Here is a 113,335-nt window from a genome sequence, read left to right on the forward strand (position 1 = left end):
GATAAAAGGAAATAAAAATAAATAAAAAAATAGAAGCAGGCTTGGAGAGCAGCATCTTGGTTGGGGTTCTACCCAGCTGTAGTGCACGTCTTGGATTTACTTTTTAATCATTCTCATGGGGGGCATCCTTAAATGTCAATCAGCAACTTTACCAGCTGGGTGCACAGTGCTGAGAGCCATCCAGGGTGCTCCACTGAATGGCAGGAGCTGTGCCCACTTCTTGGAGGAGTTCCCCTGCTGCCTATGCAAAAATAACCTTCTACTTCTCCTCGTAACCACATCCCTTCCAGTGGTTGGGAGTGCTGTAGCAAAAGTTTCTCCCACGCTCTCTCACCACTTCAGCTTTGCAGCAGCTGAGGCGTAACAGTTAATGAAACGATTGCAATTAGCTCAGGCACAGCAGCGAAGGGAGGAAAGGAGTGGTGAGGAGATGCATGCAGGCCCTGGTACCCAGCATTTGGGTACCAAGCTTCAGCGTATGCCCTGCTATACAGCTTCATGGAATCCTTAAAATAAATTAGTAAACAAATAACATGTTGCTCTGCGGATTCTATTTATCTTTATTCATCACAATTTCCACGCCTCCTTTTTCTCCTTTGCCTTGCTATTAGAAACAGTTTGCTCCAGTCAGTTTACAGCTCCTCCCATGTTTTCCTGGGCCTGTTGAGGATTGCATTGTGACTGCCAGCCTCACACAGCACAGGGGAGACCCACGCTGGCCTAGAAAGCTCCGGGCTTCTTGGCTGTCCTTGGGATGATGTGAGAGCAGCCCATCAAACACAGCAGCCATGGGTGCACTTAGCATCCCACCAATGTGTGCAATGGTTTTCCTGCTGGGGATCTGCAATGGGAACAGAAGGTCACTGCCAGTACCAAGGAAGATGATGGCATCCCCATCACACATTGCCTCATCACAGTGCCAATGCAGGAAGCATTTGTTTGCCACAGGTTTATCACTAGCATCTACACTTTGGGGCAAAATAATGGCATTATTTCTGCTGCTTTACATGTGAGTAACTGCTGCGTTTAATAGCAGTCTGGATATTTATGGCATGTTGGGAGGCAGAAATGGCCACACTTGTAAAGCTGTTTCCTCAACATAAAATGTCTTATTTAGTATCTGATTACAGCTCATCTTATTGATATGTGCTTGTCTCTTAGTATCTTGTATATTGTTTTATTTATACCTATAGGCTGAGACCTAAGAGCACATTGCATGGACAGGCTGCTCTAGCACTTACCTTTTCTTGCATTGGCCAATCAATGTAAATATTAAGAGGCTACTTGACAACCCCAGGATGACCGGAATGAGGATAAATAGCTGCTTGACTTCTTTTCTGCTTACTGCAAAGAGAAATAATAACAAATAAGAAGTTCCTGTCTTGCAGAACAGGTTGCATTGCTTTTTAAAACCTTGGGCCCCATGCATTCAATCTTCTTACTTCTTACCCTAAGTGTATTAATTTTTTCACTACAGACAAAAACTGATTGCAGTTGGTTCCCTACCAGAGAAGCACTCCTGTGTCCATTCACTCCAGAAGCCCTCATCAGCACAGAAACTGTTTGTTCTCCCTCTGACACGAACACAAGAAACACGGCTCTGATTTGCTCTGGAGATGGTGAAAGCAGTTTCCACTTGGGTGGACATGGACTGAAAAAGAAAATGGAGAGCAGTGAGGAGTTCTGAGCAGCCAGAGGTAACTCTCTGGCATGGCCTGATGCTGCTGAACAAGCTTTGCAAATCCTTGGATTACATTTTGGCAGTTTGGAATGGTTTCTTAATAGCTTTGGACCATCCAGTACTGGTAATTATTATGGAGCTGAGCCTCCTGAAAACACAGACACTCATGGGGCCCCTCTGTGTATGGTCACTGTTTGTGTCTGAGCATTTGTGAAGCTAGCTATGGAGATTCATGTGTAGAAAGCGACACTTAAAGAACGTTTCCTCCAACCATTCCCTACAACTGAATGATTCTTGCTGTTAAAACCATCACTGAATAACACAGAAGGAAAAAGCCCTATGCATCAACATATGCTGTGTGCTAGGTCGCTTCTCTGGAGCGCTGAGCCTTCACCCTTTCACTGGATCATGTTGTGCTACCAGATTCAAGGAAACAAACCAAACCAAAGCAAACCACGTAGAGGCCATATATACACACAGACAGGCCCCCACCTCCCCGCCCCACAGCAGGCTGCTTGCAGCCCTGTGTGCTCCCTACCGCCCAGGCAGCCTTGGCCTCTCTCTGCTCCTCTGCCAGCTGCACCTCGTACTCCAGGCACTGGGGGGGTGTTTGGCCACCAGGTGGGCTCCACGCCACGCGGAGCTCCTCAGCTGCAGACATGGAGACCACCAGCTGCTGGGGGGGTGAGGGCTTGGCTGGGGGAGGAAAGAGAAGAAGAAGTCAGGAGGTGCCACCGACCAGGTCCTGGTGAGAATGGCTTTAGGTTATCACCACCAGGCTTTGTCCCATGCTCCCACTGATGGGGTTTGATGGGGTTTTCGACTGCCATGATGCTGCAGGAGCAAAAGCTCCACTTGGAGGCTGGGTTGCTTGTTTTTATCTGGATGTGCAGACAGGGCTGATGGCCAAATGATGTGTTTGGCACGCTGTTCTCACAGGGCAGCCTGGACCCCTGCAATGCATCATTGCTATTGTGTTGTCCTGACACTGCATTCTTTATGCCATGTGCCCAAAGCCACATAGGACAACACGACATCCCTAATTGAATCCAGAAATCCTGCTAATTAACCCAGGAGGGTGACCCATTTATCCCCTGGCAGTTACATGTGGGTAAATGTTGCTCCAAGCACCTAATGGAGCTGTGGCTGTTCCTGTTCAGTGCAGGAGTTGGACCAGATGGCCATTAAGGGCCCAAATGATTCAGTGGAATGCATCAGCACAGGAAGTGCCCATAGCAAAGAGCTAGCATGTGCATCAGACTGTGTCTTTAGCTGCACTTTGCTTTGTTTCCCCATTTGTAGTAGGGTGTGGGGGGCTTGAAACCCACCTTTGCTTTTTGTTCCCATGGCTCTGGCAGACCACACTGCACCTTTCACCTGACTCTCCCCTGCCCCTGGCTTGCTTTCAGCAGCAATGCCTGCAGAGCTCTCCTGTGCTTGCAGGAGCAGAGCAGTGGCTTCAGTTCCAGCGGGAGGAAATCAAGCCACATCTGCAATTGTGCTGCTGGGTCCAAAAAACCCATAGCTGCTCTGCTCTCTGCCCAGCAGCCCACTGATGTGAAGTCATCCAATGCCAAGCAAGGCACTCAGCAGCACCTAGTGACCTGAGCACTGAGCAGCATCACCTCCTGAAAACACTGCCGGAGAATCAAGTGCAGCAATGCACGTCCCCCTTCTCCATTTGCAAGAGCACACATTAGTTTGAGCCCCTCATGCAAGCCATGGGCCTTCAGTAGCCATGCAGGTCCCCCAAGCCCTGCTGCCCTCCCACCAGCCTTACCCAGGTTGTGAAGGCGCAGGGTGGCATACAGAGGCCTCAGTGAGGTGGCTGCCGCAGACCCATTGACACAGATGCTCAGGTCTTTGTATTCTGCCTGGCTCAGGTTCTGCAGCATGCAGCCCACGTTTATACCATGATCCTGGATATAGTTGTCACACTGCGCTGCGTGCTCCAGACCCTCATACCTAACAGGAAAACATTAAAAAAAGGCAATCAAAGCAATAGAAATTAGTTTGGGGTAAAGCCTTTTTCTGATTTCTTTTTTAGAGGACAATCAGATAGGAGCAAATGGACTTAAACCATGAGCATCCCTTTTGTCCTACCTGCCCTACCCATCAAAGCACAGCGTTGTGCATCTTTCCTGCTATGTGGAAAAGTGTGGGGAGGAGGGGAAAAAACAGCTGATTATACTGGAAACCCGAGGGATCAGTAGTGATTGTGTAAAAGCAACCCAAACCACCTCCTGGCTCTGGAGGTTACAGTCCCCATGCTGGTAATGCCACGTGGGGCTTCCCATTGCCTTAAGTGACTCTTGTTGGGTTGTTGCCATTGAGGCAGAGCTGGGTCTGGCCACTGTACTCTGCTCCTAATGAAAGTCTCTCTGCAAAGCACGTCATTACGTGGGGAAAGAAATCATATGGTAGCACTGTGAAAGTTAACTCCCAGGGATCAAAGGACAAGGCTGTGTTTCCACCCATCCTTCTTATAAAACAGGACTAAGATCCAAATGCTGCTTTGGTTACAGGCAGTTAAATAACAGCAGGTTTGTTGGTGTCTTTTTTTTGTGGAATTGGGGTTGGTTTGTTTTCAGCAACAAATAATGAAATTTTCCATGGTTTTCTCCAAGTAGTTTGTAAATTTGGTGTTTTTGCTTTGAAGAATATTTCCAAGAGCCGCACAGAAGCTATTTTTAAATAGCTGCAGCTAAGCTTTTCTCCACAAACAGCCTGAAGTCACAAAACCCAATGGCCCATCACTCTCACCACAACATCACAGGAAATGAAGCACAGGTTATATTGGCCAAAACGCATAATTCTGGCTTTGTTTTTCTTGCAGAAAAAAAAAAAAATGTTAAAAAAACAATAGAATTAACTGAGAAAAGTGCATTATTACTACCCCCATGGCACTTTCCATGGCATGTAAGTAGGCTGAGCGATTCCAAGAGTGGTTCGCTCAATTGCTGGCTGGATATTATCCTATTTTGCTGATACATACCAGTAGTATAGTCCATAATTTACACCACGAGGAGCAAGGAGACCCGGTTGCCACGTGCACTTGAGGTATTCCCAGTCATGATAGACGCAATGAAAATTCTCAACCTTAGATTCCAGTTTCCCTGCCAAATGAGAAGATAATGACTATGTAGCCAAGTGTCAGCCAGAAATATCATTGTACAGCTTTGAACAGTAGTGTGCCTCAGTCAAGACAAAAAAAAGTGGGGTCAAAAAGTAGGAAGGCTGCTCCTAACCTTGCAGTGGGACCCGAAAGGTGGCATGAACCCATTCACTTTGAACTTCCACATCGTTGGTACACCATCCTTTGAGCAGGGTCTGGACCTTCACTTCAGCAGTCCTGCTGAGGTCAAATCCAACTCTGAGTTTTAGTTTCTTAGTAAAAATAACCTGGTTGAAAGACAGATTTGATAAGCACCTCTTGTTGCTGAGCTGAAGAGTTAGCCACCATTGCACCGTGGCTGCTGGTAGGCTCACCTGGGTGCTTTCATCTTCCTTTTCATTTCTATCCTGCTTCTCCTGCCCAATGCTATTCCAGCACTTGTACAGCCCAGTGCTTCTGCTTGGGCTGCCCATCCTCACTGGCTGTGAATCCTCCCTTCCACCCCAGAAAAAGGAAGCCCAGACTGGGGATGAGGGCTGGGAGAAGGCTCCATCTCCCTTCTTTTATATAGGACGGAAGTAAGCTGGGGGAAGTTGCAGCAAATGAAGAGGGAGAAAGGGTTGCACAGACCCAGCCAGGACAGAAATGATGGGCTGCAGAGTCAACGTGTTTGCTGCAAGAGGAACTGCAGCCCACAGTCAGGCTTTGGTCAGCAGTCCCAGAGTGTCAGAGCCCTGCTGAGCCACGTCCTTCTGCCAGACATTGCTGATGATGGGTTATTCCTTGATGGCCCCATGGGTTGTTTTTCGAAGTCAATGTTTCTTTGTGACCTTATCCAGCATTTTTGCAAGGTACAAGCCGTGCAGTTTCCCCCTTTTTGGCTCTGCCTTGCAGACACTTTGATTATGACCTGGGGAATTCTGACGTGTTTGGTTTTTTGTTTTGTTTTGTTTTTTTCCCCTTATTAAAAAGCAGTTACAAACACAAGGCAGGAATCTGCACATATCCTTTTCATATCTCTCAGTGCTCCCCAGTACCTTGCACCAACCACACAGAGGGTTTCTCCTCTTCCCTCCAACCCCTCTGGCAGCTTTCCTCTCCTAAAAGCTCCCACAGCATTCTGGCAACCCTACATCTATACATCTGCAAGCTAAGGCTGACTGTCTTATCACAGAGCTGAGCTGGAATCAACCTTATCTACAACCCAGAAGGAAACACAGATTAATAACACTCTTCTGAATATAGCGAATGTTTAACCATTAGGATAATTAATAGGACTTAATCTTGTATTTATTTACCATGCTACATATCCCTAAGGATGTGACACTGCCTGAGTTCAAGACCATATAAACAAAGACCTTCTAAAACACGCAGCGCCTTCTATGACAAGGGATGACACTGGATATTGGTGGATTATTTTCGGCAGCAAGCAGCACACTTCTGACAGAAACAGCCCTTTTCCAACTCTGACTGCTGCTGAGGAATTGCAGAGCACGCTCCTCTTTGGGAAACACTTCCAAGAAGTGATCCTGTGGAATGGCACTTAGATGTGCTGCTTTACCAGTCCTGCTGGTGCTTTAAATGCAGGTGTAAACGTGTGCAAGAAATAAAGGAGCAACAGGGATCTAGGAGGATGAAGCTGTGCATTCTCTCACCTTCCATTCTCTGTCGCCGGTGTTACGGTATTCACACTTGTATTTCACTGTGCATTCATTGGAGGTCTGTACGTTGGGTGGAGGTTTCCACTCTATATCGAGAGAACCTAAGAGCCCAGGATCGGTGATGTGAAGGTCTAGGGGGGGAGCAACTGCATTGGGGAACAAAGCAGGGAGTAAAAGGGGTGTTGATTCAAAATAGCAACAACCTCAAAAACAAACAAAAAAACACAATAAACGTGATGAAATTAAACATGCTGTGGGTGTGAAGGGGAACACAGCTGGTTCAGATCCAGTCCTGTGTGTGTCACCACCTGCCCTCAACCATACACACACAATCTCTCTTCCTGCCCACTCAAAGGGCATCAAAGAGGCATAAGAATGCCACAGTATCTTTGTCAATCCCTTTAGAAGTGTTCTAAATAATACCATAGTACCACCATGACCTTTCAAGTCTTCCATTTGCTTGGGGTTACTAAGACACGCTGCCTCTAAGCTCTGCCTGAAGAAGGTCGTTCACGCAATGAAAGCCATCGAGCTCATTCTGTTTTATCAGTTCAAAGTCAACATATGTGGTTTTCTCTCTGCATACGCTGTCTGGAGGTGGTATTACCCATTTGGGTGCCTCCATGTTCATGGCATGATGTGTTTTCTTCATGGTGCTTTGGAGTCCACCTTTGGCCAGGTCAGTCCAGCATTGCCACCATATGTGCCCTCTTTAGAAAGTTGGCAGAGAACATCATTGATTACTTCTGAGGAAGCCCTCCCAGTGATGACCACTGCAGTCTTCAGCTCCCACACTTCCCAGCATGTGAAGCTTCAGTCTGGGAGACCAGCTGTTGTTAGGCATCAATGTTAGATACCACCTTAACATACGTAGGGAGGTGCTGGGGTAAGGAACAATAGATTCTAATGATTTGGAGGAAAACAATGAGCTTTGATGCATTTTTATATAACAAGTACAATGTTTTGCCTCCCAGCAGCTCTGAGCCCAGCACAGAGGGTTCAGAGGGCAGCAGTGAGACTGTGGCAGCTCCAGGACCAGTGGGACATGGCCCTTGTAGTGGGCAGGGCTGGGAGCCTTCTCCTGCATGGACAGAGGTTGTTCTCACTGCTGTGCAAACAGAGCAACTTGCCTTTGTTTGGGAATCCAGACATAACTTCCAAGAGAGCCCTGGATTTGTTCGAAGTGGAATTTCTGTCTCTCCAGAAACAATGACATTCTGAAATTTGGTTCCATCCCTGATCTTTTTCTGCCCAGCCACACCTTTTTGAAACAATAGCAAGTAATTTTTCCAAAAGAAATTTTGACAATAATTAAAGTTCAGACAGAATGAAAAAGCTTTCTTTTGGGATGTTGCTTTCTGGATGTTGCATTCCAGAACTCAACTCCTTTTTAAACATCAGCGCTGCCTCTTGTGGAGTTTCTCATTATTACATTCTTAGATGATCTTCTCTAGATGATCTTAGCAATCTTTTCCAACCTTAATGATTCAGTATGACTCTATTCCAGAAGGCACAAGTCTCACTCACTCATTCTCCATGCAGAACATAGGACTGTGTCATCCAGCTTTGAAATGAAAGCTGCTCCTCAGTGTTTCCTGCAGAACTCCTTTCTTCTGGACACAATTTGCACTGAATTTGCTGAATCACATCCTGATGTGCTGGACAACTCTGCAGCCACTCCATCCTGCAGCCACCCCATCAAACAGCCATCTCATTGCACAGCCATCCCATCATACAGCCATCTCATCCCACAGCCATTCTGCCCCGTAGCCACCCCTGTCCTACAGGTAACCCACTGCACCACCACCCCACTGCACAACCATCCCATTCTGCAGCCATTCCATCACACAGCCACCCCATCACACAGCCATCTCACTGCACAGTCACCCCATCCCTCAGCTGGGTGCTGTTGGCTCTCACTGCAGCATCACCTCCGTGGCAACAAAGCAGTGCACTGCAGCAGCCACCAGCACACAGGATGGCTGCACCCCAGCATCATGCAGGGAGCCTGTTTGAAGGGCAGTGCCCGCATTAGTGCTTCAGATACCATTGCTGAGGCCAACAGCTCACCGAGTAGCACTTCCTACATTATGAATAAACCCTGTGTTTTACCCCCTCCCCCCGCACACACACCTGGGATCATTATGTACCCATTACGTGTTTGTAAATGCCAGCCTTACACTAACACTTTGCTGACAGTTCTTTCTGTCTTTCTGTTCCCTTTGAAGCTACTTGTGAAAACACCCCACTGAACACACCATGTGTTAACTGCCCATTCACAAACCCACCCCTTGCCATAACGAAACCACACAGAGCCCAGCACCATCCCAAGCCCAGGTGGCTGCCAGTGGGCTTACCTGCTGTATGCCAGGGGGAGGAAGAGGCCACGCAGCCCCACGCCAACACCAGGGAGAGGAGGGAGATGGGCTGCAAAGCCATTGCCAGCACTGGAGGAGCCCTTTGGTGCAGCATCGTGGTGGTGAAAGGCTTCTATCACTGCAGTGGGGCCGTGGAATTCCCTCTGCAGGATGCACACAGATGACAATCGCCTTTTACTTGTTTACTGATTCATCATTTCCCAGAGGGGTTTTTCTGAATTATTATTATTATTTTTTTTTCCTCTTCCCTGATGAGTGTAATTCTGGGGATGACAACACATGGTTGAGATTTTGGCTTTGTTTGAAATAGTTTCTGGCTTGCTAAGAGCATTCTGCAAATGAAAGTCAATCAGCAGTCGGCAGGCTGTGCACGGCACGGCTCTGGGGAAGGAGCTGGGGGACAGCACACAGCTCTCAACAGCAGCTCCAAGTAGAAACATTCCCACTAGAAACCCCCAAACCAGAACACCCTTCTCCAACACACAGACATCATTCAGTCCCTCTGAACCGGGCTGCTCTGAAAGTAATGCCTCCTATTTTGTGACATCAGCCCACAATGCCAGAGACGGATGTTGGTGGGATTGCAGCAAAGGATGAACCTCCGCATGTGGAGAAAAACAGCACCCATTAATATTCCTCATCACCTGATGAATGTTTATGGCACCCAACCAACTGGTGGATGTGGCACAGTGAGAGGTGCATGGTACGTTCCAGCAGTGGCACAGTGACTATGGGACTATGACCTTTGCTTGTGCAGGTGCTTATAAGTGCAGCATACAGCTCTTCTTCATCACTGACAAAAACACCTAATTAATAGCAGTGGCTATTTAGGTTATTAAGGTATTAAGTTAATAAGGAGTGGTTTGTCGCTGACAACGTGCTCTACCAAACAGTGTTATTGTGCTCTTTGTGTCTGTTGCTGTTTCCATGGAAATAAATAGAAGGCATTACTACTGGGGGGAGACTTACATGTATCTCTTTAACTTTTACATACAGGTACAAGCGTAGGAACAGATTAGCTAGAAGTAGAGATGCACATGAGCAAAGCACAGAGCACGCAGCACAGCCAACAGCTGTTTAGGCTGCAGCCCACGTCCCCCTTTTTGATGGCAGCCCTGGGGCAGCCCTTGGCCATGCCCACTCCTCACCCCCAGCCACTGCCCATAACTGGGGTCTGAGCTTGGGAAATCCCAGCCAACCCCAACTCCATCCCACAGAACACAGAGAAGAGGATCAGAGCGCGCTGGAGGAGAAGAGGGAGGGAGCTTGAATTAAGCAGAAATCTTAACTGGGAACACATGGCAGCAGTCAAAAATACACAACAGTTTCATCAGCTAATTTTCAACTCAAACAAACACCAAACCCTCCCAAAGTGCTCCACACGCCTGTAAACAGTGCTGGTCATGTTTCTGTTTTACTCTGAAACAAGAGAGAACAAGCTCCCGCCAGAACAAATGACTGGAATTAGCTTGTAGGATACCACATAGGTAAGCTTGTACCCTTACCAACCCTACCATGGGATGTAGGCATCAGCCTCTGCCTCTGAAAGGTCTCACAGTTCAGCACAAAGGTGCTACGGTAATGAGAGCTGGCTTCAGAGCTGGGAAGACAGCAGACGTAGCTCATTTCTGATGGATTGCAGCATCCAAAGCACTGAGCATGAGTCCAAGTGGAGGAAGATTTTCTTTTCAGTTTCCAATGGTGCTTAATTCAAACGCATCCACACTTTTTCACAAGGCAAAGAAAAACAGATGGGTTGCACGGAAAGATTTCATACAAGGGAGATGCTCTTACCTGGACCTCTGCCTCTGAACGCTGAGCTCCTTGCAGCCCCGAGGCTGCTCTGCTCAGAACTTTGCATTTCTTGCAGCAGTGGAGGTTTTTAAAGAGCTCAGTCTGTTCACTTCAGGGATCAGATATCACTTTGCAGTGTCATAGCATTTCCCACGCAGTCAGGAGCCTTATTAAGCCAGCAGCTGGCAGGACACTGCTATGATTTATGAAGTGTAGGTGCTAACTGAACTCGGTAGGTCAGAAGTACGTTTCAAATATCTTAGTGACTCATTAAAACAAAAACCAAACTGCACAGTGTTTTTTGTACAGTACAGCCTGTCCCCAGCACCTACAAGCATCATCCCCAGGCAGAGCACATGTGGTCCAACTGCCATCCTGCAAGGGCAGCCCTGAATCATTCAGGTTGGAAAAGACTGCTGAGATCCTCCAAGTTCAACCCCAGCCCACCCCACCATGGTCATGACCACATCCCTCAGTGCCACATCCCATGGTTCTGGAGAACCTCCAAGGATGGTGACCCCACCACCCTCTGGGCAGCTGTACCAGTGCAGCACCACTCCCACATCTCAGCCCCTCTTGCACCTCACCAAAGGTGCAGCCCTGCACATCCTTACAAGGAACAGGTACCACCACCACCCTTGATTTGCCCCCTTGTAAAAGCTCTGCTGCCAAATACACGTTGCTGTCCTCTAGGAGGAAAAAAAACAAAAGTCTTATGATTCCTGCTGCTGTGCTGAAGGATCAACCCAGGTCATGGCAAGTAATAAGTGGGTGGTTCAGCTCCCTTTCAGGTGGGACAAGAAATGATGTTTCAAATGCAGAGCTGCCCTGACAAGCCCTGGGCCAGAGCACACATCTTCCTGCAGCAAATTTAGAAATATTGAGAAATGATGAAATCATCCTAAGGAAAAGGAGCAACAGCACCAGGAACAGGAGGAGCAATTCTTGGTAGGAAAACAACCCTCAAAACACTTGTGCAGGGCTGATGGTATCACTGTTGGAATTGCTGCCCAGCTGTGTATGTTCCAAAGCAGCAAAGATAGGATCCTCCCCATTCTGCAGTGAGCACACACAGCAAGATGCCTGGTCCTAAACTGGGAAATGGCCCCAAAGACTATGAGTTCTTGCTCACGGTTGGCCACCGCCCCACTGCTGAATGACACCTTTTCTTCTTTCTGATGCAACGAAAAGCAGCAGTGGGTGGTACAACCCCTTTGATATTGTAGGGAGGAGATGGGAGCTTTGGGGAGGTTTCCCTCTCATTGCAGTCACACAACTCCAGATGTTTCCTTCTCAGTTCCTACAAAGTGAGGGGAAAAAAAGCCTCCTTCCTGCTGGTAAATGCATGGTCTTGCTTTCAGTTATGCAATGTTAGAATTTAACACTGATGCGTTTTCATTGTGTAAGCTATTTTAGCAGAAAAGGTCACACCGGACTGATCATTTGAAACAGATGAGAAGTATTCACCAGCAGGGAGAATGCCAGTTCCCAAAATGCCAGAACTGGGTCAGTTCCTGAGAAAATTAGGTTGGAAAAAAGCAATAGCAGAGGCTCCGACACAGCCGCTGGCTTGGCCCCAGCTCAGCAGTGCTGGAGCACGCAGGGAGGAGCAGCAGCGCTGAAAGGCGTCTGCACAAACCTGCTGCTCAAATTGGCCCCCTCTGCAACTTCAGGACATCTCTCTTTTCCTTTGTGCACTGTGGCACTGGTAAACTTGTCCTCTTTGCAGTAATGCAGAGCCAAGGTGCTGCCTGCACAGTGTGAGGTGGCCCAGCATTTATCTGCAGCTCTATGGGCAGAGAGCTCAGCATGCTCCCATCCAAATGAAGCAATGCACTGGGAAAGAGCATATATAAAGTGATATACATATATATATATATGTATATATATATACGAAGTGATGCTCAATGCAATTGCTTGCCAGCCACCATCCAATGCCCAGCAGTTTCTGGCTTCATGGCTTCTCAGTGATGCCATACGACATGGGATGCTCCTTTGGGCAGCTTGGGCCAGCCACCCTGATTCTGTGCCCCTTCCCTAGCAGGGCAGTGGGAGATGCTGAAAACCCGAAATATCCTAGGCTCTGCACAGCATTGCTCACCAACAACCACCACATCAGTGCAATGATGACATGGCTTTCATCCCAAAGCCAAAACATGGCATCACAGCAGATGCTGTGGCACCAGGATGCTCACCAGCAGCCCTGCACGTGTGTTCTGTACAAACCCATTTTTGTTTGAGGAAATAAAGGAAGACCTCTCATTGCAAACAGCAAGGCAGTCAGCAAAGATCTCATTGCTGGAGACAAGGCAGATAAATGGGCCAAGCGCTTAAGTGCTTTCTGGTTGAAACATATGATGCAGTCTCATCCCTGTTGTGCCAAATTGGGCTTGTCAGACGATCCTCTGCCTCCCTGTGTTCAAGCACTGGGATCTGATCGCTCAGAATAAAAGCTTTCATGTTTTAAATACAGATCCACGTTAATAAGTCGCTTCCTATGGCACGAAATAAAAAATAAAAGGCTCCAGCGATGAGCAGAACGTTTGGGTATCGAACAGCGCGTCTCATCTGATTGAAAGCAATGGTTCTGCAATTGCCAGTGGGAAGGAAAATCGTTGACTTATAAAAGCCTCTTAATTGCCTCGTGCTTCAGGGAGGCGAGTTGCACAACTTGCTTTAGTAGAGCTCTTTCCAGGGTGCCAGAATAAGAGGATCAGCGATGCAAAGCAGACCTGTCGCCTCCAGGAAAGCAATGGGAATCGCACAGAGCGGGGCACAGGGGAGACGTGCTGGGATAGAGGAGCACCAGGATGGATCTTGCAAAAAAGATCTCTCCTTTGCACTGATAAACAAACTCTTGTGGCTTCCACAGGACTGCGGGAAGTAAGAAAAGGAGCTCTCCAGCAGCATCCACTGTCAATATTTACCCTTGTGCTGAGTGCAGGCCTGTTTTCCTTGTCTGTCTGCTGATGGCTTCTGACTGGGACTATCCCTGCTTTGGACATCTCGAGGAAGGAATGGCAGCTGTTTGAGTGTGTCTGTGTTATACAGCCCAGGGTCTGGTACAGCTGGGGGCTGTGATTTTTGCAGAGCAGAGAGAAGAGCACAGGTGGCTGCGGGATGGAAGGGGACTGGGAGTGCAGCCCAGCATGCCAGAGCTCTGCCTGCCTGCAGACACACCAGGGAGTGAGGAGAAGCACTGAGATAGAGAGCTGGCAGAGCAACACATAGAAATGGGCCAATAGCAAAGATAGCCAGGGAGAAAGGAGAAAAGAAACAAAATGCAAAAGAAATAACAAATTCATTTTGGAACTGGAAGGCTGTCATATCTCTCAGCAGGAAATGAGGGGACAAGGCTGCAGCTGGGCAATGGGTGTGGGGAGGAAACTAAGCAGGGCTCATCAAGAGGTACCTTAGGAAAGCCCAAAGCCATCCAGCCTTACAGCTGTGACTGTAGCTCACCTGGAGGTCCCTTCAGGTGCAAGGAGTCTGCCTGCAATCTGTGCACAGTGCTGATGGAGCTGAACCCAGTCTGAGCTGCACTTCCTGACCCCAGCACAGCATGCTCCCTGTGATGGCTGCCTTGAAGAAGGCTTAGCCCAGTGCCAGGACCCTCCAACGATAAATATTCAGAAAACACAATCTCAGACACCCAGCAAAGCTCCTCTTGCCTCTGGGCCAGCTCTCTGCAGCCACCCTGGGAGACATTTACAGGCCAGGAGGGGTTATGAGCTTTCCCTGCTTGAATTCTTGTTTACCCAGTATAAACAGTATATTATCCAGTTACTTGCTTCATTTAAGCTAGACAATAAAAGACCCCCCAGCCTGGTGTTAAGGAGCAGCAGCTTTTCAACATGGGGCTACAATTTGCTGCCCGTGAGGTGGGATCAGCCAACCTGGTTCCCAGGGCAAACCAGTACTCTCCATAGAAGCCTCTCTCCACCAGTTAGGAGCAGCACACACGATGCTCAGCAGCCAGACTTCCAAGAGCATTCTATTGCTAATTACTGGGGGAATCATCCCATCCTGCCCCATACTCAGGACCAATTTGGCCCAAGGATGGCTGAGCCCACACTCAGCCCATTGTATGTACAATGACTGCCCAGTGTCACACTGTATCCCCACTCCCCTCCTGCTTAATATTTCCCCATCAGTGTTCAACATCAGAAGCAGATTTGCATTGTCTTTGCATATTTTGTTCTTTCTAGCTCAACGCACCAGACTTCCCAAGACAGCACTAATTAGTTCCAGTCTTGCTCTCGGGTTGCTTGAGAATTATATAAACTTTAAAAGGAGTTGTTACAAAAGCAGAGCCCTCTCAGCCTCCCAGCACCACCACTGTGCAGTGGGAGCTATATGCACAGGACTCAGCTATTACTGCCCTAACCTTGCAAGGTCCCACCAGTATCACAGCTTGGCTTTTCATCCCCGAGCTCTGCATCTTGGCTCTTCATCCCCGAGATCTGTATCCCTGGGAATACAGATCTGCCCTTGGGAGAGGTGGTTTTCCTGCAGCTCTGGGGCTTTTGGAGGGAGCAGAGTGTTGATCTGCTATCTGTGTCTCTTCATATCCCAAATGGTGACCAGAGATGCCATTGCCACCAGCAGCCCGAATCCCTGCACCTCACACACAGGTGTCAGAACACGCTTTGCTGAGTGTTTCAACATAGGCAGAAGTTTGGCCCAGTGCAAAACATACAAAAACAGTTCTTTACATAATAATGATAATAAAGAAAGCACCAAAAAATTGCTGGATGGATCTGCCCTCTGCAGATGTCAATAAATTGGCACCCACCTCCCTGCACCCAAAAGAGCAAGCATTAATCCAGAAAAACTACTTGTCCAAGAACAGAAACCTCAGCAACGTCAGCTGACAGCACTCCTAGTGAGCACACCTTCTATTAGGACAAGTCTAGGTACTGTTAATTGTATTAAAAGCTATTTGAAGATTCCCATATAATGAGAGCATCCTTATGTTGGGAATGAGCACAGGAAGGAGTTGGGAATAGCTCACAGGGGATGGGATGCTTCCAGCAGCAGTGGTGTAAATACCAAAAAGTATAATTGTGCCCATCTTCAACCCACGATGCCAGCACCACCTTCAGCTCTCTGAACAGCCAAAGTTATTTCAAGAACACAAACATTGTTTCCACTAAAAAAAGTGAGAAGTATGTGGAAACTTTTCCAAACAATTCATACAGGAGTACCGGCAAACACAAATCATTAATCTGTTCTACATCTGCAAAGGCATGTTGAGTTTCAACAGAGCACAACAGCACAGAAAAGCAGACACCCCTCTCCCACTCCCATTAGCTTAATGGCAGCTGAGTGATATTTAGTGCTGATCACAGCTTACCGCAGCAGCTCTGGATTTTCCTCTGGGCCAGGTAATGTGTAAGGAGAAGGTATTTACCAGCTGTAAAAAAAGAAAACCGGAGCAGGAAAATGAAAGGAAAAGCCTCGCATATGTTCCTGGTTCTAGAGAGAGAGTTTCAAGCAGTCGCATCCAAGCAGCCTGCCTGAGAGCATTCTGTGCATAGGATGCACATGAAGAAAAAGGAAGAGGAAGAAACACCACTTGCTCACTGCCCACTGAAGAAATCTGGCTCGCCATCCCCTCCCAGATAGCAAAACAAGTACGTTGCACACGTGGGATATAGTGAACAGCCCCACACCAGCAGCGGAGGGGATTTTCCTGCCACGAGATGGATGGATTCTGCTGGGAGAATGCTGCTTTGTGCAAACGGAAGGGTTTTGTGGAAACCCACTGGTTCCAGCTAATTCGCTGGTGTTGTTCTGCTTGGCTGCAGGCCAGCTGCTAACAGCACAGGGACAGCATCACAGAGCAACACGCTATGGGACCTGTGACAAGCACAGGGCTGGAGCCTGGCTGGGAAAATCCTTGACCACCCTGCTGGTCGCAGGGGTCAGAGACCTCCCAGCTCCTGTCACACGTGGCTGCTGCAGCTCAGCATGTCTTACACTATGGCTCTGCAGCCCAGGAAGCTGCAAGGGTTGATGATTGCTGTACAGCTTCGTTTGTGGGAAGAAGATTAAAAAAAGGAGGAAAAAAAAAAAAGCACAAAAATGAACCCACTTTGCCTTTTTATTCAATGGGAAAGTTTGGATTTCATTTCCCCTTGGGGCCTTTTAAACACTGTAAAGCTCCTACTCACCACGGGATAGATCCTCTGCATTATTTCCCATGAAATAGCTTTTGTCTAAGGTCATAAAATCATTCAGGTTGGAAAAGACCTCTCAGGTCCCCAAATCCAGCTAACCCCACCATGCCCATCACCACATCCCCTCAGTGCCACATCCTCACTGCTCTGAAGCACCTCCAAGGGATGGTGATCCCACCACCCCCCGGCCAACACATCACCACTCTGATCAGAACCTGGTCACGTGGCAGCTGCTCTCAGACAGAAACCCACAGAAGAAAAACAAATTGCCCCAAGTGACTGTAGGTAGAAGCAGCACTGGTGGGATGAAGCTGATCCACCCTCTGAGAGGTCAGCCCACGTCTGTCAGTTCAGCTGAAAATCACAGCTCTGAACGAGGCATTTGCTGGTAGGGCCAGCAATGGTGGGGATGGGTTGGTGGTTGGACCAGAGGATCGTGGTGGTCTTTTCCAACCTTACTGATTTGACGACAAGGAGCAAGGAGCAGATTCACCTGGTTGTTTTCCCCCAGCATGGACTGGGATGTTCTGGTTGTTGGGCAGGGAAACCAGGAAGAGTAAGTTAAATTTCACAGGCACAGTTGGGCTTGTGGATGCTCTTATACAGGTTGGCTCCACACACTAGATAACAGCAAAGGCAGAGGAGCAGTAACTGTCTCCTGTAATCCTGCTGACTGTGGCCAGAGGTGGCCCTAGGAACAAAGGGACAGAAGGATTGCCAGATAACACTGCAACCATTTCTAACACTGCCAAAAGAAGAGGTCTGCATGGCAGGACTTGAGGGAAATGCTGCTCACAGATCTACAAAAGCACAATGGCTGCAGCTTGGCCCGCGCAAATCTCTGTGAAATCCATTTCAATAGCAGCTGTGCCAAGTTGACCCTTTGGAGGAGCTCACAGAGCAGTGCTGGCACCAACCAGCGCCTTTCAGCCTGGGCTAGGAAGGTAAAGTGATGCAACATCTTGCACACAAGTCAACAACATTCCATTTACCATGCATAAGGAGACACTACATAGCCAGAGCCAAAACACGACGTCATGTGAGCAGCCCAGAGTGAAGATGCTACTGAACAGCTATAAAGAAAGGATTTGTGAGCGCAGTTCTTATGGATGTGTTGCTGCAAAATGCTCCCAGCCAAAGAAATGCCTCCATTTCCACTGGGCCGAGCAACCAGAGCTCAGCACCAAGCAACCACCTCCTCCAAGGTTTACCATAACTGAAAACTGTGTGCCTCCATGCCCATATTGGCCTGAATAAGAGCCCTGTCCCTGGAATGAGTGCAGACTGAGGTCCTAAAGCACACAGTGACAGGTGCCCATGCTTGAAGTCCCTTATGCACTACGGAAGGATGCAGGGATGCTGCCCATCAGCTGCACAACTTTGCACTTTACCTTCATTTAAGCTGATTTTCTCATAGGCTGCATTAAAGATTAAACCCACATACAAAATGAGGAAACAGAGAGGAAAGCATTGTTCTTATTTTTAAAAATGCAGTTCTACAGCATTGCTCATGCTCGGGCAGCTAAAAAGCAACTGCTGCTTGCCAAAAATGAGATCAAAGCTGGGATAGCTATTTAGCAGATCAGTCAACAGGAGGCATGAGCATCTGGCCCAGTTTCACCTCACAGGTGGGGCTCAACCAGCTCAAACACTGCTTAGATAAAAAGTGCCCATAAAAATGTCAGCTACCACTTCAGCTATAGCCTGATACCTTGAGGCTACTGACTGAGAAAAGCAGAAGTTCCTGTGGGAGCGATGGGCTGAGACCAAAATCATAATGCTGTTTCCTACTTGCTCCCTTTCTGACTTTCACTGGTTCTGTGATCTGTAACTGAAGTTGCCCTACACTACCAAGAGATGACTTTGTACATAGGTCACTCTGAAAGTAATGCTTTCTGTTTATTTCCAGGGAAACTGCAACAGCCACAAAGAGCACAATGGCACTATCTGGCAGAGTGAATTCTCAGCTAGAAAACACCCTTTTTCAACACAGCCATCACCACAAGCTGTGCATTTTCATGTACCAGCAATGAACAAGAGCTGCATGCCATGCTTGTAAAAACCTGCACCGACCGAGGTGACTTACATTGCACAATGTTTCACCACTCACCATCTCACTGTGCCACGTCCCCTGGTTGGTCTCCAGAAACGTTCAGCATCGATGAATGCCAGTGGGTGCCATTTTTTTCTGCACTGGGGTCTTCAATGGCACAATTTTATTCCCTGCGCATTTTCATGCCATGCACCATTTGGTCAGAAGACACCTCTGCTACCATCTGTCAGGCAGTAATAAATGTCATGGATTGTTGGTGGGAAGGTTCAGTCTCTACTGCCATTCCACCAACATCCACCTCTGACATTGTGTGTCAATATAATAAAATAGGAGGCATTACTTTTGGAGCAGCCCCCCAATGTTTGAGTCATTCTTCAGTGATGCTTTAATGATGAATAACATAAGAAAAAACACTTCAACAGACATTAAGAAAGATATTAACAAGTCTTTCATCAATGTGCTAACCAAGTGCCACTCATAAGGTGGCTGCCAGTCAGTGGGAGAAAAGAAATTTTCTATTTTAATCATAGAATGGCCTGGGCTGAAAAGGACCACAGTAATCACCCAGTTCCAACCCCTGCTATGTGCAGGGTAGCCAACTAGAAGACCAGGCTGCCCAGAGCCACATCCAGCCTGGCCTTGAATGCCTGCAGGTCTGGGGCATCCACAGCCTCCTTGGGCAACCTGTGCCAGTGCCTCACCACCCTCTGTGTGAAGAACTTCCTCCTAACATCCAACCTAAACCTCCCCTGTCTCAGTTTAAAACCATTCCCCCTGGTCCTATCACTACCAACCCTTAATGAAAGCATCTCAGCTGTTTGTTTGCTTCTGTAAGGACTTACCCCCAGCCGGTGGGTACAGCAGCCTGCACTCCTCTGGACATGAGTTATGCTCTCCTAATATCCTTTCCCAGTGACTGAGCAGTGACTTTACAATCTCTCCTAATCCAATTATGAGCATTAATCTCAAAGCCCTGATTTCTCTTGAAGCATCTCCCAGAGTTGCACAGCCTGCCCTGGGGCTATGCTGCCAATGCTTTCTTAATGAAGTCACAGTTCCCAGTAAGTCCTTCAAGCTGGGCATTGGCCCTGCCTGAATTGCTTTATGATAGAGTTAATTATGAATTTAAATAGGGTTTGAAGAAGTGCTGTTGGGAACAGGCTGCCTGACCTCTGCTTCCACTCACATGTTCCCCTGCCTCATCACCTGCTACTGGAGAACAAACCTGCTTTTCCTTTGGTGTACAGGAGCCTAGGAACTGTGGTCGACGCATTTCATATTGGAAACCTTTATAAAGGTACAGTGCCAGAGTAGGAAAGGGTTTGAAATAGCTGCATCTTCACTAATGTAGACAGACAACTGCTGGTTCAGCTCTGTGCCCACCCTGCCTTGGGTAAAGGAGAGGCCTGGGGATGCTGGGGGCATGCAGCATTGCAGGTTGCTTGTCCCAAGGGAAGGAAACACGCAACAGCTCACAAAGGAAATTGCCTTGGCTCGTCCTCCATCCCACAGCATCTGTGTCTTGTTGGCTCCCTAGTTTACGCCCTATCAAGCACAGAAATAAAAAAGGAGAAAAAAACCCAAAAGCTTTCCCATATTTTTAGGTTTCATCTTTTTTCAACATCTGGGACTGAAAACATTCATCTGAGGTCAGAACATCATCACAGCTACACAGTGGAGGGCTGAACAGAACACCGAGCTAGCTGCTATCCAGACATAAAAGGCAAGTAAATTCACTTCTCACATCTTACCAGTGCAATTTCAAATGCCTGCCTTTGTTTGAAGTCGGTTTCCCACTCTTATTTTTAAAAACATCTGTCCTTTATCAATGCTTTTTGTGGATGCTTTTCATGGGACGACCTTACATGAACTGTACCCTCAAAGCTGTAAGCTTTGCTAAACAGTGTAACATGGGGCAATCCCTTCAGACTCTGTTCCACTGAAATCTCTGCACATGGGACAAATTAACCAGCAACAGAGACGCATTTTCACATCAATCCATGTTGGAGATCACAGAATCATAGAATGGCCTGTGTTGCAAAAGACCACAATGCTCATCCAGTTCCAACCCCTGCTGTGTGCAGGGTCACCAACCAGCAGACCAGGCTGCCCAGAGCCACATCCAGCCTGGCCTTGAATGCCTGCAGGGATGGGGCATCCACAGCCTCCTTGGGCAACCTGTGCCAGTGCCTCACCACCTTCTGAGATATCAGAGCATGCTCAGCTGGTTGGAAACATGCCACCCAGTGGAGACGTGGCACTGAGGGACATGGTGATGGGGATGGTGGGGCTGGGATTGGACTTGGTGATCTTGGAGGTCTTTTCCAACCTCACTGATTCTATCAGCTGCATGTTGGACCCACCTGCACTGCCTGGCTTTCACGTGTGTGAGCTTGCAACAAGGAATAACTTCAGCACTGTCAAGTAAATCTGGAAAGAATCGAGCGCTTGGCCTTAAATACACAGCTTACCATTTTAACTGAGGTATCAAACAGAGCTACCAAATTGACAATGGAAGAACTTCAAAGAAAATGTTAATACAAGTTAATCAAAAGAGCACCTGTCAACCTGACCCTGCTCCTTCAAGGCCATTTCTAAATCACTGGCAGAAGTTAAAGATCTGCTGAGGGAGTTTTGAAGTCCCCAAACGCACATCAAAGGCCCAGCGATGCCATGTGTGCTCCTTCAGTGACTGACAGGCAAGCACAAAGCATGGAAGCAAGTGGAAAGAACGCAAAGTAAGAAATAAAGCTGGATTTCTGGGGCCGGGGAGAAGGAAGGAATCCAAGCGCAGTAGTTCTAACTACTGAAGGTTGCAAAAGAAGAGATTTAGAGGACAGGAAGCGGTTTGATAACTGCCCTGCCATTGCACCAGAAACAGTGCAACCATCAGCTAACTGATATTCCCAGGAAATACAAGTTTATGTTTCTGAGCCAACATCACAAGATTATCAGTGTTGGCTGAAGAATCTGTTTCATCCTTGTATAAATATCTCACTGGACCAAGAACACGACCTCCCCATTTCAGCATATAATGAACTCATCAGTCACTGATTATAGGAGCAGAATAGCTTTAAACTAAATAGAATTTGTAACTGAGTTCAAGACCACTTACCCGTTTCTAAATGATGTTGCTGAAAGTTCTGGAGATTCCTCTTTATTTTACTCGGATTTATTTGGAACTGGAGAACAAATGGAGCTTAGGAGGGTTTCTCTCAACAGATATTCTTCAGCTCATGCTCTTTGGAGGCTATGCCACGTCACACAGTGTTTGCTGTTGGCTTTGCAAGAGAACAAGCGATGCTGGAGATCAAAAGCAAAAGGCCAAAGAGAGCAAGGCCTCCTCCGCTTCTGAATTCATACCTATATGGAATGTCAATTTCTTTTTAACATAAATTAATACTTATTACAAGAGATGAGTAGGTCTTGCTCAAACAAACCGCAAAAGGATTCTAAATAAACAGACTGTGTCACAAGCTGCTCTTCAGCTAGATAATTAGAATACTATTAGTACAAGATTTCCTTTATTAATGAGGACTAATTAAAAGCCAATTACATTTTTTTTGCAAATTGGCATCATGAACGTCATTTGGATTACATTCTTGGAATGGCTTCTAACAGCCATCAGAGCAATAGCTGTAGCCACCCATTAATGCTTTGAAGGCAGCACCAGAACACTTGTGTGAATTCAAGGAGGAGGAGCGGATTTCTTTTCTTACAGCTCTGCAATTGAAGAACAGAGCAGCAATGCTGACCTGGGGCACTGCAGTTCTACCTCCACAGGAGCAGACATTTCTCAGGCAGGAAAGTTACAAGGCTGCAGCCACAGCCAAGAGCCTTAACCACAGCAAAACAGCAGGCAAAGACAGCGAGGTGTGCAATGGGTGTGCAAGCAGGACACCGAGGAAGGGCTATGAGAAATTAATCTCAAATGTAAAAAAAATTATACCAAAAAAAAAAAAAAAACCACAATGAATTCTCCATTTCTCTCAGAGCGTCTCATGGAAATTATTTGCTGGCATTTCTCTCATTGAAGAGTGATTTTTCTCATGCAGGTGACCAAGGAGTGATGTGGTCATTCCCCCTGCAGAGCCAGAATGCTTGTTTGTAAGAGGAGAGCTTTCTTCAGGACTGGAAGCTGAACAACAGACTCAGAATGAAACCTAACAAACCCTTCAGCTCTAATTAAAAGAAAAACAGTATTAAAAATCCAACTGCCTAGATGTATTCATCAAGGGACATTGCTCACTTTTAGCAATGCTGCTTTTCAGTTTCTGCTTTAAAGAGTCCCACCACAGCAGAGCTGGGTGATGCAAGTGCAGAAAGACACTGGCCCAGGTTGCCCAAGGAGGCTGTGAACATCCCCCTCCATGGAAGCACTCAAGGCCAGGCTGGATGGATGGGGCTGTGAGCAACCTGGGCTAGAGGGAGGTGTCCCTGCTATAGCAGTGGGGTTGGAACTACATGATCCTAAAGGTCCCTTCCGACCCCAGTTAGTATCGCAGAGCAACAGCTCTCTCAAAAAACCTTCTAACACTCAACATAGCAAAACCTCAAAGTCACGTGCAAAGAAAGGAATTCAGGGAGAAAAAAAAAATAAAAAGATCAGTTTTGTCATATAGTGCATTTTAACTACAATGGTGTAACCTGACTTAACAACAGCCACTGGCAAAACCAGCAGATCTGCTTCCCTCGTGCTGGATCTGGCACCTAAGGACTGCAAAGGAGACAAAGGGTGATTTCTGCTATTGCTCCACCCAGCCCACAGTGGGGGAGGGAAGCGGATCACCTCCATCAGCAGGAGTTTCCAAGCTGAATTAAGATGTAAACATCTTAATTGACATATTCTTATCCATTTCGTTGTTGATTAACCAGAAGACCTAAGATACATCCTTTGTATTTCCACAGAATGGGAGTTACCATTTCTTTTGTTTGATACGCAGCCAGGCAGGATATCTGGTGTAGGGAACCTGCTTTGGCAGGGGGGTTGGACTCGATGATCTCTGGAGGTCCCTTCCAACCCCTACAGTTCTGTGATTCTGATTCTGTGATCTCTCAAAACAACAACAGACACCTTTGAAAGAGCAGACAAACTGTCATTATTTACCATGAACACAGAAAGACCAAAGTGAAACCAAGGGAATAACTTGCCTACACAAAGGTTATGAAACAGTTTGTATTTTATACACAGAGTATATGTACACTGGTTTTGGAAATGTGGGTTTTATCCATGCAAATTTAATACAAAAAAAAAAAAAAAAGAAAAAAAAAGCTATTTACAAAAAAAAGAACCCAAAAAACAGTAGGAACATTTCTTCAAAAGAAACATATACATGTTGGAAGCTCCAGCGGCAATGGAAGTCCTGAAAAAACACTGAATACACTATTGTACAGGTAGACAATCTTCAGAAGTGTGGAAAACGCACTTTACAAGAACAGGAAATGCAAAATTAATCCAAACGCGCTATCAAATAGATGTTAAGTATATATACACAATGTAAGCATCTGTTTTTAAATGATCACTCTCCAACTGTGTGCCTCAGAACTGCTTCCGTCCCGTCCTGCACACGTTTACATATTGATCATTCGGTCACGTTGCGTTTTCTGAGTTCTATCATCACAAATTACAAAATAAAGTGACTGAATACCAAGTGATAACCGAAAGCAAATCACGTTTTCCTCGTTCTACACATCACACCATAGTAAAAAGTATTCACACGATTCCCAATGTAACCCACCAACATTTCTGCAGTGCCTCCACGCGCCCCTGTCGAGCACTGAGAGCCTGCATTACTGCTGGTGCAAGAGACATCGACCCTTGCAACAAGGAAATCAACCCCACGGTTGCAGCAATGCTTACTGGAACACTGCAGTTCAGTAAACAGAGCCAAGTTAACACGTTTCAAGTGAAGAGCACAATCTTCAGAAAAGGTTTCAGTGCAGACCGGTGGGAGATCTCATGCCTGGAATGGCACAACCAACATATGTAGCAATTCGGGAAAGATTTCATCGATTCCTTCGTATTTAAGATAAAAAATAAATGAGAAAGCATCACCGTGGCCACGTCCAAATATTGGCTGTTTCATAACCTGCCCTCAGATAATTACAACAGGGGATGAGAAAGTCAAGTTTTCCTTATTTCACACAATTTTGAAATAAGCAAGGAAGTCCTTGGTAGAGCCAAGAATTCATTTTCAAGGTCTGACTTTGTGGTGTCACTTACGAAACTATAAACTACTTAGGGAAACTCTGCTCTCACTGAAGGCAATGGAAAGTACCCCAAACCATTTAATGTGCAGTCAGCTCAAACCATTCTTCTCCTCTAATGTTTGCTAAGGGAATAAACAAATCCTGGAAAGGCTTTTGAGAGTCGGTCTGTTTGAATATCAGTATTCTAAGATGTGTGCAGATGAGAAAAATATTAAAAAAAAAATCCTTCTTAGAAAGTTTAGTTGGCTATAAAACATCTGAACTACAAATGACTGATGATATCATGTTTACATCAACCCTTACTCCTTCCAGAGAAATTGTGCTGCTCATGGCAATCCCCTTTGCTTTTTATCTCAGAGAAATGCCAAAAAAACAGAAATGAAGCAACTACAGTGTGCAACCAGGACTGCAGGATGCACACTGCCAGAGCTGCACTGTGTGAAATACTTACAGGCAAATAAAGCAAAGCCACAGTTTATTGCATAAATAACACAGGAGGCAGAACTGCTCCTGTAAGGGGGAGATTAATCTGGCACCAAGTCAATCACATTCCCTCTACTTTAACAATCAAGATCAGCAGAATTTCATTATTGTTATTATTTTAATTCAAAAGGGTCATCTGTAAACAGGAAATATTTCATTGGCTGTGTGTGCGTTGCGGGGGAGTGGGGTTTTCAAGCTCGCTTTTCCAAGGAAAGGTCAGTGTTTAAATAAGATGCACCGCTTGAAAGGAACACATGTTAGTCTGATTTGGGGAGGAAAACAAGTTTCATTTACCAACACAGAGTCATCTCCTGTCTGCAGAAAGTGCCAAGAACTCCTCCAAAAACCTCACGCTCGCACTGTGTCCAGTTGAAATCCACTCTCCTGAGATCAAAAATATATAAATGTTGGTTTGAGATATTGCTGAACAAAGTCTTGCTTACTGCTTGACTGAGATTTGGTACATTACTAACGCACCTGACCTCTGCATTGGCACAGAGACCTCTTTGGAGACAGACTGCCTGTATTACACACGAGAGCTACTTTACTTCCTTAAATAAATACTTAAATTGCACAAGTACGTAATGCCAACCCTTCCTCCTTCTCTTCAATATGGAGAAGGAAATTTGGTTTTAGTGAAAATAAATGGAGACATTTTGTTTAAATTTGGCCAGCCTCATGTTAAGCTGAGAAGACCGCTGCTAAGCAATAAAGTATTTGTAATAAGAAAGCTCAGCAAAGTGAGATGAATCATAGAATGGCCTGGGTTGCAAAGGCCCACAATGCTCATCCAGTTCCAACCCCTGCTGTGTGCAGGTCACCAGCCAGCAGCCCAGGCTGCCCAGAGCCACATCCAGCCTGGCCTTGAATGCCTGCAGGGATGGGGCATCCACAGCCTCCTTGGGCAACCTGTTCCAGTGCCTCACCACCCTCTGGGTGAAAAATTTCCTCCTAATATCCAACCTAAAGCTCCCCTGTCTCAGTTTAAAACCATTCCCCCTGGTCCTACCACTACCCAGTTATACTGAGGTGACAGACCTTCCAACAATATGAAAGCTGTGCTTAAAGAGTATTTTTCCACCATCTTAATACTGTATGGCACATTAGAATATTTGCATTAAGTAGATAAATCAGTAACAACGTTAACCAGAGATCACTGCATTAGCCAAGAAGTTGACACTGCAGCTTTGCTCGTGTCACACAACTCATGTTTTGCCTAGAAAGATAAAAACTCTTCTACTGAAACCAAAAGCAAAGTTTGTACTGACTTCACTGAAGCCAGGACTTGATCCAGACACTCCAACAATTCACATCAGACATTTATTAATCAAATGTATTATTGTGTATTTTAGAATAATTTAAATTTTTGGTTGTATTTTGAAAGGCCTTCAGATAGATGTATGTAGACAGTTTTCTGGACAGCCAGCAACCCCCAACCAACACAGCAGACTGGCAGCATTATAAACTAGATGTGAAGCATTTCTAAAATACAATGTCTGAAGCCCTCATCCTTTACAGCTATTATTTCAATGCCACTGTTATAAGACCACAATAACTGGAACATTATTGCTTAAAGCATCCGTGTGCTGCATCCAATAACAGAGAAAACAGGAAAAAAAACAGAGGCAGGCAGAAGCCCTGTCAGCTGATTCACTCCAGCTTACAGAGCATATTGCCAACATTATTGCCAACGCCATACAGCTACTGCAATAACAAAAGCACTCTTAGTTAATTCTTAAATTCATTAGGAAAACTTAACATAGCTTCACTTTCATTTTGTGTATCCTTCTTTGGTAGCACTGCTCCAGAGTATTATTTGGAAAAGGCGGCTACAGGAAAATGAGCAAAGATTCACTCAGGTATAGCAGACCTTTACTCAGATTGCTCCAAAGGACACTGGAAAGCCTTCATTTTTTGCAGTGCTAAGGAGGAAATCCTCTAAGCACCAGGAGTTATTTTCCCCATATTGAGAAGTCCATAATAACATCCAAAGACTTGCAAAGCAGAGTTATCCCCACTCATGGGGAAGGATTCTGGAGGGGTTACAAAGGGTTATTTCTGTAGTTTTCAATTTCAGAGGTTCAATTCAAGATGAGGACATGAACTTCATATCCAGTTATCATGTTACTAGGAGATAACGTGCTAATCTCATAAAACTGGTAAGTATCTGGTACGTTACATCAAGGGGATTCTTAACATTTACACTGTGATATGGTAAATTGATGTTTAGTTGTATTTGGATAGAAAGTGTTTAAAGCAAGAAAAAATATCTAAGTGACAATTAAGCAGCAGTGTGGATTGGGTTAAGCCAAAAAACTTGGAGTGACCATTCATAGCCAGCAATTCAATGGCCAACAAACTGAAACAGAACTGTTACAGCCATCAGATACTACGCAGCAAGGAACTGAAAGACAATGAGTTACTCCCGTTGGATGGTTGTGTTCTTCAACTGCAGCACACAGCAACAAGAAATCAGCTTAATGAAACACATTACCTTCTCATTTTAGCCTTAGCATGACCTCAGATCACAGAATTACAGGCACTGCCTTTGAATTTAAGTTGTTGAAATGAGTATTATGTGACTGATGCAACAACCAATTTCAGATACAGCATCTACAGCATTTCAAGATGTCAAAGCACTACAGATCACACGTGTATTCTGCTTAAGAAAGATTTTAGACTTGGACGTTGGAAATGCAGTTTTACATCAGCTTTTCAATGAGCTGTGAAACCTTAAAGGAAAGGACAGAACCAAATCCTGTTACACACAAGGCAAACACATCCCTCAGTCAAAATTAATTTATCTTAAAACAGAATATCTGTGACAAAGCTTTTTTTTTTTTTGTAAATATGAACTACCTATCCAACAAACCAATTCAACCTGCTACTAAAACCACCAAATGATTTGCAGCCTTTCTGGAAATGAATTCAGCTGTGTATTCTGTGCAGGGTTTCAGAATGCTCTCAAAATGCTGAGAATCTGCACAGAATACAAAAAGAAGATAAAAACAAACAATGCAGCACAGTGGGAATTGTACTCTTTCAGAAACCCAACGTCTTGGCACAGTGACATCTGTGCAAACTGATCTGTGTGCTGTGCCACACTCTCATGCAACTCGCACAATAAGTCCTGTGAACGTGACAAGGACAGACACCGAGATTCCTCAACTCAATCGTGGGTAATTGCAAATTGTAAAAATGTAATGTGAACCCAGGAGCAGTTATTACATGAGGTCCTGGGATTCACAGTATAAACCTGAGATTTTGGCAGTTTTATCAGAATGTCCTCCATTACTCTGTATGCATCACGAATCCTCACTTCGTACTCACCACGTGTATTTGTTTGTCCCAAGCAAAGAGAAGCAGACAGCTTTGTTTACCCAACAATACATTAAAACAAACAAAAAATGATTAGGTATTATCAAATTAAATATCATAAATAAAGTGTATTTACAGTCTTTTCTAGTTATTAGATAACGACATAATCAACTGTGCAACAAACTTAAAACACCCAACATCAAAAAAATGTGAAGCATCAGTTAAATCTCCACGTGTTGATTTTACAAAAAACTATTAAAATATTTAAAAATTCCCATTTTATCTATTTTCAACAAAGAAATCTCAAAAAATGTTTAAGACTAGTAAGAGTTATCAATTACACAGGCACTTCACATGTAAACAATCTACAGTACAACTGAAAAAAATATTTGGCACCAACCTAGAAGACTGGAAAAAACAAAACTCAGTGTCCTTTTTCCCATTGTTTTGCATCACCACACACTCAGACTAAATACTGGCAATGTTGGAAGTGCGTAAGTTACAATCAGGAGTGCAAAAATAAAAAGAAAGAACACTAAAGTTAAGGTTTCTAAGAGAGTGGGAGTGGATTACAGCTATCAGTCACTGCGTTTTTACCATCAAATCATCGCCACGTTTTCGTTTTGCCTTTAAATCAGATAGTTGACCTTAATAATTCAAGCAAGGAGGATCAGGTTTTGTACTTCTAAATTAATTCAAAAACCGTTTCCAATGTAGAAAAAGAAATCCAGCATTTAACTGTAACACTGTGAGATGCTAAATGGTCATTTTGAACTTAAAGTTTTAACTTTTAAATGGAAAGAGAACCTGATGCAAAATCTTTGTGCATCCAACTACAAAAGGAAATGAATCGTTATGGTATTTTAACATCAGCTGACTCCAAGGTTTTCATGTATAATTCCAAAGTAAGGCTCTCTACAGCATCTGGACAGACATCAGTTTTTGATGGCTTGGATGTTCCTATGTAGGAATCCTATGTAGGAAGCTGAACTGCTCCAGAGCTTCCAAGAACTCGTGTTACATGGCAGAAAGTTGAGATACTTTCAACGTGGGCAGTTCAAGCAGAGCTTGAACTGTGAGGCCAACCTTCACCAGACCCCTCTCCTCCAGTATGTGATGAGGCAAGCAAAGTCTCTCCTGTAAAATAAAGTAGAATAGGTATTAAGCTTCATTCACTCTTTCCCAGCTGGGTAACAAAAGCATTCTCCCTGAAGTTGCACATATGTTAGATATCTGCATAGAAAACTTCTTGATGTGGGAAATTATCAGTTTTCCCCTTGGGAACTCCTGGAGGCACTAACAGATTGGGTTCTCAGTATTATTCCTGCTGTTGGCTGCCAGCTGGAAACACAGCATCCTCAGTTTAATGCTACAGGCCAGAAATAAGACTCTTCCCTTCCTTTCGTATCTTTAAGCTCCTTGGACAGTGTTATAATCACTACTGCTCCCCACCTGCTTGCCCTGCTGCAGGCTCTATTTACTGACATACCTTTGGTGTGATAACGTTAGTCATGAAGGCAATTACCATACCTGTGGAACGCCCAATTTTTTACAAGCATCCAGAAAGTTCTCAACATTTCTTCGGCACTTTGCCATACTGAGTTTAGGCTGTAAAGAGAGGATTTTCATCAGGTAACTGTGAAATACTGTTTGCATCTGATGCAAATTCTGCAACAGCTGCTAAAATACAAACCAGAACACTAATTATATAGATTCAATACACGAAAACAGCTCTTCAACCAAACTTCTGAGCCTTATTTAATAATTCTTGAAAAAGATTGAATACGGCAGATATCATACGTGACTTTTTTTGCAATCAGCTTCAAGAATTTGTTTTCAATTATGATGCAAAAAAAAAAAGTGAGCTCAATGTGCAAAAAAGTGAGCTACATGACTTACCACTGCTGGCGATGGTACGTGAATGCTGGCAACGGAGCGTGGCCTTATGTGGTTGGCTAGATGGCAAAGAACAACTCCGTCCATCAGTGCTGCCCCAATGTCATCTGGCAAGATTACTTTTAACCTTGATTCAAGATTCTGTTAAAAAGCCCGTGAGTGAGTTGTTTAGCTAATTATTCATTTTAAATACGAGGTGTTTTAAAGCAGACAGTTTTAAAAGGGCATTTTAATATTAGGATTAAGTGGAGTCAATTCATACTTCACTGAGCACAATTACTCTTTTCTCCACATCAAGATCACATTCCCTTTGCTTGTTCTGTTTTTCCCTTTCATTCACACAGCCACACACACTGACACAGACATTCAGCCAGCAACTACCACAACAGCTCTCAAAACCATATGCTGAATCCCACTGCTCATAACAAGAAAGCACAGAATTTAAAGGCAGAAATGTGAGGCTGAATACCTCCACAGCTGTTACTGTGCAGAATTTGTGGGCTGAAATCACATAGAAGTTTACTAGAAGGAGGAGTAAAAGACTACCAAGGTTTCAACTGTGGTACAAAGCAAACTAAATGCACTGCACCTACATAGTAAATAACAGTACATACATTGCGAAGTTGTCTTATTTGTTCCCTTTCTTCTCTTAAATGCTCCATCTTCCTCCTCATTGTAAATCCAGGATCCATTGCTCCATAGTCCTGGCGAGCTGCACGGCTGAAAGCTATTGAACATGACTGAAGTTAGCCTTCAGAATTCAGATTTTAAGAACAATAATAAAATCTACCATCAAGGATAACAGCAGGGAAAAACATGCTACAGAACTTGACAGAAAAGAGACACATTGGTATCCTGAAGTAACAGATGCTGTCCATGAGACAGTCTTCAAATAAAACATAAATCATCTTATTTAACTGCAAGTGCATTACACCAAAATATGGACACAGAACTGACTTCACTATTCAAATACTTAAGGTATATGTTTCTATTTGTACTTCTGCAAGCTTATCTTGCAAGCTAGGTTTGAAAATATTTTTATGGAGGCTAAAGAAAGGAACAAGAATCTTATCCAAGAGTTCAGAGCTTGTCTCTTAAATACTTGACTGCAATTCACTTCATTCATCATGTTCAGGAACCCTAATGACAACTAGATTTATAGAATGCTGGCAAAGGAGAACTAACAAGCCTCTTAACTTCTATGAAACCCCAACTTCCTACAGCCTAGGACACAGATAACTCCAGATGTGCACAGCCAATCATGCCCTTATATATGCAACAAGCCAATCTTGTTTGGCACAGAGTTTCAAGAGCTGCTTACAAATGACAAATGATTTGAGGGCCCTAAAGGTGCTACTTGTATGAACTCAGCCAGATGCTGCTATTGAGGGCTCACAGGTTAACATTTAAGCACTCAAATTTCACTACCATGAAGACAGAAAATGTCAGGTTATCTTTTCTTTAAACAAACAAACAAAAAAGCACAAAGATTGTTAATGTATGTTAGCTGGAAATGAGACTGCAGACTGGCTTTGCCAAATTATGTCTTATACTGTTGACATAGCATATTCTCATGGACCTTAAAAAAAAAATAGTACTGTAATAGCAAAGTATTTGTGGATATTCTGAAACTCTGGATTTCAGAAAACTGAAAGCCTTTAGATAATCTAGTCTGATGCAACTGGGGGCAGAGTTTTGGAAGAGTCAGAGCACAATAAGGCACCAAGACATGCAATTCCTGACAAAGCTCTGCTCCATGCATCCTTTCACGGGACAAATTACAGAAAACTACTTCTCTTGAAGCCCTGTTGCCTCATCATGTCTCACGAACAACTGCACGCTGTTTCCCTGCTCTTTCACCATGACTAAACATGCAAAAAATAAATCAGTGAAGTTAAAGTGACTGTGCAGCTCTGGGAACTTTCAATTATTGGACAGCTGCTTTGGCAAACCACGTCTTTTCCAGAACCATGCTTGTGGTAAGTACACTGAGTGAAATGATGTGCTGTGTCCTCCCTTTGCATTCATTCCAATGCATGCATCTGGTGTCCTTCTTTTCTGCTCCTGCCTGGGGAATGAAAACCTGTTTCATCATGGTAGCTTACCTGACCTTGGTTTGAGACCAAACGGACCGTGAGTGTTACTATCAGTCCTTTCATAATCCTGTCAAAAAGAGAGAAAGTCTGTTTTCTTCTGTTCATTGCAATAATTAACTTCTGTTCCCATCAAAATAGCGTTTAAATTATTCTTGTCTAAAAAAGAACAGAATTAGCCCTTCTGCTTAACTGTAAAACACTTCTCAGAAAAGGATGCTATAATGAAAATGGAATAGAAGTGAACTCATCTTACCAAGGCAGAAAAATCAGCACCAGATAAACTAAAATCTATTCTGAGATTAATACCTATTCTCAATCACCTCAAACAACTGCAAACCATTCTGTTAATTGAATTCTAATGCAGATGCAAGCTAATGCAGATATCTTTGCAACTGATTTTTTAAAGAAATGTTTCTTTTCAATTATGAAGATATACTGTGACATGAGAAACAACTAAGAGAAAGTACTCAGCAATCTGGTGTGTACATACATGAGAAATTCTTAGTTCAGTGCATTTCATTGTGTCTGGGAGACGTTCTACTCATTCCACTCAGGCTTCATATCAGCACTAGCTGGAAACACTTCTCTTTGGTATGGTATGTTTACAGCTTAGGAGATTAGTGCAAGTGCAGTGAGACTACACAGATGCTACTTACAAAGCAACACAACCGATGAATGAAGCTGCAAGGCAGCATCATACAGATGACAGGAAATCCTAAGAATGAAACCACTTCAGCAGTGTCAGTACCTCTGGGTTCCCTGCAACGTACTGAAAACTGAACCACAAGTTTTACTCGAACCTCTCTGAACAGCTAATGCATAAGGGAAAACTACTTCATACACCAAATTGGATTAATCTTCATTAGCTGCTTTCATTTGGAGAATAAAGGAGACAAAGTAATGCATCTTTCTACAGATCAATTAATTAAAAACAAAAAACAAAAACCTAGGGACGACCAGACAGTTGCAAAGGTAAAAATAAAAAAACACAACACGTTATGTCTCTGGTTTCTACTTTTGACTCTTCATTACAAAGAAATAGCCTTAATTCCAGTTCCAAAGTAATCTAGCAGCTTTATGTCTGCATGGCAAACCTGGAGACACGAGTAATGTGCACAAAAAAAAATGTTTGTTGAGTGAAAAACAAAGCCACAAACTTGTACCTCGGACGACACAGGAGACTGTGGGGACACATTAGTATTATCACTGTCTTGCTAAAAAGAAACCAAAGAGATGAAATTATAAAATGAAAACTATGATTTAACAAGAAAACATGAAATAATGAAATACAAAATACACGAGACGTACATTTGTCAAGTATGGCACAAATTGGTAGAAACTGAATTTAAAGACATGTAACGTAGGAAACACTACTTAACTAATGTAGAACATTACTTTATAATATCTTTTCCACACTACACAATTTTGGGGTTTTTTTGGCTGTTTTTTTTTCCAAATAGGAGTATATTTATTTCATTGTATTCCTGCTATGGCCTTGGGAAAGTTGGTTTGCACCAACTCTAGCCAATGTCATGCTGTTCCATAAACATGGCTCACTGGTGTTTCTAAGAGGCAAATAAAACAATTTTCTTATGCATTTCACACAATCACCATTTCTTACCTCATCGTTTTCATTTCCACTTGAACTCTTTCTGGAAGATTTATACTGCAAAACACACAGAATTATCAACGTGAAAATGGAAGCGTGGTTTTCCTTCAAACTACCTGGGTTGATACCATTCAGAAGTTACTACTTTTGAAGCTACCAAGAAAAAGAACACGTTACAGAATCAAAGGAAGGAGAAAGAAGAGAAAAGGAACACCCAATTCCTAGGCTACCCAGGAATACCCAGAATTTCTGTATGTTGATGAGAACAAACCCATTTCAGAAATACTTTTATAATGTGAATTCTGACTGCATATAACATCTGATTCAAGAAGACAGACCTCAATAACTGACAGCATTAGACGTAAAAATACACTGCAGGAGCAATTTTAAGATGGATTTCATTTACAACTGCAAAGCCTGATCACATACTTTTACCTACTGAAGGCCACTGCTCTTTCACAGGAGGTCTGTGAAATTTTGCACATTGCTCCTGCCCCCATCTCCTGATTATCTGAGAAGTGCAATGGAAATGAGGGAGAGATTGAAGCAAGAAAGTTACAAAAGCACTATTTAGGATGGAAAAGAAACGTATTTCATTGCATGCAGAGGAAACATACAAATAAACAGGAAAATACAGGTAGAATTGAAGAGTTCAGCCTCCACAAAACTCAATGCTTGAAGTGCATGGGGCTGCACTATCTGTTTTTATGATACAACACAAAACACGACAGATTAAGAGTCTGACTTTGGAAATGAAAGAATCCAGTTTCAGGATCTCTCCTCAGAGATCTGATTTTTAAGGCTGCCTATAAGTTACAGTTAGAAGAATTTAAGAAGACAAAACTGACTTGAAATTATGTTCTAAGCATTCACAAATACGCAACTTCCGATAGCTCTGTTAGGTGAACTTCTATGTCTTAATGAAACACTTAAGATGTCAGCCTTCCTCTGAGGAGAAGCCTTTTCAAGAGTTATTGAATGACTTCTTTTGTTTTTAAAAGGGAACCTACATATGCAGTTCATGTAGTCCTGGGGTCACATACAGGTGTGTTAAACACATTTATGTCTGGATATTTTGCTTCTTCAGGTTATCCCCTGTATATCTCAAGGGAAATACCTCCTGTGTGTTTGCAAGGAAATACATTACTTTGGGAGTTCATATGCCAAAGCTTAATTTTCTGTGCCCTGTAGACATCCACAGCTGACTACTTTTTTATGCAGGCCTTCAGCCAGTTCTGCATTTAGGTTTTTTCTCCATACTTAACCATATCACAGCTAGCACATAGTAATTCCTTCCCCTTGTGAGTATGCTAAGCAGAATTTCTGCTTAGATGGAGCTACAATCCAACTATAAACTATCCCAACAAAAATGCATTTGGGTTCATAAAATTGTCTTAGATGGTAAAAGTTCTTGTATCAATAATATTCAGCACAATAAAGATCTGAAATATTGGCCAGGCTTCAAAGACATACTAAGGAAAAGGAGTTCTGATTCTCGTAGGCATCCTTAGCTGCACTGAACAATTGCAGCAATAAAACTATATAGATTATATAATAAAGATGCTCTATTAATACTTCTGGATTCTGAGCCAAGTAAATTATTCCTGGTTTAATAACACCCATTGCAGTAGCTTGGCATGACATCTCTTAAGATACTCATTAATGTTTGGCACTACAGACATTATTCAATGCACTCTTTTTGCCAAGAAAATATGGACACTATGAACTGTACTTTGATTTGGCTCTCAGAACAGCTGTGAAGCTCACTTGTGTTTAGTTGATTCCCCTCACGTTTGTCATGGATAAAAGGCTTCACTTCATTTACTTGTTGCCTTGTTTTTGCAAATGAAACTGAGGAGAATGAAGTGAGACAATACTTTTTGTTGCTTATACATCAGTAAATTAAGCATGTTGAGACACACAGCTGTATGAAATGTAATTTCAGGTATCTGCCTCCACCACCAGCTCAGAACTATTAGTATTTAAATACACTTTTGAAGTGATAATAAATAACCAATGCAAACCTTTTGTATGAATGCTTATTAAACATGCTTAGATTAATGAGTTAAATGGCAGGATTCTGTTTGAGAATTTTCTCCTCCTTCCCCTCAAAGACTGCAGTGTGAAGTTAATTAATGGATGCAAACATTGGAAAGGGGTCACTACAATTCAAGTTAGGATAAAAGTCTAAATTCCCAAAGGCAAGAAAATTAATAGCTTCTTCAATCATAAGGAAGTATCTCGATTATAAAGCATGCTCTATTTTTTGCCCCATAGACTTAATTTCTTTCAAATTCCCTATCATTTTATAAAGATCTTTGATGGTAGAGACCCAAGAAACTGATTTCATAACTTACCAATTAGATCTTAACCTAGTACTGGTCAGAAGTAATCCTATTCCTCTACTGCGTGTAAAAGCACATTTCATCTGAGTGCTGCTGTTTCTCAGCAGTTCTGCAACAAGCAGACACTGACATCTAGTGACCAATGATACTCACTGCAGCAGCAAAATCAATACAGAGCAAACATGCAGTCAGAACCAAAATGCACGTATATCCTTTGTAACCATGCTGCAAGGAAAGGCAAAGCACATTTTCCTTAGACTGAAAATGAAATCCTTCAACCTGGAGCCAGATAGACTGGATGGGGCTCTGAGCAATCTGTCTGTAGCAGGGTGCTTTGAAACAGATGCTCTGAAAGGTCCTTTCCAACTTTGTATGGCTTTAAAGCAAAGGAACAAAAGCCCAAGCAATACAAGGTAAAAGAAAAATACAAAGTAATTACCCACACCATGTATTACCTTGAAATACTCTTTTCTAATTTGTTTACTTCTCCTCCTTTCTTCATTCTGCCAAATTATTGGCTGTGTTTCTGGCCAGCGCTGATCATCCACTGAATCCTTCTGGTTTTCCAGTGGCTAGGAAAGTTTACAAATCCTTTACAAAGATGATAAAATACACCTTGCATGCATTACCACAAATTATTATAAACTACAGTTGGCTTCCCACAACGTAGCTTTAAGGCATGGAAAAGGCAATTTTCAAAGGCAATTCTAGCAGAAATCAACTGTCCACTTAAAAATGAACCACTTCAAATGCTAAAATACACTTCATACAAGAAAAAGGAACTACAAAATCATTCTTATGAGAACAACACACTTTTCTGCACTAGCTTAACATTCACAGGTATGTTAGGAAGCCATTTAATGCTACCATATATAACTTCGAAGGGCCGGTCAGAACTGTGGTTAGCCAGCAGCACATCTCATTTCTCAGTATGAACATTCACTGCACAGGAAGAGGATGAATATAAGAAGAATTTGCATACTGTTGTCACCCAAAAGGCTACAAACACCAGACAGCAATATAAAAGTCTCCTCAGAATGTTGCATAATGGAATACTTCGACAGAGGCGGTTAATGGAAATTCATTCTTAAAGTAAGAATAAATATGTCTGCTTACTCTGTGGAAACCAGTGGACAAACTGAAGGGACCAATTCATAAAGAGGCTAAGACAGAGTATCTGCATTTTCAAAGATTCATTTCTATTAAATTATTGGGCCATTCAGCAACTGTATTAACTGATGGATTAAGACCCCAAAATAATTAAGTACCCTTTACAGTTTCACTGCAATTTTGTGTCATGCAAGACTGGAGGAGGTACATGGAGTGGAAGACATACATAATTCAAATTATTTATACTTTTTTTTTTCTTTTTTACTGATTTGCCATCATCTTATTGTTTATGCAAATAAATTCAAAAACCAAACTTGACCTCACCAGTCTCAAAATCATACAGCCGTTACCATACCCCCTAAAAAGCCTTGCATTACACAGCTTGAGTCAAACTGTCTCAAAGTTGATGAAAAGTTTTCCATTTTCCACAATTACATATATACTCTATATGCAAGCAACCAAATTAACACATTTTTGGCAAGAAACAAAGTGACTTAACTATGAAGCAAACAAACCTTTTGCATTTGGATATTTACCTGCCAGCTGTATGGAGACACTGGAGAGTTCACTTCATCTGCTGAGACACTAAAAATCAAAAGGAGAGGCATTATGGAATTTCATTACTTTATTTTTGTGCATTTAAAGAACAAGAATTTCCTGCGTCCCATTATTTTGTTTTTCAAAGCAACCACCCAGCATTTCTCCAAAGCTGGCAAAACATTTGTTCTCAAGCATCTCGAAGATTCACAGCCTTCATTTCACTGTTAGCTCCATAAAGCTAAGTAGAAGCTTACACTAACAATGGAAGTGAGAAACCTTTTAAGATGGGACAATGAAATGGCAGAATCTCAAAAGGATACTTTAGGCCAAGGATGGTGCCTGAGCTCATCAGAGCAACATAGAAAAGTTTAGATTTAGTGCCACTTAAAATTTTATTTCTAAATCTTCCTGTGAAATTCAGCTCCATCAACTTACCAACAACCATTTCATTCACATTCTGACAGCTGAAGTAGAACATGAGCTCAGAAGCCGTGCAGTATACCAAAAAACTACAGCTGAGGATTTAATACATGGACTCAGCTCTGCATATGCAATGATGATAAAATCTACTCCCAAAGTAACCAGGCATTTCTTAGTTTCTGTATTTTCTATTCCTTTTTCTTCGTGTTTGCCTCAAACCAATTGATCTGCTTTCTAAAGCTGTTAGGCATAGGAAATCTGTCTGAATCACATCTGTTAGACTGTTAAGTAATGAGAACTGCAGGAACTGCTACAATAAATAATTCTGTTCTGCTGTCAGTACATACGTATCTATAGCTACTACATGGTCTATACGTGGGAATTCCTTATGGATATGTCAGTATTTCTATTATCTTTTTATGTTCCTAACACAGAGAGTGACTGGAGTTCCTGCACATCAGCACAATAAGATAACAAACAGTCTGTAACACCTATGTACCTTGTGTACACACATGCTTCTATTGTTTCATCCTGAACTAAAACACTAGCTCAAAAGATGGCACTACTGACATAAAACAAATACCAGAATTAGTTTCATAAAATATTAAAAGCTATGATAAAGTAGATTAATACCATTTTTCAGACTCCACTGGCTGCTTTGGCCTGTTCCTCGTGCTTACTGAGGCTGAATGATTAAGAAGCCTACAGGGAAAAAAAAGCATAATAGTCACTAGTTTTGTAGCTTATTTTTTTTTCTTAGAACACACATTACTTACACAGTATAACTTTTCCTGTAAATAAAGTTTGAACAATAAGGTAGGATCTTGCATAAAGTTGGAATATGTACGTGTGTACCCATAGATATGAAATCCAAGGCCAATTCTGCTTCCATTCAAAACAACAACGCAGTTTTCAGCTTGTATAATACTCCTGTTCTGACTTTCAACAAACTAAAATCGATCATAATCCAAACCAAAATGCAGTTTCCCCTTTTCTCTTTAAGCACACACCAGCTGAACTGATCTTGCAGCTGCGTGAAGTTACTCCACCCTCCACACAAAAGGCCCCACTGTTTGCTAAAACCAGAAGAGACAAGATGGTCAAACTACAGCAGACAGAACAGGCTGAGCACTGCAGATCAGTCAGCAGGAGGAAGGAGGGCTGCTGATTAAGACTGAAAATGCAAAAGAAATGCAAGAAAAGGAGAGGGGGAAAGCAGGAGAATAAGAGAAATGCAAGCTAAGAACTAAGCTAAGTCTAATAAACCTACAGAAAGTCCTTTTTCCTCAACCCTAAGCAATAAAAATCTTAAACTATATACAGATTCAGATTATAATTTTTAAATTGGAAATAAATATAATCTCCTTCCTGTGTGTAAAATGTTAAAAATACCAACCCACCACAAACACTTAAATATTTTCAGTTAAGCATCACATTGAGGATAACTAGAATGATTAATGAATTCTTGGAGGTATCAACATTATGGTTCAACACTGAATTCACCACGTGCTGGAGAGGACTGATCAAAGAAGTTTACATCAAATTATATGTAGAATTATTAAAAAAAGAAAAAAAAAAAAAAAGAGAAGAAAACCAACTACTCTGCAGGCATGTTGTCATCATCGTAATATATGGCAGTAAAACAAGGAACTTCAAATGATGGCTAATTTCCATTCAGACTTCTGATTACTGACATAACTCTGAGCTCACTCATCACTCTTTTAGTTCAAATCTAAGTGTGTGAAATTCATTTTAATAGGACTGAGAAGTTAAGCCTGTAACACAACTCGATAATTCAGTTTGCAGCACGTGCTCCCTACATTTTGTCCTCAGAAACAACCTGAAGGGCACTTTCCAGAATTTAAAGAAGTCCAGAAAGAAGTAAATTTCATCAAAAAATTAACTTTCAGAGCACAGGATGCACCAACCACCATGAAATAAACTGCTCTGTAGTCATTACTTTTTAGAATCAATTCCCAGAGTAATTTAGCTCTCTCTGTTCCACTGAAGGCAGTGAGAAATTCAGATAAACTCTGTAGTGATATTTCATCATTAAGATGAGCTGAAGGGATGTAGAAATTTGAGAGACCCAAACACAATGATGCATCTGCTTGACCAAAATGGGCATTAATTCCTGTAAACTCAATGATCCTATGTAGCAAAGGCTATTTCTTCTCCACAATCATGAACAGAAGTGTTAGGGAAAAACTATGCCATATAATGTCATACATCATAATTCATATTAAATTAATATGAATTTAGAGAACTACAGACTCCTGAGTTCATAGCAAAATAGTTTATCTGGAAATACAGACTTGGTAGCCTTGATCTTTCTTCCAGGAAATACAATACAAAACAGTGGGCAATAAAGGGAAACTTAAATCCTAAAATGATGCTCCTTTACGTAAGATGTTAATGGCTCAAAGAGCCCAGCAATTGCTTTTATTCTTGCCATCTATCAAATCCAGCTACACAAAGATTTGGACAGATGACTGGCAGATGCTCATATTGAATCCCAGTGTAAGAATGGGCAGAAGAGAATTGCATCAGCACTGCAGTTTATTTTCTACTTACGTTCCCACTAACTACAGAAATTGTGCTACTACACAGATCAACTACAGCTTTGCAAGGGTTCTAAAACACACACAGTGTGAAATGTAAAAACTCAACAGCACAAACAATTACACATATTTATATATACATTGAGCTCAAAAATCAACGCTGACTCATTTTTCTGGTTGTATGCCATGCAAACTAACAACTGCACCAAACTGCTGATGAGATGGGAAAGAAGTGATAGTCCAGTTATGTTACTGAAAAATATTTGCCAAGGTCTGAGAATTGATAAAGCAGCTTCTCTTCTCAACAGTCTTTGTTTTTATATTTTAAATAAACACAATATTGCAATTAAGGAATGCAAATGAAGCAAATGATGCTACTGGTGCTTGAAGGATTGTCATCACTATGTTTAAAATACAGGAACTATCTGGGATCTATTAAGCTCACAAAGACAGGAGAAATCTTTCACTGTGAGCCAAAAATAACAGATTATAACTCAAGAGAAAGACTCCAGTCGTTCAGGAGCAGTCTAATGCCTTCATGTATTATGTTGTCATTGTAAGCTGTGCTCTTACAGCTTCAGACAGTTCCTGTTGTCAGGGGAGCACATACACCCAACGCTCACAAGAAGTGAAACAGACTCATTTGGTACCACAGAAGATCGTTTCAATTAATTAATTATCCTATTCCTGGTCTGCTTCAGCAGAAAGCATCCAGAGTAAGTTAAAGTTAACTGATAATGTAGCTAAACCTGAAAGCACTCAGTTCATCACGTACACATACATCTGAGCACAACCTACACAATCCCATCCCAGAGTTCTAGCTTCCTGTGAGTTCTGTGTACCTGTTGCTTCACTCATGGCTGGCAAATGCAAAACAAACTCTCAGTCATGATAGTATGAAAGCAATCACTAAACTCAAGAGCTTTTTGAAGGAACAAACTTTTTCCTCTGCGGTTCCATAATAGAGCTGTTAAAGATTCAAAAACAAAAGGAAAAAAAAAAAGGAGACAAAGCATGTGATAGGGACAGAAAAATAGGCTTATAGTCAAGGGTCATTTAAATGTACTCTGTTGAGCTGCCTAATTAAATATTTCCTGAAACAATATTTCAACTTAACTAACGATAAACACATTGCAATCTGTTTTTTGCTAGCAAAGCATCTTAGGCTAACTTAGCCAACCCCTATTTTCTGCTTTGCTTCCAAAAATGGCCAGAAATGTTTCTGTTCTCCAGATTTCGTTTTAGAAAACCTGATGCTCCACAAACACTGTATACCTGGATGCACGTCCTGCCGCCCTCGTCCTCTGGAAGAGCTTTTCACTGAATGAAGTTCTATAGCTTAATGGCCTCCGTCTGCATTCATATTTCATGTACATCAAAGCCAAAGACGGAAGAAGGAAGCGGAACAGGTTGATGGGAAAGGACAGGGAAGTCATCAGCACAGCAAGCAAAAAGAAAAGAAACACTGCGTAGTATTAAAAGCAAACACACCGAATGAACAGGAATGCAATTAGTAAGGAGTTATTTCATGCTGCTCACTTCTCTGAGCATTTTGCTGACTCGGGCTGTACACGTTTTCCACATATTCAAAAATATCTCAATTCAACTTCGAAACATTACTCTTACTGCTGCTTATGGCAAGAAGCTACGAATCCACAAGCCACAGATTCAAAATCAGGTCTGAATTTCACTTTACTAATTGCAAATAAGTGCCATTTTACATTAGAGATTTACCCCCCATATAACTAAAGATACATAAGCAAACTCTAAATACAAAGCCTAAACTAAGAAGTAAAATGTAATTACTGAGATCACATACATATGATCAATTTAAGAGCAAAGTAAAACATTTAACAAGATCACTGCTGTAAGACAGAAGAATGTATGACGAAGTTTAACTTGCAGCACACCAGAAGAGGAGTGGCTTGGTACAACAAAAGACTTTGTAACCAAGACATTCTAAAGCTAACCAGACAAGACACACATACAATATAAACAGCCATCATAAAAGATATACATTCACCACATGTTAAATGTAGATAATAGTCTATTTAGGTGAGCACTGGCCATGCTACCCTTGGTCAGAGAAAGAAGAAAGAAAAAGATTACCATACAAACCATAAAAATCAAGACACTTCCCCTATCATGTGCTCCTCTCCACATGAGGATATCACTCCTTTAAGACAGCAACTTTATGAAAAGAAACATGGGACAGCCTATTGCTTCAACTGTTCAAAACTGTTCTCAGAATGAAGAACTTTTAAGTTCAAGGCAGGCTAAAGAATACATTAATTGCAACACGGTTAACAAACATTGTTAATACCTGTGTTTTTGTTCTTGCTGCAGTAACTGAGCAGCTATTTTTCTCAAGTCTGTCACTTCTTTGATTTCATCATCTTCCTCAGCCAGCAGCTGTTCTTTCTGAAGTCTGAAAAATTAAACACCAGTGACTTGCCTGACTTCAGTAAAGCAAGATACAGAAAGAGCAACAAGCAGCTCTTTGTTGCTTTTTTGCTCAAGAAGAGGAGCTCTGTGTTTAACAGACTTCTGTACGCAAGGAGTTTAAAAGTAAAACCCCTCATCAAAAAAGATTGTAAAGATTTACCTTTTTTCATCTCCCCAGTCCTCATTGTGCTCTATCTTTTGGGATTTTTCAGGGTGTTTTCCTCGTTCCTTATTTAGGATGAAAAACAAATTAGACTTCAATTTAACGCACACACACACAAAAAAAGAAGTCCGTTGAATGAGATTTGAATCAAGCTATGCTACCTTTATATAAGACAGCAGTGGTCCAATCTGCACATCTCCCTGCTCAGGAACAGCTCCCTCCTCTGCATTAGGATCAATGTAATCATACACCTCCTGGTCTAGTGAAGATTGATTAGGAACAGAAAAGAGAGTATTAACAGTTCTGTTAATCAAACGTTGAGAGAGAAGTCACAGTCAGAAGTACTAGTGAAAAATTACAGATAAAGGTAATGCAATTAAATCACACCCCCTGATCTATCTTCCTTTATTTATGATTTTTATTACATTTTTTTCTGAATTGACAAAGACAGAATTCCAATATACCCTCATATCATTTTGTGCCATTTTCCTAAATTAGATTACCTTAGGAAAAGCAGTTCTTTTCCCTAAAGTGACAGATGCACAACAGATATTACCTTTCTGTGGATCGAGTTTATTCCCCATTACATGATTGTCGTTCCTCAATGTCTGTTCCCTTGTTGATTCTGACACCTGGGAGTGAAGGCTGATTGTATCATCATCAGATGGCTGCAAAGACAGTCACACTGAATACAGAATTTGCATATAAATCACATTATTAGATGATTTCCTAATGAGCCACGAGTTATAATACAACACACCCATATCAGGAGGAATAACTCCCAACACAGAAACTTCTTTTTTCTTTTAAGACAGTAACAGTTTAGGGAGCAGTGACTGATTCTGCAGTCCAATGGTTCAAACTAACCTGTACAAATATTCTAAGGGTGTTAAGTGTGACTTTGTCAAGCGTTTCCCAAACTGTATGAAATAGAGAAGCAAAGAAAATCCTATAAAACAAGTTACAGAAATTCACCAGTGAAATATACTTACTTCTGTTGTGGACAATCTTTTATCTCCATTATCGCTTCCAATGCCAGAGTCTGGTCCATGATTTTTATTGGGATAAAAGTCCTCTATGCTACTTAAAATTTAAAAAAATAACAATGAATGAAAGAAACTGCAGTCTCACTTTTTTAAAAGAAGATAAACATTCTTTTAAATGTATTTTCTGTGTATTCATCTACAAATCTTCACACAATGGAGATTTTTCAGTCACTCAGATCCAATTTAAGACTCCAGTAATATTACCTTAAAAAGTAAATTCTATGACTTCTAAAACAAACCACTGAAGTTACAGCTATTGAACTGTAAGAACAAGTGTTTTACATTCTTTTCTCCGCCACAAAGACCACTCCATAGCAAATGCTAAAGAATATAAATAAAAAGCATCAAACAAAACCAAAATCCAATACTCACCTGTCTGTCAGTGGCTGGGAGGGGATTCGTTTACCCAGCGATGGAAGATCCAAGGAATCTGGTTTTTTATCTATTCTGAGGCATGCCTGAATGCTGAGGAATTTAAATATATGTACTTTACCCTTTAAGCATATCTGGAAACAAAGAACAGTTCTTAATTACATAGCATGTCTTTAAAAAACACACGCCAACAAATTCTTCCTACATCGATGAGTTTGTGCTCACAATTCCTACTAGCAGAAATACAGCTAGAAAATAAAACCTGATTGGTATTAAGGTAGGATCTTAAAGAGGAAGCTCTTCTAATGTAAATTACTAAAGCAGCATTTTTTCCATACTGACCTGTGCTGGTGGTATCTGCATTGGATTGTTATCCAAAACTATTACTTGTAAGTGACGTAACTTTCTGTAACAAATTGGAATTTCTGTAATTTTATTACAAGAAAAATCCAGCTTTACCAAAGGAAGGTCTCCTAGTTCTGTATGGAGGAGGGAAAAAAAAAAAAGGAGAATAAGATATCCAATTAACACTTTACCTTGTTTAGCTACACTAAAGAAATGGCGATGAGCAGCTTACCATCTGGCAACATATGGAGATTATTTCTTCTTATGTTTAATTCTCTAAGTGACTGCAATTTTCCTATTTGCTGGGGAAGAACCTGAAGTTCATTGCAGCTAATATCCTAGATAAAAAAATATAATGAAAAAATTAGCTGCACATCTTAAATGAAATTAAACAAAGGCAAATTGGTATGAGAACTGTTATAAAGCATCCGTGGCAGATCTCACATTGATTCTTCACTATTTAGTGACTCATGTTTCAGAAATTCAATTCAAAAGGTTAAAACAACAAATGATGAACGACTGGTTTTGAAATTAAACCTGTACCCCAGGAAACAAAGGATCCTGCTGCAGTTTCTATGTCAGCTACAAACTTCTCGTATTACTGCCAGCAAGTGATTTACAATCTGCTCCTTTCATAAAAATTCTTCTTTCCTTAAAAATCTTCAATCAAAGGAACAGAAAATGTACAGAGTAATGCTAGGCTCACTGGCTCTTTGGACTCGAGCATTAGAGTGTAACAAAGCAGTGCCAAATGAGCACAGCCCACAGCTACTTCTGCCTCTGGTTCAACACCTACGTGGTCCATAATCAATAATCACACTGATATAATCAACAGCGTCTAAACTTTTCTATTTCCAATAACAACATCAATAAAATACACTGGATTGACTCATTTCCTAGACTAAATACCATTACATTTTAGATGTTTATCTACATAATGAAGAATTGGAAGCTGATTTTAAAGGCTAGCTTCTAGTTATTCACTCAGCCGAGTGAGTCAGCCTTAAGCCAGCCTCCTCCCCCATTATACCGTTCCAGAGCTCCGGCTGTTAGCAACAGAGATGACTGCACACAGCTGGATGTCTCAAATTATAGGCTGCTCAGGGTCAGCTGCTGTGTATCTACTGCAAGTTCTTCTCTGTCCACATCACCAAATGGAAAACAGGACTCCTTTCTAAAAAGGAATCTTTCTAGCATGTGGCTTGGTTGTCAAAAAAAGAAAGTATGAACTGCTAAACAGGTCCAACAGGTAATGGAATGAAACTCTCTGCTACGTCCAGAATCTGTCATCAAGCATGCATTCTACTTTTGACAATTCTGAAAAATAATTCAAAAACAGTGCTATTGTAACACTGAAAAATTATCAATTCCTGTAAAACAGCAGCAGTGGATCTCACCTTGAAGCTTTGTGACATTGAAGCATAGAGAACTTCTCACCAAATAGAGGAGTAGAAGACCTTAAAAAAGCCTCACAATCAGAATCTCGTATTACTTGTGAGTTAAGGAATAAGTGTTGCCTTATCTCAAAAACTAGGTCATGTTAAAAGATCTTCGGAGCATAAACACCTACTCCCAAAATAGGGTATGGTTTACTTGCAGTAACCAAAGAAATAGTAAATATTGAAAAATCAGACCTCACCCAAGTGCCAAGTTTGTGAATGACTGCGCACAGTTCTCCAAAAGCAGAGCTTAACATTTAAAGTCCAGCATATTAAGAAAATAACAGAGAACAAAGCACAAGGGTTCTGTATGCCACAGGACATAATCATGTTGCAGATGCACCTGAACTGGGAGTAGCTCAAATCACTCTTCAACCTAACCAAAGCAAGGGAAGGAGAAAAGGCTGGGGTGGGCTGGGAATGCAGAGCAGGACACAATAATGGACTGGCATAACTTCTATATTAGTATGGATTAAATAAACTCCTCAGCCAGAGGAAAAAAATCAAGTTCTTCAATAAAAAAACAGAATCATGATTACTGTAAAGAAAGAAAAATGTAACGTTTTAACACACAGAAATCAGAGATTCCGATGAAATAATCTGAAAAGCAATTCTATTTCTGAAGGCTTTAAGTTAACCCAGCGTGCTGATCTGTGTTTATTCCCAGTTTTGGAACTCTGCAGTATACATTATGCCTGTATTCTGAGATCAAACGTTGAGGAAAGAATAATGGAAATTACATTTTGCATTCTTATTTTAAAATCATTATTGATTTATATTTTTCCTACGCTGTAACAAAGTCCTTATACTTTCCTTAATACAGTTAATACTCACCAACTCCATTAGATCTCTCAGCTTTCCAATTTCTTCTGGAATGGAGACCAGCTTGTTATTACTGACAACCAGAACTTTAAGTGGAAGATCAAACAGGTATTTTGGCAACGTTGATAGAAGATTTCGACTTGAGAGAAAGAAAAATGAACAAGCAAGGCTGGGTCATAATACTCTCTTGAAGCCTGATGGCAAGTCTCACATGCTGTACTTTTCTCCTATTCTGAAGAAATGTTCTCCACCAACAATAATTTCATTCATGTTTCATAAAGCTGTAATCTTTATCACGAACTCCCTACCAGAAAAAGCCTAAATACAATCATTTTAAGTCCCCGTTTTAATTTGGATAAATGAGAATGTACTATAGCTGAACTTTCTAATGTTAAAACATACAGAGAACTCTGTCAAAAGAAGTTAAAAGAACACTGACAAATGCAACTGCAAACAAGAGCAAACACATCCCAGGAAATTCCAACCCATGTTCTCTAAGCTTTGTGCAATGATATCTCCACTCTGATGGAGAGGTACAGCTGATTTGGCACCTTGTCCCAGCTACTGTGACTCAATTATCAGCACTGACCGCAGGCAGTAGGGAATCTCTCAGGAATGCAACATCAGTGTGGTTCAAATACTGACAAATTACTGCATTCCTGCTGAGCTAATGAACATCTGCAATACTGAATCCATACCTGATGTTTGCTTTTATGCTGCTTCCAACACTTTCAAAAGTAGACTCCATCAGTTTGGGTCATCCCAGTTATATTCTTCTCATCAAAGCCCAACCAGGGGGATCTATGAAAAGTCACTGCTTCCCATGCCATTTAACTGTGTCATTCCTATGCCATCACCAAAACTCTCGACACCTATTTACCACTTCAGTGAGTAACAGCCCACAAGATAAGTTTTAATTAAAATTGACTTCTTCAAAGCAGCTTAAGCCTGCTCTGGTAACAAGAGAGATATTGTTACTGACAATTTTAAATCAGCATTGGAAAATCTAGTAGTTTCTGAGTGCCACAGCCAGCAATGCATATAATTGCTCTCATAAGGCACTCATACATTGAAGAAAGAGGCATTAGAAAAGAACCATGTTCAGATGTGGTATGAAAGTAATTCCTTTCATACCTAAAGAATTCCAAGATGTCAGTAATTACCTCTACTTTAAGTGAAAGAAAAACCATCTTAACTGCTTTTGGTCAGTGGAGATGTATTAGAGTAACTGTTTCCACAGTAAAAAGAAGTTTGCTAATGCTACAGGATTACAGACTGCAACAACTTAAAAATGTTTCAGTTCCAAAGAGGCACTGTAAGAGTAACAGTAAACTGGAAATAAACTGTTACCAACATCTTTGTAAAGAGCAACATATTTACTCCATTAACGTCAAGTGGAACATAGGAAGCCTTGGATGCATGCATGGGGTTTCTATCTCAGGCAGATATGATGGGCTTCTTATGGTGGGATGGTATGAGATACAACGCATGAGTAAACTTTTCTTTGTGGAAACTTGGCAATGAAAAAGTAATTCATCAGCAGTGAAACATAGGAGATTCATGTGAAGTCATCGAGGTTGTTGTGCTTGAAAAAGGAACAGCCAACTCGAAATTGTGTAATGCTTCCCTCCAGTCTTTTAAAAACAAAATGAGAAGTGGACATCACGTGGCTCTCTTCTGTAAGGAAGTATTTAATCTAGTCTGGCAGTGTTTCACTGCTGTTCACCACTGCAATCCACATGTGCTGTGAAAACAGCACTCAGATACTAGCACAAAAAGGAAGAACAGAACACAGCCACGACCTCAGGTGAGGGGACTCCTGAAATAACACACAACACCCACTCAGAACTAAAAGCTACTGCACTTATGGAGCACCTCAACCACCATCAAAAGAGAAATGGGATTGTGCTCCCATGAAGGAAACGAGGTCAAGTTTCTTTCAAAAACAAACAAACAAAGCCTGCAGTTTTTTGTATCATCAATCCTCTGAAGAATCTCCACAAACAGAGGACTTAAACTATCACTGTAAGAACAGATACTGGAGATTCAAGATTGTTGAGGGCTGCTGGTTTTGGGTTTTTGCTTTTTCCCCAAGTTTAATACATAGAATATTAAACAAGCTCTGTTATCAAGTCTGACACGCTAAACAGTTCTCAGCTGGGGAAAATGATTTGGACTTTATATAGTCAGTGTTAAAAGCGTGAGGAGTATTGAGGAAAACAAGGCCTCAGCTCTGTAAAGGAAGGTTCCAACAGATTCCATCTGCTTCTGTATGTTCACAGAACATCCTTAACAATCTCCAGTTGAGCTTCTTTTCTTCTAAGGAAAACCAACCATGCGTTTTCCAAGTTTAACAGTAAAAATGGATGTGACTAATGTGCAAAATGAGTGGGATGAGTACAATGTTTTGGCCAGAGCGATTTACCCCCAAGACAGATAAGTTTCTAAGGGTAAATTTTAAACACAGGTTTTTTTTTTTAGAGTAACAGTAAAAACAAAGAAAACTTCACCAACTCTCCTCACAGTCAGCTACCACAGTTTATTTAAAGAAATTCTGCAAGGTAGCCAACTCCTTCCCACAAAGGAAGCAATAAGAACTGCTGGCTCTAAAGCACCAAGGATACAACAAACACCATTATTGCACCTGGACAGAAATACAACCACGAGGGCAATGTGTTACAGCAGCAGGATGCCACCTTTTCGAAGAGGGAAACCGGGTAACAACAGAATACAAAAAAATAAGATAAGCATTACTCACCTAATGTTCAGGTAGGTGAGCATCTGCAGGTTTTTTATAGACTCTGGAATGGATTTGATGCAGTTGTGATACAAGTTTAACGTTTCCAGTGGTGCAAACAGCCAGACATCAGGAGGAATTTCAGTAAATCTGTTCTTGGAAAGATCTGGAAGTAAAAGGAAAATATCCTTTTTTTAGTCAAAAATTTGCCTGCGGTAAGATTAAAATAACCACTGTTATTCTTAACATGCTAAAGAAACAAAATAAGGTATAAAATAATTCCGTTACAGCAGATGTTATTGCATATAATTAATTGGCCAAAAAGACAACACTAAAATAGTGTTATTTGATACTCACTCATAACAGAAAATAGAAAAGTCAGGAATTCAAAGATGTTTTTGCTAGTTAAGAATGTTCAAAATGAAACTGAATCTTATTTCTTGTCCCTCTCCCACCAGTCACCCATGGAACTGCTTTTTTTTTTTTCTTTTCCTCCCATTCTAGGCTTAAAAACCAAGCAGGGAACAAGCCCAGTAAACATTACTTTTCCTGTTTGACAGCTACATTACAAGCTAATTTTGTTGTGCAAAATATCTGCAGTGCTGAAGCCAAGTCAGCAAAAACAAACAAACAAACAAACAAAACCTTGCATGCTTTGCTCAAGAGCTACAATTCTCATTCAAAAATGCATCCTTTATTGTAAGCACAGTAACTGAGAAATTCTCCAGTTGCACATTTATGACTTAGCTAAAAAGGGAATAAAATCACACCATCGATGCCAGAAGTACACAGCTACAAAAATAAGGCTGCAATTTACCCCAGCCTAAGAGCAGCAAGCAGCCATCTCTTTGACAACAGCAACATAATACTTTAAACAGGGTTATTCATACAGTGTGTGAGTGCATTATAATAATCTGCATGCAGGAGTTGGGAGAAAACAGTGCAGACCACCTCCAATTCCATGTAATTTATAGATAGATAAAGGAGTTGGGGTGGAATATGAACCTTGAGTTCTGGAACTCTCACTTAACTACCAAAACCTGTGCCATCAACCCACAAAACTATCTTCTTGATGAAAAATAGGAATTTACTTGAGAAAGAAAGCCTGCTTTTCTGAAAGTCGCTTTGGCTCCCAACCCAAGATGCTTCAAAAGGATGTGGTTTCTCAGAAACGCTGAACAAACTCTTTTAAGAAAGAAGCAACACAGATCCCTTGCTATTTCAGGCTTTAGTTCTCAGTTTCCAACACTTGCATGAAGTAACCAGCCTTCTGCTTAGCCCCTGTGATATTGGCAGCAGAATAAACTGCTTCTTTTGTTGCACTAAACTGGAGAAGCAGACTAGAAAGCAGCTGGAGAAATGGTTAAAGGTCACTGCCAGGCTCAAAGCAGAAAGCTCAACAGCTTTAAGCACAACCTGCCAAGCAGCTGTGAGTGGCATTACGCGGGGATCAACACTGGATGAAGGCTGAACAAGCAAATTAATGACACTGAGATGGAGGGGGAGAAGAGGCAACTCAAAGCTAGAAGGCAGGGGGCCAGCCAGAGTGTGCCCCATCAACAAGTTGGATCTCCCAAACCAAACTGATGAGAATCACTAGCATGCAGAGATGTAAGACTGAAGAAGCTAAGAAAGCTTCTGAGTGCTGAAGTACACGTGATCTTAGGTGACAATCCCTCTAGAAATGAGATTATAGGAATTGCTTCCTCAACCAGTTTAGACTGGGAGACTAAATTGAGGGTGTTTTGTGAAGATTAAACATAAGACGCTATCAGTGCCTGTGAATCAAAGGGTGTTTTGACTCACTAGCTCTACAAGTGAGAAGAACACCATCAGAAGGGTTAAGTTTAAAAGAGGAACAACAAAACTACCAAGTTAGTTGCCGCTTCATTTATTTTTACACTGAAAGAGCAAAGTCTTTACTGACTGTATAGAGGCCATTTAAAAAGAGTATACCAGAAGTTCAAAAACAACGGAGTGTGAAGGAAAACAAATCAAGAGTCAGAAGAAGGTACCTCACACAACTTTAAGCCATGATACAAAGGAAAAAAGCTTGTACTGTCAGTCAGGTCAAACCAGATCTGCCTTTATGTTTTCTCTGAGCATTCATCGTTGGTTACCATCAGGTGTACTGCTGGATTACATCACTTGAGCCAATGCACCCATGTCTATATTCCAACTTTGCATGAGATGTGTTGAATTGGAAGCACATTCAAAAAAAACAATCTCTCATTTTTTATGGTAATGCTTTAATATAGCCTAGGCATTAAAAAAAACACAGAGGTAAATTAGTGACTAAAACTAAACTGTACATACAAGACCTCATCCTAAAGATTTACTTACAGCCAATCTAAACATGGATTGGAGACCAGCACTTACAATCTGCCATGCTAACACTTATATTAAACTATAACACCATAAAAAAGTTTAATTATAATTCAGACAGTGGTTATTCCTTCACTTGATGAAGATACATAGGCAGGCAAATGCTGCAACTTAACACAGTACTCCAAAGCACCCTATGATTACATGTGCTACCAACTGTTGCTCTATCACACAAACAATCCCGTCTCTTTTTGCTGTCATTTCCCCAATAGGAAGACAAGCCCTGCCTTGAGGAGAGCCTGACAAAGAGAAAACTGATATGCATTCTGTCTGATGGAGTGCCAAGGGTGATATGAGCACCACAGAGGCTCTGCTAACATCACCTTCTGTAAGGATGTTAGACTTCAAACACATTTAACTTCACAACCAACCACGTTACGCAATGGGCATTATTAGTACTGGAGCAGCCAAGGAAGAGGAGACAAAGGTTCTTTCTTTTTAGCCTTAGAAACAGTACAAGTTATCTCTTACCTTCAAGCTTTATTTAATGGTGTAACACAATGTAAGTTAAATGATTTCAATACATCAGAGCTTTTTAAGAGTTAGAAAGAAATAACGTGATTTAAAGCAAAATGTAAATGGATTTTTGCAGTGAGATAACAGCATGCAAACATGAGTCAGTAAATACCAAAGTTATAACTTCCGTACCAACCAAAAATAGGGCAAATCCTAGTGCTAAGGAGTAATGTCCCTTCACTCAATAGCTCTGTTGTACTATTGAAACTCTAGTTCTTGGGTCCTCACTGTCACAGCTCAGCCTCTAACCTGTGGCAAAGCTGCAATTTGTGCAGTTGTTTCAAAAGAGCTGCGAGTTCCCCCCTGCCATGGGGAAAGTCAGCTCTGAGGCTCTGCAGACGACAGGGAAATGGACAAAAATCACAACGAGCTTATTTCAGAGCAAAAAGCAGAGAGTTTAAGTTGTCCCACATTAAACCCCAGTGCTTCCCACGCTGAATGTCCACATCAACATCACTACCGGGAAACGAGGATATCAAGAAGGGAGTTCTTTGTAGCAGTATTTCCTCAAGAGGATCAAAAGGTGGGGTTTTTTGTTGGTTTTTTTTTCCCCAGAAGGCTGCACCAGGAGGCTTCTTCTGTAGATAAGATGCTAGGGAAAAATGCCATTGTGAGCTCCTTATCAGCAGTGCAGCAGTCATTGCCATGCTGACATGCACCACGTCTAGGAATTGCTAGCAGGGCAACAGAGCCGGCTGGCCTGCAGCTCCATGGGAAGATGCAGCACTTCAAAGAGATCCATCTCCACAAGCAACACCTCTGCCAGGCAGTACCACCACCAGAAGAATCAACATCTGCATTGCTGTTAATGCTTAGAAACAGGAGGGTTTTGTTCTAAGTAGACCACGTTGAAAACATCAACATTTAACTTTATTACAGTGCTTATGTGACTCTATTACTAAATTGGTTGAATAATTAATGCATGCCAATGAGATGTGCTGTTATGTTTTAAGAACGTTTGGTTTTCTGGTGCATGCAAGGCAAAATGCTTACAGAAGCTCCTGCATCTTTTAAGCTGGTAGTGGAGATTTCTTGTTAATAGAATTGTATCTCCTCTCATCTACTTTAATAATTGCAAGACTACAAATCACAACACAGAAAATCTGAAAGCTCGTGGTATAGCTGTAAGTGAAGAAAAGGGTAAGTCAGCTCTTCCATAGGCCAGCTATGTGTCCACACGTGAGCACAGCACATCCACCTGCATTTATCCACTCTTCACTCTGTTTTCAGCAGTGATCTATAGCTCAATCTACAGCAAATGTTGAATAACACCAAAACACAGAGCTGTTTTTTAGAGAGCCGAGCACAAATCGTGACTGAGCAAAAACACTGCAATCGAGTTGTGCATCAGGAGGGGCTCTTTCCAGTGTCTGTTAACACACAGCTCGTGCACAACAGTTTGATACAAAGCATTTCACAGAGCAGGAAATCAACAAGTCAAGACCCTGCAAAATACAAACTGCGTCGATTTGTCACTGAAGTACGTTCATCTATCGACATCACTGAGAAGCATTAAGTCCTACTTGATTATTTTTCCCCACTTTGTCCTCCCACCAACATCCTCAATAATTGCCAAACGTCAAAGCACACCCCAGTCTGAGCCCATCTTTCAAGAAAGTAAGACATCTATTCTTCACAAAAAAAGAATGCTTCCAAGTCTGAGCAGCTCTCTTATTACACACACTATTCCACTGCTGTAACCACCACTATTTCTGCTGATTTTAAAGCCATCAGTAATCTGTCACCCAACCACTCCCACCACAACTATGTATTTGTAATAAGTTGGACTTATGACAGTTTATCCAGCAGCCTTGTCCATATCCCTGTTTTCATACCTCTTCTGAGATAAAAGACCTGAAAGCATCCCAAGCCTGCACATTCCCCCCTTCAGATGTGTTTAATGCTACAAAAACCGTGTCTCCACATTTCCTTTAGTCTTGCTATCTTCTTCACTGGGAACAATTAAACGCAGATGCTCAGAAATGCTATTAAGAACCAGTGATAAGCTCACGTGAAACTTGAGTTATCCATATCTGAAAATATCTTGCATTTTAACACCGCCAGTACCAAGCTCCAAAAGACCCAGAAGTGCAGCTAGCACCCTACAAACATTCAAACACACCACTTTAGAAACAAAATCCCCTTGTACTACATTCTGTACAACATCTTTCTCCTTTGATAAGTAAAAAGGTAACAAAAAGCAAGACAATTGGATATATTCTGTTCTATCAGCAAAGCAAAGCTGCCAGCTTCTGTTGTGCTATTTCAATACCGGAAAACTACATCCAGGAACATGATTTGTCATCACTGTTGGCACGAACAATTTCCTCATTTTCTATCTTGTTTTAATCCTCAAAGCAATCATGTAAGTATATCTAAGTGATATGATCATTCAAGGACAGGAAGAACAAAAAAATTGCATTCAGTCAGAAGATACACAAAGGTAAGAGATGAATTTATGAACCTTAAAACGAAGTCTTTTAAAGCCCAATTTGAAAGCCACAAATGATGCACATAAAAAAAGAAAACTGAAGAAAAACGTGTGGTTCAGAATTGACTAGAACTGTAAGGCTCCTTGACGTGTTTTGATGAGAAACTAAGAAAGGAAAAGATCTGGTTTTGATTCCTAACCACAGAGAAAGCACTTTGCAGGAGCAAATCAAGTGCATTGTTTAAACAACGATGCTTTCTTTGGTCAGAACAAAATCATAGAATCATAGAATGGCCTGGGTTGAAAAGGACCACAATGATCACCTAGTTTCAACCCCCTGCTATGTGCAGGGTCACCAGTCACCAGACCAGGCTGCCCTGGTCCACATCCAGCCTGGCTTTGAACGCCTCCAGGGATGGGGCATCCACAACCTCCCTGGGCAACCTGTTTATACGCTCCCTTCAAGTACTGGAATGTCACAAGGAGGCCTCCCTGGAGCTTTCTCTTCTCCAAGCTGAACAAGCCTAGATCCCTCAACCTTTCCTCACAGGAGAGCTGCTCCAGCCCCTGATCATCTCAGTGCCTCCTCTGGACCTGCTCCAAGAGCTCCACGTCCTTCCTGTGCTGGGGGCCCCAGGCCTGGATGCAGCGCTGCAGATGGGGCCTCACAAGAGCCAATAGAGGGGGACGATCACCTCCCTCTCCCTGCTGGCCACCCCTTTTTTAATGCACAAAAACAAACAGAGGATTCTATGATAATCATGAAAAAGCACAGCACTGTCCTAAGCGACCTGTGAAGGCCTCTTTCAACCTCAATAGGGGGATTGATAACTGCAGTCTGTTCGTATTACACAAGTGTAACTACCTTAGCACTGCTTGGATATTTCAGACATCAGTTCATTAAGATGCTACACGAGAAAATTAAAGATGCATCTACAAAAACCAAGTGTGCCTAAATACATATCTGCTTCATATAGAGCGTATGCACCCAACCCAGTGGTTTTATTTATTCCTCTTCACTTGGTGTGACCCAGGCAAGACAAAAGGTTGGATATCCACAGCACAGAGGATCCTAATAACCACAACAGCCATTAATTTACATGGCAACATTAAGAAAACGCCCATCTTCATGAGGAACTTTCAAATACAGAAGGGGGAAAAAGAAAACCCCAGTTAGTACTCATTTTTAGGTTACTTTGTGTGTCCACTTCACCAAAACAAAATTGAACCCTTCTGTGTTTTAAGAGCTGTGCTCCTACGCTGCTACCAATTATAGGAGGAGGGAGAAAGAAAAGCAAAACCAACTGAGCCAGAAACTGAAATCCAGATCTGGAGGGATAAAGAGGAAACAGATTAAAGAGAACTTTTTGCAGGGATTCTGATGACAAGTCCCTTGCATAAGCTGCCCACCCCTTCCCATTAACATTCAAACAACATACAAACCAAGGTTTCTGAAACTCCTAATTCCTCCCAGTTCTCAGGAACCTTATGAGAGAAGAGCTCTTAAGCTCACCAGACCTACAGGACAAGGTACATTACCTAGCATTCCCTTTCAAATCTACAGATCACACTTCGAAGCTAATTGCTCAAATTTTAAAGCTAAAGCACAACTAAACATTCCTGTATTCTGCAATGAAAAGGGAAGAAAGAAGCCTGGCTACTTCAATAACTAAATATCAGAACTCCCAATATTTACTTAGGTTTAAAATTTAAGCATGGAGCAATTAAAACACGCCATGATTTATAGAATCATAGAATTGCTCAGGTTGGAAACAACCATCAAGAGCATTAAGTGTGCATGTAGACATCAACTACCTCAGCTTCAAAACATAATTTCATTAATTTTTAAATAATACAGTTGCAAAGGGTTCCCCAAAATCACAGCAATTGCTTTTTTTGTATTAAGCTGAATGAATTTAATATCCAAATAGATCTGTTCACTTTACAACATCAAGAGGTGAAGGGCTATGTTCAAACTGAACACATTGCAGGAAAAAAGAAACCTTGATGCACCTGCTAAGCATTTATCCCTCAGGAAATTAAACTCACCAGCATACCTCCCCTGTCACAAGGAAATTAAAATACATTTAAAGTTGATTGTTAAATGTTCATGTAGTAAGATTTAAATTGATGTTTATCTGGTGCGTATATGCAAATAAAACAGAATGAAGATAGACTGCTGCTACCTTTATTCCTATTCTAATCTCTGTGGTTGCTCCACGTTTTAGCAGTAAAATGATAAAGATTAGACCAAATCTCAGCACTGGCTCGTAATGGCAGTAAGCACTCATGACAGAGTGACAAACACCAGGGCTCACCCTGCAGCACAACCTCCCCATAAATAGGAAGCAGTGGCAGAACTGCTGTTCTTTTCAAACAGCAGACAGATATGACTCAGGAATTTTAGCCTCTGTATCTTATATGGAAGATTACTGGTCTATTCTCAAGAAATTTGCCCCTGTAGAAGACAATCATTTCATGCGTTAGCATTTGACAATATCTAAAAGCCCCACAAGGACTTTTTAAAATTACACTGCTATGGTTGAAGTGTAATTGCAAATCACCTGTAATCACAGAATGGCCTGGGTTCAAAAGGACCACAATGCTCATCCAGTTTCAACCCCCTGCTATGTGCAGGGTCACCAACCAGCAGACCAGGCTGCCCAGAGCCACATCCAGCCTGGCCTTGAATGCCTGCAGGTAATGTTAACTTCTAAAACCTCTACCTTGAAAAGCTACATCAAACCCATGAAACAGTACAAGTAATGTAATCTGAGCTTGCAATCAACATGCTGAAAGAACAAACCCCTTCAAGTTCCTATAGGAGGAAAAGATCATGTTAAGAAATAAACTTCTTAGAGTTGCTGCTCAGAAGGACCTGGTTTAGAAGCAGTATGGGTTGAGTTTTCATATTTAAGTGAACTGAAGTTAAGCTACTCACACTTTGTCTTTACTTCATGATCAGTGCTGCTTTTGGAGTAAGGAGAAAACTGAAAGGTCACACACATGCTCTGCAAAAGCGGTGTTACATGCACAGCTCTTTCTACTTCTGTTTCCAGTTTTGTTTCTGTTTGTCTTAGGCACAGTTTTGTGAGGATTTCACTTTCACATCCTTCTCTAGCTTCAGGATGTTGTATTTGACTACTTTTAAGTGAATACACTGATGTTTCACAGCTCACACTGATGCAGTCATATTACTTTGGTCTTTAAGTTCTGAAAAATGCAACTCAAGCCCAAAGGCAGAAAACGATGCCAGGAGCAGGGAACACCCATGTTTTGATGCTGCATGCAGTTCCTAGCTTATCTCCGAAAAGATTCAGTACCAAACACACAGAGAACATAAGCACACATAAGAGAAGATGATGCAGAATGTGTTTTTATCAGCCTGGAATAGACAACTGAAGGGACACAGTAAATTAACATCATTTCCAGTAAAAACACGGGGCTGCAAATGTAGTTATTGAGTAACAGGTTAAAAAATATCATGGAAAAAAACACCAAAAAAAAAAGATAGGAAGTGGTGTTTGGGTTCTGGACCCAATAACTCAAGAGCTAGGAAATACCTGCTCTGTGGTTACCCACTAATTTTAGTTATGCAGTGAAAGCAATGCAGGAAGGAACCATACATGGCCATGTAATTACAGATCCTCATGATGCAGGGAGAGAAAGTCATGCAGGCAATGAGAAGCTTCTCACACTGGGTAGGAGGGATTGAGACCCAGTGCACTGCTTTGAAATCAACATGGTTTTTTCCATCTTTAATACAACTCCTGTCTGCTACTTATTGGTTCCACCAGCTGAAACAAAACTACAAAGCAACAAATCCAGGTAAATGCTTTGTTCCAGCACACAGATGGTGAGGGATTTGCATCGTGTAAGTTACACCTGCTGGCCAGCAGCCTACAGACAGGTCTGAGATGAGGGCTTCCCCTAAGCCACATGCAATTTATCTTTGCTGGGCAATTACACATTGACTCACCAGTCAAAGTGAATCTTTCAAGCACTTGGGAACATAGCAGTAGTAATCATGTCTGGCCAAGGAATAAATACATAGCTCTGGAACATAACTATGGGGTAGCTCTGCATTTCCTGTGAAGCTGCAGCACTCCAACTGCCCCTGCACAGTTACCTTTATGCTAAGGACATGTTCCAGCATTAAGTATTTCAGAGGTTAAATCTTCCTGATACTCCAAGACACGACGTTATGGAAAATCCAATTTCACTGGATAGAGAATACAAAAAGGCCCCCCAAAAATTAGACCTGTCATGTTCTTTAATTACATAGACCAGCATTCCAGATGAAGATGTAACGTGGATTTTTTTTTTTTTTTTTTTTTTTTTTTTTTTTAAGATATTGCTTGTATTATTCATAATGCAATTTGCTATGCAGCCTAATAAGCAGTTGTTTCAACTTCAACTCACTGAACTGAGAACTTTCTAAGCTTGTCTATAGTAATAAGCATCCTTAACGAGCATCCTTACTACTGGGTTTCAACAAGAAAGCCTCAGAGAGCATACATAACTCATCTCCCCTTCCTCCAAACACTGGATAGGCTCACAAACCACTGTGGGAACTTTCCACAGCTGCTTTCTTATTAATGGTGTCACTTCCAGCTCCTGCATCTGACACAGTTCTGAGCAAAACAGCAGTACAAAAAAACTCACGTAACCTGAGCTTGTTCCCATTCAAATGTGAAGAAGTCGTTACTGAAGAACCACATCTCTCAAGGTGTTCGACCTCCAGAAGGCAATCAACATTCATCATACACCTCATATTTGTATGTCTCTTCAATTCAAAGTGGGACTTGGCGTTGTTCAATTACTTGCCATCACTTCAACCAACACTGGTACCAGCAATACATAACTTAATTCACACAGGAAAACAGAATTGCTTTAGAAGTGTATGCTCGAGAGGCAGCAGAAGAGTAGTGCAAATAACATTCTCATGCAATTGACATTGAATATTAAGCTGTAGGCTATGTTGTTTTAAAACTGTAATTGCGTGGATGACTAAATGCCTTAAAAAGGACAGAAAGATGATGTAAAAACCAAAGTTGTGCACTTAATGTAGGCAGTAGTACTGCAAAGGATGTGCATGTTTCCCCCAGCCCACCAGGAACCACAATTGGGAACTGAGGTGCTGGCAATGAGATGGTGATTAGCCACGACAGGAGGGCTCGTTCTCAAGCCATACTGGTAATAGACTGGTGTTCCTCTTCAGCCATATGAAAAGGCAGCAGGTGGTGACCAAGGAGAAATTTCAAAGTTAATGTATTTACAGGCTGCCATCAATTGCCTGAGGTTCCTTCTGCATTAAGAATTGGGAATCGAGGGCTTTTTGTGGCATCTGTGCATTTATCCAGAGTAAAGAAATAGTTTTTGTGAGCTGTCACTTTAATGCATTTCATATTTACTGTACTCATGTTTTTAAGCACTGCTTACAAAAGGAAAAAGCAAATTCCTAAAGGCATAGGCTGCCTTTGGTCAGGATGGCCATACAGCACAGGAACCTAGCAAAAAAAAAAAGCAGAACAGAAATCACACAACTCCTCAGCTAAGCAGACAGTGATTACATTGATGTGATTACTCAATTACTTAACTGCCAGGGGCTTAATGTTGCTCACACAGCAAGAAGCAAAATTACACACGTTAATAAAGTGACTGGAATATTCATACATCTCTGGATATCTTGTGACTATCTGTTTTTTTCCCCTCTCTTCCTTGAAGTTCATTTAACAGATGCACGAGATTTGTTTGAACAGCCAGAGAAAAAACTCTGGGGTTGCAATGAAAATTCACTGTTAACATGAAACAGGAGAAAGTCTGAGCTGAACACCCAGATGCAGGCATTATACTTTTAGCTCAGCACTAAGATTGATCACATAATTTAAGATGCCCAAAATGTACCATATTATTTGCAGACTGTGTACTGGCAAACCATTACGTAAGTTAGAGGCAAAGTTTGGCCTGACATCAAAACAGAAGTCCAAGGGCATTGCTGAGGATGCATCAACTGCAGTTGTGCTTTAGAAGTATGTTTGTCTCTATACGTATGAAACTTACCAAGAACTGCAGCATTCATACTTCAGCAGCAAAGTCATTTCTAGGATTGATTTTACTGACGTGAAGGTGGAATATTCTGGATTTACAATGATGCTACAGATGCTTTGAAGTTTCCTATTGTGAGGATGGGGAGATGCTGGCACTGTGGTTGCCCCCCCCTCTCTGAAGGTCAGACTGGATGATGGGGCTGTGGGCAGCCTGGGCTGGAGGAAGGCGTCCCTGCTATAGCAGGGGGTTGGAGCTACATGGTCTTAAGGCCTCTTCCAACCCAGACCATTCTATTTTACTGTAAAAAGACTCGTGATAAGGAAGAGCAGCTTTTGTATCCAGACTTGTTAGAGGCATCCTGTATTTTTTGAAGGCTTTGTTTGTTTGTTCAATGTTTGTTTCACAGCCTTCACTGACTTAAACTGAAAGTGAAACACTGGCAGTATTTCTGACCCAAGGCTTTGCTCCCCATGCCTCAGCCTGCACTTATAACCTCACTCATGGATGTACTGCAGTGCGAAGGAGCCATAACCGATTAAAATGCCAACAGACAAATGACTGCCTGTGAGGTAGCAGCTGATCCTACATCAAAAGATCTGTGCCACACTGATCCTGTAAAGTATGTCAGTGATTCATCAGCAGAATATCATTTACCCACTTATCAAAAAAAAAAAAAAACACCCTACAGATGTCAAAATAAAGGCTACACATCTCCTGTTCACAAACGAGCTTCTGAAAGACATCTAAAATTCATATCCCATGGATTTAATTGGTGAATCAGTATTGCTATCCATTGGCATCGTTATGAAAATGCTTTTGCACAGACTCACATCTATGACCCCAATGAGTGATTTCAGAAGCAGCAGCACTACGGCTATCACTGTCAGATGCTGTCTTGGAGTGTTTTCATACAACGTCCTTCATGGTGAAGGTTTGATCCTGATGCTGGTGACAAAGCCCTGCTGCCTTCTAAAAGACACAGGCAGCTTTTACTCAAATATGCTGAAAATCAAAAGAGAGCTAAAAATTAAACCCAGATGCAACGAGAGGCAAACAAAATACGGGCCTTTATGCACCTGCTTCAGGATGCAGTCTTTTGTTAATGATGCTCCCTGTACAGAACATGTCATTGCAACACTTTGGTTAGTGAGCATTTAACACATTGAAATGGCCTCCTGTGGCACTGAAGGTGTTTTATGGAGACAGAGCTATTATTTTTGGAACTTGTTCTTCATTTAACCTCGTGCCTCCATTGTGGAATAACCAACACACTTCTACCTACCCCTGCTCCGTGTTGCATAGGGATGCATCACACACATCAGGAAAAAAAGAAGGCTAATAACCCACAAACCATCAGCAGGGGAACAGATACAAGAATGGGATTTATAAATCCGCCCTTCCCATGTTTTACACCCTGATGTACCGCGGGAGGCACAAGGACGGCATCCTTCAACTCTGTGCACAGAACGCAGCCCACAACAAAGCCCAACAGAACGCGGGTGTGATGGAGGAGCAGCACGGGGCTGCCAGAGATGGATCAGGTGCCACAATGGGCAAGCTGCGCTCAAAACAATAACGCAGCCATTCACAACCTACGGACAAAAAAAAAAAAAAAAAAAACAGCAAAAAACCAAACAAACCCCAACACGGGGTTAATTCACGCAAGCAACGTTTGGGAAAGCCAGCTATTTCTGAACGAAATACGCGCTAGGAGAGGCATTTAACATGATCGGCGCTCAGCAACCCAGCAGCAAGCAAAACCCGAAGCGCAACACGAGCTCCACGGCCCGCGGGCACCGCATCCCGCGGGCACCGCATCCCGCGGGCACCGCATCCCGCGGGCACCGCATCCCGCGGGCACCGCATCCCGCGGGCACCGCATCCCGCGGGCACCGCATCCCGCGGGCACCGCATCCCGCGGGCACCGCATCCCGCGGGCACCGCATCCCGCGGGCACCGCATCCCGCGGGCTCACGCACGGACAGCCCAGGTGTAACAAAGCGCCGATGTGCCCCGCACCGCAGCGACGCGCCGCCCCGCGCCGCCCTCGCCCCACCGCAGCCCGGCAGAGCACCCCCCGTCGCGCCCCCCCACCTGCTTGCGTGGTGTCGCTCAGGTCGTAGCCGCTGCCCGGGAAGTCGCGCAGCTTCCTGCCGCTGAGGCAGAGGATGCCCGAGCTGCCCGCCTCCTCCAGGGCCCGGTCCAAGCTGCGCACCGTGTGAGGCTGCGGAAGGGTGGCCGCCCCCCAGTGCGGTCCGGCCGAGAAGGAGAGAGTGAGATGAGCGGGGATCCCCAGCCCCCCCGTCCCGTTGTTATTGCCGCCGCCGCTGCTGCCGCTGCTGCCGCCGCCGCCGCCGTTGCCGCCGCCGCCGCCCCCCTGCCCGGCCGCCATCTTCGCGCGGCGCAGCCCAGCCCCACAATAACAACAGCGGGGCCGCCCGCCGCCGCCGCCGCCGCCGTCACTGCGCATGCGCCGCCGGGCCTGCAGGGGGAACAGGAGGGAGAGCGGAGACGGAGGAGGGGGCGTGGCTTCTCCGAGCTGCTCGGCCGCCCTCACCAATCAGAAGCGGGGAGGGGCGTGGCTTCGTGCCTTCCTTCGGCCGTTCTGACCAATCGGCGGCGAGGTGAGGGGGCGTGGCTCCCTGGGGCGCTGCCCGGTCGATGCTGATGGGAACCGGGCTGCGGTGGACCCCGCTGCCTCAATGAGATGCTAGAGGAAGAGTAATTATCTCTATTACCGTGTAATCTGCACTTGTTAGGTGCTGCATATTTATCTGCCAGAAATACCTCTAGAGCCATCATTAAGAAACAGTAAAAGAAAGGCTCCCAGACCCAGGTTTTAATGCGATAGACAGAATCTGCTTTTATGCTTTGATTCTCCTAAAGGTGCTTAAAAGGATAGTTGTACATACGTATATATATGTGTGTGTGTATATATGTATATATCTGTGCATATATATATTTATATATATATAAATATATTTTTTCATGTGTACATGCATCATGACTGATTTGGTGATCAAAGGGAAATTGCCCCTACAGGCAGTATGGAAGAGAGCAGTGCTGTGTCAACAAGAGACTGCTGAGCTGTTAGCAGTGAAATAAACAGCTTTATGGGCACTCTCTGACCCACACTCCATAGAACTGCATTAGCTGGGATCAGTACGGCAGCACTGAAGAGTGAAGGGCTTAATCCCTTGGTGCGGCAGTGTATGGGCTTTGGGATGTCTGTGTCACTGCAAACAGATTGGCTTTCCTGCCAGAGCACGCTGCCAAATGTGGAGGGGGAAGGGCTCCCATTGTCACCTGCAAATATTGTGGCTGTCTGCTTCGTTTTGCATCAGCTGTGGGTGCCACTGTGGGATTCGTGCTCACAAATCTACCCGTTGGTCTGCCTGGAGCACAGTTCTGCCCTGGGAAAGCAAATCATCCCCTGGATTTACAGCAGGACAAGTCACACACAGCTGCAGGAACAGCGCTGCTGCTGCCTGCCGACGGGTTTCCAAGCAGGGAGGTGGAGGTGGATGGAGGTCCCAGGCACTGCTGGGTTGTGCATATGGTTGGATGTTCCTCAGGTATAGATTTGTGCAGGCTGACCCATGGGGGCCTCCCTCCTGCCCCTGCTGCCCTCTCTTACATTATGAACCAGCAATAAGCAAAACCACGAGTCATGAGTTCAGTGGCTCCCCAGACCTCCATGCCATAATGATCAGCAAGCCACAGCTGTGCCATCCCTTGGTTTCTTCTGCAGAACAGAGTGTTTTCTTGTTGAACATGGCAGCAAAAAGGAATACAGGAAGATGTGGAAATGCTCAGATGTTGCAGTGTGACTGCACAAGACAAACTATTTTTGTGCTGCCACACCACAGACAGAGGCTGTGTGTACAGAGACTGACAACGACCAAAAATCCCCCGCTCCCATGAGCAGCTTCCACTTTGAAAGTCTTTGTGGTTACCCACATCCTCTCTAGATAAAAACCCATAAAGAGATGACATCAACAAACATTAAGAGGCAGTGTTAGTGCCCTAGGGGGATGAGATCTAGAAAAGGCTTTGATCTGCCCAGCTTTCAGCATGGATTGCAAGCTGTGGTTGCTCACAAGACTCACAGTGCTGTTGCTCTGCGTATGGTGAGGCCAAGCCCTGTACCTCTGGAAGCGTCCTCCATCATCCTGCAGGCTGTGTCCCAGGTCAGATCCATGGCCTGGGCAAGTGATAACAGCATCAAAGCCAGGCAACAGGAATCCTCCTAAGATGTCAGCACTGACTTTTCTTTCCAGCCTTTAGAGAATTTCTTTCTTGAAGCAATCAAATGCCAAAGCTTTCATAATGTTTTTGCTGTGTTTCATTACAAGGTGCCTCAGTCCTCTGACATGTGTGAGGCACAGAGATAACACATGCGTGGTTATTTCAGCACTCACATGATCCTTCTGCCATCTCCTTGGCTGCTCTTCAATTTCTTCTCTCTTTGCACATCACTGGATGGCCTCTTCCTGATTGATATTGCTCTTCCTCTTCAAGACCTGCGAACGTCCACAGCCTTACACAAGGAGATAAAATAATTCCCAAATAACCAGATTCCAGACTAAAATGGTATAATTTGGTCCACTGTGAAAGCAAAGCAAACAAATCAAATAGGCAAGTACCACACTGGGAGTGCTAAAGGGCAGTGATTTATCTGAAACATCATTTTGAAAGAGTTAGATATAACCCAAAATACTCCAGCATCTGATGATCCAATAGAAAAGAAGCAAGCAGGATTCCATCTGCCTGCTTTGGTGAGCAACAGATATTCTTAAATCTTTTATCTTTTGTATAGACCACAGTAAAACAGCAGATCCATTAATGAGAAGGCTCCCAGTACTCTTTCCATAGGGAGCATCTGATTATTTTTGTACAGCTAGCAATGCTTCATTGAGCACCAGCGAATGCATTCCTGAAGGCAGGGGGGAGGGAGGGCAGCTCTTACCTCAAAGATAGCATTCTAAGTACCTCCTATTCCTATTTCATGGTGCTGCAGAGGCCTTTATCCTCAGCTGATCATTCTAGTGTGATTTTTAACAGGGTTTCACTCTTCTCTTCTCTTCTCTTCTCTCTTCTTCCTTCTCTTCTCTTCTCTTCTCTTCTCTTCTCTTCTCTTCTCTTCTCTTCTCTTCTCTTCTCTTCTCTTCTCTTCTCTTCTCTTCTCTTCTCTTCTCTTCTCTTCTCTTCTCTTCTCTTCTCTTCTCTTCTCTTCTCTTCTCTTCTCTTCTCTTCTCTTCTCTTCTCTTCTCTTCTCCTCTCCTCTCCTCTCCTCTCCTCTCCTCTCCTCTCCTCTCCTCTCCTCTCCTCTCCTCTCCTCTCCTCTCCTCTCCTCTCCTCTCCTCTCCTCTCCTCTCCTCTCCTCTCCTCTCCTCTCCTCTCCTCTCCTCTCCTTTCCTCTCCCCTCCCTTCCTCCCTTCCTCCCTTCCTCCCTTCCTCCCTTCCTCCTTTTTAATTTTGAATAATGCATTTGCCATGCAGCAACATGCTTTCCTTGTTTGTTTCTTGGAAAAATTCAAAACCTATCCTTTTCATTGGAGGTTTATTTTAACGTCAAGAGACCCTGAGAAGCAACATGAACTAAAACGACTCCTACACTGCAACCAGTGCTGTTATCAATGTACCTCAGCTTACCAGGATGCAGCTAGTAGTGTGCAGACTGCAGCAGAGCTACAAGTCCCCTGTCATCCTGCACACGTGTGAGATGAACCCAAGCCTATGCTGCTGCTGTTATCTTTAATGAAGTATGCCATGCATTTCTCAAGTCACAGCTCTGATCTCACACAAGACAGTTTAAGATAGGAAGTAGCTGCAGTGACCTTGTCCTAGATAAATGTACATGAGATGATCAGTTGTACTGTGCTGTAATACAATGGTTTTGGTGTTACATCACCCTGCAGACCTCCAGATTTAGACATGCATTTTGATGGGGTGATTTTAAGGATGTTCTGCATAGTTCAGAGGTGTAGCTCATGGGTTTAGGAAGAGGGGTTTTGCATGTACCAGCCTGAGATCTCAGTCTTTGATACACATATATACAGAGAAAAAAAAAAATCCTTCTCTAAATTCCTCTGGTTTTACAGCACTTATCTGTTAAAAGCATTAAGACTCAAATCATGGAGTTCTTAATTAACTGTTATCAAGAAATGGATGACCTGTCAGCGAAAACTGAAGCTGATGCTGTGTGTTCCTCAGCCCCCTCATTACATGCCGTTACAACTTCTGCATAAAAACTGAAGTGCTGCCATCAAAGCAGCTCACATTATGGCAATGGGTGAGGTGGGGAAAAATAACCACCATGGAGGTTTCTCGGTAAACCTGTAGAATAGTTTTGTTCTCTTCCATCTTCCCAAAAAGACGATTTTCAAGGACGTGGCAAAAGGTGAGAAAGGCCGTGTAGAAGGGAGCTCCCCCCAATTAAAAGGCCCCAACGCCCCCCCTGGTGGCGAAATATGAAATATCACCGACATTCCCGATGGGATTTTTGGCCCTTTGTGGAAACCTTTGTTGCTCCTTTGGGCAATTCTGGTCTATATTGGAGTGCTTCCATACCAGCAGGTACAAATGTACACATGTGGATATGAAACACTTCCCTGGCATGTATCCCTACAAGCACTGAGACCTGCATGCCAAGCAAAAAAATCTGTATTTTTATATACCAGCATAGGATTTATTTCAACAACAAATCACCACCAGTTCATCAACATGCAAAAGATTCACTAAATCTACCCAGAGACTGAGCAAATATTTCAGATAATACAAGTTTTTGAATGCTGGCATGTGTTCCCTTCTCCCACTGCCTTCTATTTTTATTTGTTTTTAGCTAAAAGCCTTCTGAGGTTCCTTAGGGTTTGCCTATGTGACAAAAGGAACACCTGAAAAATTATAAAGCTCCCTGTCCTGAAATAACACTCCCTTTTCATGAAGGAGTCCATCTAATACCTAAAGGGAGCCTACAAACAGGAAGGGAGTCAACTCTTTGAAAGGGTAGATAACAGCAGGACAAGGGGAAGTGGTTTGAAGTTGAGGGAGAGAAGATTGAGGTTGGATGTCAGGGGGAAGTTCTTTACAAGGAGAGTGGTGAGGTGCTGGAACAGCTGCCCAGAGAGGCTGTGATGCCCCGTCCATCCCTGGAGGTGTTCAAGGCCGGGTTGGATGGGGCCCTGGGCAGCCTGGGCTGGTGTGAAATGTGGAGGTTGGTGGCCCTTCACGTGGTGGGGGAGTTGGAGCTTCATGATCCTTGAGGTCCCTTCCAACCCAGACTATTCTATGATTTTATGATTCTGCCAACTAAAATGACTGGAAGTTGCTTTCAGTATTCCTAAACTCTTGTTTTGTCTCTTGTTTCCCTAAATAGGATAAAATGGAAACACAATTGGAGATCTCTCAGTTGTTGCTTTTAGATACTCTGAAGATACAAATGCATACTATTTTCTCCTTCCCTTCCCTTCCCTTCCCTTCCCTTCCCTTCCCTTCCCTTCCCTTCCCTTCCCTTCCCTTCCCTTCCCTTCCCTTCCCTTCCCTTCCCTTCCCTTCCCTTCCCTTCCCTTCCCTTCCCTTCCCTTCCCTTCCCTTTCCCAGGCACTCAATCCTGCTGAGTGCCATCCACATTTCAGGAGGCAATCTTTGCCCTATTTGTTTGCCTGTAGAAATGTCTCACCCTAAGTACAAGCTGCCCAGATGGGAAAACATGTTCTGAAACCACAGAACACAGACTTCATTCTGAGACTCATGTGGCCTTTACTATGCGTGCAGTACAGAAGGTTATTTCCGAGCACTTGTACAGAAGCTTCGGAAAATGATGCTCTTCCTTTGGAAGAGGAGTGGTTTTTCCCCCCTTTCTTTTTGACAAAAAGCAGAAGGCTGCTTGGCTGCCGTTTGTGTTCAGGGAGCAGTGCCAGAACTGCTGTGACCCAGAGGCAGAATGGTCCCCCAAAGTACTGCACTTCAGTAAGCGATCTGGGGGTGCTGAGGGACCATCCCAAGTGGCTGCTGTCCCCAGTACAACAAACTTCACTCCTGAGCAGGAGCCAAGTGTGCTTCCTCTGCTCTTTCCAGTTTTCAAAATGAGCCAAAGTCATTCACACAGAGTCACACAGAATCACAGAATGGCCAGGGTTGGAAGGGATCTCAAGGATCATGAAGCTCCAACCCCCCGCCACATGCAGGGCCACCAACCTCCACATTTCACACCAGCCCAGGCTGCCCAGGGCCCCATCCAACCTGGCCTTGAACACCTCCAGGGATGGACGGGGCATCCACAGCCTCTCTGGGCAGCTGTTCCAGCACCTCACCACTCTCATAGGAAAGAACTTCCCCCTGCAATCCAACCTCAATCTTCCCTTCCTCAACTTAAAACCATTTCCCCTTGTCCTGCAGTTATCTAGCCTTGCAAAGAGTTGATTCCCCTTCTGTTTGTAGGCTCCCTTTAGGTACTGAAAAGCTGCAATTAAGTCACCCAGCTACCTTTTTTTCTCCAGGCTGAACAAGCCCAGCTCCCTCAGCCTGTCTTCATAGTGGAGGTGCTGCAGTCCCCTGATCATATTCGTGGCTCTCCTCTGGACTCTCTCCAACAGCTCCCTGTCTTTCTTGTACTGGGGGCTCCAGACCTGGACACAGTACTTCAGATGCGGTCTCACAAGAGCAGAGAGGGACATCATCTCCCTGTCCCTGCTGGCCATCCCTCTTCTGATGGAGCCCAGGATCCTATTTGCTTCCTGAGCTGCAATGCACATTGCTGCCTCATGTTCAGTTTTTCATCCATCAGGACCCCCAGGTCCTTCTCTGCAGGGCTGCTCTCAAGGACCGCTCCTTCCAGTCCGTAAAAATGCCAGGGATTCCTCCAGCCCAAGTGCAAAACCTTGCACTTTGCATCCTTAGTTTGCCTACGATATCTTTTCAAAACGCATTTTCTCCAGGGCGTAATAAACCCCGGAAGAATAGGATTCGGGAAAAGCGTCGGTACAGCGAGACTGCAGGCACTGTGCCCGGCGTTAAAGCCTTCCCAAGGATGCTGCTGGGCTGCGTAGCGAGCTCGGAGCGGTGCGGGGCTGCCCGGACAGAGCCGTGCGCTCAGGGGCGGGGTGCCGGGCCGGGTTGGTGCGGTGCGGTGCGGCGGCGGTGCCGGCACATTCCGGGCAGGCGCACTGAGCTGCGCGGGGCGGCGGCACTGCGAGTTCGGAGCTCATGGAGGTGACGGAGCCGCAGCCCGGACCGAGCCCCGCTGCGGGGCCGCAGCCGGGAGCCGAGGAGATTGACATGTCCCTGGGTACGTGCGGAGATTGGGGAGCGGGGCTCCGCCGGGCCGGGGGTGGTGGGGCAGCGCGGCTTGCGCTGGGAAATAGGGTGCAGGGTGTTGGGAGGTGGTGGGGGTGAGCCGCGGGGCTGTCGGTGCTCCCAGCCCGGGGAGGGAAGCGGGCAGGGAAAGGCAGAGCCACGGGGTGGCTGGAAGCACGGATTGGGCCCCGTCTCGGTGCTTTTCTGGCAGCACCCCGTAACTTCAAAGGGGAGAGGCTTACGTAAATGAGCCTCTATTGAAATAAAGATATGAGCCATATCCTCGGGTGTGCGGCTATTTATAGCAGCTTGCTCGTGATGCTCGCCATTCCTCTGGCAGCAGAGATGTGAACTGTGCACAAACAACTGCCCTTTTATTAGCTCTGAAGGCCTGGACTCCAGGGCTGGGGCTGTAGATCTCAGCGGATCATCGTGTTGACATCGCCGAGGAAGGAAAGTCCTCCGGCATCTCTTCATGTTGGGTTTGTGTCCTAACACAAACCGTGTGTCATTTCTTCCCAGCGATGAGCCACTTGCTGGGGATAGCACAGCATATTCTCCTACAGATTCCTTGGTGCTGATGCACACTTATTTTAATGGCAGCATGAAGATTTTCAGCAGGAATTTGTCTGCCCCCTAATTTTTCATTTAATTTTTTTTTTTCCCATGGTGTTGCCACCCTTGAAGATCTAATTCTGTCTTGAGGGCATCGGGGTACCTTAAGTGACCTCCCAGGATCCCTTATTTAGTACCCTCTTACATTGCTCTGTTAACCCCCATCATACTGATGGGAGAAGTAACGGTAACAACTGATATCCAGAGAACTGGAAGGCAATGGATTGGGCAGCTGAGCATCCAGCTCCTCTCCATTCCTTGTGAGCCCACACTGACAACCTCTTTGCAGAGGAGGGGCTGTAGGCTTCAAAGCAGCCTGTGCCCCAAATAGCACATGTCCCAGAGGCACACTTAGCTGGGAACATTAGCACATTCATACCCAGAGCATCGCTCAGTCTCTCCCAACGTGCTCTCCTCCTGGCAGACTTGATAGAGAAATCACAAAAGCAGTCACGCAGCTTATTCTTACATCTGCTCTCATTTGCTTTCCCTGGGCCTTATATTAATTTGAACATGGGATTTTCTTGATAGAAAATGACAGGTGACAAGCACTGGAGGTAAGATGTGCTGTTTGTGATAATAGCCCTCTGAAAGCTAATGGCACTTCTGTGCTTCCGCTCCGGTGGTTCATTAAGGAGCTGGAGTCATCGCTGCCTGGGAAAAGGCCTGATTGGGATGCTTCTTTCCTCCCTAATTTGGCAAAAGGCAAAACGTTTTGATTGGAGCTCACTAGATGCAGCTCTGTTACTCACTGAATATTTTCTGGGAGGTCTGAGGTTAAAAGAGGAAATTGTTGGAAAATATGAATTGATCAGGAGACGTCCCTTTGCCTTCGCCATTCCTCTTCATCAAAACAGCTTGAACTAAAAAGACCTCCTTGATTTCAAACCAGCTCAATGGGAACCAAAGGGCTACCACAGAGTATGTGAGAAGCGGAATCTACCCAGATAAGTGAGAAAATCAAGAGTCAGCCGAAGATTGTGGCACTTAAAATACAAAGTACTTCTGGTATTCATGGTGTGTGTTGCTTTGATCTGATCACATCCATAGCAGTGTTGTCTTTGGAAGATGGGAACCGAAAGGAAACCATCGTTCATGGCGAACAGTGAGTGTCTGCAGGGCCATGACATCCCCTCCTCTCAGTCACCCTGTATAAGTGAGGTTGCTTCCCTGCACCAAACCTTGGTTTTCCCATTTACAGATTTAGGGACTGAGCAGATTTTCACCCTGCAGTGTTTGCACAACCCACAAACAGCATTTGTATGGGTTGTGCATCAGGGGCTCCCATGTCTGGCATTGTTGCTCTTTGATGCTTTTGCCCATTCTCCCCCCTTTGACCACCTCCCAAGTCAGACCTCACCAAAAATGTTTTCTGATGAGCACAGTGTTGGTGTCCATGGAAAAATCCCTTCCTTTGTGTGGGCAGTCTTGGGGACTGGATCCTTCAGTGGGACATTCCAGGCTGGATGTGGCTCTGAGCAGCCTGGTCTGCTGGTTGGCAACCCTGCCCATGGCAGGGGGTTTGAAACTAGATGATCATTGTGGTCCTTGTCAACCCAGGCCATTCTATGATTCTATGACATGGGTCTGAAATCTCCATCCTGCATGTAGTGAATACGTGCTGGATGGAGACATAATTCACTGTGCTCTAATCTCCAGCATGCAGGAGCCAAGCAAATGGAGCCTGTGCTTTCCTAGCTGAGCTTAATCTCATTGTCTGGCAGCATCACTTACAGAACCACCAGCCTTGTTTTCACCATGGACAATTCCAAGCACCAAAAATGGGAATGACTTTGGTAGAAAGTGCAGCTTTGATAAACTTCCCCTTTGTGGCTGTGATTTTAGATGACATCATCAAGCGTCACAGGAAGGAGCAAACAGATGCCAAAGCTGCAGGGGACGGCCGGAGACAGCAGACCAAGAACAGGAATTTGGCATATGGGTTCGGGCGGCCCCGCTCCCGTGCCTGGATGCAGAGGAACTTGCAAGGTATGGGAGTGCCGTGGGATGGCAGGGATGGATGAGGGGGGATCTCCTTGCTGTTTGTAAATATCTGAGGTGCTGCAGTCAATGGGACCTCATGATCCCCAGAACCCAAACCCTGCGGTGATTCTGTGAGATTCTGTAAAGCTGCATCACTGACCTGGAAAACATGTTTGTGTGACAAAATCAGCTCCTAAATCCTTCTCCTATCTAATTCCTGCGTGCATGTAATATGCACTTGGGTGCTGAATAGCTTTTCTCTCTGCAACAATAGAGTAACAGGACCCTTTCAGAGCATAAATCCATCCATTTCTCTCCCTTCCACCCTCCCATGAATTACTAATTCAAAGTGACTTAATATCTGTTCTCTATTCCCTTTGGCTTTGCATATTTTAATTATGCCTCTTCTGAATCCTCTTTTTCCCAGAACACATTTAAATTACCCCTTCAGTAACTGCCTTTGATAGCTCCGTCATTGGAGCTAATTTATCACTTTCGCCAACCGTGCTATTTTTATGATGAGTTTTTTAATAATGCCGTGTGATTACACACTAATCTCTATTTGGTTCCACTAGTTTTATCTTCCAGACTAAGGAGATCTGCTGCATCAAATGCCATCTTTGTTTACCATCTTTTTCTTTTTTTTTTCTTCCTGGCTGCTGAATCACCTCGCTGGAGATTTTAGTGACATTTTGCAGCGACGCCTTTGCATTCATCCCCTTGAGTGCAAATGGCACACGAGGACAGGAGGATCACTGGGAGCACTCCCAGTTGTCTCAGATCCGCCTCCCACTCTTGCATTCCTGCTTTCCGCCACACATTGCCTCACTGAGATTTGTCCCAATTCAAAACAATGCTGATAATTCCCCTTTGCAAATTGATTTCTCTGTCCAAAACGGAACGTGGGGTTTGATATTCTGCTGCTACTCAGAAGTCAAACGTGGGCCATTTTTGCAGCCAACCTTAGAAAGCAGAAACTTTTGTTAGTCTAAGTATTTTATAGGTTTAACCGGGCCTGAATTCAGCCCTGCTCAGGGCAGGGACCCACTGTGCTGTGCAGAGCTGATGTCAGGAGTAATTTTAGGCAGCTCAGCATGGCTGGGAATTAAGCCCATAATTCTTCAGGGGCCTCATTCCTCTTCAGTCCCTGCTGAAAGGCAGCCCCTCGTGGGCTGAGATGTGATAACTGTTATCAAGACGCCGATCAGTACAGCACAGCACAGCAATGGCAGAGCTTGGGGAAGGTATTATGCTGATGAGAACAGCAAGAGAACTCATGCAAGCTCTTATCTTTCCTGGAATTCAGCTTAAACCATCTCCCAGTGGTGGGGGAGAGTGATGATTTTCAATGACAAGAGATTCCAATTTCAAATCTCCACTGAGGAGTGGGCCTCAGGGTTTCTCCCCAGCCTGGCTAGTTGGGCAGAGAGACTCCTGGCCTTCAGATGTGTGCTCAGAGCCAGGTTCTGAGCCTGCACCCCCAGGCAGGGTGCTGACACTGGGGGATTTTAGTCAAGAGCTCTTTGATTAATGAATTGTAGAAACATAGAACAGCTTCGGTTGGAATGGACAAGATCCATTTCTGTCAACTGCTGTGGTCTGGGTGCCCCCCAGTGGATCTGATTGCCCAGGGCCCCATGCATGGCCTTGGGCACCTCCAGGGATGGGGCACCCATAGCTCTGGGCAGTGCCAGGGCCTCACTGCTCTCTGGGTAAAGAGACTGACATCTAACTAAAATCTCCCCTCTTTTAGTTTAAAGCCATTCTCCCTTGTCCTGTCACTATCAGACCATGTAAAAAGTCACTCTCTCATCCTGTTTATAAGCTCCTTCAAGTACTGGAAGGATGCAGGGAGGTCTTCCTGAAGCCCTCTTTTGTCTGGGCTGAGAATGCCCAGAAATACCTGCCAGACGTTTTGCAGAGATGGAGCTTCCTGTGTGCCACATGTCAGGACACATATACAAGGAAGCCCTGATCCCCAGCTGGCACAAACAGGGTGCCCTCAGAGCTGCTGGCCCTGCAGTCAGTTATGTGCATGGGCTGGGATGTGCCTGAGCGCACTGCTGAGCTGCAGCTCTCTAATAGGGGCTGATAGACAGCAGTGTGCTTTGCTGCTCGGGGTTGCTTTGTGCATCTGCCCCTCCTATTGCTCTGGTGGGAAACCCACAGATGGGCTCAGTCTCGTGCTGGAAAGAAGATGCTGAATTGAAAGAAGACCTTAACCCTAATGCTAACCCTGATGCTAACCCTTACCTTGTAACTGGTGTCAGCATGCTCTGTGTTTCACCCTGGGGCTGGAGCCTTCATTAATCACCTGCTGCCATCCTTCCTCACAACACTTCACTTCTAATTGCTCCAAGTCATTATAAATGTAGGAATCGATGGAGTGGGATCAATGCACACATCCGAGCATCCCATGGTCTGTGTCTCTCAGGTTCTCGTTGGTGTGGGGTTTTAATGCATGGTTACTGCCTGCTGAAATTCACTGCTTTTTTGCTTGATTTATGCACCCCAGTGGGGGTGTGCGCAGATTTCACTGATGGAGCACCTTGGAAAATGGCTATTTAATTATGATACAGAAGTTTATCTTATGGAGTAATTAGGCTTTAATGCACTGTGCCTCTCTGAGTGCTCTCCTCTCGATGCTTCAGCAACACTCAGAAATCATAAACAGACGTAGGGGAAAAGTTAAATGCGAGATGAGAGGTTTCAGTGTATACACTGTGCATTAACATGAAGAAGCAGCAGAAGATGCTCCCTTCAATCCCTGCAGTAAGGATATTTCAGACCGAAAGAAAATAGATATGGGTGGGCTGATCCTCCCCAGTGGAGTAGTGTGGGCACTCAGAGCTGCTCCAGCAGGTGTGGGTTTGGCTCGTGGGTATCTGAATCACTGAGTGTCTGTATGGAAAGGCTTTTCCATTTCACAATTAATTCATGGCCATGTGAGCCCTGACGAGAGATTGACAGCTTTCCTGATGCGAGTGTTCCTCCTTTATTAGCAGCCAGGACTGTGGAAGGCTTTTTTCTTCAAATGATGCATTTGTCAGTCGCATGGATCGTGAAAATGTCGGAGTGAGATATTGGAAATTATTTTATATTGTGCTAAATTGATTTCCTTTTCAGGATCAAATTAGAGTGATTCTTGTCACGCTGTTTATACAGATACTCCTATATCATCCTAAGGCAACCTTGCAATACATCTCCAGAACTGAACCCTGACGTGAGTTTTGAAGGTCACTGACACATTGTGTTTGTTATCTTAGGACCCAACCGTTTTAGGAGAGGCTTTGGACAACAACAGAACAACCGACGGCAATTCAGGAACGCTCTGCCCGGCCCCAGGAGAAGAGCAGCTGCTGCACTGAGTGGAGTGAGCCCTTTAAATCGCCCAGCATCAGCTCAGGAGGTATGGGAGGAAAAGAGTGCAGCTCTGCCCAATGATCATGTAGTGGTTGGCTGGGTTTTCTGCTCCCGCATCACCCCGAAGGACAATCAGCATAAAAAATGCACAGGCACAGTCTTTTATGTGCCCATGTACAGCATTTGTATGCATAGGCGAGCACAGACACATGCATGCAAACCAGCAGTTTTCCCATTGGTTTTATAAGCATAAAGCTTGGCATGTTCATCCTGAATTGGATTCTATGGGCGTAAAGAAAAAAAGCGTCCTTCAAAGATTTGTTTAATTTTTTAAACTATTGCCATAAAATCCAACTCCTCGCCATCCCCATCTTCCTGTTCTTGTTTAGAAGTGACATGGATATGGTTATGGATGTGGTTCCCATATTATCCTTTAGATAATAGGGAAGCAAGATGACACAAAAGTGGTTTTAGTGGAAATATGTTGACGCCTTTCCCAGAGTTTATCTCTAAGTATCACTAAGATCCATCTGGCTTGGTGTTAATAAAAGGTAGAAATTGAGCAAGTGGACAGTCCTCTGGGAGAAGAGGTTGTAAAAACTCAATTAGGAGGTCACATGTGCTCAGTGAGCTTTTGGAAACGCCAAAATGGTGACGACAAATTTAATGGCTGTGTCCAGGAAGTGTGAAGCAGAGAACCCCAAAGTAAGCATGCATGCACACGGAATGTGGTTATTCTTGAAAATAATGACTGCAGTGACTCAGATATGTATGGAGTGTGGCTGGATATTAGCAAAAAGCAATAAGCAGTTGCTAGGAGGCTTAATTCTGTGATAGCTTCCTTTTTTTTGTAGGAGTAAACCAAGTGGGAAGGATGTGGAAACACATCTGAATTATTGAATAGCAGCACTGATGGTGGCTGTCCCACAGAAATTGACTGAGAGGCGTATGTGGTTGTGTGTATAAGGACATGCAGGAGAACTGTGCTGCTGATAAGAGCCTTCTGGTGCTTCAGGCATCAGACATTTCAACTCTTTGAAAGGGTAGATAACTGCAGGACAAGGGGAAATGGTTTGAAATTGAAGGAGGGAAGATTGAGGTTGGATTGCAGGGGGAAGTTCTTTCCTATGAGGTGCTGGAACAGCTGCCCAGAGAGGCTGTGGATGCCCCGTCCATCCCTGGAGGTGTTCAAGGCCAGGTTGGATGGGGCCCTGGGCAGCCTGGGCTGCTGTGAAATGTGGAGGTTGGTGGCCCTGCACGTGGCAGGGGGTTGGAGCTTCATGATCCTTGGTGTCCAACCCTGGCCATTCTGTGATTCTGTGTTTCTGTGTCTGAACTGGAAAAGGCCAATGACTGAAAACAAACTTGAGGCTATAACGTGTTGTGTGAGATTTGTGCTCCACACTTTTAGTTGTTTTTTTTTATTATTTCTATACTGTTAAGATTAAGCATTCTCCCTTCAACTTGTGGTGTCATGCCCAGGACCTGCAGTACATGTTCCAGTTATTGTCAACGGTGTGTCACAAATCCAAACGCTCAGAGTACAGCAGCTTGGTAGAAATATTCCAGCTATAGTTGCTAAAGACCATGACAGACACCAGGTTTGAGTAAGTTTGGTAGGGAATCAACTTCCCATTAAGAAAATAACAAAGTCTTTGCTGCAAGACTGCAAAAGCTGCAAAGGAAAAAACTGTTGTGAAGGGCAATATGGGAATGGAGGGCAGAGAGCTGAAACCCCTCTGCCACAGCCTCCAGCAGTACCCAATGCATCAGCAAGCATCAGTGCAGTACTGTCACTTCTCCTAACTTGTGCTGTCGCTCTGTCTTTGCCTGCATGGCATCAGTGCGGGTAGCAACAGCTGACTTGTCTCTGCTCTTCCAGGGCAACAAGAATGAGGATGCTTTCCCCAAAAGCAGCAATGGGCAGCCTGAGGCACGGCGACGGCCACCACCCGGCCCCAGGAGGTTCAGAGCAGCTGCTGCCATCACCAGCGCCCCTGGGAGAAGGTAAATGTTGGTTCCCTGTGGCTCTGATCGCAGTCAGCTGTGTGCTTTCATGATGTGAGAGGAGTGCCCTGGGTGTGTTTGGAAAACACCTGGACACAAAGCAGCTCTATGTTAATAAAGTGGTATTCGATCTATCACTGGATTTTAGTGAGCGTGGAGAACACGACTGTTCTATTGGCATTCAGCATCTAATCTGCCACTTTGGGAAAGCTTTGGAAGGGTGATATAGCCTTTATTTTTACAAAAGCTGAGGCTTTGTCCCAAGGGGAAGGCAGGGAGTGGGGCTAACTCTGGGCACAGCCCCGGGATCTGCCTAGATGTCCTCGCATCCTCCCAGCTCAAATGGAGCTTGGTGTCAGTCTTGTCTTTGCTGTAAGCAGAGCATGGACAGAATGGCCTCCAGGGGTCCCTTCTGACCATTCTTTTTTTTCCTATGATTTTGTTCTATCATTTTTCTTCCAATGAGAAGAACTCAAAGCAAACACAAGCTGTCCTTTCATTCAAGCAGAAAAACTTGTTTCTCTGAAATCCTTTGCTGGCAGAAAAACCCATAGTGCTGAACTTGGTCACAGATATCCTCATTTACTTCTAATGCTGCTTTTCATACCAAACTCAGCTATGTGCTACAACATTAAACTTTAGGAGAGACTCAATACAGTGCTGACCTCCATTGTTTTCTCTCCTGCCGCCCTGCAGGCCCTTCCTGCTGAACAGGGGACCAGGCTTCCAGCAGAAGCGGATGCAGCAGCGGTTCTCCAAAGCCTACATCCAGAGAGGGGTCAGTACAGAGGCATTTTTATACTACCTGCTGTGGATGACAACCCTTCACTTTTACCAGCCCTTGCCCAGTTTTATCTTTGCTTCCAAAATAACCAAGAGAGATGGTTGCCAGTTGCTTTGCCTATGCAGCAAGAAACCCAAGAAAAACATGTTTTGTGATGACACGGAGAAAGAGCTTTTCAAATATACCAAACAAAATGCTGGAAAACGAATCACAGGTTCTGACTGATAATTATTTAACTGATCCTTTTTGTCATTGATTTCACAGCAAATGGATGCTAATGCAGAAGGGAAACCACCAAGGATGAGAAGGTAATTGGCGACAAAGGCACAGAATGAACGTGACTTGCTCTTTCACGCTTGAATTGAAGCTGGAGACATCTCGCTGTCTTGGCAGGTGGCAAGTGAAACCCAGCCCCGGAGCAGTTCTGACAGTTTCTGTGGCTAATCCCCAGGCGAGCCAGACCAACACGTAAGTAAATGAGTTGATTTGTTAGGATGGGAGCCCTGCAAAAGCCATTGCTAATCCCTTTAGCGTTATTGCAGCTTCATGTTTTTTATAATAAGTGCAGAGCTAATGGTTCGGCCATCAAATGGTGAGCAAATGGTGCCTTGTTTTGGTGTATCTGAAAGGAGACAGTAATTATGTGTGGTTGGCTTGGTATCCAGAGCAAGGGGGAGTGGGAGCACAGGCAGCACATGGCTGCTCACGGGCTTTGTTGGAGCAGTGCTGAGCTGCTCTCAGGCACATGGCTGGAGGAGAGTGGCCTCAGGCCTGTGCTGTGCAGGGGCAGGATCTGGTGGGTGGGTGAGGGTAACTGGACCCAGAAAGCATTCCCTGGTAGCTGCAGTGCTGGAGCTCAGCTTGTACAGCTGCTGAGCACCTCTTCATAGAATCATAGAATCATTAAGGTTGGAAAAGACCACTAGGATCACCAAGTCCATCCATCAGCCCACTCCCACCATTTCCACTAACCATGTCCCTCAGTCCCATATCCCCATGGTTCTGGAATACCTCTAGGGACAGGGACTCCACCACCTCCCTGGGCAGCCTGTGCTGGTGCATCACCACTCTGTCTGAGAAGTTGTTTTTCCTAATATCCAACTCAGACTTCCCCTGTCACAACTTGACACCATCACCTTTCATCTTACTGCTGGGAGAAGAGGCTGACCCCCACCTTGCTACAACCTCCTTGCAGGGAGTTGTAGAGACCAGTAAGGTCTCCCCTAAGCCTTCTCTTCTCCAGACCAAACCATCCCAGTTCCCTCAACCATTCTCCATGAGAGTTAATTCCAGACCCTTCACAGATCTGTTGCCCTTCTCAGGACACGCTCATGCAGATCTCTGTGATTAACACTGGGAGAGGCATGGGCTGCACACGGATCTCTCTTAACCCTATTAGTTTGCAGATAACAGGGAGCCACCTGCCTCAGCTCCCTGTATGACCACATACCTGTGCTTTCCCCCAGGCTCGGAGCCAAGCGCCCTTTCCTGCGAAACCAGAGGCCCCCGCCACGTATCACCAAGCCCCAACCCAAGGGGGTGATGCTGAGGTTCAACTTTCGTGCCATGGCCAACCAGGTAGAGGAGCACCGAGGGGACCGGCCACATCCCGCACCCTACAGGAGCCCTGTTGCTTGGTTTTGGGGCTGCCAGCTGGGTTTATCTAGCACAACCCATGAGGACAGCCCTGCGGCCTTGTTGGCTTGGGTGCTCACCAAAATGGCGGCACCTGAGAAGACTATTTGGCAGCTACAGACTCATCCCTGTTACTCCTGCTCTGTTGGTCCCTCTTGTCCCATTTGTGTGCTTGCTCGGAGTGGGGAGGTGCTCCCTGGGAGCGGGCCTGGGCGGGGGCAGCCATGTCACCGCTGGTGCTCCCCCATCCTCAGAGAGATGCAGCACCTCTGGGCTTTGCTCTTTTTTTGCTTTGGAGGACTTTTCAGTGCCACGTTTTCCATGTTTTACTCCAAGAGCCCCGGGGCGGGTCAGAAATCCTGCTCCACCGTCCTTCATCGCCAGCTCTCCTTGTCTGGACGGTTTGTTTGCTCCTGACGCCCTGTGCTCACACGCCATCTGCTTGCTCCTGTTCTTGCCAAGGACGCCCGCTCTCTGGGGGCTGGGCACTGCTTGGAGGTTTTTCAGCCGCACACAGTCTGTCGAGCTCCTTGTCTCCATGTGATGGGTGGTTTAATTGACTAACCGGCTGCGACGCACCCTCCCAACTGATGGGCTCTAATCAATACCCTGCTGCAAGCCCGGCTGCGCTTGGCCACGAGCCGCAGGACTGACATGCTCTCCCTTTCCCCCGCAGACCAGCCTGACGCTGGATGAGAGGTTCTCTGGGCTGAGGAATAAGAGGCGCTTTGCAGCAGCCCGCAGCGCCCGCCGGACGGTCACCATGCCCTAGCAGCACACACTCATCATGGGGACAGCGGGCAGCAGCCCGGGCCCCGTAACAGCTGGCTCAATAAAACTCGATAGATTCCCTCTGAGGTAGCTGATTCGACAACCTGCTGTCTACTTCCTTCCGTGCACAGAGAGTGAGTGATTGAGGGCAGGGATGAGGCGGCACTACAGTCAGGGCTCTACGCAGTGTAGGGAGGTGGTGGAAGAGGATGAGTGGAGGTGGACTTGCTGTGCTGGGCTCTGTGGCACAGGGGCCCCATTCCATCCCCCTGCCAGGCACCAGAGAAGGGAACAACATTGAGTCCTTGGGCCTGCCCACTTGAGATGCCAGCAAATATGGTGGCTGTGCCAAGGACGTGCTCCATCATTCTCCACCTAAAAGCCTTACAGCATGCAGCCAGGACCCCCGCCCAAAAGTTTGCAGTGTATGACCTTCCCCATCCTCACAGTGCCTCGTCCTGCCTCGTTAGCAGCCCAAAGGCTCAGTTGGAGCGCCCTGCTATTCTGAGCACTGAGCAGATGGGTGATCTCAGCCCAAATCTGTGCTTTCAGTGCTGTGTAGGTCTGCACTGGGGTCTTTGCAGGTGCAGCTCCACCCGTGCATAATCATGCTGATGTGGGAAGGAGGCCAGGCTACACAGCACTTGGCTGAGAAGTTAATGAGCTGAGATGAGACGTTTGTTAATGAAGCCCCGTACCAAACATGAGTTGCTGATCCATTCTCTGCCCACTACTGCAGCCAACACTGAGCGAGCCAAGCACAGCCTGTTACTGGGCCCTAAGCTGTAAGTAAAGAAGTAAATATTTGATAGACTGCTTTACATTTTACACTGAGTGTCTTTAACAAGAGACCGGATTCGGGGTTGATTTTATAGGAATGTGTGAAATGTTGCTAGCTGGTTGATTGAGCAGTGATGTATGAATCCAATGCACTGAATAAAAAACTTGTCAAATGGCACCTCCAGTTATTTCCTCTCATTTAACAGGGTTTGGGTGCAAGCTCAGCCTCTTGGCATGGTCCTCAAGGGGTGCACAGCCACCTTGGGTGCCCTCTCCCCATTGCCTCTTTGCCCAGTCTGTACATGTAAATGAGCACTTGTCCAGCCCTTGGCAGCATCACTGCAGCATTTGACCTCCTGCCATCATTTCTGTGGGTCAAATGACCTCTGAAGCAGCAGGAGGTTTTAAATAGGCTCCTTGTAAAATCTCAGTTGTTACTCTGCTGCTGCTTTTAATGTTATCAGCAAAACTATCAGAGCAGACCTGGCTCTGAGTGCATCTGAAGCGAAACGAATGCAAACGGGTTTCCAGCCTAATGAACTGAGGAGGGGAACTCATCTTTTCATGCAAATTGTGTGGAAGTCACTGGAGATGAGCAGGAAATACAGTCACAAATGACAATAGACCTGACTGCAATTGTACCTTTGCTGTAAGTATGGACAAACGATGGGAGATGTGCTAAGAATAACCTGATACCTCCTTACACCATGCTACGAAGGCATGGAGTGATTCTGTCCATGTGAACACCCCTGGGTGTTCAGAGCACACCCTGATATTCCTCTCCTAGGAGAAGTTTATTAGCAATCCCTACCTTATATTTTTCTAAGGACTAAATTAAAATGAAGGAATTGATGATAAAAGGTATGCTTTCTTTCTAGCCTGATTCCTGCACAGGGCTCAGTGAATTTCCATGAAGCAAGAGACAAAAAGTGGCTGTGCAGAGAAGGGCACCGAACTTACAAGCAGCAAGAAGTCACAGCCATCGTGCTAAAAACACAGTGGGAGGGGGCAGAGTCAGTTTGCTCCAACAGGCATAAGAAATCCTTCTTCTTCTGTACTGAAACAGCAGAATAATGCTCTCTAAAGTTATACCAGTGCTGCATTCTCCTCTGCTCACCTTCTTTCCAGGAGCAGAGCCTCAGTACAGCCCAGTGCCCGCACTCTGGAGGTTTATCTGAGGCTGTGATTGCCTTTGCAGCAATCCAGCTCTGCTCTAGCTGCTGGAGACTGCAGGGCTGAAGCCAGCATGATATTTGAGACGGATTTGTACGGGGACTCTGTGTTGTTTTCTGTTCTTTCCTAACAATTCCCAACATTCCACTTGCTTTTGGACCCAGAGTAGCAGTTTGGGGTAGGAAATAATGCGACACACTTATGCTGGTTTAATGAAACAAGTTTCCAGGCATAGATTTCAGCTTCCCAGCAAACACCTTCTGCAGAAGCTGTTCTCACAGCACATGTAGAGAGCACACCTGGAGCAACTGCCTGCAAGAGGTGGGCCCAAGGGACCCGACTTCTCTATCTGATCCTTCATGCTGACATTTGGTATTTGCTGTTCACTGGGTACTTTGGTTTGATGCTAATAGTTGTCTTTAATGAGCTTAACAGACAGGGAGAAAAGGCCAGCTTTCCCTGCTCACCAGTTCTTGTTGATTTTAGTGCTATGTGACTGGGATTTGTGACTTCCCAGTGTTTGGGGCACTGCTGTCCCAGTAGCACGAGGTAGAGGGCAAAGCAGTGCCTTGGGAACAACACGGCTGTAGGGACCTCGAGAATAGAAATACTTTGGGCACATCCAATCTATCCTGGCAACAGAGCAGCAGCTGAGGCATGGAGCAGGGGGCTGGAGCATGTGCCAGCAATGGAAAGAGGAGCTGCTCTCCCCAAACGCCAAGTCCTCTCCGGTAAGAACGAGCTGCAATTGTGCCTCCAGCACTTAGCAATGGCTGCAGCAATCTCTCTTGCATTGCACTGGGGTTCTTGTGCCACCATTTGCCAGGCTGGCTGCAAAATGAAGACAGGCGGTGCATGAATTCACTGCCCTGCACCGGATGCAGGAGGTGCAGCCTGCTATCAGCAGCAGTTGCTGTGTTTTGGGGGTTCTTGAAGGCACTCAGCCAGAAGCCACAGGCAAAGTGCTTGAAGAGAAACCTGAGATCCAAACGTTGTCTCAGGCACCACAGCTCCTGTGAGGGCTGGGATAAACTGAGTAACAAGCAGAGCACCAGCCAGGCAGGAACCAGGAAAAGAGAATCACGATGGACTGATAAAAGATTCTTAAACCCCCAGGTTGAATGGATAGGTGCCCCTCATTGTGGTACAGCAATGGATGCCTTTGCAGCCTGCTCTGCTCCGTGCCCCACACAGATGGAGATGAAGCTCTGCTCTATTCCCTGAAAATGGGACAATTCTTTCCAGAATCTGACCAATAGCCTCTTCACTTCCATTTGCAAGAGAGCTGTTTTTCCTCAGTGCAGGTCTCATTCACTGAAGTCTTATTCCCTCTGTTCATCTGAATCAATCCTGACCATTTTTATAGGGAACATAAAGTGCTAAGACATGGAAGAAAAAGGGACAGAAAATTAGATTTGTTCTTTATCCACTCAATAGCAGGGGTTAGGATTTAGCACTGAGCCATGTCCTAAAGGAGATCCTTCCCATCTACATCAGAACCGCTGCCAGCTCTCAGGGTTTTACTGGAAATCCTGTGATGGTGAATGCTGCAGTAAAGCCCCAGTTCCTGGAGACAGGTCAGGAGGCAAATGTCTCAGCTTGCCTGTATTAAAAAGTAAATTCCCAATGCTGCGTTTGTGCAGGGAAAACCATGGCCCAGGAGTAACTTAAAATCTCAGACGTCAAATTAAATTAAAAAAAAAAAAACCAATGTTTTTTTGGGGAGATGTCATATTTCTAAATCTACCTCCTGAGGTTTGGAGCTTGACTCATGACTCTGAAATGCTCGGAGCACACTGAGAGACCAAAGTGAATCTACAATCACTTCTCAGTGTGGATGAGAATCTCTGCATTGCTGCCAGCACTTTGAGACCTCCGTCCTCTCATCTCCCAGTGTGCTTTGTCTCACTGCAGACCACGCTGGTTGCAGAAGCTCCGACACAGCAAGAGATCTGCTCTCTCCGTAGGTCAAGACCAGGGGAGAGTAAAAAGAAGATGCTTAGCTCTAAATCACACCAGGCTGTAGCTATTCACTATACTCCTGCTGAACTCCAGGAAGAGGAGGGCATCGCACACAGCCTTGCCACCCCATGCCCTCTGAGCAATGGCACTGGAACCCTCCAGCCATAGAAAGTGGGGATGTCCCCATTTCTGGCCATAAATAATGGAGGTGTACCATGAGGTGATGGAGTGTGGTGACTGAGGGGAATCCTGGAGTGCAGCTCTGCCAGGGAGCACCACCACGTGATACCACTGTGCAGGACAGCAGTGTTTAACTCTAGCTATGTTACACCACATAAAGCCTTGTGAAGAAGGTGGCTGCAGCAGCACTGGGCTGCAGGGAGCACGGACCCTATGTATAGAATTTCCCCTGCCCAGAGGCAGCACAGCACAGTGATTCATCTGTGCATTTCCTCAAAGGTTCTCACTGTCAACCAATCCTAGGATTCTTAGTTGACCACAGTTAGTGCTGGTATGCAGAAAATGCCTGGGTCTGAGCAAAGGCAGGAATCCCACTGCAGTACAGCATCTCTGAGCTGCCTGCTCTGTATTAATTGACAGAGCAACACTCAGTGCTCAAGCCCCAGTTTCCATTCAATCATTCTGTAGTTATAATATTTCCACAAGATGGCAAATAGCTTGTGAAAAACCTCACCTGAGGAGGGACTGAGCTGAGGTGTCCATTGGGGTCTGTCTTCTCTATCAGCTGTAGGAGCTTGTAGGTCCTCAAGCAGCATGGACTCAGAATGAATGGTGCAACATGCAGCGAGCACTGGTGCAGGACACGTGGCACAGCTGAGGGTTTGCTCACTGTAAGAGAGGCTGAGGTCAGGTACCTTTATTTGCACACTAGTGGTGCTGGAAATTGCTTGTGTGCAATGGAGAAAGAACGCAACTCAACAGCTAGAGACAGGAACAAGATTTCCTTTCTCTTTATATAAATCTGTAAGCTGTTCAGAATTTTTTATTTTTATTTTTTTGCAAGAAACAGCAAAACCACCAACTAATTCCTCCTCAGCACAAGAGTAAAACAGATTCCCCAGGGATCTCAGGTTCTGGAAGAAGAAAAGTCTTTTGAAAGAAATCATCAGCATTCTCCAACTCTACATGAGTTCTCTCCCTCAGTGATAGCTGTGGGAAGGGAAAGGGGATCACTGAGGGGCAGGGGGATGACCGCAGCTGCATGCACAAAGCTCCCTCTGTTGCACATCCACACACAGATCTTCTGCAGGGCTGGGACACCAGGCAGTAGGAAGGAAGCTGATGAGACAGAGGCATTTTGCAGCCCACCGTGGCCAAAGGGTTTTTCCACAGCAGTCACAAAGTGCTGCAGGGGATGTCTGGGTGTCAGCATGTACCAAAGACCTCCTTGTTCCTTGGGTCTTCCAGGGCAGCACATCCCAGCGCTCATTCAACTGGCACAACCAACGCCCTGCTCCCTGCAGCATGCAGCTGCCATTCCTATACCCAAATGTGATGAAAGCAGCATTTAACCACACCTTTGGGAAACTGGGTTACGTTTTCACAGCTACCCAGCAACACACCAAGGACTGGCTGCACTGCCATTCTGGAGTTGCCTTGGCTTTACTCGGTGCAACAGGGCTAACATCAGGGTCAGAAGCACCTTGATTCACACTATTAAACACATCTGGTCATGAAGCCACAATGCAGATGAGCAACAGAGTGCTTCTGGAAGGAAAAGGGGCTTTTGTTTATCACCTGTGGGATGTTGTGGAGATGTATTTGTATCCTCCCCCAGCTCTTGAAGAGAACCAGAAGCATTCTCAGAAAACCACTGTGCTTCATCAGAAGCTTTCACTGCTACAAATGAAGCAGGTTTTTATACAGGTTATTACATACAAACATCCTGACAAGATGGGATATTCAGCTTTCTCTCTTTTGTATGCTTTGAATCAAGGCTTCAGCCCTGCTTGACACTTTGCAGTCTCCACCCTACACCTTATCAGCACCTGCAGGTGCCATTCTGGCAGCTCCCTTCCCATGGCCATACTGCCTTTGTCTGCACCCAGCACCCAGCCCTCCCCAGTAGCTGCTCAGCACTGCAATCTGCAGCTCTGAATGCAGCAAAGAGAAATATTCAACAGCTTTTCAAAGAATATTCATCAAACTAGAACAGACAGGAACTTCATGCCATGGTCCAACTGGTGAGAGAGGTCCTACTACATCCTGCCTGAACTTGGCTGTTCATTTTTGCACTAAGACATGCAACGTCCCTGCCTGTAGCTACACCAGCCTTGCATTCCCTGCAGCTCTGACCTTAAGGCATCCTGCTGACTGTGGATGGTCCTTTGGCCATCCTGCTGCTTTGTCCCACAGCAGCAATGGGCTCCCAATGAGGAGGAATGGTCAGAAGGGAACACAGTTTGTTTCAGGCATGCCTTTAAAGGAATGCAGAGCATAAACCTTATGAAAACCCAGCTGATCATCTACTGTATTACTAGCACTGAATTCGCTTTGGCTCACTCAGGTCACTGAATTCTCTTTCATGCACTCTTGCTGACTTGGGTTAATCATGTTTACTAACCCATAGAAATGCTTGACACATTTTTTTCTCCCCTCCTCCCCACTTTTTTTTTTAAATTCAGCATTCCCAGAAGTTGCTGGTTGCTTTTAAAAACGACTGACAAAGTAAAACCTGCACAATGCATGAGAATGCAATGCACAAGAATGAAGAGAGAAGCCCACGTCATTTTGCTCTGTTTGCCAAATCACATCAGCAGTATCAGTACATTTCTACTCCCTGTCCTGAAAATTGCACCATCTCAGCCCACTGTGCTATTTGCTTGCATTTTTGGGAGGCAACAGTCTAGAAACAGATGATGCAGTGTTACTCTACAGCAGGATTTATGCACCTTTGCACTGCTTGGCTTAGCATGCGTGCATTAAATGTTATCATAAGGGCTGGATGGTAAAGTGGTGAAATCATCTGAGGGTGCAACAGGCCGAAGAGGCACAACACAGTTCACATCCATTAGAGCAAATTCTGTCACAAATATTCTTTTGGTGGCATTTGCCAAGAAAATCAGTCACTTTCCCAGCAAGCAGAGGCTAAAAGGCAGAGGGTGTTTTTCATCATTAGCTCCTGCTGCTTTCCTTGTGAGTTCTCTGTCCACAATGCTGATACAGAGCCCAGATGCTATGGAAGAACTAAATGGGAAGCAAAGATTTCTCAGGCTTCTAGTAAATGCTTCAGGTCAAAGACCCTCTGAGCTCCTGCAGAGCTCTGGGGACAATGGGAAGGGCTGCTGGGGCTGCAGGGGACCCAGACTTGCCCCCAGACTTTCCCCATTGCTCCTTTCCCAGATGGACAGCCAGATTTGGGCTTGCTTCTCGGATACATCTTCCTCAAAAGTGCAATTTGCATTGAAGGCAGGGTAAAGGACAGCCCAGTGCATGCTGCCAAGCACTCTGTCATCCCTTTTCACATCATTTTCTATCTTCTACTGCCACTCTGTGCTGCACTGGCAAGTGGTGCATTCGTTCATGTTATCCCAATAAAGATGTCAGCAGATTTGAGAAGACAGATTTGTTTCTGCTCTACCAACGCCAACCAATGCATGCTTTTGTTTTCCTTTCAACACAAAAGTATGGCTTGCTGGGGTTTACCAACAGTTTCAGAGTAGGATTTGGATCTCCATTCAGATCCTGTCTAATTTTAGACCTAGAACGTATTGCCACTGTTTGGTGAGCTTTGAGTGTCTGGCTGATGCTGGCTGAGAAGAGCTTTGGGATTTATTAGAAGCCCTTGAAAAATACTGCATTTCACTTGGAGGAAGCCACTGCTGGCTTCTGCTGCAATTGGGGTCTGCAGAAGGAAGACTGCAGTGATCAGATCAACATTGCACACTCCCAATGCAATACTCAGACATCCACTTTGTTCTGTAATAGGATGTTCCCAAGGGGCTAATTAGTCTTGGCTTCGATACTATTTGCCCAGCAACCCTGTTTGCCTTCAGATACCTTGTTACAGCAGCTTTGGGAGTTCATTTGTTTCATCTGATCAATGGAAGGAAGCTGGGGAGAGGAATGCATTTTCCAAGAAGGAACACTAAGCCCTGATATAAGTCAAATATGTTGTGCTCAGAGCACCACCTGCATTTCATTATTGGGAAAATCCCCATCGTGCCAGCATCATCCCAAGACACTCACCCTTTTCCATCATTCTTTGCATCTTTGTCATTCCTGCCACAAAAAAAAAGGCATCCTAAGACCTCTCCCTGAGCAATCCATAGGGCTACAGGTTATGGCATAGGAACCACAAGGCAGAGCCGGGCCCTTTGACTCAAGGAAGGTAACATGTAACAACCAGGTGGTGCTCAGATGTGCACAGAGTCCCACAGTCTGCAGTCAGGCTTGAAAGAAGGTAACGTGGCATGAGTAAGGAAATTGTGCATCAACGGAGATGCACAGAGCTAAATGCAGCATCACTGTGGAAAGATTGCTTAAAGCCAGTAAGTCTTCTCCTAAACAGAAAGGTTGAAATGTCTAATTCCTGCGGGAGAGAAACTCACTTCCCCAGCAGCCAGTTATTGCTGTGGCTGCAAAGCACACACTGGCAGTGCTGCCTCTCTCCAAGATGCAAAGCTCTGATTTCCCAGCACGCATGAATCACAGAATAGAATCACACAGTCATCAAGGTTGGAAAAGACCACCAAGATCATCCAACCACCAACCCATCCCCAGTGACCATGTTGCTCAGTGCCACGTCCATGGCATCGCTGAGGTTCACAAGGCAAACCCAACCCACGCTCAGCAGGCTCAGCATAGCTCTCCATGCAGCACCATCTCCCTGATGTCCCCACTCTGAATAATCTCACTGAGGAGGACCCCACATCAAGCCCCACCAATAACCTGGGGTTGGATAGTCTTGTTTCTTGGCTAAACAGTGAATAACTGAATCTGATGCAAATAGCTACAGGCAAGTCATTTTGGGGATACGGGCGCACAAACATGTTTTTCTGCAGGGCCATGGCTGAGATGTCCTGTTCTTTCCGTACAAAAGCCTTTTCCCCAGCCCTGGCTGGCATTTGCTCTTAGAAAGGAAGCTCAAGTAATTATTTTAAACAATAGCCTTGCTAAGTATCTTAGCATGGGAGGGAGACTCAGCTTTTGTTGCTGAGCCCCCTGGACACACCAGGCTCATGGGTCGTTGACAAAGTGCATCTTCCAGGTTTTTATTTTGCCCTTTTTTATTTATTCATTTTTTCTCCCAGTGATGAATACCAAATCCTTCCATCTGCCTTCCCAGGAAAACACAACCTTCTCCTCAGTCGATAAATAGGTTTTCCCTATTTTCCATGTGTAAAGGGCATTTTTCATTCTGCAAAGCCCCCAGGAGACATCACTACCAGCTATAAGGCGCTGCCCAATCCATGATGCTGCTGGATGCCCCCATTCTCTACAGCACACAGCAGGGATCACACAGATGGAGCAGAGGGCCAGTGCCTGAATTTCTGAATTGCCTTCTGTGGGCATCTCTAGTCTTCCAGCTGCAGCTCCAAAGGAGCCTTTATCTCAGTGCTGGCACTTCCCTTGCTCAGCTGGTGGCAAGCCTGCCTTGTTGTTCTGGATAACAGCCCTACAGCCTCTCTGTGCTGGAACGTTGTGTCACCATATAACAGAAAATAGCTTCACTCGAGGATTAAAGCAAACAAAAAATTCCTAAGCTGCAAGGCCTCGATTGGCATGGGAGAAGCCATGCTGAGAGCACACAGGGTCAGAACCAGGCAGCCAAGGGACCAGAACTGAGGGCAGAGCTGTGAGCACAGAGCCAGCACAGCTATCTGCAGCCAGGTGGGATTACACAACACAGCTCTGTTCCAGAATGAGTTTTAGGTATTGCAAAGGTCGAGCCAGGTCTCCAGGAGAGATTCATTGTGGTTTACTTGTTTTGTTCATATGAGATTTGTGAGAGTACAGATCAGTCTCATGGAAGAGCTGTTGGTGAGAGCTCCTAGCCACAACATCCCATAAACCACAGGAAATACTGAAACAGTAAATAATAATTGTTTTACTGAAAGCAGATGCTATCTTGTGCTCTCCCTGTGTCACTGTCTGCAACCAGCAGACCTCACCTATGGGGTCCCTTAAACACCACACAGCTGCCATCCCCACTGTCTGACAGTGCTGTGCAAGAGCCATTAAACAGAGACAAAAGCTTGAAAGGAGCTTCCAGGCTATCAGAGCCCCAGCAGAAGGTCCCCACAGGGGCTGAGTGCCTGTGATTGCAGGGATGACACCCATTTTTACAGGAGCACAGCAAGAAACATCAGAGCAGCAAGATAACAAAGCTATCCACAGAAACTGGGAACACCCATGTTATTTTGCCCTGGGATGACCAGACAAAGAACAGTGCTGAAATACCTGTGAACTTTTCAAAGCTGAAGTTCTTTCCAAGTCATCTCTAAGCACATCTCTCTTTCCTACTGCTAGTAGATAGGAAACCGCAGTTCTGCTCCACAGCATGCAGCTGCCCTGCTCTGAAAGAAAGGCATAGATGTGCTTACAGCCGAGCTGCCAGCATAGGGAAGAAGCAAAGAATAGGGGGAAATGGAAAGAGAGAGATGTTTTATAATGAGGTGCTGGGGATGCAAGGAAGGAACAGGTTTCATAAATGTGAGCCACAGGCATTGTGCTGGTAACAAGCAGCCCTGCACCCGATGTGAGGAGCTCTGTTGGTCAGTCCAAAGTACTCCTGCAGGGTTGCACTGCCTCTGCTGCAAAGCACCTCTTCAGGTTTGTAAAGAGCAAATGGGAGGGAGCTGCAGCCTTGTTACAAGGGAATGAGACTCAAATCCCTCTGCACACTCTCCATTCTGCCTGACCTCATGGCTCTGCTCCCACCTGGGGAGCTGCAGGTGTGGATGGGGGCAAATATCAATTATTCCCCTCTTGCAGGCACAAATCCTTGGCTGCACTTGGAAGCTTCTTGAGCTGCCGCACTTATGACAAGTGGCCGTGTGCTCTCAGCTCTCAGCAAACACCAGTTGTGCCTCATTGCAGGGCTGTGGCTGATCCTTGCAGGTGCTTGGCTTGCTACCAAATTGTTTCTTGGTTGCATTGCCTCATAATCATTGTTTCTGTTTGCTCACTGCCTCCTGAGGTGAGCTCCTTACCTGCTGCCTTAAGTCACATGGCGTTTGGATAGAGGAGCTCATTTCTTTCTATGGGGAAAGAGTTTGAACAATAAACAAAGAACAGAGGGAACAGTTTCAGGCTTCGTCTATATTAAGCCATGGAGAAACCACAGGTTACTCTTTGACACTTTCATTGCTTGAAATGACAGGCATAGAGTGTTGTGTAAGAACCAAACCTCCTATTTACACATTTACCTCATTTACCATATTTGCACACTTCTTCGACTTCAGAAGTACCACGTAGCTGGAATCTCCCAATGAGATCAGACAGGATGATTCTGGGGTGAAGAAACAGACCGTATCTGCAGATGAGGATTTCAACGTCAGTGTCTGTAGCTACAGTCTGGAAGGAACTTCTTTTTCTGAGTTCTTCTCAGAAAATGTGCTAGGAGTATTTTCTGCTTCCCATCTCAGGAGATGCTGTTTGCATCTTAGACTCCTCTTTCCCTTAAAAAACATAAAAACAATAAAAAAGGAGAAAAAAAAGCCAGCTGAGAAATTAAGACTTTAAAGCCAAAATACGCATTTTTTGCATGAACCTTCTTTTTCAGCAGAGATACTTCAGGACAGTGTGCAGAAACTGTGCTTAATGCAGTTTGGTCAATGTAGGTACAACGCACAACAATAACGCCACCTTTGTGCCTTTGCCACTGCACGTATCCAGCCTATAAGTTCTAAAGCACTCCTGCCTTTTCACAGAAACTGTGTCAGTGCACTGGGAAAGGTACACTGGCAATTAATCAGAGCAGTGGAAAGAAGCTGGCTTGCAGAGTGCATCACAGTGCCTGGCCTTGGAGCCTGCACTGCCACATCAGCATCGCTTGTGATGGCAGAGCCTGGAGGAAAGGCTGATGCTGTGGGGGAAGAGCAGCAGAGCCTCACTGAGTCCAGGGCAGCTCCGAGGCTGCCAGGCAGCAGGTTATTGCCTTGTATTATCTGTCTCTCCATCATGCTGCTTCAGTACTTAGTGCACGAAGACATACAAAAGGTAGTTTTAAAGAGTAAGAGAGAATCATGTTACCAAGTCTATGATATCAAGCAAGTTTTCGTTTCAGCCAATTAATTCCTGGCCTGTGCTGTGTCTCTGACAAGACAGAGCAGGTACAGCAAAGACTGACACCACACACTGATATGTTTCAGCAGATTTTCAGAGAATGTGGGTTGGAAAAGTTCAGGGCTATATAATAAAAGCAAAGCTCAGTCTTATTAGGGATGTAGCACCATTTCTTAATAGGTTGGCTGATGCAGCCACCTTGGATAGGCTTGGATTTAACATCACCAGCACAACTTGCTCCAACCCCAGGTGGTATCCAGTGTTGCTCCAAAAGTTCTGGGATGTTCTGATGAACACAGTGAGCTGTTTCCAATGAGGTTTTCAAGAAAAGGGTGGAAGTGGCACTGAGGAACAGGGGTTAGAGGGTATGGTGGACATGGGCTGGTGGCTGGACTCAATGATCTCAGCCATCTTTTCCAACCTTAATGATTCTGTGATTCCACTTTCAGACTCGACTCACTTTATTAGATGTAGTTATCAGCAGCAGAGTTTCAAGGCATAAAGATGTCCATGATGATGTGGCTTCTGGTAAGTCCTTGCTTACTGTATTCAGAGAAAATCTGCCATCTGTGTTGCAGAGCCAGGCCAGGAGCTCTTTCAGACATGTGAGGGAAGTGCCATTAATATTAATAATAATAAATTATGCAAGTCTTCTTGCCATTAAAGGGAGGATGCTGAAAGGAGGAGAAGTCCCTCTGAGCCAAAGTTGGCACCACTTGCACCTGGGAACATCATATATGGCTATAATGCAAGCTAAAAGAAAGAATATGGGATGTCATCCATTGAAAGATACGATTATGGGATGCTCAGCTACACTAAGCAACTTCTGCATCAAGCCCATTGCTGCAGAGTGTTTTGTAAAAGGCCAATAGCCACTCCTTCTATTGCTTTTCAATGAGACGTAAAAAGTACTTCCTGAATTTTCCCAATGATTAATGAATTTTATTATCATCTCTTTGCATCTGCATTGGAATTTCCTCATTCAAGTACAATTTTTAAAGTCTTTCTTCTTGAAAATGCATCCTCACGTTGGCAGGCTGTGCTGGAGTCACCCTCTCTCATTCTCATGGTTTTAACGGATTGCTCAGCTCTGTGCTCTCACACCAAATGTATGCTTCTAGATTCCAGATCATTTTTGTGGTTCTCTTGAATACCCTCCAAGCACTCAGCATCCTGGGACATGGGAGCTGCTGGATGTTGTTTGCCTGTTTCTCTCCTTTCCTTTTCCTCACTTTGTTGAGCAAACCTCTGCTTTTTGTGCATAGGTGATATTTCTGCAGGGATCTCAATTTACCATGAATTAATTTGTGTTACATGAGCTGAGCCTCTTGCATGCCCAGCAGGGAGCCAACTTGTTTTCTGAGCAATTTCCACTGAAAAGAAGGAGAAGTATTTCAAAGCACTGAGGCCAGCAATGAGGTTTCAGACCTCACCAAATACCAGCTCTGGGTTTGAGTAGTCTAGACAGTGTCAGGTGGCTGGAAAGCACCGTGCCCTCCAACCAGAGCAGGCCATCAGCAGTCAACAAGATGAGACACTTCTTAGTCCCATGATCCAAGGAAGTATAGCAAAACAACAAAACTTACCCAACAAATCACCTGCCTTCAGCACCATTTGTCAGCTACTCTTCATCCCTAAGTTATGCCCATGATGGAGCAGGTCTGACATGTTGAGCTCCATCCTCCTGGGTCATATGGAAATGAGAAGGGATCAATTGCCTTGAACTCAATGGGACTGATGAATGGGCCTCTCTTCTTGCATTCCTGGGTTCCAGGAATTAGAAATGCTGCTTGGATGCTTTGTTAAGTCACCCTGAGTTGCTTCTCTTGCAACACTGCCTGGTGCAGGTGGATGGAGAGGGCTGGCTGTAGAGGGGCTGCTTGGATCATTTCCAACAGCCAGTGCTGCTGAGGGAAAGTGGAACAAGTGGAGAGGTTGAAAAGTTTTCAGGAAAAGGGCTCTGCTGAGACTTAAACAAATCACAGCTATTCAGCAGCATATTTTAAAGGTTTTCTGCTCATGAGTGAAGATGACCACAAAGGCATCTGCAGGATTAGTTAGTATGGATCTTCCGTCACTACTATGAATGCACACTGGGGAGAGAAAGAGGGAACTGTTTCTCCTGTCCTTGTTGTGCCCTAAACTTTATGGAGAGAGGAGAAATGTATGCAGAGATGTTAAAGTCCTTCTGCGAGGTAATGAAAATCTGATAAGAACAGGAAAAATTGGAACACCTTGATTACTTCATGCTAAACCAAGACAGTCTGTACTGCAAAGAGGGCTTCTCATTGTGCATCAGATTATTTTGTGTTTCCCAAGAGCACAGCAGTTTGCTCTGCAGACCTTTGGGTCCCTGGTGGTTGGTGATTCCCAGCAGTACAGGGGAATGTAGCAGCACTGCAGGATGTATTATCTCTGTTTCCTGGAGAATGGCACTTTCCTTGGTGAGAAATGCTCTTTGTAGGACACTGAATTTCAGCAAATACCACTCACAACCTCACCACAAAAGAAGTAGCTGGGTGATGTTCTACATGCTGGAAGCATTTCCCTGCTATAAGCTTTTGCTGCCTCATTGCCTCAAGCAAAGATTTTGTTACAGCAGAAGAATATTTGACCTTTCTTGTGCTTGTATACCTCAAAGAACCTCCTGACCCAATGGCATAGTCATACTGTCATAGTAAAAAAGCCACAGTAAATGGATGAGCTGCTTGCAGCAAGAGGGATATAGCAAATTTGGGAATTGCATTTCAGTTGGATCTTTCCCACAGCATGAATTGATGCTACATGAGCAATTGGCCTGACCTAATGCTGCAAAACGTTCACTCAACGTGATATGTTCAGCTTCGTGATTCGCCTTGTCTCGTTTGATTTGTGCAAACACCCGTGCAAGCAGGGCTTGCTCGCATTAATGTTTGCAGCGGCTGCTCTTCTGCCAAATCAGGGCGCCTGTGATACAGAAGGGACAGTGGTTATCAGGTGTCTCCCATATAAATGGGGTCAGGCTGCTCTGAGCTCGCTCCATGCCTGGCTGCTCCCTCCTCTTTGCTCCCACCCAGCAAGCAACCGGTTCACAAACAGCTCTCTTTGTCTCGTATGTGTACAGGGCAGCTACTGACAAACAAATACATCAAATAGAAAGGAAATACGTAATAAAAATAAAAATAAAAAATCGTTTGTGGATCATTCACAGGCAGGAAAAAAGCTGGTCTTATGTGGCCTGGTAAGATGTTTGCAATGAATAATTCAATCAGCCAAAGTGCGTTTGCTAGTAAAAGAGAACAGGGAAGGAGATGTGCTAGCAGCAGCAATGAGTCGTCAAGCCAAGCTGAAAATGAAAGCAAGAAGTAGGGCACTTTGCTGCTTCCCCTCTATCCCTCGCATTAATGCCCAGGAAAGTCAAGGCCCTTGGAAAGCAGGAGCGCTTTGCACTCTGGCAGGAAACTCCAGCAACAAAAGAGAGGGCAAGGCGTCATCCTGTTCATTGCTTGGCTTTCTGGAGCGGGTCCAAGCACATCATTTCAGTCCCTGCATGTTTCTGTTGAGGTGGTGCCCAAAGGCCCCGTTTGGACAGAGCAGGGGATGAGGCACAGCTTTGCTGGAGGAGATGCAATGGCCGTGTCACCATCAGGAGGTGAGAGCTGCTTTCTCTGCAGCTGCCCATCCTCACACCAGCAGCAGGATTATGCAAACACCAGCTGGTTTCGAACATGCTCGAGTGAAATTTAGGAGCAGCTGGTGATGAGGAGGATGGGATTATCGCAACAGGTTCCTCACTTCCCTGCATGGCACTCAGCAAGGCGCAGCACGCTGCCTGCCAGCTGCACCAGAGGAATGCTGCTCTTTGCATCACCTGTTGTGCTGGATGCACTGAGATGGGGCTTTGGGTGCACACTGGGTATGATATGGAGCAGAGCTCTCCCCGCTGATGATTGTGAGGTGTTTTTCCAGTGCTGAGCCTCAGTTTTCTTATCTGTCCTAGGCCACAAGGGCTATTAACCTCCTCAGTGAAGTGCCTGAGATATACAGGGGAAATCCCCTTGATAAGATGAGAGTTTGTTATTAAAACATTTCAAATTGCTCCATGACTGTTTTCAAGCCCTGTGTTGCAACACAGTGGAAAAAATGTTCTTTAATGCCTTTTTCTTCTCGTGGCTGCCTTGTTGCAGCCCTGGTTGATTGCAGTTGCTTTAATACCCTTCCCAATTTATGCTCCATCCTCCTGTAACCCATCACCACATCTTGCCATTACCTGTGTACATCCATCTGGGTATGGAGATGCACAGAGGTCCATTTGATGAGTAATGTGCTGTGTGCACAGCAGGATGTGTTAATCCTCTGTTTTATGAGGCTGGCAGTGCTTGCTGACTTCCTCTCCTGTGGAGATGAGACGGAAGCACTGCGCTCCTCACCGGAGCTGCCTCCGACCACTGCTGCAGTTTGTTATCCATGCACCAGAGCCCCAAACTAGGGGTGGTTATTATGCAAGTTATTCAAGGATAGTAAACAGAAATTGTATTAACCAGAGTGTAGTGAAACAGTTCAGCAAAGCTTATCTCAAGTGCATGTGGAACATCTTAGTGCATGGATGGGATCCATCCATCCCATTTCCCCTTTCTGCACTGCTGGTGCTCCTTGCAGACTGATGGGGGTCAAGGTGAACTTCCAGAGCAAGATTTCAAGCTTTGTTCTGGTGCACTTGCTCTCAGCCAGGATTTATGTACCTAGCATGCTCATTGCTTGGCCTCTGCTTCCTCTGTTGCCATTAAAGTTAAGGGACCGGTGAGGGTGACAGCAAAGAAAACAGCACTCGGCAGCTATTGCACCAGCAAAAGAAGAAAGCTGGGGAAGGACAGCATGTTCCCTCCAGGCCCACAACATATCCTGCTCCTGTTGCCGTGGGGGCTGCAGAGCAGAGCCCCCAGGTAAGGCTGCCACAGCCACAGGCCAGTACACAGAGTTCCCCTTCGCTGCACTCTGCTGTTTCCTTCCACAGCAATCCTCCAACTGGAAGCAGCTCTGTCATTCCCAGCCATGGCACCCAGCACCGACTGCTTTGCATGATTTTTCCTTGGAACTTTCCCAGCTTTGTGTCCCATTGCATCTGAAGGGGACTCTGCTGCTTTTTGCAGAGGTGCCCCTCCTCGGCAACCCCCCACTCTGGTGGGCAAGGGTTGCTGTACACGTGGGGCACTCAAACGTTCATGAGCTCTATGGAAAAAATGTCAAGCTGTGGGAAGCAATGATCTCTCCATAACCACGGAAAAGCGCAGAGTCAGACATTTAAAAGCAGACTTGGCAGAAAAAGAAAGAGAAACTCTGCATGAACAAATCCAAGAACAACAGAAAAAAAGTTTTCCTTTGCCCCTCTTGGGTTAGAGTGTGCCTTTCCATACCATCAGCCTGTCTCCTGTCTCTTTTTCGCATGCACTCCATCCACTCCTGTCCAAAATGTGCTCGGAAAGCTAACCAACACTGCAGGGGTAATGCTAACTGATTTGCAGATTATCTGTACCAGAATGTGAGAGGAGAAAGAAGGAAAAAGTCAGCCATGGGATGGCACTCAGCATGGTGCCCATCATCCTAAAGCAGCTCTGTGGAACAGGGACACACCAGGCAGCCCCTATAGCAACAGACCTGGGTGTATAGGACTGGGGCAGCAATGGTCTCTTCTTCCTAACCTCAAAGAGCTCTAGGCTGCAGAGATCAAATCGAGTGTCAGCGGGAGGTGGCTGCTCAGGGAGTAGGGAAGGAATGGGAAACAGTTACTTGGTTGAGCTCAGTTTAGTAACATGTAATCACAGCACGTCACAAATGATACAACATTGCTTTGTAAATAGCTTGGCTTGAGCTCCCAGCAAGGCAGGACTGGGTTTGTTCTCCTCAGAATGCACCTCTGGTGAGGAGGCAGGGCTGCCTCCTGCCACCTCTACATAGAAGCACGGAAGTGAGCATCTGGTTTGCTTCCAGGATTTGAAAGCCTTCATCATCCATTTCTGCCCTTGGGTGCCAAAAGCAGACTGTTTCTACATCATAACAATTCAGAGTGAGGCACCCACTGCATTTCCCTCCCATGTATGTCTAAAGGGTTGCAATGAGGAGGCTCAACTACAGCATGTGCGTACCCCTAGTGGGCCTAGAGCTGCTCCTCAAGCCCAGAACTCAGCTCATAGCCTCATAGGGAGCAGGGTACAACACTGCTGATCAGCAGGGAACAGCACACAGCAGTGCAGCCCATTTTTCTGCCATAGAAGAGATGGTGCTCCATGTGTCTGAGCATTTATCTGCTCCTGCTCCCTCCCAACCTCTCTCCTGGTTGTTCTTTCTGCACATTATCTCCTCGTGCCATGTGTCAGCAGCAGCTTCCCTGTTCAGCATGTGTTGTGCCAACCCCTTCCCCCAGTGCAACCTGTTCCTGCATCATCCTGCACTGCAGCCAACATCTTCTGAGTAGTACAACAAAAACCAGCACCCAACCCAAAGCACACAGTGCTCTTTCTTCAGAACTACTTCAGACCTGGGCTACTTTGGGAGAAGAGCATTGTCCCTCTGGTGAGCCACCCAAAAGCTGCTCCTTCATGTGATATCCCAAAATATACACCCAGCTCCAGGAAAAGCTGCAGAAATCAGAATTAGAGAGGTTTGCTCTGCACTCAAGGCTTCATATGCTTCCATGTTGCAGCCCTCTGAAGTGCTCAGTGCTTTTTGCTCTTTGCACAATAGCAGTAACATGAAGAACTCTCCCAAGCACAGCTGGTCTAAATAACGATGAGTATGAAATATAAACAGACTTTTGGGCTGCATGCATACATCCTGCTGCTCTGGATGATTTCCAAATGCAGAACACAGTGAGCATCAATTGACTACTCATAAACTATTGAAAAGGGATGTTGAACTAATTCTGTATCCTGAAAGTATGCTCTGTTTGGAGAAAAGGTGCAGGGATGGCTTCAGTTTTGAGTTCACATTTAGTGAAAAGATTGAGGCAGTGAAGTACATTTAGAAATATCTTGGCCTATGGTTCCTTCCCTTCTTCTGGAATACCTATTAAGTTGCAATGCAGCAATGTGCTAAAGCAAACTTGCAAACAGCTCAAGCTCAGAAGTGCTTTGAGAATTCTTTCTTAAAAGAGAGACAAAGGAGACAACCTGCAGCTCTGCATCTGGGACAGTGCTCTCTCCCTGCTGCTGTTTTACCCCTCTGTGCACCCATTCGCTGAACCAGCAGTGCCAGCAGTGTTCCAAGCCTGCACTTCTGCGTGACCCATATGCATCATCCAAAAATGAGAGCGTTGCACCCAGGAGATCAGCCCTGAGCCATTTCTGACAGGAGTTAATCTATGGCACGGGATCTGCTGAGGGATGGAGGATTACAGGGTCATTTGTCAGCCTGTCTAATGCAGTTGTCTTATGGATAGATTTCAGCATCACAAATATTTTGCAAGTGCTGCCTCAGCCAACTTTACTGCACTTCTGCAGACACTGCCCTGGCGGCCTCGCTTTGGGTAAGGAGCCACAGAATCACAGAACTGCAGCAGATAACTGAATAATGCTTCGTCAAATTGAACAGTGCTTCATTGCTGTCACACCAAGCCCTGGGAAGGGGCTCTGTACCTCGTATTGATGGTGTTGTTGACACCAAAGCCAAAAGCGGCATGTGGCCAGTCACAGGAATGAGCTAAGTGAGAGGTTTGTTTCATTTCTTTCTTTGTTGGAACACAGAGCGCCGAAGTATATCTCTACCACAGTTGTTTATTAGTGGATTTACTTTTCTCTCCTCCAAAATTGCATGTGGCACAGCTCTTTGACTGCCCAGGCAGTCGTCATTTGATTCTTCACTGTGATGATTTGATTCTTAAAAACATAGTGGCAGGCAGAGGTTGTACTCCATGTGCTATTGTAGTGGAAATGCTAAATCCGGGCCCTGGGCAACCTGGTCTGGTGCCTGATTTAGTGGGTGGCAACCCTGTTCATGCCAGGGGGTTGGAACTGGATGATCTTTGAGGTGCCTTCCAAGCCAAGCCTTTCCATGATTCAAAGATATCCATTCCTGGTAATCAAAGCATGACTCAAAAAGCTCCTCTCTAAAACTCTTCAGAACCAAAGATCTTTCTTCACTCTGTTGTTTGCTCAGTGTTTTATTTGCCAGAGAACTCATATCTTGTTTCTGAGCAAGGGGCAAAGTACTGTACAGTGAGATTCAAACACTCCTGCATGGGGAACCTGCACAACACTGTTTCTACATTGTCTGTTTTCTCCTCTGTCTCACCTGGGGACCTCTGTAACTATTAGAATTTCCAATGGAGGTTTTAAGATGCGTTTTTTCCACTGAAAGTCACCTGAGGCGTAAGGGGAGTTAAGCACAGCATTAGGAAACACAGCAATTAGATTTCAGGTTGAGCTGAGTGCTTTTGGTTGCACAAGATGACATATTCCTCTCCACCCCATCCTGCCAACCCAAACCTGTTCTTTTTTTGTTGTTGTTTTGCTTTGACCACTGAGCTGATGAACACTCCCATTCCTGTGGCTGTTCCTGGGTAGCTGCAACATCAGTGCAATTTATGTCACATGTTTCATTTTTCCCTGCTCAGAATTTTCTTTTGCCTCGAGCCCTTAGGGATGAGGATTTGAAGCCCTTGTCTCTGCTTTCCAGAACATTTTCTCCCTTGCCAGTTGTCAGTCTGACCTCAACAGGTCCCCTGAGCATCATTCAGAGCCAAAGCCAATGGATGGTGTGCCCTCGCTTTGCAAGATGAGAGGTTTCAGAGGATGGTAAACTTGGCAAAGCATTACAGAGATGCATCACAGCACAATGAGATGCTTGGCCTCTGCATCCTTTGCTTTCTGCACTTTCTTTCACACTGATTCTCAACTCTTTCTGCTTCAGAATGGTGTTTATCACACACTTGAAGCCTGTTTCCAGCTCATCAGGGCCAGCCATTGACCCAGACCATGAGTCTGATGGAAGTTCCAGTGTCTGTGGCTTGCTGAGTTCTCCTGATCTCTCAGTATCAAATATTTCCACTCCTGATCCTCCTGCCAACACCTGCTCAGGGTACAGAAAGGTCATAGGAGACAGCCCTCACTGACAAAACCCCAAACATAGGCAGCTTTACAGGAAAGCTGGCATATTATACATGCTGCAGATAACTGCGCTGCTAAGAGAGAGATAGCACAGACAATAAAATTCAAACAATTTGTGTTTGCCCAGCACAGCAGGCTGCCGGAGGGAGCAGGAAGAAGCTCGTTCACGGTCAAGGCCAGAGAAGAAGTAAAGGAAAACTCGGGGGTGACTTTATGGACCTCTGATTAGATGTGCATGGGGGAGTGTAGACTGTCCCCATCCAGACTGCAGAATGACAGAACCATAGCGGTTGGGAAGGACCTCTGAGATCTCCCAGTTCAACCCCCCTCCCTCCCCCCCACAAAGCACGTTCCCTACAGCAGGCTGCTCGTGCGGCAAGGAAGGGAGTACCACAGCCTCACCACAGAGCAGCTGCTTTTAATAACTGCCATTGGGGCTGCAAATTTGGCACTGAGCTGGGTGTGCAGGGCTGGGTTCAGCAGGTGAGCCCTGCACTGCCGGCTGTCCACACTGCAGCAGCTGCTCGCACCAGGCTCTGCCTGCACAGGCTGTTTCAGCAGCTGTTCTCCCTAATGCCCCCCAGAACTTGTTCACACTCCCTTGGCACAGCAGTGCTGGTGGCAATGGCTGCAGCTCTGCTTGGCTGGACCAGCTGGGAATGCAGGGAAGGGCGGCCTCCAAGAAGTCTTTATTTTCATGCTGATAAAGATCAAAGTTTTTCTCTGTGGCTCCGAAGCAGTTCCTGGCTGGAAACTGAATCACCCTTCCCCAGGGTGGGTGCCACGCTGATAAGGCAGAGCTGCACACGATGCCTGGGGCAGGCTGCAAGGGGCAGCTTGGAACAGAGGGAATCTGTGCCCAGGCCAGAAGGCAAAGCTCTTGCTAAGGTCATTTGGATCACAGCATGTGTATCACCTGTGGACTGGCCTATAGGAAAAGTATATTTGCACTACCATTGCTTTTCCCTGTTTGTCACCCTCTATCAGTGCCATCACCACTGCCTCCATAATTATGGCTCTAAGAAACCCTGTGCACTCACCAGGATGTCACTGCAAAGATGGCACGTGGGCATCAGACACGATCATCTTTACTCCAGAGCACAGAATGATAGTGATAGAACCATAGCACGGCTTATGGAAGGGACCTTAAAGCTCATCCAGTTCCAGCCCTGCTGTGGGCTGAGTGCCACCCACCAGTTCTACATACTCTGAAAATAGTGAGAGAGGCAGCAGACAGATACACAGGGAGGTGTGACCAAGGAGGCAACATGTAGGAGTGGGCTGAAAATGTGAAGAATCATACAAAAACAAGAAAACAACAACAACAAAAAAAAAAACAGCAAAAAACAGCACAAAATGTTGGGCACTGAGGATCTAGATAAAAGGCTGTGTTAAGGGGAGCACCTACCTGAGGTCTGGGTGGATACAGCAGCTGGCATTCACTAGGGTGGGACTCAGTAGGAGAAGCCTTAAGAATCCTGCTTTATTCATTTGGAGTCTATTGTCATGCTGAGAAGAAGATGCCAGGAACTCCAGCTGAGTTTTAAACCTGGGGAGCTGCACATGGATCAGAAAAACAAATGCATGAGGAAGAACCTTCCTCCCAACTGGGGATGTAAAACCACTACATGCTTCTCCCCACATAGCACAAAGGGTTTCTTTGGCATTCCTACACACAGGGTGTCTTCCAGCACCCAGTTCTATGAGGCTATGGTCTCCAGTGGGAAAATCAGAATGTTTTTCCCACTTACATAAAGGGAAAATAAGTTTGGCTGGGGGAACCAAACAAGAAAAAGATCGGCATCACTGGGTTGAAAACAGAAGCTTTATTTTGAGTTGTCTTGAATGCTTTCAACACTTTCAACCTCTTCAAAATGTTTAGCCTCATATTTGGAATGAAGTGTCAACTGATGCTGCTTAAAAATTCTTGCACTTGAATGTATTCCTACAGCTTCTATTCCTCAACGTTTGGGATGATATGAGTGAGATCTCTGGGTCTATCCACCAGCATCACCTTCAAAGAGGAGTGAAAAAAGGAAAACATTTGTCTGATCTCCTGTTCTTCTGGTATAATACTTAAATAATTGTGCTAATAAGTAAACAAAACCCACACTGAACATAAGCCATCACAATCATTGGCAAATAAAGCCAGATTTCCCCAGCACACAGTGTGGCTAGCTGGCCTGACAAATCCATCAGACAATATTGCAGTCAACACCATTGGATCAAGTGTGGTTTCAGAAGACAAAGCTGGTATTAGCTGCTTAGCAGCTGCGCGAGACAGAAATCCACCTCAGATTTTCTCCCAGTACCAATCTGATGGATCATGAGTGTATAATGACTGGAAAAGCCTCTTTCCATGGATCAGGAGGGGATATTTAGTGGCTGAAAAATATTTGTATGTGTTAATGCTTTTAGCAGTGCTTCATTCTCAAATTCCTTATGAGAGACACGTGCTGACACAAAACAAAGTCAATCATAAAAAGATTTGGGGTCAGTGAAACCTAAGGCCAATTGTCACTTGTTGCTTGTAGCAGCTTTTCTTTCCATGACACTGTGCTTAAATATGGGATGAGATCTCTTTGAGGGATATATGTGTTACTTTGTCCATAGGAGCAGCCTCTTTCTCCATGTGGGGCATGGGGTGTTGGTAGCTCATAACACTGTGCTTTGTCTCCATCTGGAGCACAAAAGATGCTGGAGTTGGGATGGCCCAGCTCATGCCATGCCTCCATGAGATGCAGAACATGGACGTGGCCAACTGTGATGCAAGTGGGGCCCTTGAAATTTCTTAGACCTAACAAAGTAGGTCTCTAGGCAAATGCAGCTTTGGGTTCTTTGGAGTTGCTGCTGGGGCAAGGATATGAGAGAGGTGTGTACAGACCCAGCCCTAACTGTTAGAGCCATAGAACCAGTGCTTTGGGGATCACCCTTGGCTTGGCAAGGTCAACAGCAGAAGTTTCTAGTGCCCATCTGAGAACCAGTTTGCTCTTTCTGTATGGGCAGTGTCCCCAGAGCCTGGTTCCCTCAGGACCACTCCCCATGCAAAAGCAGAGGACCTCTCACTGACTGGAGGACGTGGAGTTTCCTTGCTTGAGGACAACACAGCCTGTTTTCTAATTCTGCCAATGCTTAGCCCACTAGAGCTAGAATGCCTTTTTTTTTTTTCTTTCTTTCTTTCTTTTTTTTTCCTCCCCAAAGAATATCATTTTCTTCTGTTTTTGTGCCACCTTGCAGCCATGAATACCCTTCTGTCCCTATCAGCACTAACAAAGAGAGTAAGATGGGCTGCTGCTGGGAGGAATTCCGCTCTGGAGCTCCTGCTGAGAAACACTTTTTATGAGCTGTTTACTGTCCTTTTCCAGTAAATGACTCTTCTTTTATAGAGCATGTTGGTTAAAACCTGCAGACCATTGTCAGGCTGGAATGTGAAATGCCAAGACAGCTCCAGACTGTCCAAACTTCTGGGATGGGAGTTATGGCAGTGCAGAAGATGAGGTTTCTGCTCACCCATCTTAGTTGGCAGAAATGCTTTTCAATGCCAATAGATCAAATATCCATGCAAAAGACATTGGTCAAGAATTCATAGACATTTACTCATCCAAATGAATTCTTAGCCTTCTGCTGCTTTCTCATTGCTAAGCACTCACATTAAGGTTAAGGCACAGCTTTGCTTTTTGATAACCCCTCTCACAGACCATCTCAAGACTGCACACTGCCCAGTGGACAAGCTGAAATACAGCCTGAAGGCCTGGGCTTGCTCTCAGACCTGGAGACTGCTTTTGCAGCAAGGTTTCATGTTTCCTAAGGTGGCTGTCATCACAGTAGAGCTGTTGGCTTGTCCTCATCTCGTCCTGCTTAGGAAACATTAAACATTAGCTACAGACTACTGGCTGAGGAGGAGGAGGAGGCATATGGAAAAGACTTTCTGCTCTACTGGAAATAAGTGTGGTTATGACTGCAGAATGCAGACCAGAGGGGAAATGAGCTGGGCTCTTGCCATCTGAGGGTTTATCATTTTACAACACAGAAGTGCAATTTTCTTGTTCTTATTTGAAGAAAATAGGCCTTATTTTTAAAATGAAGCTTGCAATAGTTTTGATGTTGATTGGTCACTGTTCCAAATGAGGTATGTGGAGAGTTACTGACCTGCAGCCTGAAGCAAATGATTTCAGCAGCTGACAGCCATGGACTGCAATGACCCAGCTACCTAATAACCTTGCCTAGAGTCAGGCACCAAGAGAAAAAGTCCTTTTAACACGTCTGGATCAGCAAAAAAATAGAACACCAAGGGCTGAGCGCAGGGAGTACAGCGGTGAGGCTGGGAGGGAGGAAGCTCTGCTGCCAACTGAAGCCAGCACTCCGTGTGCTCCTTCCCTGAGGACAGATCCATGCTGCAGTGCAGTGAGGACAGAGCTGAGCATTTCTTACTGGGCTGAGGTTGGGGCTAAACCCATTGCATGCACATCCTGCAGCTGCTCCATGCATTGCTGCTATACCTGATGTGCTGTGCAGGTGAGAAAAGTTAGAAAGACCAGCCTGGCTGGCGTTGCAACAAACAGAAACTGCAGTCCCAGGACAAGGGGCTGGAAAGCCCTTGGAGAAGGCAACTGCTCTGTTCCATTCCCCATAGCAGGATCACCTCAACCTCAACCACCCCGGACTGATTTCTGTTTGCCCCATCCCTGCAGTTGCTCACGCTCTTCCCATCCATCACAAGCAGTTCCTCTGCTCTCTCCGGTGTCTTGCACATCAGTTACCATGAAAGTTGCTTTATTCTCAGCCACTTCTCTCTTTATCTTCTGTGACCACAGCAATAGCACTTAGAGTATGCAAAGCTCTGATATGTAAATGTTGGCCAAGGCACCAGCAGCCACCCACCTGCACATCCAGGAGAGCATCCCTGCTCAGCACCGTGCTGAGACACAGCAGATCAGCCCTGCAGCAAAGCAAGTCTGCAGCTTTGGGGTGCTTGGCCAGCTCTGTGGGACACAGGAGGAGGCAACAAAGCCTTGCATGCCCTAGATCTGCAAGAGAAACTGCTCTACTTGCTGTGCCCTGGCCACTGCCTAGGGTTTCCTGTGCACTGGACCCAGCTAGAGCTACACAGGTGTTTGCTTTGGCAGATGTGGTGCAGTCTGGCCTCGGAGCTGTGGACATCCACCTCCAACCCCAGCCTGGCACATGGTGACAGCAGGTCCCCAGTCCCCTCTTGGGTAAAAGGCATGCATGACCTGGGCAGATTGACCCCTGCAGCCCTGGCTGCACTGGAAGCAGCTCTTGCAACGTGGCCTGAGTGCTGCAGAGCTGTACCAGGCAGTGCAAAGGCAGACATCAGCACTCACACTGCTGCCTTTATACACAGCCTGCGCAAACACATGTGGCTGGACAGAGAGACATCCAATTAAGGACAGGCTATTTTTCCCCTTTGGTAAATATCCTTATCCAAGATCAGCAAGTGGGAATTCTGTGAGTCTTATCTCGGTCTGCAATTTTCCTGCTTTGCACAGTCATTAATAATTCCCTATTTATTAACACTGGCATATGTCCACACTGTCTTCCAAGCCCCGGGCTTGCAGGAATGCAGACAGCACTGCTCTGCTTCCGTTCACTGTGGGGTTGGGAGGTGGTGGGATTCCAGAGTTCTGGAGGAGCCAAGGGAGCTCTAGGGTAGTCTGAGTAAAGTGGGGGAGGAGGCAAGAGGTAGAGGGAAAAATAAAACAGGAAAGGTGAGAAATAAGTTTAAAGGAGAGGAGAATACAATATTAAAAAACGTATTATGGGTTAGAAAAAAAAATCCCCAATTTGGCTATGACCAAATGGGGGGAATATGAAGAACATTAGAAGCGGTCAGAGTCCTTGAGAAGCAAAAACACTTCCCCAGTGGTTGAGCACAGCCTCATATTCTCATCCACAGCTGATGGATGTTATTCATCAGCTGCCACACAGCTCTGTTGTGCCTTACTTTAGTTTCGGCCAAGGGAAGGCAGAGAATGACAGTGAGGTTGTTGCTGGCTGTGAGGACAACATTCAGGTCTTCCCATCTCAAGCTTCCTTACACCATGCAATCAATATTGGGTGTTTTATTCCCCCCTCCTGTCCTGTCCCAGTGCAGAACCAACTGCATGAAATTCTGACATGGTATCGCTCCCAGCACAACAAACCTCCCCAGCCAAACTCCTCCTAAAAATTCATTCTGGAGGGATGTTATCCAGCTCCAAACATGTTGGCAGGATTTAAGAAGAAGCCACAGTCATAACCATGCTGGCATCTGCAAAATAGTCAACGTAGATATCTGACTGAAGTGATCAAAAGGCAGTTGCATGCGCAGGGACTGTATATTCCACAGCTTGCAGCTGTGCTTGGTTCTTCTGTCCAAATCTCTGTGTATTTGACCTTCTGCTGCTGGTGCTCTCTGGGAGCATGGTTTGCTGTGCAGACAGTTGTTTGTGCCTTAGAGTCTGGCCTTGTTGAGTCAGAGAATTAAGTAAAGAGGCAAAAACAACTCCTTGCCATGCTGTGTTTTGCTTTGGGTTTTTTTGGTCCACAACAACGAAGGAGGGAAGTTCATCCTGTTGACTGGAACTGCAAATAAAGGCTCAAGGCACCCGCTCTCCTGCAGGCTTCCAAGGTCCAAGGGCCATATTAACAGCAGGTAGGGCTGCACAAAGACACGACATACAGCTCTGCCTTGCTGCTGCCAGCTGTGAGCTGCAAAGCTCTCCTTACCCTGCGTGGGCAACCACTGCAAAACTCCCCTTGACAAGAAAGGCACCACTTTGTATGGTAGAATGTAGAATAGGGACAGTGTGAAACCCCAGGTGACCCCAAAGGCCCACAGCAAGGGGCAATGGTGGTTTCACAACATGGTGCAGAGTCCCACATTGTGATGTGCTGTTGGGCAGTGGGGATGGCAGCAGTGGTTGCATGGACCAGGTCTGCTGGACACACTGATATTTATTTCCCCCAAAGCTCTTTTTAAGCAAGGAAGTGGCCAGAATTATTTGAGTAAGCATTTCTAGCAGGACATAATTTAAGTTTGCTCTGCCTCCAAAATATGATGCAGATTTTCATCTGCTTTTTTTGCAATAGGAAAAAAGCAGTTCCAGCTTAATAACACATCCATAGTGCTGCTCCGTTGTTCTCCCTGATTGATGACAAGTGTTTTGGACATTAATATTGCGGCTCCTCAGTTCTGCTAATGTTGTGAATGCGTACCCACAGAAAACAAAACAAAGACCTAGTTGGGAACAGATGCCCTAATTCTAATGGAAGGGCTTCCCACCAACTCCTTTAGAGCCCGCTTCTTTAAAGCTTGCTTCTGATGTGGGCTCGCAGCTCCTTCCGTATGCTTTGCAGCTCCTCTGCACACCCCACATCCCAGACACACATTTTTAATTACCCTGCCTTCCCTCCATCCAGATCATTGCCACCCCCCAGCTATGTTCTGTAAGGGTTTAAAGGAGCTGGCTTATGCATGGGATGTCAGGCATACCTTGCAAAGATGCCCGCCATAATGCTGCTGGGCTCCATCTCTGAGGGTTGTGGTGTTTCCTCCGTGCTGGTTTCAAAAGGCACCATCTCCACTTAAGCAAAATATGGTTTTCCTTGGCAGTGGTGCTGGCAGCAGCTCTTAGCCTGAAAGCAAGGAGCTCTGCCACCAAGGAGACAAGCGTTATTTATCCTTGCAGTCCCCTCATTTCACGTGACTATTGCCACAGAAGACAGTCCTATGTAAATGGCCATAAATATCTGCTAGAAGTACGTATTATTCAGTAACACAGCTACGAGAGAAGTCACTTTGGTGCAGTTACATCTGTGCAGGAAAGCAGTACAGATTTATTACTGAGCTGCCAGAGGAGGCTTCCATTTAAACAGACATAGTTACAACTCGTGTAACTAGCTTGTGAAGCATTGAGCCTGCAGCAGCAAGGCCTGCAGAGGGCTGGTGCTGCTCCATCCATGTCCAGCTGACACTCATTTGCAAATTACCTAAGGACGTGCAGCTTCTTTGGCTTTGGAAAGTGGGCATTCATTGGTTATATATAAATGAATCTCCTCTGAACAGGTTTTAGTACCTCACTCAGAACAGAGAAATTAGGCTGAGTGTGCAATAAACACGGTGACCTGAGCGTGATGTCCATATCAGGATAATAAGGGGTGGTTGTATTCCTGCTGAACGAATGGACTTGCCCTCTGGAGCCAAACTTTCATTGCTTATGAAGGGAAATCCTAATGAAGAGACAACTGGTAGATGTTCAGTATGTTTAATACTTTACTCCCTCATTTGGAGAACAAAGAGTCGCCTGTTTTATACTTCTGCTTTGGACAAAAGCAGGGCACGGAAACGTGTAATCTGCATTTTCTGAATAGTCGAGATCTACAAAGATGATTTCATGTCTCTCGCTCTGTTATGTTGGCATGCTTCCAAAATCTGACAAAAAAAAAACAACAAAAAACACCAACAATCCAACAACCCTCAAATGTCTTTTTTTTTTTTTCCCCCTAGAATTCATAACCAGAATCAAAAACATGGGCAGTTCTGTTGTGTCGGTAATGCAATTTATCTAATAGCAGCACAGGACCCCCACCCCAGAGTGTAAAATATAGATGGCCATAAAATTACTACTGCTACCTCCTGAGAGCTGCTCTGATAAACTGATGCATATGCAAACATTTCTGACATCCAATGGGAAATTCAGCTGTAAGAGGAGAATAAAAGGATGGGAGCAAGAGAGTCTGATTCTCCTCGGGAGCTGCTCCAGCTAATGGGATGAGGAACCTCCCACTGTGAGCCATGTTGTTCCCATCATGTGGAACCACTCTGCCAGATCCTTTCATTTCATAGCTCTGGAAAATTAGCTGCAAAATGATTTTTCCTGATGGTTTTGACAGTGAGATACGATTTTCTTTATTCTTTCATGACCGGACCGGCAGACTTCCTGTAAATAATTCATATAAAGCCATATAATTTTGTGACTGTACATGTTGCACTTCTAATGTGCATAAATATTCATCACAATGGATCCTGCTGGCCAGTCCTAGCTAAATATGTCCTACATTTATTTAATTTTTAAATAGAAGAAAGAGAATGATCTACTGCTGGTGTGGGCCATATCTAATTATAGTTTGTTAGGTAATCGTAGCCCTTCTGCAAGTTCAATTTTCTCACCGTGATGGAAAACAGTTAAGCACAAAGAAATGGGACACGTGCTATTGCTCTGTAGAAGACCTAACACCTCACATTTACACTCCTGTTTACACCTGAATTTATTACTTTGTGCTGTTCTCATCTCCAGGCACAGACATAGCTTGTCTTTCTGACCTGAAAAAGGTTGTGTGTCCTTGAGAGCATGCCTCTCTTCTCCCAAAAGCAGAAGAAGGCTTTCAGGCCTCATCCTGTGTTTTGTGCTGCTGGAGGTGGCAGTGTC

The 113,335-nt window shown here is 44.7% G+C and overlaps 3 protein-coding genes across 11 annotated transcripts; 1 reads left to right on the plus strand and 2 right to left on the minus strand.

Moving 5' to 3' along the window:
• Window positions 1–444: 444 nt before the first annotated feature.
• On the minus strand, window positions 445–22,731 carry IL13RA2 (interleukin 13 receptor subunit alpha 2). 4 transcript variants are annotated; one of them, XM_048959225.1, is made up of 10 exons: window positions 21,980–22,731; window positions 8,815–8,978; window positions 6,452–6,603; window positions 4,930–5,083; window positions 4,677–4,797; window positions 3,462–3,646; window positions 2,220–2,377; window positions 1,507–1,651; window positions 1,242–1,344; window positions 445–841 (listed from the first exon to the last, which is right to left on the minus strand). In XM_048959225.1, the coding sequence occupies exons 2-10, from the start codon at window positions 8,927–8,929 to the stop codon at window positions 799–801; spliced, it is 1,176 nt and encodes a 391-aa protein (XP_048815182.1). In that variant the 5' UTR covers window positions 8,930–8,978; window positions 21,980–22,731; the 3' UTR covers window positions 445–798. The 4 variants fall into 4 exon arrangements, with proteins under 4 accessions (XP_048815182.1, XP_048815181.1, XP_048815179.1 ...); XM_048959224.1 differs by lacking the exon at window positions 21,980–22,731 and adding an exon at window positions 10,630–15,966; XM_048959222.1 differs by lacking the exon at window positions 21,980–22,731 and adding an exon at window positions 10,350–15,966.
• A 6,252-nt stretch (window positions 22,732–28,983) lies between these two features.
• LRCH2 (leucine rich repeats and calponin homology domain containing 2) lies at window positions 28,984–64,597 on the minus strand. Of its 6 annotated transcripts, none has more exons than XM_048959214.1 (22): window positions 64,299–64,597; window positions 50,843–50,987; window positions 48,097–48,223; window positions 46,056–46,161; window positions 45,821–45,957; window positions 45,479–45,612; window positions 45,053–45,140; window positions 44,617–44,728; window positions 44,222–44,319; window positions 44,058–44,125; window positions 43,776–43,880; window positions 42,728–42,805; window positions 39,525–39,593; window positions 38,468–38,516; window positions 37,277–37,393; window positions 34,489–34,533; window positions 34,031–34,081; window positions 32,877–32,934; window positions 31,386–31,498; window positions 30,775–30,912; window positions 30,406–30,483; window positions 28,984–30,012 (listed from the first exon to the last, which is right to left on the minus strand). In XM_048959214.1, exons 1-22 carry the CDS (start codon window positions 64,594–64,596, stop codon window positions 29,893–29,895), a joined length of 2,334 nt encoding a protein of 777 aa, XP_048815171.1. In that variant the 5' UTR covers window position 64,597; the 3' UTR covers window positions 28,984–29,892. The 6 variants fall into 6 exon arrangements, with proteins under 6 accessions (XP_048815171.1, XP_048815170.1, XP_048815175.1 ...); XM_048959213.1 differs by having other exon boundaries at window positions 45,053–45,143; XM_048959218.1 differs by lacking the exon at window positions 42,728–42,805.
• Window positions 64,598–71,307: 6,710 nt separating this feature from the next.
• On the plus strand, window positions 71,308–83,617 carry LOC125699815 (UAP56-interacting factor-like). The gene is made up of 9 exons (XM_048959757.1): window positions 71,308–71,493; window positions 73,962–74,105; window positions 77,366–77,508; window positions 79,345–79,469; window positions 80,166–80,247; window positions 80,518–80,561; window positions 80,647–80,721; window positions 81,720–81,831; window positions 82,565–83,617. Exons 1-9 carry the CDS (start codon window positions 71,412–71,414, stop codon window positions 82,658–82,660), a joined length of 903 nt encoding a protein of 300 aa, XP_048815714.1. The 5' UTR covers window positions 71,308–71,411; the 3' UTR covers window positions 82,661–83,617.
• The last annotated feature ends 29,718 nt before the right edge of the window (window positions 83,618–113,335 follow it).

This window comes from Lagopus muta, chromosome 13 (assembly GCF_023343835.1).
Source record: "Lagopus muta isolate bLagMut1 chromosome 13, bLagMut1 primary, whole genome shotgun sequence".
NCBI classification, from domain to species: domain Eukaryota; kingdom Metazoa; phylum Chordata; class Aves; order Galliformes; family Phasianidae; genus Lagopus; species Lagopus muta.

What these genes read in the sequence shown, in the direction of transcription:
- LRCH2 (XM_048959213.1), bottom strand. Translation starts at nt 64,596, where the DNA reads ATGGCGGCCGGGCAGGGGGGCGGCGGCGGCGGCAACGGCGGCGGCGGC. An exon ending in TAAACTCGATCCACAGAAAG is followed by an intron (nt 44,320 to 44,616) that starts GTAATATCTGTT and finishes AATCTTCACTAG; the next exon opens with ACCAGGAGGTGTATGATTAC. An exon ending in GACTGGGGAGATGAAAAAAG is followed by an intron (nt 43,881 to 44,057) that starts GTAAATCTTTAC and finishes TTAATTTTTCAG; the next exon opens with ACTTCAGAAAGAACAGCTGC.
- LOC125699815 (XM_048959757.1), top strand. Translation starts at nt 71,412, where the DNA reads ATGGAGGTGACGGAGCCGCAGCCCGGACCGAGCCCCGCTGCGGGGCCG. An exon ending in AAGCCTACATCCAGAGAGGG is followed by an intron (nt 80,248 to 80,517) that starts GTCAGTACAGAG and finishes TTGATTTCACAG; the next exon opens with CAAATGGATGCTAATGCAGA. An exon ending in CAGGCGAGCCAGACCAACAC is followed by an intron (nt 80,722 to 81,719) that starts GTAAGTAAATGA and finishes GCTTTCCCCCAG; the next exon opens with GCTCGGAGCCAAGCGCCCTT.
- IL13RA2 (XM_048959225.1), bottom strand. Translation starts at nt 8,929, where the DNA reads ATGCTGCACCAAAGGGCTCCTCCAGTGCTGGCAATGGCTTTGCAGCCC. An exon ending in AGGCCAAGGCTGCCTGGGCG is followed by an intron (nt 1,652 to 2,219) that starts GTAGGGAGCACA and finishes TTTCTTTTTCAG; the next exon opens with TCCATGTCCACCCAAGTGGA. An exon ending in ATTGGCCAATGCAAGAAAAG is followed by an intron (nt 842 to 1,241) that starts GTAAGTGCTAGA and finishes TTCCCATTGCAG; the next exon opens with ATCCCCAGCAGGAAAACCAT.